Below are 110,550 nucleotides of genomic sequence, written 5' to 3'. Positions count from 1 at the left end.
ATAGAAAATCATAAACCTAATAATCAAATAATTAATTTTAAATCCTTATACAAGAAATCTCAACAATCCTCCACGCATAAATATCATTTATATCCAACTTGTTTAGAAACTATTAAAACACTCAACTGGAAATTGATTTGGTGAGAATGTCGGCAAATTAATTCTTAAATTTAAATTTAATCATAAAAAACTCCATATTTTTCTTTATCCAACTCCTACTTAACAAAAAGCCTATTTACTTTTATATGCTCATACCTCTTAATTTAGCTTATGCACTTGATAGAGTAATAATACCTTGTTCCTTTTTTCTTCTCCATATAACAAGATTACCACCTATAAAGATAAAGTAACTAGAAGTAGATCGCTTATCATCTACCATTCTAGCCTAGTCAGCATCAATATATGCATCTATATTTTGACATTTGTATTTTTAATGAACAAAATTCTCTTCCGAGATGTAGCCTTCAAATATCTCAAAATATGTATAATTACATTCATATATTTTTCTTCCGAATTATGCATAAACTGATTAATAATACTCAATGCATAAGCCAAATCTGATCTCGTGTGTGCTAAGTACACCAATCTCCCTACAAGTCTTTGATATCTTCCTTTATTAGTTAGTATCTGATTAGACTCAACATATAATTTTAAACTTTCTTCTACTAGTGTATCAACTAGTTGATATGCTAACATACTAGTCTCTTGTAGAAGATCCAAGGTGTATATTTTTTTACATAAAAAGATTTCTTTATGAGATGGAGATACTTCAATTTCAAGAAAATACTTTAAAATACATAGGTTTTTCATTTCAAATTCTCTGGTCAAGTAATCTTACAAGGCCTTCATTTCCTCAGGATCATTTCTCATAACTACTATATCATCTTTATATACAATAAATATTGTAATCTTATCCTATTGTTTTTTAGGAACAAAGTATGACCTGAATTTCTTTATTGGTAGCCAAAGGTTGTCATAGATTTTATAAACCCCTCAAACTGTACTTGGAGATTATCTCAATCCATACAATGATTTTCTTTAATCTACACACTTTCTGATCTTGTATTTCATAAATCATACATCATGGTGGGAGATTCATGTGGATCTTTTTAGACAATTCACTATGTAAAAGGTCCTTATTCATATGAATTATTATAATGATCAATCTAAGTTCACAATTAAAGATAATAAGACTTAAAGTATGTTGATTTTGGTTATAGGTACAAATATCTTTCTGTAATTGATCGCATGGATTTAAAGACAACCTTTCACCACCAGTCTTTACTTTAAAGTGTTCAATTGTGCCATTAGCCTTGTACTTTACCATGTAATCCATTGACATCCAATTGGTTCTTTCCCGGCGGAGAAACAAGGTCCTATATTCTATTTATTTTTTTGCAAGGATTTCATCTTTTCATTTATAGTTGCTTTTTGTCTTGGGTCAGCTAAGGGTTCTTCCACACTATTAAAAATATATATATATAATAGATAATTGATTTATTAATGACAAATTTGATCCTAACAAATTATGGGTATACACGTAATGCCTCGGTATATTTAACTTTACTAGAAAGTTTGGATTCATATGTGGGTTTAGAAATACCTCTGGTATAATAATATGATAATTTTCTGACTGACTCACATATTAAGTCAATAACACCCTCAATAATGGATTGATCTAGTAAATTAGTTACGAGGAACTCTAACTCGAATGGAGCATTTGTTAGAGTGACAACTTCAGTTTCTAAGTGTTCATCATCACTTTGGTCCAAGATTATACCACTTAAATCCACTTCACTTTCTCCTTGATTATTCAATCTAACTAATGAATTGCCACTCTTAAGATCCAATTTTTTGCCTAGAAAATCAAAATATAAAGCATGAATTTTCTCCTTAAAGTTTAGGACCAAAGAAAAAATACCCAAGAAAAACATTTATTGAGTCCAAGGATGATAACATCAACATCTTTTTTTTTTTTTTATGATGGATATACCCAAGAAAAACTTATCGCAATGCTTGAGGAATCAACTTCTTACTCTAGTATTTATGGAGGTGTATAAATATGACACAATTAACAATTTGAAGTGCTAAATATAGGATTGTTAGGGCATAAACTGCGTCAATGAGAGTCTAAACTAGTGTTAAAAAGTCAATAAACTAGAGGGAACCTGATTGATTAAACATGATACAAAGGCAATTGCTTCTCTCTAATAAGATAATTTCACATGAGCTATTAATGAAACATGAAAAACATCTAACAAGTGTTGATTTTTATGTTTAACAACCCTATTTGTTGAAATGTATTGGAATAAGTAGTTTGATAAATAGTTTTATGTGCTTCCAAATACTTTTAAAGTTCATAACTATGATATTTTTCTTTATTATCACTATGAAGAACCTAGGCACTTGCTACTGAGACTTAACCATTTTATAAAACTTTTAAAATAGAAATTTCACTACACCTTTAGATTTCATCAAGCCCACCAAGTCATTCTAGTACAAATATCAATAAAGATAACAAACCAACATGAACCAGCCAAAGTAGTGACTTTGGATGAAACCTAGATAGCAAAATGTATAATAAAAAATGGATGTGAGATTTTAGTTAATGTTATTGGAAATGAAGCACAATGACTTTTTTCTAGTCCATAAACATCACATCGAAAACTAGAAACATTGACTCTTTTTTTTAAAATAAAAAATCCTAAATATTGTTTTTTAGATAACCAAAGGAAATATGCCCCAAACAATAATGTCATAACCAGATTTCAACCTTCTTCTTATTCCCCTCAGAAAAATCTTTTATTAATGATTGATGTAACCTATCAAAACTTTTTAACACTAAGTCTAAGTAATATAACTTCCCTCGTTTAATATCATAACCAATCATCTGTCTGGCTTGAATGTCCTTAAACACACAATATTTAAGTTAAAAAAATTATTGCACAAGATAAAACTAATGTTATTTGGAAAATTAAGTTATAATCCAATTATAGAACAAGTAGAGCTACATATAAATTCAAAGTATTAGTAAGAGTAAAAAAAACCTTTCCCAATGGTTTCGAAACAAGTGTAAAAATATTTAAAACCTTACCACATTATCTACAACTATTACCAATAGTGGGGATTTTTCAACATCATCATATTTTAAATTGGTTTGAATAATTATTGTAGTGGAAGCCTTCTTGAAATTTTCTTTTATGAATCACGAGTATGGTCCCACTATTTTGGATATTCCATAAGATCATAGCACTAACTCTTAGTATGACTTATCTGATTTTATTTGTATGTAGATTTGTCGACACCATTATTATTCTTCGATTAGTCAGGCCTAGTGTGATTTATAATTGTTGTAGTAGTCATATATGTTTTAAGTAATCAATTAGCTACCTCTTTCCTCTTATTTTAACTCTTGAATTATGTTAATTATTGGTAATAATAACCTTTTGTTCTATAGTAAAACACAAAGAATTTATCAGCTATAAATGATAAAATAAGATGCTCGTCAATCACAATCATAATATCATGACAAATGTCAGTTAAATCCTTTTCCACTTCTTCCTATACTCTTTGATCCTGTTCAATTTTCTCATTCTCTTTCTACATTTTCTTCCACTCAATTAATGACAAGACTCTCCATGATTTTCTCATATCACCAATTACATTCTTGTAACCCATAAAAATTAAGTTTCTCTCTTCCACTGTTAATTCAATATCAAGCTTTGTCACTTTTTTCATTGCATCCACCATTTCATTCTAGCGTCTAGCTTGCTCAATGAGACTAGTAACATAGATGAAGTTCTTATAATCTTTTGATGAATCCTTGTTTATTATCTCTTTATCTCTCTCTCTCTCTAATCCAAGATACCTAAATCAATCATAAAATAACATAAATAATTTTTCCCTTCTTATGTAAATCACAAAATCAAGGTTATTGTTTATTGACAAAAACACCAATTAGGTTGCTCCAAATCTGGTCTCCATTGATCATATTATATAACCTTATGTTGTGAATGTTCCAACAAAATTTAAGCTCAATCAAATCACACACAATCTTAATCAAAGTGTTTGATAAAACTGGATGGATATTCTAAATCACCATTTTGAGAAGTTGTGAATTTTTCAAATCTCTCTAATTTTTAGAAAATCATTCACAAACACAATATATTCTTATTAATATATCAAAGAAAAAATGATTCTACATGTTAGTTTTTTTTCCTAGAGGACTAAAAGACTTAAAAAAGGGAAAAAAACAGATAATAATAAGGAAAAAAATAAAGGTTCAAGGATTTTATAAATCTAGTTATGAATCTATATTTTCAATAAAAAAATATTCTTTTTTATTTTCTTGTTGAGATAATAGGAAGTGTATAATACACACACACACACACACACACACACACACACACACAATACTAAATAAGATAAGTTAGGAAATAATTATGTAGGAAATCTAAAACCTAATAATTAGGAAATTAACTCTAAATCCCCATACAAAAAATGAAAATATCTCAACATTTTATCTCCTTTATTTATACAAGTGGATAATGTTGTAATACCATAAACATATTTAATACAATTAAATAAAACACAAGCATAAATAGTTTACTGGATAACGCTTTTTGTAAAGCATATTTGAATCTCAATAATATTAGTTTATTTGATTACTATGTAACAAAAAATGACTACCCATTGTATAACTCAAGGCTCAACAAACCTTTTCAATATAATAAAAAAAACATATAATTAATGTTAATGCAATTTCTCTTTCCTTATTATTATCTTCTTTTTTTTGCAAATAATTACAGAATTACAATAGTCAATATGTCGTTAGGTATGGACAAAAATGCATGGTTAATGGGTTGATTTTTTATAGGCCTCTTAAGAAAGTTGACTGGCCTCCTCCATAATCGGTTGTTGAGCTTGGAGGTCGAGCCATTGAATATGACTATTAAATTTGGACTTCTCGAATACTTGTACAACAAGTCCTTTAATAGGATCAAAAGACCTGTTAATACTTAAGTTAGTATCAATAAAGGTGGAGGGAAATCTTTATGGTGTTATGAAGTGTATGAAAGAGATATTCTAAAATTCTTCATCTCCCCAACCTTGTGAGTTTTTGGTTTTGTATATATGTGTTATCGCAGGGATTTATTTTTATATACTTTTTATTTTGTTAGTTATAATTACTCTTTAATGTGATTGTTCATGAAAGGGGATCAAAAACCTTTAATGCCTCCCTCTATTTTCCTGGAAGGGGAAATGCCACATGTCATCCATGCACTAGAAAGGGTTTTTATTTTAACATAAATCATCAAGGGTCTGGGAATATAAATCTTGAGCCTATAATGTGACTACCGATCCTAAAATATGACTTCTAAGCCTAAGTAGGCAAACATATATGCTAGGAGCTATCATATTGTTGCATGTGTTTTTACTTCAAGAATGAGCCTGGTTATGCTTTCTTAGATGGCGCATAGGCTTGCTTTTTTTATTCACCTCCCAAAACTTGTTTTTCAGGGCCTATTGATCAAATTTAGTAAATATGCAAATCTTGCACATTTCAAGGCCTTTAAGGCACAACCCTTTCACTTTCCTTATATCTAAAGCCTTCATGAGTGGAGCAATAGGAAGGTTTGATTAATAAATATTTATTGGTTCCTAATATTCATGTTTTATCTTGTTTGATAGGTAATGATGATCCAAGGTGTGTGATTTTAGGGGTAAATAGCATGAAGCTTTGGGAGATAAGTCATTATAATACATTTAAGAATTTCAAACTTATCCACGATGTTTCACCATGTGTCTTTTTGATAATTTTGAAAAAAAAAGGTGTTACAATTTATTTAATAAGGTATGTGTCTTTATATAATACCTTTAAGTGTTGTCCCTTATTACTTTGCTTGTTTAGCCATCTTTCTTTCCATTTCCAAGGATTTATTATCATAATAAAGGGTATAGGCCATTCATTTTGTTGGTTCTGAGTAGGTTAGTTTCATTTATTTTACCTAGTTTCATTTATTTTACCTCTTTATCATAATATTTGATTGAGTCATCATAAATGTAGAAGTCCTGTTTGGGCTTCACCATGACAAACTAGGGGAAAACTCGAGGATCTATACCCTATTTTATGTTACCATAGCTGAGTTGGCTAAGATATCATGTAAGATCAAGAATGAGTATGTAGCCTAGATCTAAAAGAGTATTACAAGGATAAGAAAATAAACTAAGAGTGCCAACTGTAGGGGATATAAGATAACAATCCCCATATATATGTTAAAATTTAGGTATCAGTTCGCTCTCTTAGGTTTTGTTAAGATGTTTTTTTATATATAATTTATGCATGAGTTAGTTACACCTAAATAAGTAGATCGTCCTGGTGGCTTTCAAAAGTTAATAAGACAGTTGAGGGAGGTACTTTTTTAAGTGTCTTTTAATATTGTTAGTCTATATCAGAATGTGTTGATAGAGGCCATGAGTTGGCATAGTTTTATATTTTCTCCTATAGTCCTAAAAGCCTTCTATATGGAATTGTTTTAAAGGAAAACTAACCATGTAAAAGGCTAGAAGGGAGAAGTGGTGTGTTGTAAAGTATACAAAAATAGTTATTATAGAGAGGCCATCTAGGATATGAGGGCGTTCCTCGTCTTAGAAGACACCTTAGGGGAAATGTAACCAAATGCCAAGCTTAGCAATACTAAGACAACTTTATGTGAGTAATTGGCCCAAAACATAATCAAGTGCATTATCAACTTTCTAGCCTAGGTATTTTTATTAGAGAGATGCAAATAAGGTATATATGAATGTATACAATTGTGTAAAGAATCACATGCATTATCTCCCATATATCATTTATTATATGCATATAAATTAGACTCTATCATGCATATTAGGGAGCCAACATCAAATGAGAGGTGGCTCAAAAGATTCATCTTTTGATTTTTTTTTAGTCTACTAAAAAGTCCAATATAGAACCAGTAAGCTGATAGGCTGGAGAAACCTTAGAGATAATTGCAGTTCTTTTAAACTAAGAGTGATCATTGAGGATGTTATAAAAGGAACCTTTTAAAAAATAGATTTATCCCGAGCTCTCTCCTAAGCAACTTCCCAAAATAGGTGTTTTTTTGGTTTTGGAGAAGGAATTCTGACTAGACCCTAATGAGGGTGAATAATGATCTTATACCCATGGCACTACCAAACTCTACAACCTTGCTTCAATTATCAAGCTATTTATTTTACCCTCTCATTTGTTTACCAAGAAGGAAGCGTCTACACCTCTTATAACTTTGTCATGAGAACCTTAAGTGGGCATGTGATTTTTTCCAACCTTTGATGGAGCGAGGAAAAGGTTCACGCCCTAACAACATTGTTTAGCCTTGAAGCATCTCTATAGGGAAAACATGTTGCTCACACTACCAATGCTTTGGAAATGGTGACTCAATTTCTTTAGGACTTGGAGTGTTGGAGGAGATAATGACCTTTTTAATTAGTTAAGAATGTTGGTCTAGGCATTGATTTAGGTAATTACTTATTTATTTGTATATATCTTGTTATTCTATCTCTTTTTATTAAGTTTTCTTTTACAAGCTCTTTAACTATAATCATTCACTGCCAGTTGCTAGAAGCTAAATGTGTCAAGGCCATCTAAGATGATGAAATTGAAAAAAAATCCTTCAAACAATTTATAACCTAAAAGAAGCCTAACATTTATAGGAGGTTTGACTTTGAAGTGCCATAGAGTTTGATAAGAAAGCTTAGTAAGAGAAGGAGACGTTAACTTAACAATTAAAAAGATTTCAAAGAATCTAAAAAAGGTTTACAAGAAGGTTTTCCTCTATTGATGAAGAGTGGGAAGGTTAGAGCTGGAGCCGGGGAAGTCTATGAGCGAGGTTAGTTGGGCTCAGGAGAAGCTGGATGAGGCACATACTAATCTTTTTAGAAGAAAATAGCTTAAATTTTCTCTTAAAGATTTTTTAGCTACCTATATTGGGACAAAAGCCTTATTGATAATTCTATAGGATAAAATGTTCGACCTAATAAGGGATCTATTTCTTCAATAGGTCATAGAGTATTAGTATAGACTTCTTCTATATCTTTAATCTTGTTAGCCTTTTTAACTTTGTCAATCTCTTTTCTCTGGTAACAGAGCTAGCTTTTCAAAGTAAACACTTGCCTACAAAACTTGAGGATGACGAAAGAACTGTGTAGATTATTCACCTAGAAGGGCTCTTAGATGGTGAGGCCTTTTTGACATGTCTAAAAGAGTCTGTATCAACTGTAGATAATGTGATTAGTGTAGATGTGGTGACATACCTCAAAATCTTAGGCCCTTAGAAAGGAGATGATGGTGACAGAGGCTCTAGCTAGGTTAATCATGAAGCTGAAACTATATCTATTGATGTTGAAATGGAAAAAGATTAGAGGTGGTTGGTGAGTCCTTTATTTTAGATCCCCTCTTTTAAGTGAAGAAATTTGAATTTTTTTTTAAATAATTCTTATTTAGTCCTAGTCTTATAAGGTGTTTAAATCATTTACTAAATGTTGCTTGGGTAAGGATGTCAATTGGGTAGAATCTTGAGCTTTTTTATACTAAGGATTTTTCCAACCATTTAAAAGGACTTATTGAGTTAATCATGTAGATTAGTCCTTACAAGAGTTATAAGGTTTTCTATAGAGTGTAATTCCTTAAATAACGTCATGACTATGAATCCTAAGAGTCCTGGTATAGATTCTTGTGATTCTTATATTATCACTATATGCTTAGCCCATACAAGGGTTAGTAAGTTTTGTCAAGTAAACTTTATCCTTTAGGATGAGGATGTGATGTAAGTAGTAAGCTAGGAGGTGTTTCCAATATAGGAGAAGGCTAATCTGATTAGAACAAATGTTATGGGTATTTAGGTTATGTGTACCTATAGGATGACCTCTAAAGATTGGGCTTTACTCCTAGTATGGATTATCCCTTGAGAGATTCTTGTTAGGAGTTGTAATCAAGGAATAATACTAGAGGATAAGTGTAAAAATAAGTAATATGGCCTCTGTATGCATTGAAAAAATACATTCTAGGAAAAAAAGTATTGGATGTTGTTAGAGATGAGTAGAACAGAGACCTGAAGAAGGATCCCTAATTCTTTTTGGAAAAAATGGTTACGGAGACTTGGAGAAAGATACTAGATCCTTTTAGAGAAAGATGGTCCGAGAGACCTAGAGAAAGATCTTTGATCCTTTTAAAGATATATAATCATAAAGACTTGGAGAGTGATCCCTAATCTTTTGTTTTTACCTTGGGATTGAGTTTGGTCACGCTTCTCAGATGGAACATGAGTTAGCCTCTCTTGTTCAGACTTTCAAAACTTTACTTGAGTTTGTTGACCAAACTTAATAAATATATGAATCTCACATGTTCCAAAACTTGTAAGGCTAAAGCCCTTTAATGGTCCCTAGCTAAAGATGGCAATTACATTAGTTCACAAAATCTTCAAGTCAATTGAGATAAATATATCCATTAGCCAAATATATAGACAAGTTTATTATTGTTAAATTTTATGTGTACTTATAAAATTAAATGAAGGGCAACAATTTACAGATGCTAATTAATGCAACTAACATTTTTTTTCATAATCCTACTAGGATTTCTTGATTTAACTTCTCACCAAGTCAATCAAAAAAATCATTGCTAACTCATTTTAAATCCACACTCTATCTGTTCAAATTCTCATTCAAAGATGTTCATCATTTTATAGTTTTTTGTTGTTTATGATGAGATTGTTTTATTTGTACAAGAAAGTTTTGAATGCTTGCTAACCATTAAATCCAAAACCATATTTAATGTAACAATTGTTCTTTTACATTTATAAAATTGCATTAATGTATTTCATCATATTTTGAACAAGTAAAATTGTAATAACTCTTAGAAGTAACATAAAACATAAATAATTCATTTAATAGTAGAAAACATGCATATATATATAGAAACCCTCTTCATAATTCTTACAAACAAATTGGTCATAGTCACCAAATAAAAAATATTATCACTGTTTAAGTCCAATATAATAATAGAGGAGTAGTGAGAGTATTTTCTAATTGGTGTCTAAAACCAAAATGGAGAACCAATCACATACTAATCACGTATACATAAAATCATCCAAGAAAGTATGTAAGCAAGTGAAAATGAATTTGGTATTCTTCTTTTATCATCCTTTCAAGTGACATGTTGGCTAGCTCATAGTTGTAGGTGGTGCTGTGAAATTATTATAATTCTACTGATGTTATTATAACTATGTATAAAATCCAAAGATGGAGAGTGGATAGAAAAGATGACCTTTTACTTCGGGTGTGTTTGAGATTGTGGTAGCGTTGACGGTTCAAAGTGTTTTTCACTTAGAAATGCATCAAAATAAAGTTTTTTTATTTTTTAAAAAATTATTTTTGACATCAGCACATCAAAATGATCCGAAAACATAAAAAATTTATTTTAAAAAAAATTTCAAATTTTGAAGGAACGTGGTTTGCACCGCGTTCCCAAACACTCCCTTCATCATCATCATCATCATCATTATCCACTTGCATAAGCCACTTTTATTTCCAACAAATATTTGTGCCATCTCCAACAACCTGCATTTCCACATGTCTTCTTAAGTCTTAATATGTTGTTTATATGAACTTGATTGAAAGGATTTTCATTTTTGTAATGCATTTTACCATCCAATTCATTTGACTTTTATCATATAGGTTTATTACCTGGTTTGAAGTGACTAAGGTAGGTTGTTTCCTGAAAAATATAAAAAGAAAAAAGGATACCTAAAATGATTACCCTGCAAGATAAGAAAAAAAAACCTAAAAATGAAGTTTAGTCACCATTTGTGGGTTTCGTACACCAAAAGTATTAGACTAGATTTGTGAGTAAGTTTAGTTTATTATAACAAGAGGATTCTAAACAAATTATATGTTCAAGAAAAGTTTAGAGTTCATATATTTTGAAACTATAAGCATGTAATTCTATATGTCATGCCAAATTTGCAAACAATTTTAAACATATTAAGCACGTAACATGCATATTATGCATATATTCAATATATCACAAGAGACTAAAATACAATCTTAATATGTGTACTAATGTATTAAATTAGACAAAATGAAAAAGGGTTACTTATTTATTGAAGCACTCTAAAATTGATAAAACATTGTTATTGTCAAGAATGAATCATTGGTACAAAAGATGTTTATAATAAGTCTCTCAAGATTTCAACAACACCACCTTGTATATATGCACTTCTAAACAAGATCTATGAACCAAATATAATGCACCTCAAGTATCTCTCAACAAGACCAAACCTAAACTCTAGATTAGGAGGAGAAATAAAACTCACAACTAAGGAGAAAAGATTAAAAACTAAGGAGAAAAGATTAAAAAACTAAAGAGAGGAAGAATGTATAAAATTTAGAAAAACAATTTAGAAAACCCTTCTCACAACTTCTTTTTTATAGTGAATTTTGGAACAAAAAATGATATGAATTAATTCTGATTAGTACAAAATTAAATTCCCTCTATAATCAACTTTGATTTCCCGTCATAAACTAGAATTAAACCTAATAATTTTGTTTTTAAAAAACTGCAAAAACTGTCTAGGTTATGAATAATCAATTATAGAAAAAAAAACTAAATAAGTTGATTAAACTTAATCTATGAGTTGGAGAAAATAATCCTTCATGAACTAGAACCAAGCTCAAAATTAAATTGGTAAAAAAAAAAAACTTTTATAACCTAAAAAATTATTTTACGGTAAACCTAAACTTAAGCCTAGGCCCAAGCTCGGCCCAAAGCCCAAGCACTAGCCAGGCTGGGTTAGGCCATGCACATGTGTGTTTGTGAGTTTAAGCCCAAAGCTTACACTGTTGAGGTCATCTCTCATCTAAAATATCGGGTGCCCTATCATAACCCAATTTTGACCCTTATTTCTAAAATATTCTTTTAAAATCCAAAAAAGGCAAAACAAAATGAATAAATATGTTTTTAGCCATTTGTGTGCCCATTTTCTAATTTTTTACAATTTTTCTCTCTTGTTGATGTCTTTTAAAAAAATAAAATCGAAAACACAAAAAAGTAGAAAATAAAAAATTAAATTAAAGAAAGAAGATTGATGGTTGAAAATCAAAACTAGAAAAAAAGAGATTGAAGTGAAATTTGGTTACTTTTGACTTATCTATTCTAAATGATTAGTGTTTCATCTTCTGTCAAGTTGATTTATTTGTGTTAAATAATGTGTTGTTTTGGTTTATTTATGGCGAATTATTGGTGCAATGTTATCAATCTTAAAAGTGGATGTTTTGATTTTTATATGTGAAAGTTTTGATTTTTATGCAATGATGTTTTTATGTGCAGTATGGTTGATTTTTTGTTCAAAATTTTAAAATTAATGAAATCTTCTATTTTAAGGATTAACATCAAAATGTCTCATTCAGAAACTTAAATCGGTGAAATCTTGTATTTTAAGGATTAATTTCAAATACTTTTTTGTTCAAAATCCTAAATCAATAAAATCTTTTATTTTAGAAATTAACATCAATTTTTTTTGTTAAAAGGTCTAAATCAATGAAATCTACTATTTTTATGTATTAACATCAAATCTATCAACAATTTCCCTATTTTTAGGGATCGATATCCTTTTTTAAATGAAAAAAAATAATTTCAAAAAATCATTCAGACAATTTATAGAATATAATTTAGGTGAAAACATATAGCAAATGTAACTTTTCTTTGAAAGGATGAGGAAGAGTGACATCAATCTTTCCTTAAGCATAACAAATCCCTTACCTAAATCTTAATCTTTGAAACTATTGCTTGTTTTAGGATTTCTAGTTTTTTTTAATTATTAGGTGACGACTTCTTTTCTCCTAATATTCTCCTTTTATTTCAAAGACTTTTGTATTTGTATGGTGTGACATGCCCCTAAATAAACCACTAGGAAAGCTTGTTTCTTTCCTATGAGGGATAGGATTATTTTTTTTAGGGTTATGGGTTTCTCCAAAATATGTCAACCAAAATTATTTAAGATCAATTTCATTTTCATCTACAATTTATTTAAATCATGTTAGTATTTTATGTTAAAGAGCTAACATTGGAGATTAAATTCCAACAAGGTTTTAACCTCAAAAGTGAATGGTCTTCACTTTTAATTGGCCCCAACTGTGCATATTAACCGTGTTTTAAACAATGTTCCACTAATCCCCCAAATGAACAAAAAAAAATTGATCAGTTTAAAAATGACTCAAAGATTCATAAAGAGATACTAGTTTAATGAATCGCTATATATATGAAACTTTTGGCTTTGAACTTTTCTTGGTGAAATACTATTGAATTTACTTGGCTAAATAGTAAAATTAATATCTTGAACTATTTAGTCTTTTGTACATACCAAGAAAATAGTATTCATATGATTATGTATCTAAAGATTTCCTTTGGTTCTCATTGTTGTGTTCATTAGTTCCTGAACAACTCTTGAATTCATGAGTGCTTTAAAGAATTTAGCCTATATCAAAATTATCAAAGAAAAAGTCATATTTTTCACTCATATAGATGATCTTTCATTAAGAGAATTCTTATATACTTAACTTGGTATATCAATATATGAAAATCATTAAAAGCACAACTCATCTTTTATAATGCTGCAACGAGCACTTATTTCATCATAGAAATAAATAAGAAATTATAATTTTCGAGTGCTACTGAGAATGTTATATGGCTTAGTTTTCCATTTAAACCTAGATCTTGGGATCTCAAATCACTAGGTATGGTTATCATCATTGCATCTTTTCATTTTAAAAGGCTTTAATCCTATTCTCCTCGATGATCTATACACAAGCTCTCTTAATAAACCTTTGGTTAGCAAACCTATAATATTTTCCTTAAAAATTTACATAGCTAATAGAAAATAATTTTATTTGAGAGTAAGTATTTAATGGTGTTATATCTATGATATATATGTCTAGACTTATCATTATATATACTACTTTGTGCCCTTTTAATTATAGATCAACTAGCACAATGGATATAAATTGTTGGCATTAGTTTTGGCAAACAAGGAATATCCTTTAAGAAATTCCAAAGTCATTCGACTTCCTCTCTAGCTTTATTAAGAGCAATAAACTATAACTCCATCATGGATCTTACAATACATGTTTTTTTAGAGGATTTTCATAATACAGTTGCTCTACCGAGTATAAAGACATATCCACTAGTGTATTTTGAATCCTTAGTGTTGGATATCCAATTGGCTTCATTGCACCTTTCTAGTGTCATCGAGTAACTAGTATAGTGTAGCTCATAATCAAGGTGCATGTGAAATATTTGAATACCCTTTTTATTGCTTTCCAATAATTCATGACATACATCAGACTCTTAATTATTAGAGAATATTCCAATTGATTTATTTACTTATCTTTATTTTTAGATAGATGAACACCTATATCAATTGTCACCTTTATAAAATTTATTGAGAATCTTCTCAACATAATAAGATTGGGACATTACCAATCTATTAGATGTTTGAGTAATTTTTATTCCTAGTATGACACCTGCAACACCTAAGTATTTCATGTAAAATTTATTAGTGAATATCTTCTTGGTAAACTTGATCATGTAATCATTAATGCTAGTCTATATAGAGACATACAATGACATAAACTTTACATGTGTTTTTCATATAAACACATTGATCTTGAATGTCGATTTTTTTTTGCCATTGTTTAGGTGATTGTTTCAAACCATATAATGATTTAACAAAATTAAATACTTTCTTTTCTTGTTCATTAACAATAAACCCTTCGAGTTATTCCATATAAACCTCTTCATCAAGGTCATCATTTAAGAAAGCTATTTTTACATGTATTTTATGTATTTCAAGTTTGTTGATAGCTACGATGGTTATTAACATTTGTATGAAAGTTATTCTTAACACAGGTGAATATGAATTAAAATAGTTCACACCTTCTTATTATTTGAATCCTTTAACAAGGATTGCTTTGTATTTGTCAATAGTTCCATCAGCTTTTATCTTTCTTTTGAAGATTCACTTATATTTTAATGGTTTACTTCTAGGTTAAAGATCCACTAGTTTATATGTATGATTTTTCATAATAAATCAAATTTTATTATTGATTGTCTCATTCTAATAGGAAGCTTCATGATAGGATATTTCATAGGATTATATTCGAGTTTCATTTTCTAACATGTTAGAAAAGGTGGACTAAATATTTTGATTTATTTGCCTTTTTACTCCTTCTAGGCTTAATTTTATCTTTTGACAGATGATAATCACTTAAGTTGATCTGAATCGTTATTTTAAGTGAATAGTTTTCTTGTGTTTCTTTAAATAAAAACACATCTTTAAAAATATAGTATTTCTTGATTCTATTATAGTATTAGAAGGAATACCTCCAGTACTTGACTTGTGTATAATAAATAAATATGCAGTGCTATTGTAAGTATATTTGATAAATACATAATTCATAATTTTAGATCTTATCTTGACCTTTTTAGGATTACGTACTACCATCTTTGCAAGACACCTCCACACTTTGAGGTATTTATAGAAAGATTTTCTACCTTTTCACAATTCATATGGTGTCTTTTCTACCTTCTTATGGGGTACTTTGTTAAATATATAATTGGCTATTAAAATTGTCTTCCCCCACAAGTTAGGAGGTTCACTCAAACTTATCAACATAACATTTATCAATTCTTTTAATGCTTGATTCTTGTGTTCCACAATGTCATTTGTTGAGGTGAATTAGAAATGATAGTTCGGTGGATAATACCATTTTGAGAACAAAATTCACCAAATGATGCTTTATAATCTTCACATCTATCACTTCTTATTACCTATATTTTCATTTCAAGTTGACTTTTGACTTTATTCTTGTAATGTTTAAATATTATACAATCATCTATAAAAAGAAATATTTTTTTTCTCACCTCTAAATTGCACAATCTTTAAATCCCATATATTCAAATGAATTAAACCTAGAAGTTCACTACTTCTTTCAATTATATTTTTAAAAAACAAATATTTTGTGAATTTTGATTCTACATAAACCTCATACTTATGATTTTTTCTCAAAATTCATACTTAGTAATAAATTAAAAAATCTTAACCTTTGTATATAATTATAATTCACATGACCTAATTTGTCATACTACATGTTACAAGACTCAAACATATAAGAAGAATAGACATTGTTATACTCATTCCTCTCATTCATGGTTATAATGGTCATAATATTCATTTTGAAGAGACCATCATTAAAATACCCTTCTTCAATAAACATTCCATTTCTAGAAAGTATAAATTTATCACTCTCAAAGGTTAATTTAAAATCATTTTTGTTAAATAATGAATCAGACATTAAGTTTATCCTAATGTCAGTAATATGTAGCACATTGTTAAGGTCAAAAGTTTTTTGAAAGTCATCTTCAATATGACTTTTCTAACACCTAGTATTTTGGAGGCTAATGAATTCTTTATGTACAAGTGTTCACCATCTACTTCTTTATAAATGGAGAACATCCTCTTCTCAATGCATGCATATTTTGTTACATCAGGGTCAACTATCACCACTCGAGATTTTTTATTGGGTTAACTTCAGAAATAACAACAGACATGTTCATTTTCAAAACAATATCAGTAAGGTAATCAACCTTGGTGATATTGTCTTTAGCAGTCATTCCCTCTCTTGGGTTATTTTATTGAGCTATGTTTTTGCAACCTTTAGCTAGGTGTCCTGTCTTGTTATAGATAAAACATTTTCCATTAAACCTTTTAGCAATACTTTTCCCCTTCCTGGCAAGCTTTGACTTTTGGTTTTTATTATGAAACTTCATCACTTGTTTCATAAAGTTTTTTTGGGGGGTTATACCAAAAGTGTTAGCTCTTCTTTTGAAAAACTTATTATCCTTTTATACCTTTAGCCTCAAGATGAGATCTTTAACTCTCATTCTGTTGCTCTTATGTTTAAGATAGTTTTTTAATTCTTTCCAAGATGGTGGTAATTTTTCAATAATTACAACCACTTGGAATAATTCACTTAAAACCATACCTTTAGCTTAAAAACCATGCAAGATGCTTTCAAACTCTTAAACTTAACTCATATTGAGTCAACCATCTTGAAATTTAAAAAAATTTCAATTTTTATATATTGATGTCTTTAGCCATAAATGTTTTGTCCAAAGCTTTTCAAAATGGCTTTCACTCTTGATTGATTCAAGATATAGTTCTTGTACATGAAATCACTATGACTTTGTGCATCCAAAACTACCACAATAATAAAATCATTTTCATTATCTTATAGTTTTTATGTTTTTCTTGACAAAAACTTATCAAAGTTCAAGGTGGTTGTAGAGAACAATATTTTATTTTGCTAACTCTTAAAGTTCAATCCATTTAATTTTTCAGGTTTCTCATCATTCAACACAAAAGGTAATGGTAGTAGTTACTAAAGCAATATTAGTTAGGATAACCAATTCTCGAGTTGATGTCATGATTAAATTTTATAAAACAATAGTTATACAAATAAAATTGGTTTTTCCAACAAGTATAAAAATATATAAAACAAAATCAAATTTTTAACAAATCAAAGTTTGATAAAGTTTTTTAACAATTATAAAAAAAAACTTAGAAAAACAAATATTCCCAACTAAGCAAGATTATTTTAAAATATTATTCAATTAACATTCATCGTACCATTTTAATCTTTTTTTAAAAAAAATAGCATACCAATATAAATTTGTATAAACAAATTAAACAATTAACATGTTATACAAGATTGCAAAATTACATGTATAAGCTAAATAAATAACTAGTAAAAAATATATGGAAGACATAAACAAGTTTTTATTGTTTAGTTCATGAGGACATATTATATACATCAATCTAAAAGCATGAAAATAAATAACTAGATAAATTTGAAATTGTAACTTAGAGATTTTAATATCCTATTTAATTATTAATCTAGTTATAACAAGGAATTATAAATTAAAAAAAGTCTAATTAATGTTAAAGTCTTAAGATTATACTCTAAAGGTGATAAATTATATTTGTGAGAAAGTTTAATTTATCATGAGCATTATATACAAATTAGATGTTTAAGAAAAGTCTAGTGTTCATACATTTTAAAACTATAAGCATGTAATTATCTATGTCATGGCAAATTCACAAACAATTTTAAACATATAAAATACACAAGAGATTGAAATACAGTCCTGGTATTAGATTAAACAAAATAAAAAAGGGTTACTTACTTGTTGAAGCACATTAAATTAACCACACTTTGTTGTTATCAAGGATGGGTTTATTGTCCTTAAAACTTTATTGTTTCTCACTTGGTGCAAAGGATATTTGCAATAAACCTCCCAAAATTCCAACACCACCATTTTATTTAGATACATTTCTAAACAAGGTCTATGATAAAAAGATAATGTAACTCGAGTATCTTTAAATAAAACTGAACTTAAGCTTTAGATTGGGAGGGAAATCAAAGCTCAAAACTGAAGACAAAAGACTAAAAGACTGAGATGATAAAGAGTGTATAAATTTTTTTTAAAAAAAGCAAAAAACTCTTCCCATAGCATCCTTTGTATAGTTAATTTCAAACCAAAACAGATAAATAATAATTCTGATTAATACTAAAATGAACTCCCTTCACAATCAACTTTGATTATTCGTCATAAAATCATAATCAAACCTGATAGTTTTGGTTTTAAAGAGCTACAGAAACTATCTAAAAATTGTCCAGGTTATAAAGAGTCAATTGGGGGGGAAACTAGAAAAATGGTTAGACTTAATCCATGGTCTAGAGAAAATAATCCTCTATAAACCAGACCTAAGCCTAAAATAATTAAGTTGACAAAAAAAAATCTTTTATAGCCCAAAACATTATTTTATAGTAAACTCAAACTCAAGCCCAAGCTCAGCCCGAAAACTCGAGCCAAACTAGGTCGTCCATGCCCAAAACAGTTAAGCTTGCGAAAAAAAAATTATAGCGCAAAAACTCATTTTACATCAAACCTAGGCTCAAGCCCGACTGGGCTATACGCATATGGGTTTAAGCCTAAAACCCACTTTGTTTTGGTCATCTCTCATCTAAAAACTTAGGTGTTTTTTAGCCCAATTTAACTTTTCACACTCCTACTAACTAGGAAAGCTTGTTTCTTTTCTATGTGGGATAAAAAAATTAGAGAGTTTTGGGTTTCTTCAAAACATGTCAACTAAGAATTATTTTAGATCAATTTCTTATTCATCCATAATTTTTTTAAATTATGTTAATGTTTCATGTTAAATAATTCATGTTGGAGAATAATTCCAATAAGATTTTAACGCCAAAAATGAGTGGTCTTTATTTTTTACCTCAATATGCTTTTTAACCATGCTTGAAATAATTTTCCAAGTTTTACCTAATTTCAATACATATTACTGTGTGTTTGGTATTATGGTGCAAGGTGTTTTAAAAAGAGTTTTTTAATTAAAAATACATCAAAATAATATTTTTTTTCAGTTTTGTTTTTTACATAAGCTCATCAGAACCATCCAAAAATATCAATATGATGTTTTTTAAAAAATAATTTAATGTTTTTTCAAGCGAAAAGCAAGTTGAAAAACACTTTGAAAAGTAGTGCGTAATGCAAAAATAAACACTCTTGTATGGCACAACAGGACTTGTGTGAACTAAATTGGAGAAAGTGTTTAAAAGCTCTATATATAAGCCATAGATTGTCCTACAAGACAACAAGAACATGTCTTTCCCCTTATGTTGAGACCTGTGTGAGCCTTAAATTATTCAAGGTTCAAAAATAATTAAAAGTTGGTCCCCTTCATCCCTTCCTACCTCTTATAAATATATGATAGGTGCAGAGCACAAGAAATAATCACCTAATTAACTTGTCTTGATATCGGGATGGTATGACTATCAAAAGGTAACATATCACTCACACAAATGAATGATTTCGCTTGCCACTCTAAGGTACAAAACTGAAGAAATACAAAAACGAACAACTCACCACTTAAGATACAGATGAAATTACCATTTTAGAGATAGATAGTTAAGGGAAGTACACTACTCACAAAGAAGATACAGAACTTGATAGATTGCCAAAAAGGCTAAGTCAAGGACTTTCAATTCAAGTTTTGCTAAAAGATCTCAGTACATGGTCTAGAGAAACACCAAAATAATTCAACATTATATACTTGGAACAACCCTCCAAGTCTAGAGAAACACTAAAATGATATAATTAATACCTAAATAAATGACTTTGATAGAAAACTAAATAAATAATAATTATCACACATTCTTTACCCAATAGAAACACAAACAAACACTTAGAAAGCTTAAAAATTAAAACAGACATAACTTCTTATAGTAAACTTCAATGTATGCATGGTTAGACAATTTGGAAAGATCACATTCTATACTTGAAAACCATATAGGATAAGATTATTTTCTCATGCAATGAAAATATGAGAATTTAGGCTAAAAGTTGGCCCATAGGTTGATAGTGAACATCATCAAGGACTTCAATGACTTGCATTGCCAGCCCAAACTCAAATAACCCAATATCAATAGGGTCATTAGAAGACACTCATCTGTTATTTTCCCCTGGTGGAAAAGGACTTGTTCTCGAGTCATATGTACTATCATTACTAAAGTAAGGAGCTATGTTAGCCACATTAAAAGTGTTTGAAATGTCTAGATGTGCAAGTAGCTCAATCTTATAGGCATTTTCACCGATCTGCTTCAAAACCTTCACTTACCGAGATGCACCCAAACCAAATCACCCTATTTGAACTTTATATACTTATAATGCTTATTAGCTTGAGTTTGATACTTTTGATTTTTCCTTTCAATCTTGTCACAAACTTGTTCATGCAACTTTTTAAGCTGTTTGGCCTTTTCTTCAGCATCACCATTGAAATATTGACTTATTGAAAGAGGAATTAAGTCCAACAAACTCAATGGATTCTGACCATACACAACTTGAAAAGGATTACAACTGGTACTTTGGCTAGTAGAATGGTTGTAAGTGAATTCAACTTATGGCAATACAAGATCTCAATCTCGAATATTATTCTTCACCAAACTTCTTAAAAGACTTTCTAAACTCTAATTAATGACTTTAGTTTGCCCATCATTCATGGATGACAAGTAGTGTTGAATTGAAGATGAGTACCAATTTTCCTCTAAAATGTAAGCCAAAAATGACTAATGAACTTAGAATCTTGATATGAAGTTATTATTTCTAGAAAGCCATAAAGTCTAATAATCTCCTTGAAGTATAAATCAACAATATTAGTAGCATCAAGTGTTTTTCTATATGGAACAAAATGTGTCACTTTAGAAAAACAATCAACCACCACCATAATTGAATATTTATTCCTTAAACCTCGAGGCAAGTCTAACACAAAATCCATACTAACATCATCCTAAAGAGCTTTAGCTACCAGAAGTAGAGTGTATAAACCCAAATTCTGGCTATGTGATTTAGGAATATGGCATGTCCTACAATGTTGTATGAACCTTGTAATATCTCTTTTCATCTTTGGCCAGAAGAAATTATCCTAGATAACATGTGTTTTGTCTCTCACAAAGTGTCTACCAAGTCCACCGTTGTTAGCTTCAAAGATATTGGCTTTCCTCAAAGAACCTTAAGGAATACACAAACAAATTCTTTTGAAAATAAAACCCTCTAGCACAATAAAAGTCTTGGAAACACCATTTTCGCATCCAACCTATATCTTACTGAAGTCATCATCATGCTTGTAAAGATCTTTTAACACTTTAAAACCTATCACTTCCACTTGCATATTAGTCAATAATAAATGTCTTCGACTTGAAACATCAACAACAGCATTATGAACTCTAGATTTGTGTCCCATAGAAAAACTAATAGTTTATTAAAATTCAACCCAAGAAGCGTGTCTTCGACTAAGTTTCTGTTGGCTATTAGAAAAATTCAAAGCCTTGTAATTAGAAAATAGCATAAATGGTTTTGGACACAAATATTGACACCAATGGTCCAAAGCGAAGATAATGGCATAAAACTCCTTCTCATAAACTGAATATTTTCTTTGCAAATCACTAACCTTCTCATATAGAAAGAAATAGTTTTCTCTTAGGCTAAGAATAACACCAATGCCAACTTTATATATGTTGCATTCAACTTAAAAAAAAAAACTCTTTGGAAATCAGGTAGTTAAATAATCAACCCAATGATCACCTTTTGCTTCATAACTTCAAAACTCTTTTATGCCTTGTCAGTCCACTTGAAACTACCTCCTTTCAAGCATTTAGTGATTGGAGCAATTATAATGCTGAAATGTTTTATGAAACGCCAATAACAATATGCTAGACCATGAAAACTTTGAATATCATAAAGAGTTTGAGGATGTGGTCAACTAATAATTGCTTTAATCTTTCTAGGATCCATCTTTACTCCTTTGTTGGAAACAACAAAACCCAAGAAAACAAGATTGATAGAGAAGAATTCACACTTCTTCAAATTAGCATAAAACTTCTAACTACTTAAAGTCTGAAATACTTCATACAAGTGACTAAGATGCTCCTATTTATCCTTGTTGTATACAATAATATCATCAAAGTAAATAATAACAAATTTGTCAATAAAAGGTTTAAACACATCATTCATTTGTATGAAAGTACTAGACGCATTAAAAAGGCCAAATGGCATAACCATTTATTATAAAAGGACATCCTATGTTTTAAAGGCTATTTTCCATTCATCACCAACTCTTATTCGAATATAATGGAAGTCGCTTCTAAGATCAATCTTTGAAAAGGTGGTAACACCATGAAATTGATATAACAAGTCACTTACTCGAGGAATAGAAAATTGATAGCCAATAGTGATTTTGTTCATTGCCCGACTATTAATGCGTATTCTCTATGAACCATCCTTTTTTGGAACAAGAAGAGAAGACACAACATACGGACTCATACTTTCCCTTACTAAGCCCTTTGAAATCATCCCATCAACTTACCTTTGTAACTCCTCATGTTCGATAGGACTCATTTGATAGGCTATCTTATTAGGAAGCATAACACCCTGAATGAGATGAATGTAATGTTGAATATCCCCCATCGAAAGAAGTCTATATGGTATATCTTTAGGAATCACATCAGAAAAGGCATCAAGAAAAGATTGTACTTCAAGAGGCAAGTCATTTATTTTATTTCAACATTTTCCTATATATAAAAAAACAAGAGCATAAGCCAAATCCACATCATCAACAAGTTATTCTATTTCAGAACATACAACCAAAAGATTTTCTGCTCCTTTAAAAGGTTTGGAAATAAGTTCAGGTTTTGAAGGACCTAAAATAATATTTACACTATCTTTTACAAAAGAATAAGTATTCTTAAAGTCATCATGCTAAACTTTCCTATCATATTGTCGTGGAAGATCAAGCAATAAATGACATGCATCCATAGGAATTACATCACACCATACCTAATCAGAATACTTTTTCATAATGAAAATTAAAATAAGACTTTTATTTGTCACCTTATATTCATGCTTCTTTTCCGGCCACCTCAATTTGTAGGGTTGAAGGTGTGCTTCCATCTCGAGTTATAATTTATTTACCATATTAGTAGATATAATATTAGTATAAGCATCACTATCAATGGTCACATCATAAACTTTCTCATTTGTACTACAACAGGTGTAAAAAATGATGCAATAAACCCATCTTTACTCTCGCCATGAATAACACTTAAACTTCATTGAAAAATTAGTAATTCACCTTGATCAACATAAGCCACTTCATCTTATTGATCTGATTCATTCGGCAAGTCATTTTTGCTAATTATCTTATCCTTTATAATAACAACAATTTTATGGTTTGGACAATTAAAAGCAATATGTTCATGCCCTTGATACTTAAAACAGTTCTATAAATTAGAATTTGAGAAACTAGCTACTTTAGGACCAGCCCCAACACTTCCCTTTTTAGAAGCCTTAAAAATGGAAGACTTTGTTGATGTAGTATTCTTAAAGAATGAAGCGCTCCCTTTATTAGAATAACTCTCCCTAGATGCTTATTTCCAACTAGTCTTTCTAACCTTTTTCTACTACTTTTCCATATTCAAAAAAAGTTTTCTCGCATCATTGAATGTCTAATAAGGTTGTAACTTAACCACTTTAGAAATTTCCTCTTTTAACCCAACCCAAGTATTAGGTTATTGTTTGTTTTTTAGGCTAATCAATATCACACTTTAGCATGAGCAATTCAGATTTCATCGTATACTCTTCTATGGTCAGTCTAGATTGCCTCAGATTATAAAACTTCAAAAAATTCTCTTGCCGATAATGGTCAAACAAGAACCTCCTCTCAAGCTTCATTTTCATCTTCTCTCAGAACTTGATCTTGCTTTTACCCCCCACAAGCCTTTGTTTCTTAAGATTCTCCCACTATAAAGAAGTATATTTTCTAAGTTTAAAAGCCATTAACTTAACTTTTCTATCATCAGGATACTCTTTGAAATAAATAAAAAATCCTCTTAACAATTTGGAGCCAATCAATGAAATTTAGGAATATTAACTCTTATATTAGAATCTTGTTGAGGTCTTTTATTCCTTCTTATATGATGATGAGAAGAAGAACTATCACTAACATCATATGATATGGTCTATGATGGAAAGGATTAACATCCTTATTATTATTAGAAGAACCAATTTCAATGTTATTCTAATCATCAGCATCGCCTCGATTCTCATATCATTCAAGATGCTCTTGGAGTTGCTGAATTTGCCTTCTTATTTTATCCATTTCAAGAGTACAGTTGCCCCTCTTAAATTCTTGCACACGACATCCACGAACAGCCATGGTTGTAAACCAAAAGCTCTGATACCAACTTGGTACTAGAATGGTATGAATATTAAAAAGTAACAGGTCACTCACATAAATGAATGATTTTGCTCACCACTCAAATGTACAAAACCGAAGAGATATAGAAATAAACAACTCACCACTCTAATTAGGTACTGTTTGGTATTGTGGTTGGAACTGTGATTTGTTCTAACCACAATTTACAGCCGTTTGGTAAACATTTTGAACACAGATTTTAGAGATGGGTCACACTAAAAATTGAGTTTGTACCGCCGGTTTTGGTGAAGCAAAAAATTGTTGATTTTCACTTTTTTGCCCGCCTGTTGCCAAGAGAAAGAAAAAACTCAAGGGCCCACCTAATTTGTTGTTTGCTTCCTTCCTTCTGCTCAAGTAGGAATTTTTAATATTTCTTTGGCAATCATCATCATCTGAGACTGGGAGGGTGTTCTTCCATCCTTCAAATCAGATTTTAAGCTAGCTTTTGAGACATCTAATTGAGGTGAATCCTCCATCCGAGTTCATAATTTGCAGAAGTGAATATTCACTCCGCACAGTGTTCACTTCAAGAAGTGAACACTGCCAAGTGGATTAATTCACTTGACACTGTTCACGTGAACAGTGCCAAGTGAATTAATTCACGGGTCACTATTCACGTGAATAGTGACTCCACTGTTCATTGAACCACGTCCGATCTGGAAAAAAAATTCAATTTTTTTTAATTGTGTTTTACTCAAAAACTAGTATTGAATATTATTCAATAACACTACATAAATTGGAAGGAGATCACATAATGACGTAGCATGTTTAACCAAACACATTAAACTACTTTTTATTCAACCTCAATTTCAACCACAGTTTTAACCAAACATTTATAAATACCAAACCAACCTCAACCAAAAGTACTTTTTATAAAATAATTTTTTTCAAATCACAACCATAAAAGCTACCACAATACCAAACACAAAGATACAGATGAAATCACTAATTTAGAGATACAAAGTTAAGGGAAGTACACCACTCACAAAGGAGATACAAGACTTGATAGGTTGCCAAAAAGGCCAAGTCAAAGACTTTAAATTCAAGTTTTACCTAAAAATCTCAACATATGGTCTTATTCAACATTATATACTTGGAACAACCCTCCAAGTCTAGAGAAACACCAAAATGACATAATTGATACCCAAATAAATGACATTGATAGAAAAAGACAAACAATAATTATCACATGTTTTTTACTCATTAAAAACACAAACAAACACTTAGAAAGCTTAAAAATTAAAACAAACATAACTTCTTGTAGAAAACTCTAATGCATGTATGGTTAGATAATCTGGAAAAATCACATTCTAAACTTGAAAACAACACAAGATAAGAGTATTTTATGAAGCAATGAAGAGATAAAAATTCAGGCTCAAAGTTGGCCTATGAAATAACTGATAGTAAACACCATCAAAAAACTTTACTGATTTACAGTCAATCTAAACTCAAATAACCCATCGAGGCCATTAGAGGACGCTCTTGTATCATGCCTGACTATGAAGAAGCTTAACATGTACAGGCAAAACAAAAAAGACCCAGATGGCCAGATTCAGAGAAGATCAATTCCAAGATACCATAAAATTAAATTCTCTTGGTTTTGTTGTTTGTCCTACATGCACTACTACTGTATGTTGTTTCCACAAATGGAGGTGAATGGCCTAGCATTATTGAAGTTAGAACATGGTTTTATCGAGAAGTATAACAGGAAGAAGATGAGCCAATGTCACATCCCAGTTCCACATAGTGATCAAACAAAGTAGGTGATTAGATGTCACATTTTTGTCATTGCCATCTTTTGAAATGAAACCAGTCATTCAGGGCAGGAAAAGAATAAGAACGTTTCAACTTTTTTAGCTGCTGATCAGGATCGTAGTTTGAGGTCACCTGCTTTGACAAATCCAAAGATAATTGATTATATCACATCGATATGGCATTCAACATTATCTTTAATTTTGGTTCATTGGGTGAAAAAAAAATTGCAGTACAAATCCGCTACTCACCCTTGACTGCTTGGTCATGAAGATTTAAACTATACGTCATAGACCAGAAGCCGGATTAAAAGAAAGTGTCAAAACTCAAAACAGCCACAACCTTCAATCACATTTCATACAGAAACAAATAGTAATGGCATGATATAGGGGTCAGTCAACATTACCACAACCGCCTGTACCATCACATCCTCACTTGCACAGATGCTGAATGAGAACTCGAGGGGAGAACAGTACGAAAAGAACTGCAAAGACATGCCTTTTGATTGAGGTAGATAGACAGGCAACGAAGGCAAGAAAATAATCATCCAGTTTTCAAATGCAACCTTATCATGGCTAATCAAATTGTTCTACAAGTATTTAACAAATTTCGTATGTGGTCTGGGTTGAGGCTTTGCAGAATCGAGCTGCTATCAAATCCATTTCTCCGGGGAAATGCTATTTGATGAAGGTAAGAAAGAGGGCATGATCAATTCCATTTCCTCGCTGAAAGGTCTCACCACACATTGACTGATAGTGTTATAACTTACTCGTTGCAACATCAAAATAAGATAGCTATCCATTCAGATGAAGGAAGGGGATGGCATGTAGCTCTGATGGCCACTGTAGTACCGAGTCATTTTACTCCCACAGTAGACATGTCCTCGTGAGCTATTGTTAAGAACTCTCATGCTTTTCCTCATCTCGAGGCATGTCCCAATGGCTATCATTGAGATTCTCATCCTTTCCCTCATACTGAGGCACCATTGCCTCGTTCTGCTTAGGCTTTGATACAAGAATCTCTTCACCAACAAGGGAAAGCATATTTGAACCATCTGTCATACTAGTATGTGTCTGTGACTCGTCATTTGGCTCTCCTGCTGTGCTATCTTGATTGTTCCTGGGCTTCAATTCAACATTCTCTTCGTCAACAAGGGAAACCATATTTAAACCATCTGTCATACCAGTATGTTTACGGGACTCTTTATTTGCCTCTACTGCTGTGGTATTTTGGTCATAGTTCACAGTTTTGACATCACCATGAACTTGCGTCTGAGAACTAGTCAAAGGAAGAGATGGATTAGCAACACCCAGCCCTTTAGAAAGACAAACATACTTGAAGACAAGTTGTTTGTAATTATTTAGTAGGTCTTCTACATCATTGATTGTTAGATCACCAACACTGGCAAACAAGTACGGGTATTCTCTAAGGACCTGACTTGTCAGATCCTCCTTCAAAAGCAAAGTTGCTCCTTTATTCTCTATATCTGAGAGTGATGAAATCTTTTCCATTGGCGACTCATCTTTGGCATATTGCAGATCCTTACTCATAGATGTCACTTCAGAAGATCTGGATCCAATTGACAAGTCCCTTTCCTTCTTAGAGCTCAAAGCTCGATGTTTGGATTCCATAAGTTCTGCTCTGGAATTGTTTCCTGCATTTTGATCACTTTGAGTAGACAGACCATTCAAATCAGTTGAAAGGCCAGTAAGGTCTCGAGCAAGTTCCATGTTTTTTTCAAATTCAGATTCCTCCATTGAAAGTGATTTTGCATCAATGTTTGAGATGAAAGACTCTGCAGAGAGAATGTTCGTAAGAAAATAGGCTGCTTCTCCAACTAGTCGAGATTGACACCTGTACCGTTGAATATACAACAAATTCGAGTGCAGTTGTGGGGGATTTGCCTGCATAATTTTGGTGAAGCAGATTGATCTGAGTTAGTAGAGAATAAAATGAAATGTTGATTAAATTTTTTAATTGAGCAAACCAAAGACGAGACTATAAGGATTAAAAGCCTTTTGGGTTGCTTGAGAATAGTATTGAATTTCATCCATTAATGTTTTCAGGCATGGTTCTAATGCAAAAATCCAGGCTTTCAAGAGTCAAAAGGACAATATCTGCATAATGAGAATTCACTTTAACAGAATTAATCTGATAATCTATAATTCTTTAGTTTGATTTTTATAAGAGAGTTCTAGAAAAAAAAGATTGCAACAAATTAGGGCAGTAAAGATCAAAATGTTATGAGGCAGATTAAATGATCAACAGAAGAGGAACTACATCAACTTGTGTCCACACAATTAATCTATTGATGTGCATATGAAATTTTATTAATTACACAAATGAACTCTTCACAAGCATGTGAAGTTTTGATTTGCATTCAAATTTGAATCAAATGTTTAAGAAACTTGGAGGGTCGAAACCCAGAGATCATAAGCATTTTGAATCAGAACTTGCCATGAAAACCTCAAATCTAGTCCAGTAAATTCCTCTAGAAATGCTAATTAAAACACAGCAATCAACTTTACCCAATGATGATAATGATTGAGTGAACAGTTAATTCAGAACAAATTATTTCCTTTGGTATGGAAGCAAAATTCAGAACAATTTCAAATTTAATGCCAAGTAAATCTAATTATTACAATTGTTTATCTCACCTTTATAGTAACATAAATCAAAACAGGAAGAAATTCGTCAGCTCCAGGAGGATTCTCATTTGAAGCCATTGAGGCATTGAACAGTAAATTATTTATGACTTTGCAACAATTGAGGATACACACAAGCTTGTCTCTTGGTGCTCTGTATAAGTTGACCTTCTGCAGCTCTTTTTGGGCAAGCTGCCAACATAAACATAAAGAAATGAATAAGGCAAAGCTGAAGATAATTGAGATACGATCCAGGAATATAGTTGGTTACCCCCCCCCCCCCCACAGTAATAAGTTCACTTAGCCAAAAGATAATGATTTGGTTGCCACAACTCATAGCTATGCATAAAAGAGATTTAAAAGGTGCATATTACATAAGTGTAAAAAACAGTTGTATACAATATTATCTAATAAACATTAACCAGTCAACTTTGTTATTCTGATTATTCAATTAGTCTGACAGCAAGCAAACACAGATTGATAAAATTCTTTGATTTGACAAAAAATAAATGGAAAACAAGGTGGTGTGAACATCATATTAATAAGATGGATTATAGAAAAAAAAAGATGAATCCCAAAATTGAAACAGCAGATGATTGATAAAAGTCATGGCCAGTTGTTAACAGTTGTTTTTCATTAATATGAACAGTTTCAGATGCCCTGTTCACCTTGTAAATTGATATATTTGTTAACTGGCCACCCTGTACACCTTCTAAATTGATATATTTGTTAACAACTGGCCACCCTGTACACCTTGTAAATTGATATATTTGTGAGAGTATTTCATGCTAATCAAATGCACTGCTTTTACCTTAGAGAAAATGATTTAGTTATTTGAGATAAATAATTGACTACTACTGTTAAGGACAATATATGGATCATGCCTTCTTGGCAAGCAAACACAACAAAAATATTTGGAGTTACTTTCAGATCACAAGGTATAACAAGATTGGATCCATCTACAGACTGTTCTTCAACCTGTATATGATTGAATTTGACACTCAAGCGTTTACAAGGGCAATGCAGTACATTGGTAATCCTAGCAATGAGGAAAGAAAAAAGAAGTCACCTCCATTTTGCACAATTCTGTATATTGAAAAAGACATGTCTTCCATAGTTATATTAATGTCAAAAAAAAAGAGTGGGCAGGGCAGGCTTAACAGCAATGCATCATCCATGCAATGTTTTCAACAGAAAAAGTTGCTAACAAGAGGAATTCTGCCTCTTATATAAAGCATAAATTAATGCCACTGGTTTAAGCTGCTGCTTTTGTGTTTCGAATTTGTGGCTGCTTGGAACACATCCATTGTTTCAAACACAGATTTACAAAATGCACTCTGTGCAAAGGGAAAATAGTATCCATGCCACGAAAAGAAAATCGATGGTTATGGAAAACCATCAACTCACCAGCCATGATGTTTCATTTTGAAAGGCAGGCTTAATATCTAAATTTTCTGGTCGAATGAACTGTTGAATCAAGGATATCTTCTCAGAAAGTTGCTTATCAACTTCCACGTCATCTGGAACTGAAGCAAACACACGGGAAGATAACTTTGTCATAACATACTTCTCAAGTCCCTGTATATTAGAGAAAGCCCAGAAGTAAGAAATGAACATCAATAAGAATTGCCATTCATTAAGCAAGAAGTAATTAGTGTTGTGGCCTCTGATAAGAAATTTTCCCCTTCTTTTCTTTTTTGGAGGGGGGCTGAACAGGACGTTAGTCTGTTCAAAAAGATCTGGCTAACTTATAAGGAAACATTAATATATCACATTTTTCATATCATAATGGAATGTCATCAAGGTAAAAGTCAATCAACTCACTTCGCCAGCACTCTCGAGCTCCTCCTCAGAGCAACCAGCCCAAAGCGGATGAGCCTTGAAAGCCGTTTCCATGTTGGCAAGGAACTCCTGCACGAGAGCACTGTCCCTTTCCGGATCAGGAGCATGGTTTGAAAAGGAGACGATAAAGCTGCCATACAGAAGTACCATCGCACAGTCAAACCTTATATTTTAGAACTTAAACAAATTCATGCAAGCCATTTAGCATTAATACTAATACTTTGGAAGGTAGGCGGGTAGGAAACACAGGAAAACTGCCTTCTCAACTCAATTCCAACAGCTAAGTATCTTCCTGCATCGTTGCATTCCTAAAAATAGATGGATCCCAGCAAACGTATATAGCCACAATGTAGCATTTCGACATGACAAACGGAATTGAGCACCAAAAGAAAACCCACCATTCAAAACTATTATTACCCACCAAAAAACAATTTTCTTTTCCTCCTCGTGGGAATTGCTTTCTATTCTTATTAAGAAAGAACCCAGTCGTTTCTAGGGGTCTAAACTATCGTTTCTACAATGATGTTAAATACCATCTAGTATCTAGAAAAATAGCATTTTTTTTTTAACTCCAAAAATTAAGCTTATTATAGTAATTGCATTTCATGTCTCACAGAAAGAAGAACATCGACAAATAATCTGAATTAAGATATTATGTATAAACAAACAAACAAACAAAATAAAATAAAAAAGACTCGAATACAATCATAAATACTCTATTTATAGATTCTGTGTGTGCTCTGAGCGATTAGAGAGAGAAAGACCTTTTAATGGATTTGACAAAATCGGCGGCGGATGGATGGCGCATCCGTTCTAGGAAGTCGTGCAATCCCAGCGATATGTCCGAGTTTTCCATTTCTCTTCAAATTTCTGTTTCTATTGTCTACCTTCTTATATTATTACAGCTGATTTTCTTCAATTCTATGAAGAGACTTCAATTCGCATTTGAGGAGGAAGATCAGGAAAAAGTCCTCTGTGTTTGTTTGCGAGTGAGGGAGAGAGTTGGGTTAATTGAGTTCACTTCTGGTTGAGAGAGGGTAGCTTATTAACACAGTTCGAAAAACATACGAGCCATCTCCGTGCTGTGATGCGGGCCGAATAAAAAATTAAATTCTAAAAAATAAAAACAAAGGGAAGACAATGCAGACATTAAGAGCATGTGAATTAAGCTAAAAGGGAAACATTGTTTCCCAATATTCATTAGTGTTGTGAATTATAATTTGTTATTTTTTTTATTTTAGTTTTTTTTTTGTTATTAATTTTATTTTTTTTATTTTATGTGAATGAAGATTTAAAGTTGATAATTTATTTTAATTTTGTTTGCAAGTTTGATATATTAATCTGGATTACTCAATTCATGAGTTTAGTTTAATAGCTTTACCCATCAAACCTAATATGTTTTATTTTAGTTTTTGCTCCTTTAATTTTTCTAATTGTTTTTTTATTTCAATCTTCTTCAATATTGGATTATTTGAAAAATGAAATTTATGGTTTATTTTTTTTTACTTTTTATAAAGTTATCACAATCTCAAATAAATATTTTTTTTAGGGTTGGTGCTCGACTTTAAAAGCATCTAATGTTATTATAAAATTAAATGAAAATAATTTACAAAAACAATAAAGTTATTAATCTAATTAAAGTTCATGACCCAGGTCGTAAGGTGAACAAGATCAATCCAATCTAGCATCGTCTCAATATATAAAAAAAAAATTATCATCTTAAAGTTTTTTTAAAAGCTACGTCATATGTTTACCAAACATCCAAGTTATTTTCAAACTTATTAAATCACATAATTCACTTTAGATCAGTTCTTAGACGATTTAATTTAAAACTCTAGGTTAAGTATAAAGCCGAGTTAACAAATTTCAAAATAAAACAGCTAAGTTGGATTTAACACACCCACACAAACAAAACACCAACGTTACAAAACAAGGCAGTGATTTCATAGCAACCATTCAAAAACCATATCCGCGTTGATAGAAGAACTGTACAAAGTTCTTAAAAGGAAACCTCCTCAACATAAACCATATCCGCGTTGGTAGAAGAAACACCTGAAAAGCCAACACATAGAATTAAGCATCTAATACAAATTGGAATGGAGATGAAAGATAGGCACGAAGGGGAACAATTAGAAGAAAGTCTCAACTCTATCGATGCACATTCAAGATGTAACAACTATAAATCATCTTCAAATGATTACATGTTTGGAATGTTAATGCAACGAAGTAGTTTATGCTTCATGAAATTAACTAAAAATCAAAAAAAAATATGTGGTTAGTTTGTTGGAATGTTTGTTTTTGCATTTTAAAAGTGTTTTTAAAAAAAATTGAATTTTTTAAAAAAAAAAATTAATGTGTTTTTAGTGTTTTCAGATCATTTTGATGTGTTGATGTTAAAAATAATTTTTAAAAAAATATGTTATTTTGATATATTTTTAAGTAAAAAATACTTTAAAAAATAATCACTACTGATAAATTTCCTCTAATATCATTTAAAATAGCTTTAGTTTCCATCATCACAAATACTCAATTATGGCAATTCATTTCAAAATTCAATGCAAAATCTAATTAATCTAATTTCAACATGATTGATGTTATTTACATACTCAATTGTATGAAAGCATTCATAATTGTGTTAATTCATAGCTAATTTATCACAATTCAAACAAATTCTTGACTAAGGCAATTAATCTTAAAATTCAATGTAAACTCTAATTAATTTAATTTCTGTGTAATTGATGTTATTTACATCATCAACTACATGCAATCATATCTAACTACATCAATTGCTTCGCATATGCTAGTTCTTCATTCTCTTCTTGGTTAGCAAAGTTGATCTTAGGATCTTTATAACAAATAAGCATCTCTTCCTCAATTGATGTTATTTTGTCTTTCAAAATTCAATTCTTTTTAAATTAAATTTTGTTTTTTTATATATGTTTTTTATTCTATTAGATTATCCTGTTCGCATGATACTATTCATGAGTTTTGACAACCTCACTTGGTTATGCTGGTGCTTTGTTTTTTTTTAAAAAAATTTCATTGATTTTTTTCTCGATTTCATCATTCTACAGTTTGATTCCTGGTGTTTGATGATTATTTTTTTTTTAGTTCTCTTTTTATTATGTGGACTTGTTGATTTTTTTCGTTCTTTAAAATACAATGATAGCGCTTTAGCATCGTTTTTTTACGTTGCAAAGAAATTGATCCAGCTCACAACGAAGTATGGGTCATCAATCTAGTAAAAGCTAAAACAAAAGGGTGGAAACATTGTAAATTGTAAGTGAATACATTATTCACTAGAACAATATTTTTATGGTTTTGCTTTTCCCATCAAAAAACTTAAAACTAGTTATTAGAAGCACTGAGGTCTCATCACAATACCCATTAATCATTACCAAAATGACCGGAGATAAATAAAAAAAAATATTCATTTTAAAACCACAATGAAATAACCAAAATGCACTTTAAAGTAAAAAATTTAAAACTGGTGTCAAGGAGCTTTTGTATTTTCAGAATGGTTTTTTCAATATTATCAAGTTAGTTGGGAGGAAATTTGATATTTGAATAAATATAAAAATTAATAAAAAAAATAAAAAAAACATAGTAAAATGACCAAATGCCCTTCAAAGCAAAAGATTTAAAAGTGGTCAAGAGGCTTTTTTTGCATTTTCATTATGAGTTTTTCATTATTATCAGATCAGCTAAAGAGAAATTTAGTATCTGAATAAACATAAAACAAAAAATAAAAATAAAAAGTGGCATGTGCCATTGTGTGGGAGGCGTCTCTGTATCGTTGGAAGCATTCATGTGTCCTCTTTCTTATAGGGCAACACATGTGGTTAGTGGTGATACGATTTATTATTGGTGACATTTTTTTTTCCCTTCTCTCTCACTCCTCCACGTGAAATTTGTGTTTACCATGCAAGATTTTAGAGTCATCCTTTGATTTATGAGTATTGCCACTTAAGTCCTTATTCTTGTGATTTTTAATTTTTTTTGTCCTTTTGTGAAATTTTAATTTGTTTTTAATTTCATTATTCAATCTCAATTTGGGATATGTTATTTTTTTTAATTTGATTTTCATTGTTTTGATTTTTTTTTCCTTTTGTTGAAATGGGTTTTCTTTTCAATTTAATCTTTCAATAAAAATTCTGCTTTTTTTTTATTTCATTTTTTATCGTTTTTTTTATTGATTTAAATTTTTTTTAATTCTTTTATTAAATTAATTTTTATTTTTAATTTCACTCTTGAATAAAAAATAAAATTTATTTTGCATTTCGATTTTGATCCTCATTCTTTTAATTGTTATTTTTTATTTTGAATGATTTTACATAATCGAAATTTTTTTTAATTTCATCATTTAACATTTGATTGATTGGGAATTGAGTTTCATGGTTTTTCCAGATAGGGTGTTTCCGATTTAATGATCCAGGTCACGGGTTTAAAAAGTTAAAGCAGGTTGACATTGTTTTTTTTTTTACTTATTTTATTTTATACTTTCATCATTTGACATTGATTTAAAAAAATAAAAAATAAAATTGGCTTTGTTATTTTTTTTGTTTCTATTGAGTTATCTCGATCTCATGATCTGGGTCACGGATTTGACAGAATAACCCTGGTTTGCTCGACCTTGATTACCAAGGTTATAAGTTTGTTATGCTAACTTAAGTTGATTCGGATCAATTTTTTTAAGTTTTTTTTATCCAATTTTATCTCTCTCTATTTAATGAGCTAAAAATTAAGTTATATTGTTTATTATCTTTTGAAAAAAAAAATCTCAGATTATCATGATTATTTTTTTAATTTGATTTATTTATTATGTAAATTGTTTTTTTGAATTTCGTGTTTGTGGCTCCAAACATCATTTTTACAAAAGAAAAAGAATTTACCACGTGACCTATCATGGGTCCACACCTGTCAAAAACTGAAATCGGGAAATGCTGGCTTACTAATTTGATATTAATGTTTAACATGAAGTCCAAACTGCGTTAATTTTGCTAGTAATGCAACCAGACCACAAAATGGGAACAACCTCCCCCTCCCCCTCCCCTCCCCTCCCCTGCTCGAAATTCATAATGCATATAAATGGCTTTGCCATAAAGTTCAATGTCGAGCTCTGAATTTGCCAAAATCTGGAAATATAAAGCCATCATAACCGGAGACTAGAAATCGATCATTAAAATTGAATGTTGAAATTTCCATTGAAGACAATAAGAATCTGCGTTATCATTCATAAGCAGTGCCATCTTTTCCCCATTTTTCCAACTAAACAAAGGTGTTGCCAGTCCAATGAAGCTAATGCTGCTCAAGAAAACTCGTGCTGGAATGCAACACCGACTCGCCAGCTTGTGTGTGTATCTATCTATCTCATAATTGCATTCAACTATCTGTTCTCCTTTTTGCCTCCAACGAAGTGATTCTACTCCTTAGTCCTATCTGAAAGTATAATGTTGGGGTGTACATACATTGTATCCTGCCAAAACTACGAAAAAAGCTAGAAGATCTGCACAACACAATCTTCCAAAACCCATTTCCATGCAATTAAGTAACAGTTTTGATTGAAAGGTTCTACAGAAATATCCACTCCAAAGGTCTTGCTCCAGCACTCTTCAAATGGGCATCATTCAGAAGTTGAAGAAGGTATATGTTCAGAATTTGGTGAACTGTACAGTATCTATGGGGACTGCCTTCCACATCTCAACTCTGCATCCCGCCTTCTCAGTAACCACAATTGAATAACTCCATAATCTTTGATTGCCAACAAATACAATTCAACCTAATTTTAAAAGAGATCACTCCATACAGATTCATCTCCTTCACCACATTTTTCATGAACAAATTTGATCTTCTCCACGGATTTGCAGATTCCACTGCAGCTCCAGTCAAAAGATGCAATGCACACGTTGCCAGCCAGTGCCTTCCACTCGCAGTCTGAAGTGGCAGAGTTAAAACACAAGTAACAAGTTTGAAATGGAGAAGAAGGGTAGAACCATATAAATGCCTAGTTGTTCCAGACATGCCATTTGCGAGATTAAATTAAAACCAATATTCAAGCTCGTAACAATCTTAAGCATGAAACATAATTCATTCTTCTTTTTACTTATTAAATCCCTGCCAGTGATGCAATTTAGAGCAATATATGCTGTTCATACTGATATTTTGAGAGCAATACCTGGTGGTGTCCCACAGCACATGTTGCGGTCATCAATGAGCTCAACCTCAAGACCAATAAACCATGCACCAAGAGACACGTCTTCATTAGCATACTTATGCAATATGGGCCTGCAGTAACAATCAGCATCACAACATAAACTGTCTTGAAAAACACCAAAAAAAAAAACTGAAATTAATTTTAAAAAAAAATAGCAAAAATAGAGCTCCACAATCCATATGTGGCATCCCAGCAGGTGAATCAGCCAACCAAATTCCTAATTGAAAATTCCTAGCCTCACTGGTTAATGGAGATATAAGTGGCCAGTTCTTTTGAGATAGCATATATCTGCCCAGTTGCGTGTCGGAAGTAGTTGTTCCCCTCGACTCCAAATTTCCAATACTCTGGTTCATGATACTTGGCATTCCTAACGAATAGAAAGGAAATTCAAGATATATGTAACACTAATAACACCAATTTGTAGAGACAAAAAGATAATGAAAATCAATATTCTCATCAGTATAGAGAGGGCCTAAAAGAATTACCTTTGGGAAAGAACAGGTCCAGATTTCATACATCCAATGTACACCCTGGGCTTTGATCGATGGCGAGCAAGTGTGGAAGCTAGCATACCTACAGAAGAAAGAAGTGTGTGTGATCATCTCAGGTAGTGGGGAATATTTTATAGAATCTATGTTTACAAGGATGCTAAGAGCCAGTGCGTACCCAGATTAACATGAACATCATCATCCACCTTGACATAAAACTCTGCATCCCACTTTGCAACTGCTGTGGAAAAGAAATTTTTTGTTTTTGCAGACAATTCATGGTATCCTTCAACATGCTCCTATAAAATTTAAAATAATGAGAACCAATTCCTGACATGGTATATTGTATCTTTCAAGATACAGAAAAAAGCATCATCGTTTTCTTACCAGCCTAAGGAAATCCTTATGCTGAGCATCTTCTGAATCAATGGCTCTGTCTAAAATGCTGTTGGATGTTGCACTGAAACAAATACATGCAGATGTCATCAAGGTCAATTCCAATTCAATACAATAGAGAAATTTGTGCAGATATATATAGTAAGATACAACCTCATGTCCAGTCAACTTATGATGTTTATATTAGTCAGAGCATTCTAATGCAGCAATTTCAGGATCAACGACTTGCAATTGCAAGTTAAATTGCTGGATACTGCCATTCAACACACTACAGAAAACCACACAGACAGGAAAAGAGAGGAATAAGGAGGAAGAGGGGAAGGTGGCAAAGGGAAATCCCTACTTCCCTCATCCTCGGAGTCTAACCTTTAGCTAAAACCAAGCTCTCTAACATTGACCATCCATCTGTTCCAGAAGAAGGATTATATCTGAGGGATTATGTGTTGGTAAATAACTAACATTGCACAAAGATGTAACTCTTCAAAAATACCACCTGACAGCATAAATATAAGAACAACCATTGCAGAGAGTGGTTAATTACTGGCATGGGCAACACAAAGCCTTGATGTAAGAGAAATTATGCAATTAAAACAGTCAGGGCTCATGGTCGCTCTGTATTTAATTGCATGTATCCCTCCTTTTCCACATGAAATGGTCATGGATGAGAATGATGATAGAGTATCATCATTAAGTCTAGCTACAGCAAATAACCACCCCACATGCAACATGAAGATTCAGCAAAAATGTGTTCATACATTAGAAATTGCCTCTTGGAATAGAGGCTGATGCACTCATGAACTATGTTAAATGAAGGCAGTAGTTTCACATGCTTAACAAGATCAAGTCTTCTAAACTACAGCCAATAAAATTCTCTCCTACAGATGGTGGCAAAGGAACATACAGAAACTTCTCAGACTTGCACAATAAATGATTAAAGGGGGCAAAAGACTATAAAACTAATTCACCTTTGGCCAATCATGAACCGGACAATAATACCCTTATCACGCTCCAGTTGCATAAGCTTCTTCCCTAATCAAACAACAAAACAATTTGCAAAATTACTAAAACCATCTAGCTAAAACACGCAGTTTTTCATAAACAAACAAGAAATGCACCGAAGACAGTTAAAACCTTGAGGCATCCAAGTCTCTCTAATTGAATCACGTCTCTTTCTACTACTAAAAGCAGTATTGATCCCAATAACCATGAAAACTTTCTGCTTTGCCGATCCGTCGCGAGACAAGGTTGACACAGCAGCAGAGCTATCCAGGCTCATCTCTTGAGAACTCCTAGATGCTGCTAATTGCATTTGAAGCATCGCAACTGACTTATCTAATGATCTGGAAGGCATCCAATAATTCCACAAAAGTGAAACCGATGTTAACAAAGATGAAAAAGTCAAAATAAAAAAGGCTAACTTAAGGTCAGTGAAAGAAACACTAACTGAATTGCTTCATGAGTTTTCAACACTTCGTCCATTGCATCGTTATTATGCGAAAGATTCTTTAAAAAGAAAAAGAAAAAGAAAGCGATGACTTTAGAACCAAAAAGAAAAGAAAAGGTCAATCAAAAAGGTGGGCAAACTAATTTTGATGAATTGTGATAGAAAAGATATAAATAATAATAATAATCAATTAATTAAAAACCTTGTTAGTTGTGGAATCGTCATTGATGACTTGCAATACTTGTTCATGTCGACGCTGGGATAGGAGCTGCTGACCGTTGGGTTCAGCTGAGGAATCCCATAATCTGCACACACACACAAACCCGATTCGAATGAACAGATTTGACGTCAAGTAAAAACTATATAAGAAAAAAGATAAAAGAAGAAATGAAGAGGGAGGGTGTACCTGTTAGAGAAGAGAGTTCCAATAGCGAAGCAAAATACACAGAGAAACAGAATCCATTTTACAGATGCTTTGGTAGTGACTCGGCCCTTCATTGTTGTTGTGAGAGAACTAAATAATTCACCATAACAGAAATTAAATTTCTAATGCCACCCTTCTTTTTGTCTTTCTATTATGTTCTTAGCAGACTGGAAGAAAAAAAAAACAAGACAGAGAATTTTTTTATTTTTCTTTTACTTTTATTACATGTTTGATGAAATTACGCCCTTTGACCGTCAAACGTTAGGCATAGATGTGCCACTTTTTGTCGTGTTGGTCAGAGGATGGATCTCTCTCACGTCGACGACGCCTCTTCCTCTCCCAGTCAATCACGCCACGACTCATGATGGTTTTGTCATGGGTTACAAATATAAACGGGTTGGCCCGATCTTAAACAGTCTGATTTCTACGGTGAAGATCTTCCCGTCTTTCTTTCCTACTCTAGTAAATGTTAGAAATATTGCATTTATTTTACCTTAATTAAAGGCTTTTAATTTATTTTGAGGCGTAAATGTTTGAAAAATAGACGTAGGTAGTTCAACTTTAAAAATAACATAAATTATATAATTTAGATTTTTTAAAATTTATAAAAAAAATTAATATAAAAATTTATTTTTATTATTTTTTCAGCCTTTAGTTTCTGTTTTTAATATATATATATAGATTAAGTATAAATTTAAAAGAAAAATATTATTTAACTCATTTGAGTTCATGATCCGGATCACAAAACAAGTTAAGTTACAACACATTGACTATTTTTTTAAATAATTTTTAAATTTATATTTTAATTAATATCACTCATAAGTGGATTTTTTTTATTTACTTATTTAACTTTTTTTTATAGAGATTTTTTAAAAAAATTATTTTGTGTGTGTTTAATTTTTTGAGCGATTTTTCATATTAGTGTAATATGAAAAATAATGTTTGAAAGAGATTATTGTAATTATTTGTATATTTGATATAAAAAAACATATTTGAATGATGTATTTTAAAAATTAAAAATTATTTATTCATGATAGGAAAAAAGACAAATATTTCCTCGTTTATCTTTTGCTTTTCAAAGAAATATTATCTTTCTATTTCAATACTTAATTAGTATTAATGATTTTTTGATGATTTATATTTTATTAAGCATAAGCAATATTCTTATGTTTTTCAACTTAAAAAGCTACAATATAATAAAATATATCCGTAATATGAACACTGAAATCCTGTACATGACATAACACTGATTACAAAGCTAGTTTGCAGCTAAAATCTTATCCTATCCACGAGAAATTCATATATTTTATTTCTTCACAAATACCAAAAACATAGGTATTTTTAATGTAAACGTGTCGTAGTTCATTAGGTAGTTTAATTTATTTTAAACCATGTTTAATGTAAAGCTGCCATAAATGATTGTTGATTTTGAGGGAAATAATTATTAATCTACGACCTCGTGTTTGCTGGCGTGTTAAGGGTTTGTTTGGCAGTGTGGTTGCGGTTGTTTTTTAAATAGCTTTTCGTGCCAAAATGCATGTCAATGATATTTTTTTATTTTTTAAAAATTATTTTTGACATCAGCACATCAAAATAATTTGAAAACACTAAAAACATATTAATTTGAAGTTAATAAAAAAATAAAAAAATTTTAAATTTTATTAAAAATGTTTTTGAAACGCAGAAATAAACATGCCCTAAATTAAGGTAGAAAACTTAGTCAACGTTTTTTTTAATCTCTTGTTGAAAAGGCCCAAGGCCTGATGACTATAAAGGAAGCCCACGAAGCCCAGTTACAACTGAAATTTGAAACTTATCGAAAGCTTAAACAAACAATTAAACCCTAAGCTAGCCAAACCCGGGCATTCATTAAAAGAGGTGGAAGGCAAATCATAGGCAGAAAATTCAAGTCCTTTGTTCAGTGGTTGGATTTGTTCGCCGTCCGATGAGCAATATGACAGCAACGAGCAACCTCAATCAGCATCCACACTGTTGATCCGAGATTTGTCCTCACCGTGAATGCCTTGAAAAATGGGATGGGAATCCCCTAATCCTATGTTGATGTAGACACAATTTTTAGTAATTGAAAATTAAGCATGTGTATAAATATTTAGTTTTATTAAAATATATGATCGGGTATAATTTTTATAAATATTTAGACATGTAATGTGGAACGAGACTTGATAATTTGACGCTCTAAAAAATACCTTTAATATTGAATAAATCTTCCAGGGTTTCTAAGCTTGATTCAACAAAAAATTGTTTTTTATAAATTTCAAGCTAAAATAAATAAGATTTGAGAGCTTTTAAAAAAGCTTGTCTTGAAAAAAAAATTGTATCTCAGAAAATTCTCTTCTTTTTCTTTGTCTAAGGTGGGGTTCTCTATTTATAAAGATTTCTAGATACTCTCATATCATTTTCTAATGTCACGTGATATTATTTTATTGATTGATTTTTATTTATAAAGTCTTGTATTTATTACAAGATATCTTAAATATCTCTTCTCATGTATTAACCTTTCAATGGCCAAGAAATACACAAAAGGCCTATTTCTTTTCCAAGTCATTTATTTCAATTTTATTTTATCATTTTATGTAAAAATAAAATAAAAATAACACATGGAGAATTTTGATTGGTAGAAATTTTTTATTTCTACATATGCCCTCTTGAAACAAGTTTACTTAGACTTTAAAATAAGTGGACATGTCTCGAAAAAAATATTTTTAGGAGGGTTCTATTCTTTGAATATATTTTTCAACTAAAATCTGATTTGATCATATTAAATTCTTACAACGAATTAACATAAATGTTTTTATTGTGAAAAATAAAATATAATTGTCAAAATTAGAAATTTAGATACCAATTCTCACTGAAATTTTATCAAATCAAATGATAAAATTAAAGTTGAATGCCTAATTCGAAGCAACAATATATTTTAGGGACCAAATAAAATTTACCCTCAGTATCCAACAATTTTGACCGTCCTGTAGACTTCTTTCTTCCATTAAAAATAATTATTGTGGGATCTTATTTTAAATGTGTCATCATCTTGAATTCCATGGCCTATTCCTTTCATGATATTTTGATTTGCGGTTGATAAGTTATGGCCCTTCAAAGATTTCATGTAGGGTGCTGTTTGGCCCTTTGAATTTTTTTTTTTTTTTGCTAAAATTAAGTGCGATTTATATTTTTTGGATCGTTTTGATGTGCTGATGTTAAAAATAATTTTTAAAAAATAAAAAAATATTATTGATATGTATTTCAGCACGAAAAACTATTTGAAAAGCAATAGCTCTCAAATTACTATTTGAAATGCTGTCAATTTGCTTTGCAAAAGTTCACACGTCCTAGTCTTTGCTTAACGGCCTTGAACGTGGCAATAAACAGCATAGGCGAGGATAACTTTTTTTTTTTTTTTCTTTACCAACTTGGTCTCCTGACTTTAGCTTCAATTGCGAGTCTTTAAAGATAGGAGATTTATAACTTGGGATAAAATATTAAATTATAAAATTAAATTTAAATATATTGTTTGAAATATAAGAAATCTTAACTATTTTACTCTTAATTCGAAACCATGAATAAAGAAAATCAATTCTAAGAACTTGGAGGTCTCCCCTCTTGATTGTTTTTATTGATTTTTTATGAATTAAATTTTATTTGGAATTCAATTCAATACCTAAAAAGTTCCAAGTACGTGAATTTATTTAACCATGTGAATTGAATTTAATTCCAATAATTCCAAACAACTTGTTAGGAGATTTTGTATTTAGGAGATTTTATACAAGTAAACTGTCTCTCTTTAGGGGTATTTAAGAGTGTAGTAGTGGTTGCTTTTTTAAAGTATTTTTCACTTAAATGTACATCAAAATAATTTTATTATTATTTTTTTAAAAAAAAATTACACTAGCACATTAAAACAACTAGAAAATATTAAAAAATAATTTTTATGAACAGTGAAGCTCCATGATCTTTTCCTTAAGTGTTTTAGTTTTACTAGGTTATTTCACATGTTATATTACAGGTCGGGTCAAAGATATTTTTAAACACAAATAAAAATATCAAAAAATAAAAAAACTCAAACAAAAAATAAATTCAACTATTCAGCTAAACACACCTTTTATATAATTATTTAACATTTGATTGATAGCTTGAGACAAAATATATTAAAATAAAGAAAACAAAGAGATATATCTTCTTATGTATAAAACAATATTTTATATTCACATCTTTGTTTTTAATTTTTATTTTATATATATATATAATGTTTTTGTTGTAAAACACTTGAACAGGGACAAACTCAACAGTATATGTGCAGTCTCACCACTCCCTCGTGGTTGATTCGCGTGCTGTCAATATTTATTTTCGTGATAATCATTATCATCACTGCCAATACAACAATGTCAATGTACGAGATTTGTCTTCATTTAAAGAGCTGCGCTGCGAGTAACTGTACTGGAAAACTGTCGTCTTAAGGTCTCACTTGAGTACCTGCTGTGCTGCTCATGCTTTTGCTGTCACAAATTCGAATCTTGGTCTTTATTTCGCTCCATTTATATACTCTGACAAAGTTTCCTTATTTCTCATTAATTTAACATCAACTTATTTACCCTCGATTTAAATCCTCTCTTTACAGGACCACTTGTTAAAATAAACATATATATATATATATATATAGAAAAATTAGATAATCTCACTTAAATTACTATATAAATCTAAAAAGCTAAAATGACATCACCGTACATACATGTCCAATTATACAAACTATTTTTTAGAAAAATTAGATAATCTCACTTAAATTACTATATAAATCTAAAAAGCTAAAATGACATCACCGTACATACATGTCCAATTATACAAACTATTTTTTCTAGATGGCTGCTAGATAATTGTCTGCACTATGCTTTGTTTTGGATCTGGTTAAATTTTTTCTGGAAATAAAAAAATATTCAGGTATTATTAATATGTTTTTTAGTAAAGAAAAATTAAAACTATACATGAATTAATTTGATATGACCTAATTAACTTGACAGGTCCAAAAACAACTCGGATGATCGAAAAATATATAGTTTAACTAAGAAAAAATCAAGATGACTTTTTTTTTTTAAGTATTGAAACAAACAGCAACATATTAGATCGACTTGGATCAACCTGTCAAATCTGTTACCCAGGTCATGAGACATTGATAACCCTATAGAAAGCAAATTAAATTTTTTTTAATTAAATTCAATTTTCAATCAACTTAATGTTGAAGAATGAAACTGAAAACTAAATTCAACTAAAAAAATGAGCTGAATCGACTCAGGTTAACCTTTCAAACCTGGGTCGTGAAACCAAGATAACCCTATAAATAGCCCATCGAGATAAATTATGAAGCTCAATTCACAATTAACCTAATGTTGAAAGATGAATTTAATTTAAAAAAAAATGACACAAAAAATCACCCAAGTCAACAAAACAAACTCGTGGCCTGAGTCATTAGACTAGGAAAGCCTCATAGAATGCACACTGAAAAAATTATAAAGTTTAATTCTCAATCAACTCAATATTGAAAAGAAAATCAATTAAAAAAAACTCATGTCAATCAGCTTAACCTGCGACCCGGGTTATAAGATTGTAATAACCTTATAAAAATTAAATAAAAAATAAATTATGAAGCTCAATTCTCAATCAATCCAATGTTAAAGGATTAAAATGAAAATAAAATCAAATAAAAAAAGAACAAAAATAATAATTCGGGTTAACCTGTCAAATCTGAGTAAAAAGACTGAGATAACTCCATATAACTACATTAAAAAAATATAACCCGGGTTATTTTTTCTTGTATGTGATAAAATATTTGAAATGATGATTACAAACTCGACCAATGTATCCAAATAAATTAATTAACTACCATAAACGTTAACAATGAAAAAACAGTTGGTGTGACTTGTTCAACCAAGTAAGGAAACAACAAACTAACTGTCTAACTCAAATGATGATCTGGTTGAAAAAGAAAAACGCATATGTCATTCTAGTCTTGTTTAACTCTAGCTTAAATGTGAAAAACAAAGAATTGCCAAGTGATTAAACTGGAAAAAAAAAAAACCTAGGTAGTGAAATGAAAAAACAAAGATAAATTGTATCTACCTGGGTTAACACGTGAAATTTACAAATTGGGTAATGGACACGAGTTATAATGAGTTAACCTGTCTAGATAATTTATCTTTCTTTTTTCTTCTCTCATTCTTTTCCCAATATGACTTTTATTAAGTTTTAATTGACCACAAATCAGATTACATCTAGAAGCAAATAAAAGAGTATGAAAGAATTTGAGTTAAAACTTTAAAAATATGTCGTATTATATTGATCCTAGTAAGCTTTAATCAACAAACAAAATCTAGAACTTAGGTCAAAATATAATCCCAATCATGCATATTTTTTTAAGCTAAGCAATAAAAAATGATGCAATTGTTTTATTTTTATTTTTTTTAAGGTAAATAAAAAAACAATCAATGATAAAAAAAGCTAAATTACATTTCTTTTAATTCACAGGAAAAATGCATTAAAAAAACCCTACATGTTATGTCACGACTCGTCGAATCAGTGATTTGCACTAAGGGTTTAACATGGTCTAATATGGTCTAACAATTTCTTTTGATAAATTTATGTTGCACCTAAATAAAGACTAAAAAAATTGTAAAAAAAAAAAAACCATCAAAGCCCAAGTGTGTGGGCTTAACGACCCAACGCGTTTGGGTTTATGAAAAAAAGAGCCCATGCACTTGGGCCTGGTGACCCAAGCCAGGTGCATCTGACCATATATATATTTTTTAAATTTTCTAGATATTACGAGCCAATATCTAGAAACCAACTTATCGACCTAAAAAACTCTAAAAATAGCCTTAAAACATGAAATCAAACTGAGTTAGATTTTTCTTCCTCAACTTTAATCTACTTTTTAGGTAATATCAAGGTTTGAAGCAACCAACATTCAACTTTTTTAATTAAATGAAACTCTTGGACACCAACATCAACAAATTTGGTGGTCAAAATATGCGAAAACAATGTCTCTCTCTCTCTCTCTATATATATATATATATATATATATATATATATGCTGAAATTCAATGAAAATTTTTCTCCTTAAAAAAGCCAGGAACTTAAAAACAATAGAATTGAAGTTGTGTATTAAAATTGAATTTAGAAAAACATAAGGGATCGAGAAGGTCTAATTTTATAAATTAGGGGATTAAAGTTTATTTTTTACGCTGACTTTAAACACACCACTCATTTCTGACACATTTTCCAAGTTGGTCCCTTGTCTTTCAATTTTGTTGTTATTCAATACAATTGCTGCGATTGAGTGTTAATTTTGCAACTAAAAGACACGATCGAAAAAAATTTAAAGGATTAAAATGAAAAAAATTAAAATAATACTGTTTTAGTGTATAATGCTTTTTGAGTGCTTGAACAATATTTGACACTGTTAAAAACACCTTTCATTTTAGTATATTTAGTTATAATAATAACTACCAGCATCCTTTTAACATATATTTTAATATTGTAAATTGGATATTTCACGCATCAACAATTAATTATTTTAAAATAATTGTTTTTCAGTAAATGGAAAAGAAAGAAAGAAAGAAAGGAGACAGAGTGTGTGTAAAGCACGGGGGTTTTAATAGCGTGGTGAAGTAAAATAGTTGCAAATCCTGAAGTTAGTTAGAAAGAATGTCGTGGCCAAAACCGTAAAACACAGTGTGTAACCAATTAAAAAAGAAAACGGTCCTCGACTTCTCTAACATCTTTTTCCCCGTACTCAACCTCGAGACGGCACTCTCTCCCCAACAGCACTGCAACACTCTCCCTCTCTGTAGAGTCTGGACAGGCGCACACGCAGAGCTCATATGTTAATAAACCGTTTCCATTTCACTCTTTGTCACTCTCTCTCTCTCGGTTTCGAAACCCAAACGAACTAACAAATGCCGCAACTGACGGAGCTCAGCCGTGTGGACCCGCGGATCTGGCGAGCCTGTGCTGGATCCTCCGTTCAAATCCCCACCATTAATTCTAGGGTTTACTACTTCCCTCAGGGGCATCTCGAACAATCCTCATCGTCTACGGCACCTCATCCCCCATTTCTCTCCAATCTCGCTCTCTCTAAACCCTTAATTTCTTGCCAAATCTCCGCCGTTGATTTCCTCGCCGATCCGGTAACCGATGAGGTCTTCATTAGACTTCTCCTTCTCCCTCTCAATAATCACTCCTGTAACCTCCCTCTCTCCTTTCTAGAACCTTCTAGAAGTGAGGGTGGAGGTGTTAATGACGTCGATGACGATGAGAATAAGATTTTGGCCTTCGCTAAGATTCTAACGCCGTCAGATGCGAATAACGGTGGTGGTTTCTCCGTCCCGAGGTTCTGTGCCGACTCGATTTTCCCTCCGTTAAACTACCAGGCGGAGCCTCCGGTTCAGACTCTAACGGTCACCGATATTCACGGAATTAGTTGGGATTTCAGACACATTTATCGAGGGACGCCACGCAGGCACTTGCTAACTACTGGATGGAGTAAGTTTGTGAACAATAAGAAGTTGATTGCGGGTGACTCGGTGGTTTTTATGAGGAATTTGAAGGGAGAGATGTTTATTGGAGTGAGGAGGGCAGTTAGGCTTAATAACAGTGCCAGGTGGAGGGAGCAGATTGCTGGTGGCGGTGGAGAGGGCAAAGTGAAGGTAGAGGAGGGATTTTCGATGAGTGGGAGAGGGAGGTTGTCCCAGGAGGCTGTGGCGGAGGCTGTGGAGATGGCGGCTAAAGGTTTGCCGTTTGACGTTGTGTATTACCCGAGGGCAGGTTGGTACTCAGATTTTGTGGTGAGGGCTGAAGCGGTGGAGGCTGCCCTTGGTGTGTTTTGGACTGCTGGGATGAGAGTGAAGATGGCCATGGAGACTGAGGATTCTTCTAGAATGACTTGGTTTCAGGGGACTGTTTCGGGTACTGGCTTACCAGACTCTGGTGCATGGCGTGGCTCTCCTTGGCGCATGCTTCAGGCATGTATTTTATAATGTATCTGTTGATTTATCATTTTTGTTTGGTTTATAGTGTGATTGGTTAATTGTTTTTATACCGTTTATGGTCATGGAAAATAAATGATTTGGGAGGATAACGGGATCATTTGCTTTTGAGATAGGTAGCAGAAATTCATCCATTCTAAATGATTTTATATCTTTTTTAATAGTTCAAATGGCTTGCATATGCACTAAACATTACCTGCTAATTTTGACTTTGAACAGAAAAATGCTTTGGGATAATCTCCCCTGTTGCGATTTTTTGCTAATGATATCTGGAGTGTATATTAATCATTAAGAATCAATGAAAACGATGCCAGAGAAAATGAAGAACAGTTGGTGCTAATGGAGCTATGTATTTTATAAATTGGATATCTGATTCTGGGTGATGCTTGAAATAGTGGTATTCTTTTCACAGTTTCCCCGTTTTTTTAATTTTATTTGTGTGCTGTTTCCTGTGGCTCTGGTGCTTTGGGTATTGAGTTTTCAGGGCAGTGTAGTGCAGCTAAGCTACTGTGTCGTACCTTTTTTGTCTTTGTTCTTCATTCTACCCCAGGCTACGTTGTTTATCTGCAAGCTATATGTTATGAAACGTGATTGAGGTTTTCTTCAATTCCTTGTGGAGGAGTACCACTTAAAGTTTTAAGAACTTGGTTTTCATTGAAATTAGAATATCGCTATGGAATTTGTTAAGGACTTCTGATTTGTTCCATGAGCCATTTGCCCTTTCATAGGGGCCATTTTATTTGCCCAATGTCAAGAAAGCTAGGTCAGGCAGATGTTATAATAGTTTGGGGTTCAATTAAGAATATTGTTAGAACTAGATTCAATTGCACATGCAAATTGGATATCAGCGTATGCTGTTTTAACTCTCTTACATCTTTTTCATGCTGTTCCTCTTTCTGATTTTATTTATGTCTAGGTTTTCACAATGTCTGCAGTTTGATTGTGAAGGTTAAGTAATTTTAACCAGGTCTTTCAATCTTCTTAGTTCTCAAGTGTCTAAAAGTTTTAGGTCAAGTAATGAGCTTCACAAGTGACTATCTGTTAATGATTCAGTTATATAGTTGCTGATATATAAGCTTTAACATTCAGAAATTTCTTCATTATAACAGAGTGAAAACTTTTGATCTTTTTACCATGTTTTCTGCCTTTTCAACTTGTTTTTTCTCTGTTGCACAGATTACGTGGGATGAGCCTGAAGTTTTGCAGAATGCAAAGAGAGTGAGCCCTTGGCAAGTTGAATTTGTTGCAACCACTCCACAGCTTCAAGCTGCATTCCCCCCAATGAAGAAATTGAGATATCCAAATGATTCTAGGTTCCTGACAGATGGAGAACTTTTTTTCCCCATGTCAGATCTAACTAATTCAACTATGGGGCACACAAATGCTTCAATGTTGAATTATAGTACTTTTCCTGCTGGCATGCAGGGAGCCAGGCAAGATCCTTTTTCCACATTCGGTTTATCCAACTTTATAAGTGAAAATGCTCCTCAGGTGTTCAGTGACAGGGCCTTTGGAAACAACTTGGTCCCTAAGATGAAAAGAATGCCCAGTGAGATGAACATTGGCAGTTTGCAGTCTGAGAACTTATCACCTGAGAGCCAGAGTAGTGCATATTCTTTTGGCATAGGTTTTGTTGGAAACAGGGGCTTCAACCCCAAGAAAGTTGGAATTAACTCTATTCAGTTATTTGGTAAGATCATTCACATGGACCAGCCTGTTGAAAATGGTTTTGATGATGTTGGCTTCATGGATGACAGCAGTAAATGTTGCAATGAAACTGAAGGCGTTGATGCACTGGAACTTTCACTGACTTCCTCCTACACAGAACTACTTAACAGGATTGATGCCCAATGCCAAAGAGCTTCACCTGTTGAGGCATGTCCTACTTGAACAAGTAGTTCTGTAGCGCATGCATATAAGTAGCTGTGCAGGTATGTTTTTTGTGATTGGACCCCACAAACTCTATTATCTTAAACTTGCCTGAAATGTTACTTCTTTAAATTTGATTGTGCATCTTAGTTAGTTGTTTACAAATACTTAATTAATGATCAAGTTCCTATAATATGGTTACTGCCATGCAATTTCAACTAATTGAGCCTTATCTCAAATGTTCTTCATTTAGCTTTAATGTCATTACATTGTTGTCATGTCTCTTTTCATGTATCATGCTTCCCTAGGAATTTGTTTAAATGTATCATGCACATGTTAATCTTGCACTAGATTTAGAGAGTGTGGTTCCAGTGTGAGCAATTCCTCTGACACTTCTCCTTACATTTGTTCAGAATCTACGTTGATTTATAGATATCTTTAGATCTTTGCATTCTTTAACTTATTCCTAAGCAAACCTGTTTGTTGTTGAAATAAACTGCAGGTTTCTTTTTTCATTAGAAGGTAAATATGGTGTCCATTGAGGAGTAAGTGGTCCTGTTCTAATATACTAGTGACAATCAAATTAGTTGAAATAAACAGCTCTTTGGCTTTCAGAAGCATAACATGGTACACTATACACTACTTTTTTTCTTGGGTCTTGATTTTCAAAGATATCTACAGCCAGTCAAATGCCTCTGAAGAACTAATTCTTTGTCTAATATAGTTTGTGCTGAAATAAATAGTGAAAACCATTTATTTGTTTTGAAGCAGAACAAAGTTCCAAAGGATTTCTATGAATTGCTGTGTAGTAAAAGCATCATGCTATATGGTTACTGGTCAATACTAGAAGAATCTGTTCAAATTCAAAAGTTCGGTGATGTACATTCCGAAGGATTTCTTCCAATCTCCTGATTTTATCATGTAATTGGGAATCAGATAATACAATTCCTGTTTAATATATAACAAGTTTTGCAAGTATTTTACTATTAAGAAGCAACTATAACTACATGATACAGCTTTCTTGCGAATGACCCACAAATGCCAAAAATCTCTTTTGATCCTGATATGCCAAAGACAGTTTTTATTTTACTGTCGGGTAATGGTTCCATTGATGGCAAATGAAAGGAAAAGACTATAAAAACTATTTTCAATCACTTTTGGCATTTGGTTGTCACGGAAAAGGGTGAGTGCATGAACAGACTTGTCATGTATTAAATCCAAAAGGACAAGAATATCCACTCTCTTCTCCTTTCATGAGCGCCACATTTATAGCTAGACTTGCCTTGTTTATTGAGAAATGATGAATTAAAATGCTTTATTATGACTCGTAGTGCTGGATTTGCTGTTCTTGATTAGCGTGGAGAGAAAGAACTGGAGCCGAAAAACAAATAGGCCTTTGTGCAGTTTCAGTGCGAAATTTTTTTATTTTATTTATCAAGAAGCCATTTCTGACACATACTCTGTTGGATCATCATGTTTGCAGGTTCTATCTGCATGCAGGGAGCTGACTTCTGAATAGACCCCTGCAGTAGTAACTGGTCTCTGTTGGTTTAGTGTATGCTAGTTTGTTCTAGTTAGTGATGTTGAGAACTAAAGAAAATTGACTTGGCATATGTTTAAAATTTAGTGTTGGATATTCTTGTGGCATTTCTTTGACCTGGAAATTGAATAGCGGTCCCCTCATTTGACCTCAAAATAAGATATTCTTATTTTGCTGGTCATGGAGAATGATTGCTTCATCAGGAGGATACGTACATGAATATTACAGTTGTGTGCAATTACCGTTTGGTAGATACCCGCTGAGTTGAGTGGGCGTGGATAATTTTTATAATCTTTTTTTTATTTAATTATATAATTATAAAAATACAAATTTGTAAAAAAGACAATAAATAAAATTTTAAAATAAAAAATTATTATTATTTTTTTTATCAAAATCGTCTTCTCTAGTTCATGATTATTTATTTTTGTTTTGACAAAAAAAAAGTTTTTTTTTATTAGCAGCACGGTTTATTAAATAAAAAAACAACAATAATTATGAAAGAATATTTGAAAAAACTATAACAATTTGAATTAAAAAAAGAGAATATGTAGATTTTTGATGAAAAATCTAGTTTTTTTATTCGTGAACTTTTTTTTTATTTTAAAGAAAAACATGCATTTTTGTTGAGAAGTATTGTCTTTTTAAGTAAAAAAATCAGGATATTCTGTATGCAATTGAAAGGAAAAAAAAAAAGAATAATTAATCTGTAAAACTTTTATAATAAAATTGAAATTTTGTTTCTTTTGAATATTGTGATTACATTTAAAATCTTTTTTGCAAAACTATTAAAACATTCATTTGTTTTTACCAAACATATAAGGATAGTTTTTAGGTATTTTATAATAATTCTTGTTTTTTAGTGTGTTCGTAGTTGATTTTTAAAATGTTTTTTTTCAGAAATATATTAAAATAATATATTTTTTTAAAATTTGTTTTTAATATTAACATATCAAAACAGTGAAAATATAAAAAATTAATTTAAAACAAAATAATTTTAAATTTTAACCAATTTTTTATTTGAACCGCACTCCAAACAAAAGCTTAATAGTGCTGGATAATTACTCAGCATAGCATACAGTTATGTGTAAAAGATATGATTAACTTCAATTACAAAAAAAATTCCCTCCTTTTAAAACAAAGTTTCATTCACAATTTTTTTTAACGATCATTGGGGATATATTAATTTAAATCAGCCAAGTAGATAAAATCATATTATAACAATATTTATATAATTTAATTTTAAACTTACACTAGATAGAGAGTTAAGTCGGGTCGAGAGGTTCTTTTTTTAAATTAATTTCATTATCTTTTCTTGATTTTGTATTTAGATTTAATTTTTTATTACTTGGCTGGGATACTCATGGATTGATCAAGTCGATTACATTACATTAAAATAACTATCACATGATTTAATTTTAAATTTAGATTAGACTAGAAGTTGAGTAAGATGATTATTTTTTTCATTAATTTTTTTTTTAATTTGCCGAGTTGCATTTGAATCGTTCAAGTTAACTATTTAATTTAAAGCCCATTTTACAAGGTTTAAAAATAAACTAAGCAAATATTTGAATAAAAAAGCTTAACAACAATTAAGCAACTAATTCAAATCACTACAAGATTTCACAGTTTTACCGACGGAACAATTCCGTCGGTGTGTGATTAGAAGTTCGTCGGTGATTTTTTTACCGACGTCATCACCGACGGAATAAGTTCGTCGGCTTTACCTTCGTCGGTGATTCCCCATTCCGTCGGTATATCAGTCGGAAAAACAAAAAAATCATTTACCGACGGTTTTATAGACGGAACGTGCGCGCCAAAAAAAAGATTCCCGCTTGAAATATACCGACGGATTTTCATTCCGTCGGTGAAGTTGAAATTACCGACGGAACATATCCGTCGTTACATCGGTCGGTGAATGTATGAAATACCGACGGAATATCTCCGTCTGTAAATTCGTCGGTACTGGTGGAAGCTACTGTTAAATGGCGACGGATTAATTCCGTCGGTAAGTCTGTCGGTGAAAGTTTAAAATACCGACCAAATTCATCCGTCGGTAAAATCTTTGGTAATAGTTTTTTTCTTAATTTGTTTTTAAAAAATTATTTAGGATATATAATATAAAACTATATAAATTAATTGTTATACAAACCAATTATGCAAATAAAATTTTTATTAAACATAAAAAAAAACAAAATTAAATAATATTAATTACAAACTGAATATGTTTCAAGAAAAATAATAAATGAAGTTTTAAAGGTAAATAATGTTGATTACAAATTAATATAAAGATGATGGAGCTTGAGGAGGAGGAGGAGATCCTGGCGGAGGCTGGTGGTTATACGGCCAAAAAGGATTAGGCGCACATGTTCCGCTATTTGACAATTTCATAATCATTTCGTAAAGCTGGTCATAAGCCGCTTTTTGCTGTTCCTGAGCCGCTTCATACTCCGCTTTTTGTTGTGCTTGAGACGCTTTGAATTGCTCAGACTCCGCTCTTTGTTCCGCTCTTTGTTGTGCATGAGACGCTTTGAGTTGTGCGTACTCCGCTTGTAGGTTATCGTATTTCTCGGTGAGTTGCTGCAAAGCCACGAACTCCTTAGATTGGGAGCTCGATATTGATTGGGAGCTCCCAACGGTTGAAAAACTACGGGTCGACCGCAAGTTGTCGGCCGTAGTGTTGGAGAGCCCGTAAACCCGATTTTTATCGGGTCCACCTGATGAGCCAACCTCCATCTACAAATTCGGATCGAATTCCGGATGGGTCAAAGTATCGTCCCCGTATCTCTCCCTCAACCGATTATTATAGGTCTCCTGAAAATAAAATAAAAAAGTAATCATCATATTCAATACAATAAACATAATAACTTACAAAATAAAATGGTTGAACAAACATACCACGAAATACTGAGCACGGTTATCAACGAACTGTTGCGCCCCCTTCTGGCGGTCTTGACTCCGCACGTGCGTCTCCACAAACAGCTCCATCGGGCTCGGCTCACGTCCAAGAGACGCAGCCTATAATGAAAAAAGATATATTAACAACAACTGAATTTAACGATATATTTCATTTAAATTAATCTTACCATCCGTTTCGCATGTGCAGCAAACGGAACGGAGCCGCCAGTGTGAGTTGTCACCCCACCATGAATTGGCCGATTCCGGTTGCCAACACCGGACTGTGAGCGTCGTGTGAACCGCTCAGACGTCACGTGCTCAAGATAGTGCGGCCATATATCTTCCGGGATGTATATCGGTTTGAAATCCCTCCAAACCGCAACATCGTTCCAGCCTTGGAAACCCCTATCCCTCGCGGTTTTTTTTTTGCCTTTTTCTGTGCTTCATACCAAAAATCACGCAACCTGCTTCATGCAACCAAAAATTACATTTCGAAACATAAATTTTTGTCTAAAAAAAATCCTGTATTGTTTTCGATCTTACCTAGTTGCCGCGTGATTTTCCCACACCCTCCTCACAACAGCGTTATGCTCAATGTCCCAGCAGAATTTGTGCTTTGTATAAATAAACAAGTTTAAATAAAAATAATAATTTATTTACAATTATATTAATAAGCTGAAAATTATAAATTAATACCAACCTCAAACCTGTTAAACCATGCATTGATTTGAGGCATCCATTCAGGATGCTTGGATATCTGACTCCATTGAAACAATGGAATCTCCATCGACGATTTAAACGCCGATGATATTACTCGGGCGGCTTCAATGTTTGTGAACCTGAAAATAAATGAAATAAATTCAATAGTGATTACTTGATAAATTATGTTGTAATTTTTTTTTTAAAAAAACTAAAACCTTAACAAACTTACATTGAAAGGTCGTCCTTCCACTGTGCCTCGTACTTGCGGGTAAATTGATTCCGCTGCGAAGGCACGCCGCCTCTGCGCTGTGAAGTACCGCTGGAAGAGGCAGCATCGGTTGACGGCGTAGGTGGTGTAGGTGCCTCTTCTTGAGAGGCACCTAAGGAAATATCATCCTCGCTGCTAGACGAACTAGCTGCGACCGCACCTGAGCGACCAGCTCTGGTTTTCGTTCTACGCATCTACACAATTTGATACAAATAATTATATAATTAAATTCAAATGTAAAAAAAAAATTCGACAGCACCTCCCCTATACCGGATACTACCCAAATCCACAAACCTGCACATATTAACAATAGCCACAACCAATTTACCCAATCTATACTAATTATTCCAGCATATTCAATTACTAATCCTAAGGTAAATTCAACATTAAGAATTACTATTCAAGTAATTATTCAATAATTATGCCAATACAACAAAACAATAATAAAAAAAAAACTCTAGAATAACAATCAAAATAAATGGAAAAAATTAAACACAAAGCATGCAATAATAGAGTAAAACTAATAATTATTCCAACATATTCAATTACTAATTCTACGGTAAATTCAACATTAACAATTACAATTCAAGTAATTATTCAATAATTATGCCAATACAACAAAACAATAAATTAAAAAAAAAAACTCTAGAATAACAATCAAAATAAATGGAACAAATTAAACACAAATCATGCAATAATAAAGTAAAATTAATAATTATTCCAACATATTCAATTACTAATTCTATGGTAAATTCAACATTAACAATAAAAATTCAACAAATTAACTAATAATAATTATGCCAATACAACAATAAAAAATATTCAATAAATTCAAAAAAAAAAAACTATATACTTTAGCAATGAATTATGCAAAAAAAACTATAGACTTTATCTACATTATAAAAAATACACCAAAACAAAAAAAATAACCAAAAAAATAGCAAAAAAAAAACTATTAAAGTAAAATGAAATAGAGAAAACACTAGCCTTTTAAACTGATGAAGATGATGAAGAAAACTTGCTAGAGATTGGAGGTGAAAGCTTTGAAGAATGGAGAGGAAAAAAATCAAAAGCTTAAGGTGAGAAACGAAGGAGAAGAAAAAATGAACTGAACGGGCGGTCACTTAACTTGTATGGCAGTTTTACCGACGGCTTCACCGACGGATATAAAATTAATTATTATTTTAATTTATTCCGTCGGTGATGTGTTAAAACTCCGTCGGTAAATTTTGAATTTCGCACCAAAATTTTTAATGACCCTCCATATTTTTCGTGGTCCGTCGGCAATATTACGCGGTCAGAGGCGCATTTAATGCGCAACCCTTTGAAATTCGCGCGGTCCGTCGGTAATGTTGTCGGTGAAATTGAACCGCCGACAACTTACCGACGTATTTAAATTCGTCGGTGTGGCCGTCGGTGATTGGGTGGCATTTCAAGTAATTATTTTCGAACTCTCTGTGAAATGCCGACGGAATAATTCCGTCGGTGATAGGGTGGCATTTCAAGTAATTATTTTCGAACTCTCTGTGAAATGCCGATGGACTTAAGGCCGTCGGTGTGGCTGTCGGTGATAGGGTGGCATTTCAAGTAATTATTTTCGAACTCTCTGTGAAATGCCGACGGACTTAAGGCCGTCGGTGATCGGGTGGCATTTCAAGTAATTATTTCATGTCACAAAATATATCATCCATCATAATTGTGGCATTTCAACTAATTATTTCAAGTAATAAATATTTTGTGTTTCAAAATATATATATCATTCATAATCTAAATTACATGAAAAAAGGGTTTTACATAGGGCTTCATTTTGGTAGTTAGTCAGAATTTTCTTCTTCTTCGTCATCAATTGAATTGTCATCACCTTCATCGCAATCTTCAATATGAATATCATCTTCTTCATCGATATTTTACTGTGGTTCGTGCCCATTCAATAATCTTGTCATACCCGGCCTCACTCAACCCGTGATCTGACTTGATGGTGAACACCTGTGCTACGGCCGATAATTTACTGTGGTTCGTGCAGCCATCCCATAATGGTTCGTCAGAATCTTTCAACAAATCAAAAAACCTAGCTGCATCTACATTAGGTTCTTCTTCTACGATTGGACATTGACTGCCATTACCTTGATTCATTCTCATTGCATCCATAACTATATTTCTGTAAGGATTAGTGTTGTCATTTGCCGTTTCATGCACGTTGCTAGCACTACAAGTAGACCCAACCACCGTTTCTTCCATTCTCCTCTCACTCTCGCTAACAAATACTTCTCAATGTGCATACCAACACTGGTAATTCTCCATAAACCCTTTGTGTAGAAGATGCATCATTACAACATCTTGATGCAGATACTTTTTATTTTCACACTTCCTGCATGGACACCTAATACCGCCTCCAGTAAAATTTCTGGGAATAGATGTTACGAAATTAATAAAACCCTGAACCCCATTACAATAATCCATCCTCCGCAATCCTTGGGGTGAATCTCGATACATCCATGAACGATCATCCATGACTTATATCGAACCTCTATAAAATTATGATGACATCATGTATTAATTAACTAAGTTAGGTAAATAAACTTGTAAAAATATTACTTTAACTCGAGATTATATCCAACAAACCAATCACAACTTCTCATAAATATTAAATATTCATTATCATTTATCAACGTCCATACGAATTAAAATATATAAATTTACAGAAATTACCACTCCGCAATACCATTGATAAAACTTTAAACGAGCCCATTAAGCAAGCTATTAATTATTTCAAAATAGCACATGTAATTCGGTAATTCCATAAAGAAATAACAATTTACAAACAAATACAATCTTACAAAATCTAAAACAAACCATAACAGGTACAAAATTATACATTCATATACTACAAGTTTGTTTGAGAAATAACAATAAAACATGTACATCTACTAACAAAATACATATACTAAAAAAACAATAAAATTGACATTTAATTAAATGTTAAAATTTAAAAAGATATAATTACTTACAAAAATTGATAAAATCCGTCGGTAAATCAGAACACGCGCGGATGCTGTGACCACAAAACTTCAAGAAATATAACTTGTTGTGCTGATATGAAGAAGATTTTTTTTTTTTGGGGGGGGGGAAGGGGGGGCTGGTTGTTTGCAGATGGGGAGAGTTGGGATGAGGAAGAAGAAGGAGAAATGGAGGATGAGAGGGTCGGCAGAGCTGTCATATATTAACTTTTTCCGTCGGTTATTACGCCGGTGATTCTGACGGAAACATAGACATGTCACCGTACGGATCTGCCATTTCAAATCCCTCGGTGAGTCCGTCGGAAATGTAAACGGCGAACCGGTCACATCACTTTACGGGCACTGTACGGGCAGTCGTTTTTGAATCCGTCGGAAAAAAATAACCCGCCAAAACCTCCACGTCAGCGACCCGCCTTTTTTTAAATTCAGAAACGTTTCCGTCCGTAATTCAGTCGGTAAATACCGACGGAAAATTTTCGTCGGTATTTACCGACTGAATTACGGACGGAAAAGTTTTCGTCGGTTTTTATCGACTGAATTACGGACGGAAAGTGTCCGTCGGTAATTTCGACCTTAAAATACCGACAGAAAATATTCCGTCGGTAAATCCGTTGGTATTTAACGAATTTCTGGTAGTGAATTTAATATCAAATAATTTTTGGAATATTTTTTATTACATAAAAGATAATTTTTTCTTTCTATCCTGCAACTTAACACGTGCGTGCAATCTAGTTAGTATAACTTCAAAAAATAATTAGAGGTAAATCATGGGAAGTAACCTGGGAAGAATCAAGATTTCATGATTTTCTGATGTTGAACGAAAATATTGTTTAAAGAAATGAATTAAACTCTTCTTTCCAGAAAAATCTGAGAGAGAGAGAGTGATCCAGAGTGGATCAGAGGTTCAAGAAATCCACTGCCTCATATTCAAACAGAGAGCTATAACCTATAGATAAATCATCAATTTTCTATGGCTATTTCCCTCTCTAACCACACTCTCTTAGCTCCTCCTCGCCTCTCCGCTTCTTCTTTCTCTTCAAAACCCTCCAAAACCAAAACCTCATCATTACCCCTTCAACCTCTACTCCACAGACCCCTCCGTCTCTGCAAACCCATCAATGCCTCCCTTCTCCCCAATTCCTCTCCAATCCCAATTAACTGCAAGAACAGGCGTTCTTTGAAGGCTTTTCTTGCACCTCAAGACTCTGTTCCTACTCCTATATACCGTATGTTTTTCTCCTCATTTTCCACCCACTCTTATTAATGAAAGTAAACAACCAAGGTCATCAGTTTTGCTATTTTGTTTTGTTTTCTGTTGGAAAAAAGGGGAAGTTTCTTATCAAATCATTCTGTGATTTTATTTTCCCTTCCTTCTTATTTAGACAAATGAGAAGGAAGAAGGTCAGAAACGAGGACCCGGTCTGAAGAACCTTTTGAAGATTTACAGGCAGTCTATTTCTTGCGGAGATGAGAAGACCATGTTGGATATTGAGGCTAAGATAGGCATCATAGAAAAAGAGAATAACGAATCAGTCAAGAAAGTGTCACCTCCATCGGCTGAGATAACCTCTGGGAAGGAGAAATGTATCCGTTTGCAAGCAGATTTTGATAATGTTAGGAAAAGGACGGAGAAAGAGAAGCTTAACATCAGGAGTGATGCCCAGGGAGAAGTGATTGAGAGCCTGCTGCCCGTGGTGGACAGTTTTGAGAGAGCAAAGCAACAAGTACAGCCGGAAACAGATAAAGAAAAGAAGATTGATACAGGTTACCAGGGTAGATACAAACATTTTGCGGACATGATGAGGAGCTTGCAGGTGGCTGCTGTGCCAACGGTTGGAAAGCCTTTTGATCCTTCGGTAAGTGAAAATTCCTCGAGTTTACTTCATTTTGTACTTAGTGTTATGAACGATGCCTTTTCTTGTTTGTGCTGATGATTAACACTGGATATGAGATAGCGCGTAGGCTTGTATTTGATCTTGGTCTATGTATACTCTATTTTTATTGCCTCTACATATTGCAATGATTTCCAGAAATCGGTCAATGCATGAATAAGACAAACAACAAAACAAATAAATTCTGGACTGCAAGTGATATTTTTCCAAATTGAAAATAACTTGGAATTGGGGGAAGTTTGAGATTTTGATTAGCAGTTCAATTGCTAACCTCTGCTTCCTAGATTTACTTCCAGATTAGAAAGTCATCTTCATAGTGCTACCTATGATTTTTCAATTAACGGAATTCCATTTTTTTCCCCCTATGAGAGCCACTATATTATATATGGTTTTGTCAGAATCATGAGTAGAACGTATATCTTCTGGGAGGGAAGGGTGGAATAATGCTTGTAAACTTGAGTAATATGGGTCTCACAGCACTTGAACACATTCAACATTGGCTTCTGTTAATACTTGAGTTTGCCTCTATTTTCTTGTAGCTTCATGAGGCCATTGCACGTGAAGAGTCTCTAGAGTACAAAGAGGGAATTATAATTCAAGAATTCAGGCGTGTATTTCTCCTTGGAAATCGATTAATAAAACCAGCTACGGTTAAAGTTTCTTCTGGGCTCGGCAGTAAGAAAGCTTCAGTGGGTGCTGAGCAACCAGCCACGACTGCTGGAATGGACTAACGATAGTATTGCTGGGCAAGAAAGTTTTTAATATGAGGATTTTCTTCGACTTGCTATCATATGGTCATTGCTTATCTGCTCTGAAACTTTTGTCGCTGAAACAATTTATGATGTGCCGAGGGAGGAAAAAAAAAAAAAAAAAAAATCTTCCCTTGGTGTCCAGGCTCTAGAATGCAGTTTCTATCTACTCTGGAGACATTTGGTCTTAGGAAAGGGCAGCAAAGGTGGAGCAGAAAACGCAGCAAAAACATGCTTTGGCTATTCGCGTTTTTGTGCAGTTAGAGATTGTATCCAACATCAAACACAAGCACAACCTCTCCACCAAACATGGCTTGATACGTTTATGCACACATTATGTGTTAACCAATTGGTTCATCAGGTGGAAATGCAACTCTCATTTAATTTGTGTTTTGCGCCAACGTATTATACTAATCGCACTCTGCATTTCTTGGAAGATAATTCCATACCATCCTTTTACTTTCTCTCATTTCTAGTTTCAGGTTGCGGGAAGATGGGAAAACAGGCTCTTGGAGACCGCTAATTCCATGCTGCTTTGACGGGCAATATATAAATCAGAGTCCAATGCTAATTCCTTCAATCAAATGCAAGCATAATTTGATTCCTATTATTTGGGACTAATGTCAAGTGGGTTTTACCAAGTCTTTGATCCCTTGAATCATGAATAAATTAGAAGAAAATAGAACTTACCGTGACTTTTTGTCAAACATCGTACATCTATATCACGAAAAGATGGCACGATACCCGCTGAATCTACTCTTTCTGCACTCTGGAAGGGACAGCATTTCTTGTTTACTGAAAAGCTTTTCATGATAGCTCAAATTCGTTTGATGCAAAATACCAATCAACAATGATAATTGACGTGCGTGGAACGTTAACAACAATCATGCAACTTCAGATTGACACTGACTTCTCGAACAATTAACAACAATCATGAGACTACAGATTTTCTGAAACTTGATTTCTCTGTTGGGAACCGAGGATGGGCATAGTTTCTCATTCCTTTGCCATCCCTTTCTCCCCGTCTAGACAAGTGAAGTTCAATCTTCAGCTAATCCAGAGCTGTTTATCCTGCATTGCAACCAATCCTCCCATTAGATTTCATAATTTACTAAGGTAATGTTTGGAGTGCATTGGACTGAACAATTTATCCTATTGTCTGGTAGACATTGAACAAGATAGAACAACAAATTGTAATGACAATGACAGTAATACCTCTCTTGTCTAATGTTTTAAGTGAAGATTATAACACATATTTTAATCCAAAAAATTAATATATATTTTTTTTTAACTATCAAAGCATACATAAACATGCTGTTGTTTTCAACCAAAGATCCCACATTTCAGCATTTAATTTTTTTTAATAAGTAGCATGAAAGATAAACAAAAACACAAACATTCAACAATTTTCCTTTCTTTTCTTGCTGAACTTTCTCAGCAACCAAACAAGAAAATCAAACTTAAACCTTGGCTTCTACTATGATCCTAATAATTTGAAGAGCATCCTGCTGCCCACGAAGATGAGCACACAGCAACTGATGTTGAAGCCATTGATGATGTCTCAGAATTTGTCGTTCACGGTGATTTGACACCATTTCAGATTGATGATCATGAGGAGCATGAGTTTGCTGATGATTTTGATGTTTCAGAAGTAAGGAAAATGTTAATGGCAGTATAGTTGATTGTGGTGAAGTGGATGCTGATTTTGAGCACTTCCTGGATGGGAGGGAGCACCATTTGGAAGGTGACAGTGTCAACAGTTCCCCAATTGAAATAGAAGGACCCAACTATTCTCCAATACCTCATCAATATGTAAGGGATTCTAAGCATACTTTAACTAGTGAAAACAAGTGGTCCCAAGTTCATAAAGGCATGGAAGTTATTGTTGAAGTTGTCATTTCATAAATAACAACTCCTGTACAGAGAATTGGACAAGTTTATTCTATTCTTTTTAGTGGGACAAAAATTTCTCTCCTAGAACAACCTTAGACAAGACAAAAATTGATTTTTGTACTATCAAAGTGCACCAAACAACTTCACATAAAAATGATAGAAATTTTTGTCAAGGTAGTTTATTATTCTATCTTTTTTGGTGCGACAAAAATTTCTCTCCTAGAACAACCTTAGACAGAACAAAAATTGATTTTTGTACTATCAAAGTGCCAAACAACTTCACAAAAAAAGGATAGAAATTTTTGTCAAGGTAGTTTACTCACACGCGCATTGTGTGTGTGTGTGTGTGTGAGAGAGAGAGAGAGAGCTTTCTTGAGAAGAGAGTCTATTTAGTGTAGTGGAGGGAGTAAACTACCTTTTGGCAAGGGCATTATAGTCATTTCATAAATAAAAACTCTTGTACAGAGAATTAAACAAGCTTATTCTAATTCTTTTTAGTGGGACAAAAATTTCTCCCCCAGAACAACCTTGGATAGGACAAAAATTGATTTTTGTACTGTCAAAGTGCACCAAACAACTTCATAAAAAGTTATTGTTGAGGTTGTCAAGGAGAGATTGGGTACATGTGTTTTACAGTTTTTATTTTCTTGTTGCATTGATTTTCTCAGCAACCAAACACGAAAGCAAGAAAAAAAAAAACACGTGCATTGAATGTGTGTGTGCGTGAGAGAGAGAGAGAGAGAGCTTTCTTGAGAGGAGAGTCTATTTAGTGTAGCAGAGTTAGTAAACTACCTTTTGGCAAGGGCATTATAGCCATTTCATAAATAACAACTCTTGTATAGAGAATTGAACACGCTTATTCTATCCTTTTAGTGGGACAAAAATTTCTCCCCTAGAACAACCTTAGATAGGACAAAAATTTATTTTTGTACTATCAAAGTGCACCAAACAACTTCACAAAAAAAGGATGGAAATTTTTGTCAAGGTAGTTTACTCACACACGCATTGTGTGTGCGCGCGCGCGTGAGAGAGAGAGAGAGAGAGAGAGAGAGAGAGAGAGAGAGCTTTCTTGAGAAGAGAGTCTGTTTAGTGTAGTAGAGTGAGTAAACTACCTTTTGGCAAGGGCATAGCCATTTCATAAATAACAACTCTTGTACAGAGAATTGAACAAGCTTATTCTATCCTTTTAGTGGGACAAAAATTTCTCCCCTAGAACAACCTTAAACAGGACAAAAATTGATTTTTTTACTATCAAAGTGCACCAAACAACTTCACGAAAAAATTATCTTGTCCAGTTCATCTTTTTCTATCATACCAAACACTCCCTAACATACCTAACATATATTCATTGTTTCCATCGCTCAATAATACATTAGATTCTCAGAGCAAGTTAAATTATATCATTGTGTTTCCCCAATACAGTCCCCTTATATCCATATTGTTCAATGAACACTATTTAAATCCCGGCGCTCCATTCTTCCCCTTCTAGGACTCGAGCATCAAAGACTAAATGCCCTTGCTAACTCCTATGATAACCTCAAATGCAAGTACCCATAATGTCAGAAACAAACCAAAAGAGGTTATTCTTCTTTTCGACTTGGCAGAGAACCAAAAACGAAGAAAGGGCCAGTGACCATTCCAAGTCACTTGTTTACAGAACCTGAGATTAAGTTTGTGGAGTTTGTCCAGATGAATCCTCTGTTCTTCGATGAGCCATGGGCAAACTGAGAAACCTAGTCTCCCTTTTACCATTACTACCTTAACCTTTTCTTCTTGGAAATCCTGACCACAGCAACGAGCTCTCAAACAACTATTATAATTCATCACAATTGACAAAGACAATAGTTTCTCAAGAACAAACTAACAAAACAGTATACTGTATCTAAATAGAGATTGATCCACTCATACGGCATTCTATGTGAGGTTTGACTATCCATCTTACATTTCCTTCACAGATTATCTACCCCATACTAGGTCAACATTAGCCATGAAAGAAGCAATATAAACCCATCCAAAAAATATAGAAGGTTAAAGACCGCATCCATGGCAGTAAAATCAATCAGCACAATGATCTAGAGCCTCCATCCATGGCAAAGATATCTCATGCTTTGCTTCGTGACCAGGTGTCAATAAAACAAATAAAAAACTCCTTGTGGGCTTCCTCAGCTGTAGTAGTATTCAAGATCAACATAACAACTGGAAACCCCATACCAGTAGTTTTAGGATAAAAACTAGCACAGCTAAGATTCCAGGCTATTGAGGCATCATCATAAAATTACTTGATTGAATTCTAGCTTAAAAGCGTACTTTGTGAATCCTATATATATATAAAAAAAACAGAAACCATATAATTGACTATCTACATAAATCAAAGAATAGAACTTTCAAATTCTGACTCCAACCTAAACTCTTAATTTAATAATATAAAACAATGAACAAAAAAAGAAAAGAGTAAACATAAAAAATTACCCAGCAGGAGTGGAATTTCGGGCATCAATGGTATTATAAATTCTTGATATTCGACGGGTCAGTGGCTTAGGCTTGGTGAGTTTTTTACGCAGGCCAAAAATCTCTTGAACCAAAGGCACATGTACCAGCACTAGCTTCCATGCTAAAAACCACCCTGATCATCAAATTTCCACCAGTCAAATCCTCAAATTACAGTCACCCACGAAACAACAAAGGAACAAAATACATACCAATAGAGATAAACGAAGTCACAAACAAGATTGCGAGAGCAGGACGTAAAATTAACAAGCCCAAATAATCCCAAAGAGAAGGAGAAGGAGAAGACGGGGAGAAGGAGGAGACCTCCATTCCATCGACACAAGCAAGCAACCACTTTAGACAGCTAAGTGTTTGATGGATTGACATGTAAGCAAAATTAATGGGATCCGGCCCATAGGGATACTGGACATTTGGGCCCAAACCATAATCGCTCTCTACGTCAAGGTCGGTCAGAGTTTATTGAAAAATAAAATATAAAAAAGACGCGCAGGTGTAACTGTCACTGAACCTGACCAAAATTTAGTCCGCGTGAGCTTAACACTTCTCTCTCTCACGGTCTCACGTATAAGGAAGCTTGACTCTACCGGCTATTCCGGTCAATTCACAAACGTTCCCCTTTTCGGTCCAGGTTCATTTCCCCTTTACCATTTAACTACCCTAAAAAACAATTCTCGCTCACAATTTCTTTCCGAATTAGGGTTTGTTTCTGATTTTGATGGAAGCCTCTGTTAACACAAGAACACCAGCAAGAGTTCGTTACTTTCACTGTAATTGCATCAGACGTTGTTGTTGTTGTCGCTGTTTCTGTTGTTTCTACTCCTCCCCTTGAAAAAAAAATAGAACCAGAAAGCCCTAAAAAAAGCCTCCATTTTTGTTTGTTATTTTGTGATGGATTTAACACAAGCAGCACAATCAGGTCTCTCACTTGGATTTCACTCAAGTCCAATTCCACTACAATTACTCGATCAAAAACAAGAAACCCGCATCGATAACGAAGAGAATCAAACCGAAGATGAGCAATTTAGCATTTTGGGTCACCAAATGTGTATAAAGAGACCGAGAGATAACAGTTCTCAATCATCAGCGTCATCGTCGACGACAAATTCTTCCAAACGGGTTGCCATGGACCCTGGTTTGGAGTCTCGTCGGGCCATGGTTCGGGCATGGGGAAACCACCCGCTTCCAATCGCAGATCCTGAGATTCATGAGATTATGGAGAAGGAGAAGCAAAGGCAGTTTAAAGGTATTGAATTGATTGCGTCTGAGAATTTTGTTTGCCGTGCTGTTATGGAAGCTCTTGGTAGTCATTTAACTAATAAATATTCTGAGGGATTGCCTGGTTCCAGATATTATACGGGAAATCAAAATATTGATCAAATTGAATTGATTTGTTGGAGTCGCGCCTTGGCAGCTTTTGGACTTGATTCTGATAAATGGGGTGTTAATGTGCAGCCATATTCCTGTACTTCAGCGAATTTTGCTGTTTACACAGGGCTTTTGTTGCCTGGGGATAGGATCATGGGGTTAGATTCTCCTTCTGGAGGACATTTGAGTCATGGGTATTATACACCGGGAGGGAAAAGGGTCTCGGCTTCTTCGATTTTTTTTGAGAGTCTGCCTTATAAAGTGAACCCGCAAACTGGGTATATTGATTATGATAAGATGGAGGAGAAGGCTATGGATTTTAGACCTAAGATACTGATCTGTGGTGGGAGTTCCTATCCGAGGGAGTGGGATTATGCGAGGTTTAGACAAGTTGCTGATAGGATTGGTGCTGTTTTGATGTGTGATATGGCTCACATTAGCGGGCTTGTGGCAGCTAAGGTTTGGAATTTTGATTTTTCGTAACTTGTTTATTTACCATTTTTATTTCGAATCTATGGATATTGTTTTTGAATTTGGAGTTAGGGTACAATGTTACCACCTAAAGGCAGAAGTGCTTGATTGATCAGCTTGTGCTTTTAGTATCATGAATTGCTTCTTGTTTAACAACTTCTAAATTGTTTTGCGTGCATGATATTGAGATGCATTTAGAAATATATGCTGTGATATAACACATGACATATCATTAACACATAGATACACGCCTCTCTCTTTATGTGGCCATTGTGTGGTAGAGCATATTTCAAATAATCTCTCTACATTGCTGGTTTGTGCTATTGAGAAGGAAATGTGACTGTTTTCTAACATCTTGCAAGAAGGTAATTGTAGGGAAAAGATGTGCATCTCCTTCTGTTCTGATTTTTTTGTGAAAGCTTAAAATTGCAACATGCAGAATCCTTTTCGGATCGATCATTTTTTTTTTATGAAATGGAATTTTATAGCTTAGAATTGCCTGGTTTCTTATCTTCACCACTTGCCTACTGCTGTAAATACCTAAACTAAACATTAACACGTTTATTAGAATATAGAAGATCTAATGTGCATTAGGATTTAGATTTTAATATGGATTTATTTGCTGAAAGCATACTTTAGAAGAACCACTCCTATTGAGTCCATATTTGTATTTAGAAGAACAAGTTTGTAGAACAGCAATTACACATTGATCTATAATTATCACAATATATATATTTTTTTCCTTACTGTTGTTTTATCTGTCTTTCACAGGGATGTGTTAGTCCATTTGAATATTGTGATATTGTTACCTCTACAACTCACAAAAGCCTTCGAGGTCCTAGAGGGGGGATTATTTTTTATAGGAAAGGCCCAAAATTGAGGAAGCAGGGCATGCTTAGTCATGGTGATGGTAGCAGCCATTATGATTTTGAAGAAAAGATAAATTTTGCAGTCCATCCATCATTACAAGGGGGTCCTCACAATAATCACATCGCTGCTCTTGCCATAGCCTTAAAACAAGTGGCTACACCAGAGTACAAAGCATATATGCAACAGGTGAGGAAAAATGCTCAGGCATTAGCGTCTGCTTTGTTGAGAAGAAAATGCAGATTGGTGACTGGCGGTACTGATAACCATTTGGTGCTGTGGGATCTAACAACTTGGGGCTTAGCAGGTAATATATATTTCTATCCTTGCACAATCTTCACATTAGTAGCTAGCTCAAGATTTAGTGTTTGCTTACGCATTGAATTATTACCAACTCTGCCCCTGCTTTAGCTGTTATGCAATTCAATCACTATGTTTTTCATTTTACTTTACTAAGTTTTAATGTCAATGGATTCTGTTTGGTGGGTATAAAGTATCATTTTTTACTTAGTTAAAATCATTTATTATGAAAATGAATAAAAATATACTCCCGTAACCACATTCCCCACCCTCTCCTTGAGGCAGGGATCACAGTCGAGTTCTAAGGGATCACAGTCGAGTTCTAAGGTAGGTCTTTTGCAGAAAACGTTGGGAAAGGTACCCAATCCCAATTCCACTCCTAAAAGGCAATCTATTCTTGTATACTGTTATTTCAGGAACACAACAGAACGACATTACTCATTTTTTAAAATGAATAAACTTAATCACTTAGACTAAGCTGGCAGTTAAACAAATAATTGTTATGCATCTTAGGGGCTACAAGTTTTCCAAATTTCCCACTTATCTGAAACTCTTTGTAGCCTCTTTTATTTGATTGTGAGAATGAACAAACAAAATTCATAATTTGCCAACCTCTTTGTAGCCTGTTTTGTTTGATTGTGAGAATAATCAAACAGAAGTCATAATTCGCCCAGTTACACCAGAAAAATAAAGTAATTTCAATGGAAATTTACACTTTTATGAAGCTTAAGGTTGTTCATCTCACTATATTGTCTTTTGTACTTGTAATTTTTTCATTGATCAGCAATTTGTGTTAAGGGTGCATAGACTGCCATTACTTCCTAGGTGTTGTAACATTAAGTATTGGCTATCACCATACAATCAGCTCTAAATGGAACAAAATTTAACATACCTTTGTGCTACACAATTCACCTTTGAAACTGGATGTTCAAAATTTACTTGATCCCTCCTTTCGTCTGCACATTTTCTTGCCTTGTCCCCAACAGCAATAAGTTCTTGTTTCCACTTGTCCAGTCCATATTTGTTTGATGCACTGTTTCATAACGCTAAAACCTATTTTATGAGCATAGAGTGTGTAAAACAAAGAAGCACTAACCTCACGATGAGATTGCATACCATGCACGCTTTTGTTGGTAGGCTGACATCATCTCATTCTATTGATATTCAAAATTGAAATGGTGTATGCTTGTATTTCTTAGGGTTATGTAGCATTGGAGTTCTAGATAGGATGAATTCTCTTAGCACATTGACTACTTTGAGTTTCAGTTTGATTCTCATGTGCAATTCTGCTTACTGCCTTGTCTTGTTAAAAAGATTCTTGTAGTCATTATCTAGAAAAATCACTACCTCTAGTATATGCAGGCTTCTGAGTTTGTCTTTGAGCAGATATATCTGTGCGGAAGAGTGATGTATTATTTAAGTGGAAAAGATATGAATTGCCAATGTTGGAAACGTTACTCACCTATACTTGTGTCACTGTTTAGATCATAAAATTGGGAAAGGAACACTTGAAATGGACAATACTCTCCTGTAGAATCTTATTGCTGCAACTACTTTCTGGAATATCCCCCTTCACTCTCCCTTCTAACTTTTTTTTATATCAAAGGGGGCTAATGTAGGCATTAGGATTAAGCCTGTTTTCTTATTAAATTACCATTTACCTTTCCAAGATAGCCTGATTCTTCTTGGGACCCATAGTTCCAGTTGGGACCCAGTGGATGATGGCAGAGCTCAAGTGCATGTATCATTTACCTCTCCAGAGAAAGAAATCATTGGAGGGAAAAACTCCTGGTCATGGGCCTTCCAAAAAACTGCTCTAAACAGTTATATTCTCCCCTAATACTGCTCAAAGTAGCAGTCCTATTTGATTCCTGATTCCACTTTCTTTTTCTTTTTAAGTTCTTGTAGGGACATCATTTAATACTTGGCTTTATTGTGGTACAATCTTCGTGTAGAAATGGTAGCTTTTATAGTAACAAGGCTACAGTAGATGGAGACATGGGTGGGGTGCTCATTCCAATTAAATAGCTTCAACTGTTTATGTAAATGTACATCCTATTTATCTCTGTGTACGTAACTTTTCTTCCTGGTTGTATATGCTTTATTTTTCTTCTACTGCACATGAGCAAGTGGGTGTTTATGCATGCTGTTGACTGTATTTTATAAAATTATCCATTCATGTGTGTGTGTATGTTTCTTTTGTTATCCTACTGACCACATTCTATCTTCCAGGCAAGTGTTATGAGAAGGTGTGTGAAATGTGCCAAATCACTCTAAATAAAAGTGCCATATTTGGTGACAATGGTGCTATCTGTCCTGGAGGAGTGAGAATCGGTAAGTTGTAATCTTGCCAAGCCAGTAATTTATCAGTTTTCAATTAATTTGAAGACTTGTAGGGTTGTCAAGTTTAAAATTTCCAATCAAATTTCCTTAGTATTCTAGATATACTTTTAAAGGCAGCACAAGGTTTTTTTGCAGCAGAAAGTAGATGATATTGTTAGCTTAGAGTGACCTCACAATGGATCTTGTTTATTCCTAATCCCTTCAATTTCCTTGATTTCAAATTTTTCATTGTGTTGAATTCCTGCATCTAAATGTTAAGTTACTAACATGGTAATTTAAGGGCATTATGCTTTCTTCAATTTCTAAGTTTTTCATAATTTTAACCTCTTTCAGGTACTCCTGCTATGACATCAAGAGGTTGCTTAGAGGCTGATTTCGAGAAAATTGCTGACTTTCTTCTTAAGGCCTCTCATATAACGACTGTTGTGCAGAGGGAACATGGAAAAAAGGATTTTCTCAAAGGTCTTCATAACAATAAAGAAATTGTTGAGCTTCGAAACCGGGTTGAGATATTTGCTTCTCAGTTTGCCATGCCAGGATTTGACGTTTGAAATATGTAATAGAGGCTACTTGCATGCATAGCTATAGATCTTTTTTCCTTGCCTTTTTCGACTTATTGCCACTTCCGCATGGTAACCCGTCATCCCCCCCCCAATATAGCTGTTACTTTTCATTCGTCTTGTGTAAATTACAGATATAGTGAATCTCTAGAGTGTTGCCACACTATCCCAACCTTGTTTATTCCTCTGATTGTGTAAAGGTTTTGTTACGAGCCAATTAAAATTTGTCAAGGGTCAGATAAGTTTCTTTATGTTTGATTGTTCAGAATCACGTAGCATTATCTTACTTATGATTTAAACAGGATGGATGCCTGCTGTTTCAAATGAATCCAACGTGCAAAACGTGGAAATGGGGTCTGGTTTTGGGTGAATGACTCTGCCTTTCTCCTTTAATGAACCCTAATGCAGATTTAAATGGTGATATGCTGCTCTGCTGGAAGCCTTGTCTATGTTTGGTTGCCTGCGTTTCTTTCTCTGCCTGTTCAACTGTTTTTTTTTTGGTTTTAATCCTGTGTGAATTCTTCTGCTAGTCATAACTTTGGTTTTCTTCTGTTATGGGGATCTTATTTTTAACTCACCGTTCACGAGAGGCAAGGTGGGGGACAACTGTGAGCTTCCATTTTTCTTTTAGCAGTGCTTGCTCTGTTAGTAAATTTTGTTAGAAGGATGGGGTGGAAGGAAGGACATACATAATTGGTTGTGATAATTAAAGGCCTGGTATCGTGGCTTAAAGGGCAATGATAATTCTCAGTATGCTGCCTCCTGCCCACAGCTTCGTTGGAACACAACTTTGCAGCCCAAAAACTGCCTGCTTCTGGTGCAGCTAGCTTTATTTATTCATTTAGCTAGATTTTGTCGTCATGTTTTCCCCCCTTCTCCATTATTTTATACTTAAGTTCACTCAGCCTTCTCATATGGAACCCCTGAGGGGAGGCAAGGCATGAATTTCCGGCAAGGGACAAAAAGCATGAGATACGGTTAAGAACTTGAAAGTGACCCCCCCCTCCATATCTTCTTGTGTATTTTATATAATTCCCTAGACCCCAGAAAAGGGCAGATAAATTGGCAACAGAGCGTAAAGAGAGAGAGAGAGAGAGAGAGAGATCAAACGACATGTCAGGTAGAAAGAGTGTTGGCTAAGAAGCTTTCATCATCAAACCCCATTTCTTTCAAAGTGAGCCCGAATCAGACAAAAGCCTTCCCTCTTCCTACCCCCAAGAGCAGAGTGGGAAGGAGGGCTGCCTTTGAAATTAAAGCGAGACCCAGGAATCCCCTGTTAAGCCCTAAGCCTCCCTCCTTTTTCTTTCTGTTTTTTTTCACCGCTAGAATGATTAGTCATTTACTATAACAACTAGATAGCGCTTGTATGACCACGCAACTGGAACAAGAGGGAAAACCACTTGGAGACTTTTCTTGCACAAAATAAAATAATGCTAACGAGGATTTTTTTTTTTTTTAATCTCTCTCTCTCTCTCCCCTGTGAGAAAAATACAAGAAGAAGCAGGGATGGATGTGAAAAAGCGTAACAACTTAGTCCCTGCATGTTAACTATCCCTGAACTCCTCTGCCAAATCTTTTTCATGGATTCCCACTTTTATGCTATCTTTTCCTTTAACCAAAACCTACAGAATTATCATTGCAACCGTAATAAAACAAGAAATCCACATTGATGGATGGAAGAAGGAGGAGGAGAGGAAAATGGAAAATTAAAAAAGAGAAAGGAGGGAAGGGTTAAGGGTACAACAACCCCAACAACTGCTTCGTCTACCTTGTATTTTTTTATTTTTTTTTATTTTTTCAATCATTCTATTTCTCTCTCTTTCTCTTGAGCCTTGACTCCTTTTCCCCTTCTCTCTTCCTACCTGTGACTGCAAAAGTCCAAAAGCTTCTTCCTTCCTTCAACGATCTCATCAAAGAAATCATCAAGTTGCCCAACAATATTTTCAGCTCCAGATCTCAACACCCCAAAACATCCTCTTAAGTTGTCCACTCTTTCTCTTATCCCCACCTCTGTTTCCCACTCTACAGCTCCCCCTTGTCCACACTTTCTCTCAAGCTCCCCTCTCAGCTCCTCCATGGCCATCTTTGATCTCCTGAACTCATAGAGCAGAATCCCTGGCCTCCCATTTATCTGGTTTATCTCTGCCGCTACTCTCTGCTGCAATCTCCCTGTTGAGATCAAGAAAGCTGATCCGAAAAACAAGCACCCTTCATACCCTCCTCGCAGAAAACTTGATTCTGGCCAACAATACACTAGTCCATAGAGCAGGATCATCAGTAGCAAAGAGCTTACGTTTCTCATTGCATACAAAACCCCACGAAAACCGTTGAATCCGTTGAGTTTGGATTCAATAGAAATCTTCTCATCAAACCTCAAAGACAGTGGTTGGATTCTTGTTTCCATTAAAGCTCTATTCTCTTCTTCTAATCCCACTGCTTCTCTTCTACACCCGGAGATTGCCCTTGTAACCTGTTACAAGAATTCAATTTTTATTTTTATAAAGAACCATACTTTTGATTCTGAGTTACATATATTTATAGAAATGAATCAAGAAATGAGACAAAGTTATGGTATTTTTTTCTTTTTTAACCTGGCGAGATAGCTGGGGGCTAAGATGGCGATGGTTTTCAAGAGAAGAAGTGATATTGAATCCAGCAGAGTAGTAATTCTCGATCCCAGATAAGCCTGATTTAAGGACATGGCATGCCTCCCATAGCTTAGAACTCTCGTCCATGTATTCATCAAGCCACTTATCCCCAACAGGCAAATGGAGTTTTTGGACAAGCAAGGTCAGCTGAGAGTGAAAAGATCTTAATAAAGAGAGAACCCTTTGAAGGAATTGAATCGACATGAAGTTGTTAGAGAGATAGACACGTTCAAGATCATCGATCCCTCTGGTTAGAAAGGAGTAGAAACCATTGAGAGAATTCGCAGAGGAAGGATCCATTGTAGTAATTTAAGAGGAGAAACTAACTAATCAGGAGAGGACCACCGATCACTCACTCGCTATAGCACAACTCTCTCTATAAGGCTAAAAAAGAACAGTGATGGGATGGTTACATAAGAGTAGTTGAAGAAGGAGGAGGAGGAGGAGGAGGGTGTGTGTTTGTGAGAGGAGAGAAAAGGTTATAGAGATGAGGGGGTATTTAAGTTGAGAGAAGTGAAGGGAAGCATAAGAGAGAAAGAATGGAAGGGATGGAATATATTAGAAGCTCAGGTTTCCAAGGATGAAAAGGATTGTTGGGAGCAATGATGGGTGTTTCCTATAGAGGGGAAAGGATGATTGGTAATATGCCATTTTCATTGTTTAATGGGCAGAAAGGAAGAGAAAGGAGGAAAAAGACTTGAAGGATTTGCAAAAAAATAAAGAAGAAGAAGCAGAGGAATTTTTACCATATTTGAAAAGCTTAGAAAAAAGCCTATAAGACATGATTTCTTTCATAAGCTCCCTTCCAATTTCTTCCTTTTGTGTTATGTCCTGCCCTCCTCCTCCCTCCTATTAAATATTATACTTGTGTGTGTGTGTGTGTGTGTGTGTGTGTGAGAGAGAGGGGGGGGGGGGGGGGGGGGGTGGGGGCGGGCAAGCTGTGATGCTTATTTTATATATATCTATACATAGTTGGCAATGTTGCATGATGATAGAGTGAGGCTTTTTTATTGGGTTGTAGAAAGTTTGACTGGGTTGTTGACCGAGATTCTGCTTCCGCAGCTCGTAATTCCTTCCTTCGATCCATCCATTTTACACACGAGAGGGTCTCTGCTTTTGGTTCGAGTGCCTCTTCTTCCTCGAGCAACTGACTCAGCCCCTCTATTCTATTGAGATTTGTGGGTTTGATTCGTCCTAGATTTATTTTCTTTCTTGAAAAGGAGGGAATGGAATGATGAGGTTCTTTGTATGTGTGTTCCGTAACCTTCTACTATGCAAAAAAAACCAGTCTTTTTAGGCCTCCTCTGATCTTATTTTATCTCTCTTTTTTCCCTTATCGGGACAAATAGGAGGTTGATTCTTCCTTTTTTATTTATTTTTAATTGTAGGTGTTTGAGTTAACTTACGCGCACCTTAAATAATCTTTTAAGATCATGAAGTTAATAACTATGTAAGTCTCTAATCACCTTGAAGTTTGTATCATTAAAACTGATAATTTTTGAAAAACAAATCTAGAATATGATGAATTACAACACACCCTTCAGTTAATCTTCTTATTACATCAAGAAGTCAATCCAGGCCATTCGTTTGGTAGAGCTTCACGACCCCATCAAACGGCGGATCTTGAAAAGGGGATTTTGTGACATTTTTTTTCTCCTGATTCTTTCATTATGCTATGTATGATCTTCGGCTCCCAAGTTTTTTCCCACTTGGCTAAATGGGTTTCTCATGATTAGTTGATCAACGGCTACAGAATGTTTAAAGGTGGGGGGGTATTTCCTCCTTTATTCCCTCATCGTATATTGCCTCATTTCATCTCAATCCTTTCTCTTAAATAAATAAATAAATAAATCCCTTTTTTTCCTTTTTGTAGCCAGCGGACGGGGGACCATGAAATCTTATTTATATCGAGTTATGTTTCATTTCAAGAAATTTGCTTGGGAGGGTGCTCGTGGGTTTTCGGAGAAAGGGAAGATCTTAAGAGGATGTTGGTCTTTAGAGATTTCATTGGAATGTGAGGAGGAACTAATGTCTAGGGACCATTATTTATGGTGTCATTGATTCGGGCGCCCATTCTCTTCCACCATAACCATCCACCATGCATTACCATTAACACTAGTTAACATTATTATTATTATTATACTATATTCTAAAAAGAAAATCTGTTTTCATGTAGATATAATATAATTGTAAATTTTGCTATTTTTTTTTATTATTGTTGTGGTACTGTGGAGATGGAAAATTTTTAATTTTCAGGATTTTTTTATGAAAAAAAAGTTTTTCATATTTTTTTTTCTATTTATACTTGCTTTTTTATTTATTTATTACCATTTTTTTTAGTTTTTCCTTTTTTCTTTACACTCTTTTTGGAAAAAAATATTTTATTTTTATTTATTATCATTTGAATATTTATCACTCTACACTTGGCTTATTTATATCGTTTTTTTTACTTATCTTTACTCTTTTGTAATTTTTTTTCTTTACTTTTTTTTGGAGAAATTATTATACAAAGACTAAGGAAATAATGTTTCATAATAGCAATTGCAACATTGTTTCATTATTCTATTACGTTAAAAATTAGCTTGAGATCTTACATGTTTTCATTAACGCATTTGATCTTTACCATATTTTATTATATGTAAGTATTGATTTTTTGATTAATGGTTATGTATTTTATTCGATGTCAAAAAATACTTTAATAACACTAGCACATTAATTATTTTGTGTTAGAAAAAAATTTACTCGACTTGCAGCGAGATGAGTTGAATATATAAGTTAACATTTTGTTTTTTGCATTTATTGACACATATGGTTCTCGAAGTATTTTATTAAATGCATGCATATGATTTTTTATTTATAATTATAATTTTTTAAAAAAAAAAAACACATTTGAAAAGCTTGTATATTTATTTGTTTTTTGCCAAAAAAACATTATCCAACCTGCGGTGAAGCGCAGGTCAAATAACTAGTACATATACTAAAACAAAATGGTGTTTTCATGTAGAAATGACATAATTGTAAATTTTCCTCTTTTTTTTTCCTGTAATGATGGAAAAATTGTAATTTTCAGTTTTTTTTAGAAAACAAAATTTTCTTATGTTTTTTTTTCTCTTTATACTTGATATTTTTATCATTTTACACTTGGCCTATTTATCACTATATTTTTTTTCTTATCTTTATTTTTTTTGTAATATTTTTTTTAGATTTTTCTTTTTTTCTTTACAGTTTTTTTTGGAAAAAATATTATTTTTTATTTCTTACACTTTGAATATTTATCACTCTACACTTCATCTATTTATACCGTCATTTTTTTTCCTTATCTTTATTCTTTTATAATTTTTTTCTTTACACTTTTTTTTTGAAAAATTACTATACAAAAACTAAGGAAACGGTGTTTCAATGTAGCAATTGTAACATTGTTTTATTCTTCTACCACGTTAAAAATTAGCTTAAGATCTTATATGTTTTTATTAACGCATATAATTTTTATTGTATTCTCTTATATGTTAGTATCAACTTTTTAATTTACGGTTATATTTTTTACTCTATGTTAAAAAATACGTTAATAACACCTACACATTAATTTTTTTTTTTTGCATTAGAAAGAAAAAGATAAGTTTTTTTAAACAAAAAAATAAAAAGAAAGGAAAATTTTAGCTAAAAAAAGATCAAATATTTACATGTATATTTTTCTTTTACTTTTTACAATGAAAATAACTTTTGTCTTTAGTCTTTGATTAGTATATATTAACAACTTTTTCTATAATTTTTTAGTTTATATGTTTTTAATTAATGTTATAAAACACAAACATCATCTTTTTAATTTTTAATTAAAATTCTTTATAATACTAAAAATAATATCCACAATGCATGGATTTTACATTGCAAATCAACTTGAAATTCTATACTTTTCCTCACGAATTAATAAACGAATAATTGTGGGAGTATTTTTGTGTGGTTCTCTTGTCCAAAAAAGGCTCCTTCAATTCATCTGCCTTGAGTTGAGTTGGTCCAGGCTTGTTCTTGGATAAGGAGCCAACGTCAACTTTTGTTGTTGATGGTGTGTTAATTTCTACTCAACTCTAACTCAATTCTCTATTTCAAAGAGAACATATTATTTTATTTTTGATCAAATAATTGAGTTCGAATCCGGCGACGTTTCTTTAATAAAATGGTCGTTTTTTGGGACAATAAATAAATAAATCATGCCTTCATCGTGAACAAGCCTCTATCACGAATTCACAGTGTCTATTAGTGATTCTACATCAAAGCTAAATCTGACAAGATGCAAATATTCAGCTAAATACGTGCTCCAGGAAAACAAAATAAAGAAAATATTTATACAATTAAGCTAATATATATATATATATATATATATATATATATATATATATAATGTCAATTATTAATTTAGATGGAAAAAAATCAAGAAGATAATAGATTAAAAACTCAATTATTCTATAATGATAAAATTAACTACGATATAGATAGAGATTATAAACTCATCCTGGTATACAAGAACCAGGTTATTCCCTTTAAAAATATTCCTTATTAATGGATGGTTCTTGAGATGGGTTGCAAATTTTAATCAAGATAAAAAAAAAAAAAAACCCTTGGAAATTAACTCTCCAAAAACATTTTTAGTATTTATTAGGGTCAAGGCAAGCCCCTTAATTTCCAGCAAAACAATTCAAGATCTCAATCTTGTTTCCCTTAGTAGGGGAGAGAAGAGAATCATTTCATCTGCCTTCCATCCAGAATAAATAAAACTCTTCCAGGCTTACGAAGCTCCACACTCCTTGAGACATCTTTATTCCATCAGCACTGCTGAAACAGGAAAGATAAATGTGCAAAGATGATTCGATCAACTTACAGCAAGTGACATTGGGTGGCTGTAGCCTGTAGTTTTAGGATCCGGTGGGTGGGTTGCTGAGAAGTACTAGCCGGCAGGTTATCGACGTACGGACAGCGAATTAAGCAGTGTGAAAAATCCACCCTCAACTAAACCAGAAGCAAAAAGGCGATGATGCCTTTCTTCCTTTCCTTTCCCATGCATGTTTTAGGAGTAATACTGTATGGAGATCTGATCATGTAAATAGATTTTACATCATGCATGGGAACATGAACGTGAGCTTAGCCTGAATTACTGCACCGGTAATTATTTTAATTTAAATCCCACCCTAATATATTTACGGGGTCCTAGATTTGGCTGGCTGGCTGGCTGGCATGTAGGAGAATGTTTCATTTTCTTCTTAATGATCCTATAAGGATACAACTGGATGGTCCATAGCAGCTCTAACATTTGAAAACGATGCAAAGGAATAATTGTTCATACAGAATTTCCAAGGGAAAAGAATATTTCTCAGGAAGAAAATGTACTAACAATGGGGGCGGGGGGGAAGGGCCACAGCCAATCAAGCGATCGAGCAAGTCAGGGCTTGATATGCCCAGTCTTGGCAAGTTGGGTGCCGTATTAATTTCCAAATTAAATTGGGGGTTGCCAGGGGACCACTGATGCTTCTTTTCATCCTCCAATTTTTTTTTTTTTTTTTTATATAATAAAGGGATTTCTGAAAAGCCTCCTTTGTTTCAAGCCCAAGTGATTTGCAAACATTTCTGCTAATATTAATGATGGGGACACCAACTCTGGTATTGGTTTGATGGTATGGAATGAAGTGAATGTGACTTCAATCCAATTTGGTGTAGGTTGGAGTTGGAATTGAATTATTTTTAAGCCCTCTGTTGTATCTAATCTACAGGATCATGAAGCAATAGCCGAAGTCGACAGGTTCCCTTTTCTTCTTTCTTGTACATGTTTCATTTTTTGTTTTGATTAAAAAAAAAAAAAAATTGAACCAGCTAGCAAATTCTTTTTCTATTGAAGAATCCCACTCCAGATTTTTTATTTATATTAACACAGTAAAAAAAATATTGACAAAATACCATAGTTTATAACTACTTAGAAAAATAATAAATCTCATCCGCTACTTGCAAGTTGCATGTTACATCTGGCTAGAGCAGTTTTTTCAAGTCTCTCAACTCCTTGCCACAAAAAGACCAACTCAATAATAATCACAATTTATAAAAACAATTTATAACTCATCTCCCCAACACAATTAAAAAATCATCACATTCATCAAAATTAACAATTCATAATTAAATACAAGGAAAATTCACATAACATCTCATTAAATCTAAAATAAATTAATAATTCTTAAAACATTAAGTATATACATTTAAAAATCATTTCAGTTCGTGGAAGAGTTTGTACCATCCTAACTCGTTCAACTTGAGGACGGTCCTGTAGTATCCATATAGGGGTCAACATGAAAATTGCCCAACTTGTAGACGAGCCTAGATCGCTTATGGACGAACCTGCCTTCCTAACTAATGATAAGCGATCTTATCTTTCGCTAAGGCCACTTCAAGATGCTTAGCCTCCTCAATCTCCCGAAGTCCACCACAACACAAATTGAGCATATTGTTGGTCAGGGCACATCCTATCTCATTGACACCTTCATGGATAACGACCTCTTGCATACAATATATATATTGCATTCTAATCAATTTTGTCTTGGATATTAGGGCTTGTAATAAATCGAATTTCATGGACGCCTAAAGAACCATCTCATATAGGTATCTAGATCAATTGTTAGATGCCACTCCATAAATATTTGATCTCTCTTGGCATCCTAAAGATCTAGGTAAGCTATATGATACCCTCAAACAAATACCATCTACATGCTGATTTTTGAATGCATACTAATTACACATAAATTCTAGTTGAACCCTGACCTTTGTACCACATTGAATTCTTGATATGTCATCGCTTAACTGCAGTAATACACCTAGGCTTTTCCCTGAATTTTTTCTTACATCCAATTCATCACCTGAGAAGCCTAAATGCCTATGACTTAAAGCATAGTCATTGTTTGCGTGTTGAGCGTACCCACTCCCATACTTAAATTAAAAAGTAGAAGGTGCCATGAATTGGTTTAATGGGTCAACTAATTCAACATCCCCATCTTCCGTAACTCTACCAATATGACAATTATCTTTATCGTCACTTGGTTTGGATTCTCCATAATAATATGGAGCATATATCATACCCAACCGAGCTTTCATATCTATAATTTCTTATGTCGACATTTAGTTCCTTGTATTACCACCTAAACCGTATAGACTAACTACTTGTGATGCCTTTGTGGTCATTTGAATGTTACTTGACACTCAAGTGAAGTCCATATTAGAGGAGTTTCATAGCCTAGATTTATTATTCAAGTAAAGCTCTAAAATATTTATCCTATTGATATTGGTAAACCCAAACATTGAATTCACATTTCTATCACTACAAATGGGTACACTAATATAACGAGTTGGATAAACCCCAATTTGCATCATCATCTAAGTAATTTCAACTTTAATCTTAAATATATTCTAGCCAAGTCGATCACATAACATTCGAGATAGCTCGATAAGAGACAGATCTTATGTAATAGTTAAGAACCCATTACTTTCTCCATTGTAAGTGATACCATTGTTGGTATTGACAACGAAACCACTATAGAAGCATTTTATTCTAAAACTATGAGATATTTTGACAAACAAAATTACAAAATCCAAGCTTAATTTATAAATATTGTGTGGTTAATCAAGGTACATAATTTATCAACAAAACCCAACGATAACATAATCAGTGAAAACCCAATTTCATTAATCTTCACCATAAATAACAAAATTATCAACCTAATTAATGTATTTCATAACTAATTAACATATTTTATACCTAATTCATTAAAATTCCTGATTTAATCTTAGAAACCCTAACCCTAACATTACCCTAACATCCCTGATTTAATTTTACACATCCTATATATATATATATATATATATATATATATATATATATATATATATATATATGTATGTATATACCTATATATATGTATGTATGTATGTATGTATATATATGTATGTATGTATGTATGTATATATATGTATGTATTTATTGTACTCACATTGGAATTAAATCTTAAAATACATCTATAACATGAGGATAATTAGATTTAAATATATCACATTTCTAATGAGATCTCATATAAAATATAAGTGTCATAGTAAATGAACTTTATTTTTACCATCCAAATCAATTCATAAGAGACAACGACATATTAATCTAATAATTAATAAGATATTCATATTTAATTACATACTGGGTTATATTTAGCTTCCAAATACTTGTATTTTCTTGAGAATTATCCATTAATTGTGCTCTGTGCACTCCTTGTTTTACTTCTTATAATTCATTTAAAATAATTTTGAACTAATATAGTTTTGTCAATAATAATTAACATATAAATACTAGCTAGCTAGGATGACTTGTTCAATGATAAAGAGAAAACATAATGATATCATAAAATAATTTTCTCTCTTTTCTCAAACTTCGCGAGGACACCAAAACAGTTTTCACTAAAAACTAAAAAAAAATAAAAAAATAGAAGTCCTAAGAGAAGGCATGATGAACAAGAGAAAAGAAGGGAAAAAAGAGATTTGTTATTATAATTATTCCTGCATCCACCTCACCTATTTCTGCAATTTCTTGGGAATAAAATAAAATAAAAAGGGAACGTTGTCAATGCTTCATTCTTGAATTTATATAGCCACAAAATCGCAATGATTACTGGAAATTAGCTTCTGCTTGTAATAATGATGAAGGAGGAGGAAAAATCACATTAATTTATATAAATAATAAATGAATTGTTGGTTAATGATACTCGAGGACTTTATGCAGACAATAATTGAATACTTGAACAAACAACATCGAATATTCTCACCTCACACTCATGTCGATCTCCTCTTCAAAGGAAAACAAGAGGGAAGGAGAGGCGTTCTACTCTTTCTAGTCCAGCATCCAATACATTGCTGGCTCCCAAAGGATTTTGCATGCTAGATTCTACAATTAAAGATTGAAATGGTAAAATGAAGGTGCTCCAAATTATCATAAACAATAGCAATTAAATCACTGTTCTGCTTATGAAAGGAGAAAGGGTGAAGTAAGAGCTAGGGTAAAAAGCGTTGCCTACACATTCTAGCTAGCTAGGACATATGGCAAGCAAGAAACTACACTACTGGATAGTTCCTAAGTAGGGTTCTCTCTATTCTTCTGGCCACGTATCGACATTCTTTAGCATGGATCTTGTCTTGTCTTATTTTTATTTAATTGAACAACAAATTAACCTGAGAAACTCGGGAGAACAATCAAAAGAAAAAAAAATATTTTGTAGCCAATGGTGTAGTTAAGTGTGAATTATATATCATCCACATCTTGCAAGTTTTATTCGTACCTTGATTCTCTATTCCGGTTATGATTATTATAAATTGTTATAATAATTGTTTTTCAAAGTATTTTTTATTTAAAAATATATCAAAATAAATTTTTAAAAAATTAAAAAATATTTTTCGACCGCTAAAACAAACACACGCTGTGTGTATCCTGCCATAGTGTTTCTTTTCTTTTTTATTTTTTTTTAAAATAAAATTCATGATTTAATGTTGATGCCTCCATCATGCAAAAGTAGGGATGAGTCTCTGGTGGTATCATATTTCTTTAAAACTTTAAGAAAAATGGCTTGAAATAATTGACTTTGTTAAAAATGATTGATGATAGGCAAGGTTTATTTGTGGTGGATGGAATCTTTCAAACCCTTATTTATTTATTTATTTTTCTTTTAAGCAAGTGAATCTGTCTTGAAAACGATTTATTAGTTAGTGATCTACGCCGACCGGTGCTAAATACAATGTAGCAAAATACTAGGCTACATTATCTACTTAATCATTTGAGCACAAAATCTCCCGTAATCCATGGCTGAGATGGCTTGGATTGAGACTATCCTCGATTATATAATGTTTACGTGTGGACAGCTTTTTTCTCATAAGAAGACGATGGGCCACGAACACATTATATATTTTGACATGACTGAAGGAAGAGCTTGGTTTCGATGGGTTTCAAGACGTGCCAGGATGGGTCAGGAGGAATATATATATTTGCTTTTGTTCTCTGTGTAATCCATCACTAGTACTGTTGCTGTTCTGCGCATCAAAATAGATTAACCTTTGTGTCGCAAATACTCAGTGGCTACTCGAGAATTATTGATTTGGCTGTGGCTGTGGCTGTGGCTGTGGCTGTGGCTTTCGAGTGTTTGATAATATTTTAAAATTAATATTATAGTTATTCTCAGAAGTTACAATTTGTATCTTTTTAAAAGCTAAAAGCTACAACTTTCTCGAGCATACTCTAAACATACACTTACAAAAACCGATCTTGCCATAGTGCGAATCCATCAATTCCATTCATAGCTTGATGTAATAATATCCACGGAGTCTTTGATCATTTCGCCACCCACTTGTGTCCTTTGTGCATTTTTATGTATATGTGCATGACTACATGTATGTATGTATGTACGCACGAGAGTCATCAAGGGTGGTGGGGGCTTTTACACTCGCCCCTACGAGGAAGATAAGAAAATGGAGAGAGGGTCAACTAACAAGCTCATCTTTCTTTCTTTCTTTTTTTAATGAGGAAACAGATAGGAGGAGACTTGAAATGATGATACATGGAGAGAGGACCCCATGATCATATTCAAGTCCAAACCTGATTCCTTGGGTTCCAATAGCCCATTACCCTTCTTTGACTATCAATGGTTTTTATTTAGTTAAACTAGGCAAAACCCACTTCAGGATTCCTTCCCACTACAGGTGCCTTTCCTCCCCTCCAAAAGGGGAGCCTTGTGCCATTATAAATCTACAAGCTAGCTAGCTAGCAAAACTAAGGCATTTATAGGAGTGTAAGAAGCGTACTAGCAAGCTGTAGGCTTTATGGATGGGTATCTAATGAAAGCCATAGGGGCAGGGGGGTGCTTCACTTTTTCATGATTATGATTTTGATCTAGAATTGCATGCCAATATGGTTAAGGCTTTGCCTCATCATATGCTAATGGGAACACGCCACATGTTGTCAAATCAGTGGTTGCAACCCCATGGTGCATAGCGATCGTGGAGAGATGCTATTACAACATAATTTCTGACAGGTGACATGTTTGTCGATCCTGACCAGGAGTGACTCAACCTCCTCCTTTGTCTTGTGTCAATCTATTTGCATGTAAGAAAAGAGAGAGGGAGAGAGTCAGAGAGGGACTGGGAGACCTTGGACATGGAAATGAATAAGAACTGGCCTGCATGTGTGTCTTAGGTTTTGACACATAGCTGCATATTTAAATGGTCCGAGACCCATCGTAAGGCTTTGCAAATCATCATGTAATGTTTACTTCATCATCATGCATGCGTTACCAGCTTAATCAAGAAGCACCTAGTTTCTTTTTTCTTTTTTTAATTTGGTCCCTGGCATCTTTTTCAGGCTTTGGTGTACTATCCCTAGCTCACTCAGAAATAAACAAATAAAAAGTCACTCAAAAATCTCCTTTGAACCTGGTTGGCTTTCCAGCTGTTCTAATTAAGGGGGAAGGAGAAGCCAGTGTGGTTTAGTGCAAAGCTGCCAAGGAAAGTATAGCTCATGATTAAGAGTTTGTGGGCTATTTATTGATTTTAGTTGAACAAGCTGCTCTGGTCCATGATTTATGGTTTTCCAGCTTGAAGGTAATGGTGGTCCAAATAAGACTTGAATTCTAAGCCGGAAAATTGATTCGAAAGTGGGGCTTTCATTTGATTGAGAAAATTATTAAATAAAAGTTTTGCTTTTTTTATTGGCTGTGGGAATAGGGTTGGCGATGGGGTTCCAAACTCAGTTAGAGCCTGGATTGAAAAAAGGCTATAAACCCAATCAATATTTTGTGTAGGCTAAGAGGTCCCCATTATTATCCTTTATCATAAGTTTTAAAAGTGGGGATTGAGTACTGAAATCCTACATTTAAAGCATTTGCGGCTGGTTGGTCCTGTTACGAGGGCCACTGTAGGCCACTTTCCCCCCCTTGAACTGAGTAGACTACAGCCCCATAAAACCATGTCTGCTGTCCAGGAAATGGAAGATGTTAAAATGGTAAAAACAAGACAAAAATGTTCGGATTGGGCTGGAAGAGCCTTGCCTTGCTTGCCCCAGTTCTCATACATTAACAAGTAAAAATGGGGAAAAGAATACAATGAATATACACGCGCGGTGGAGCCACTCATCCATACATCTTGATCCAAGGCACCGGATCTATCTTAGAAGTTGCTGGGTGATTAGCAGCCTCCGAGAGTGTTGTGCTCTTTGAACCCACAAGCGCCTATGTCCATGGGCGCTTGTCATTACCTTAATTTCCTATTTCAAGTCTTGAGTAACATTTTGACTCAATCCAACTTCCAGATTTATTAATTGCTCTCCGCTTAGATGCTACATCAGATTCTCTCATCAGAGATTTATATATATGACAGATACAAATCCCTACATTTTGCAGTTATTACTACTTCGCAATGTTGGTTTCTTGGAGCTTGACCTTGTAACATTTTACTCATTCCAGATCCTCACTCAATGTAGTCATGAAAGCCATTCCAATTCATATACAACGATTTCAATACAGTTGTCGTCATACATGTTTTGGTGGATTAGTGAAGCAACGGAAAGCGTCGAGTTTCATAAAAAAGACAGTATATATGGATGACCAAGATTTGCATATATTTCTCATGCCAGTCAATATTCTCAAAGATATTGCTGTTTCGATCTGCCTGAGTGACACAACCTTTTCCTACAATTAGAAATATATTCTGAGGAACACATGCAATGCTACAAACAGATAAAACTGGGGGGCTGCCAAAGGTATACTCAAGTTCAAGTGTACACGGTTTTCTCAAATCATTACAAAGTCAGCCGAAGATATGAATGTATCACGAGCATATTAGAATGCATAAATCCTGCGTCCCTTTCTTGGGAAATATTTTTGATAAAGGGGAACCCCTGAAGTTGCCATTTACCTCTCAGATCAAACTCAACTCTTTGTCTCTTCCCGTGTTCTGCAATTAGCATTAGCAATAAGGGATTGGAAAGCATGGGGGTCTTAAAACTACATTACAAATAAAGAAACTCAGTTAAATTGCGTGGAGGAAGAAGAAATGCAAAGAGTAAAGACTTTCTTGTTTTTAAGCTCTATTCTTATCGATGTCATTTTCTTCTTCTAACACAGAACGAGTGTATAGCTACAGTAAAGATAGTGTGGAAAAATTTTAACCACCAAGCATAGTAATATCACTACGCATGTAAATGTTGATAGAAACTGCTATTGATGACTTCAAAGAAAAAGAAGATAGTGATAAGTAATACCTCTTAGCTTAATGAATGATTAAAAAAAGAAAGATTGTTTAGTTCAGTTAATATGCTAATGTATGTGATGTGTTTTAGGGTTCTTTTGTTCTTGTCTCAATTAAAAGGATTTTAAAGTTCAAAGCTGAATATTATGGTAGTGTGACATTCTGATAATAGTTATTTTTTTAAAATATCTTTTATTTTTATAAATATATCAAAATAATATTTTTTTTTATTTTTAAAATTTTATTTTTGATATCAGTATATCAGTTCATATGCTAATATATGAGATCGTTTAGATCCAAAAACATAAAAAAATAATTTGAAGCAATTTTTTTTTTCCTTTCAAAAACATAGTTTAACCGCAAAACAAACACCACCTAAGTTTGTTGAGTACTAAGTTTGGTGTGAACAAAAATACTGTAGTTTTATATTTAAACCCTAAACTTAGATTCCGGGTTATCCTTACAATTCTAGACTTGTGATTCTAGAGTTATAAATATATCACTTTAATATAAGTTTAACACTTTGTTCTCGTTTTATATGCAGAAAAATAATTGTAAACTTTAAAAGAAATCAAATAACTTAATGTTTCGAATTAAAATATAATAATTCAAGATCAAAGAACTTATAATCATGGAGTAAAAATCCTTAACAAGAGAACATGGATCGATATGTGTTTATATTTTTCTTGGGTTTTTTTGGTAATGAAAACTACAAGCTTACTGGATTACAAGTCTACTAGTTATTGTCTATAAATTATCAACCTACAAGCTATTCGCCTACAAGTTACCAACCTATAAACTATTTTCCTACAAGTTATCAGCCTACAAGATTACAAGCTTATCGGTATATAGGTTTTCAAGATCCTATAAACTTGGTTAAATTGCAGAGAAATAATTATTGTTGTTGTTGTTGTTGCTGCTGCTGCATGTCTTCTTCTTTCTCAAACCTCGATTTATATAGAAAATATCATGAACATGAATAACTGCATGTTAACCACCCATATTATCCATTCCTTCGTTGTTTTAAGGTGCACGAATGAAACTACCCAATTCCATTATCTTATATGCTTAAAGTAATCAGTTACTTACCCAAGTCCAACCCACAATCAGGTCTCTGCCCTTCTTTTCCTCTAACCTAAACTCAACGAATTATTTGATTAATTTTAATGTGTAACAAGATGTGATGAATCTTATGCCAGTCTTTTCCTTTACTCTATCAGTCCCTTTGTTCTAGCAATGGACAACTGGATTGTAAAAAAACAAAACTCATTAATAAAAGAGTCCTCGACTTTACAGTCTCATCAGCAGAAGAGTTCTTATCAGCAGAACAATCCTTAACTTTAAGAATTCAAAACACCTTCAACAAACTCCACAATATACTCCATATCTTTAGGAAAATAGTTGACAATTTTTAAATCTTGAATTCACAAGATGTATAGGAAACTAAATAGGATACCGATTATAGTTTTCAGTTCTATTTAAAACTCTTGTATACACATAACTTATTAGAAGACATAAATCAAATATTCAAACTTCTCAGAAGCAAGTCTTACTTTTCTACATAGTATCAAAGTTTTTATGAAACCATCATCGTTTTTTTTTCTTTTGATCCTAAAAGGACTCATCATCCTTCTCTACTTTTAGTACTACTATTAACACTACCACTGCTCCAACACTCTCCAATCTTCTGCTGATTATCAATGTCAAACTTAATTTCTCTAACTATCTTATATGAAAAGCTCAAGCCCTACCCTACTACAGAGGTCAAGTCATTTTTTGCTACCTTGATGGTACTACCCCACCCCTATTATAAGAAATGGATCCCACTCATCCAACATAAATACTATCATTAAAGTTCTTAATTCTCAATATGATCAATGGCTTTGTCAGAATTCATTAGTTTTAAACACCATCAATTCTTCCCTCACTGAAGATGTCCTCACTCAATCCATGTCTTAGAAAACCTCTCGTGAGGTCTGACTTGCATTATAAAGAATTTTTCATCACTTTCCCAAGCTAAAGCAATTCAGATTCACACTTGTCACACCCGGACATCGCGACAACCGATTAAAATTTTTTTTCTATTGAAAAACAACAGATATCTGACATCTTGTTTTTTAGAGAAACGATCTCGTTTAAAGAGTCGCCACCTAGTATTATAGTCACTAGAAACCCTAACTGGTCAACATAGATTTTATGGTCCGGAACTGGTTACACGAAATGAAAGATGTTATCACCCTTTAAGTGTCCTACCTAAGGCAGACTACATTGTTGGTTTTGTCTAAAATTACCAAGAGTTTTGTCCTCTTTTTTTTTAGTTCTTCCTATCATGTTCTTGACTCTGGCGCCAGTAAACACTTCCTACGAATATTTCCAACTCTGGCGTTGGTAAATATTGTACAAAAAAAATACGATATTCCTGACTTTGGCGCCAATGAATAAGTTCGTGAAATTTTGAATTTTTAATGAAGAAACGATTTTTCTATGCTTTTTTCTTTTTGTTACCCTTTTTATTATTTACTCTTTTTAGACAAGAATAAAAAAAAAGCATTGCATAACATATTTGCATTTAATAGTAATGGTCTACAGATTGAGCATATAGTAGAAAAAACAAAATGCAAAAGAAAAAAAATAAAGCGCGAGGGGCCCATAAATAAATCCACGAAGATTCCCAAATATTTCAGGAATTTTCTTCTGATATCGAAAAGGGGTTTGTTCGACCAGATATCAAAATAGAAGGGGGATAAAATATATGGAAAGGCATAGGGGTGTGTTTTGCCAATGCCTTCTTCTAAAGACTAAAATGTGAAGAGAATGATGCCCCTCTGGACAATGCCTTCTTGTTTTTACTCTTCCTTTCATTTTTCTTCTATGTTCCCTCCTTTTCTTGTTTTGGTTTTTTTTTTAGTCTTCTCTCTCTCTCTCTCTCTCTCTCCTGTGTTGTTTCTCTATTTTTCTCCCTTTTTCCTTTTCTTTTCCCCCCTTTGTTTTCTCCTGCTTCTTCCTCCCGTCTCTGTTCTTTTTCTTTCCTTTTCTCACCCCGCGATGACTGCTTAGTTAGCTTTTTATAGGGGCTTGTGTGGTAGTCTTTTAGCACACCTCTTTCTTTCTGGGAGGAGGATAAATCTCGCTAGGTGTTAGTATCCTACTAGGTCTCGGATTCTAGGAGTCCTGCCACTACAGGGCTATTGGTGGTGGCTTTCTTCATGCCTCCAATGGAGTCTCGTGGGGGATGACCTGGGAAAACGGTGATGGAAGTCATGGGGATTGCCATATCATAATGATAGACGATCCATTAATGCTTACATGTCTATTTAGGTGACAATTTGATTTAATAGAGCTACAAGCAACAATAGACTATTACTTATAGTAATATAGAAGTAGAATACAAGGCTTTTGCAATTGTTGTTGTAGAAATTTAGTGGGTCATGCTAAATGACCTTCACATTCCGATTGCTCAATCTCCCACTCTGGTGTGACAATATATGAGCAACTTATTTGTCAAATATTTCATTGTTTGATGCTCGAACAAAACACATTGAAATAGACTTTTACTCTGTTTATGATCAAGTTATACAAGATCAACTTCTTGCTTAATTTGTCTCTACCAAGGACTAGTATGCAGATGCACTCACAAAGTCATTGTCTTCTATTCAATCTAACTTTCTGCCTGACAATCTCAAGATTCTTTCCTTACCCTTTTAATTGAAGGGGTGTGTATAAGAACAAAACTCATCAACATAAGAGTCCTTAGCTTTATAGTCTTATCAATAAAAAATTCCTTATTAGTAGAACAATCCTCAACTTTAGAAATTCAAAACATCTTCAACAGACTCCATAACAGACTTAACATCTTTAGAAAAATAATTGATAATTTTTAAATCTTGAATTCACAAGTTATACAGGCAACTAAATAGGATACTAGTTAGAGTTTATACATACAACTTATCAGAAGACATAAATCAAATATTCAGACTTCTTGGAAACAAGTCTTGCTTTTCTACACGGATATAGTTAGAGAATAAAGTAAGGAGGGCAACCCTATTTTTGGCATGCTTTGGAGCTTGGGGCAGTACGAGATCCTCAATTATAGAAGAGAGACGAGGTGTTGAAGCCTCTCATAGTTCAAAGATTTTAGATTAGGATACCAAGAGTGATAAGAGTAAGGAGCAGTAATATCTTCTCAAGGAAGGATTTCATATCCTTGTACTTACTGAAACTAAAATAAAAGACAAATATGAGTGTTTGCGGATCCCAATTTATAGTACAATGAGTTTGTTGTAATTTTTTATATGAAGAGACTATAATTTGAAGGGTAACCCTCTTTTAGAAATGAATCTATTCCTGAACAATTAATTAGTTGCAAAATTTTAAAAGAGTGCATGCATTCCAAAAATGACTTCAAATTTAAGCAATGCCACAAACAAAGCAGTGCCAAATTTTAAGAAGGTGATCCTCCTTTAGGCAATGACACTAAACCAGAGCACTCTGAGATTTAAAAAACTAAGAGATGATAAACTAGCACAATTTATCTCAAGTGCAAGAAGAGATTCGAGATTTGGACCTTCACTAATTCAATAACTTTGTTGGAATAAAGATAGGCATGGTAGAAGATAAAAAACAATAATACAAAGTAAAAAACTTAAGAACAACAAGAAGATTATGAGGAAGGTATACTTTTATTAGTGTTTCTCTCTAAACTCTCTTAGTTATTCTCTCTCTTTTGTACTGCTTAATAATGCTGAATTACAAGCATTTTATAGGTATAAAGTCCTAGGCAATCAAGGAATTAAACTAATACAAGGAAATCCTAATCTAACAAGAAAAACATTCTACCACCTCATCCAGTCAACCAATTCTCAACTGGTCAACCGCTTCAACTTACTCTACCAAGTCACTTTGTCTCAACTGGTTGACCGGTTCCTAACCGGTCGACCAAGTCAATCGGTTCCTAACCGGTCGACCAAGTCAATCGGTTCCTATCCGGTCGACCAAGTCAACTAATTTCTAGAAATTAGTTTACTTTCAACATCTCTTCTTAAACTTGATTTTTGCATAACTCCCAAGATATCTCTCATCTTGATAAAAACATCATATTTGAGTGGTTTGTGAAGATATTCATGACTTGGTCTTGTGTTTTCATATATTTGACTTTAGCTTCCTTGTTTGCAATGCAATCTCGTAGGTAATGAAATCTTGTGTCAATATGCTTACTTCTATCATGTTATACTGGATTCTTTGATAATGTAATGGTTGAAGAGTTGTCCACATAAATTTCACTAGGCTTCTCTTGTGGCATTCACAATTTCTTCAATAAAAATCTTTAGCTATATGAAATGACAAACACATGATATAATAGCTATATATTTAGTTTCACATGTTGATAAAGTGGCTACGAATTGCTTTTTTGAACTCCATGTGAATGTTATGTCTTCCATGTAGAAAAAAAAATTAGTAGTGCTCTTTCTATCATCCATATCTCCAGCCCAATCTTATCACTATAACCCATGAGACCAAAACTATTAGAATATCCATAAAATAAGCCAAAATAAGCCAAAATCAACAGTACATTTGATATAGCAAAAAATTCGCCTTAAAATTTTGAAGTGTGTCATAATTGGTGTGTCTATAAACCTACTTACAAGTCCTACTCCAAAAAAAATATCTAGATGAGTGCATGTCAAATATCTCAAACTCCCAACTAAACTTTTGAGTGTTGTAAAGTTTATCTTCTCCTTTTCATCATTCTTTAACATCTTTACTCTACACTCAATTAAATTATTCATTTTTGCACATTCCTCCATCTTGAACTTCTTGAGAATCTCCTTTGCAAACTTCTCTTAGCTTATAAATATTTCATCCTTTCCTTATTTGATCTCAATCCCTAAGTAGTATGTTATAAGATCAATGTCTATCATCTCAAACTCCCTGATCATTGCTTACTTGAATTCTCCAAACATCTTTGGATTATTTCCTGTAAAAATCAAGTCATCTATATACAAGCATACAATAAGAGCATCATCATTTTCTTTATCTATGTATAGATAGCTTATTCATGGGGGCATTTTACAAATCCATTCTTTAAAAAGTAGCCATCAATGCGACTATACCAAGCCCTTGGGGTTTGCTTCAATCCATACAAGGCTTTGTTCAACTTTAATACCTTGTCTTCATGTCCCTTCATTTCATAACTCATAGGTTGCTCAATGCAGACCTTATTCTCAAGAAAACTTGATTTGACATCCATTTGATAGATTCTCCATCTATGTTGGGTAGTTGTGGCAGTGATTAATCGAATGGTCTCCAATCTAACAATTAGAGCAAACACTTCATCATAATTAATCTCATGCTTTTGACTATAACTTTTTATCACTAACCTTACTTTGTACCTCTCCACTTCTCATTTGACATTCTTCTTTATTTGCAAATCTACTTGACACCTATTGGCTTCTTTCCACTTGGTCTAAGAACCAATTTCCATATATCATTCTTTTTAATTGATGCAATCTTCTTATCCATAACAACTTTCCATTTTGCATCTTTTATTACTTCTTTAAACACTATAGGATCACATGTAGCAAGGTGACAATATAGTGTTACATCATCATCAATAAGAGTAGTTACATCATATAAGGCCTCAAGACTCCTCATCCTTTTTGGTGGACTTGATGGATTGCCACTACTTGAACTTTCACTAGAAGAAGAAAATAAAGGTGAAGATGACATCACTGGTGATTGTGGAGGTGTAACTTGTTCTTGATGATCTTCATATCTCTCCTGCCCTTCATCAAGAATTGGTAGAAAATCATATTTCTCACCATCATCTACCTTCCAATCTCATGCTCCTTCTTCATCAAACTTAACATCTCTACTAATCACCATTTTCCCTTTATTGGGGTTGTAGAGCTTATATCCTTTGGAATTTTGGCCATAACCCATAAAGATCATCCTTTTGCTCTTGTCATAAAGTTTGGTTCTTACTTGATCATCTACATACACATAACCAATGCTTTCAAAAACTTTCAAGTAAGTAGAACTTGGATTTCTTTCATTTTATGCCTTTTGTGAAGTTATGCCAATCAAACCTTTAGTAGGACACCTATTTGACAAATAAGTAGCACAATTTACAGCTTCGACCTAAAATTCTTTAGGCATCTTTTTGTTTTTGAGCATGCTTCTTGATATGTTGAGGATGCTTCTATTCTTTCTCTCCACCATGCTATTTTTTTGTGGGGATATAAACACCTATAGGAGTCTCTTTATACCATGATCTTTATAAAACTTATTAAAATCATTAGAACAAAATTCACCCTCTATCTATCCTAAGTGATTTTATAGAATAACCATTTTTTTTAACTAATACCTTAAAATTTTTAAAGCAACTAAACACATTAGACTTTTCTTTAAAGAAATATAATAGAGTTTGTCTACTATAATCATCAATAAAAAGTAAAAAATACAATTTTTTACCAAACAAACATGGTTTGATAGGACTACAAATATCTGCATGTATCTTTTACATATGTTGACTTACTCTAGATATAGACTCCTTTGGAAAGCTCTTGCGAAATTGGTTGCCCACTAAACATCCTTCACACAACTGATTTGGATGTATAATGGATAGTAGAATCTTCAACATCTTCTTTTATATCATCACTTTCAAGCTATCAAAGTTTACATGTCGAAGTCTCAAATGTCAAAGCTAAGTCTCATCTTTCACACATGTCTTTAAGCATTTAAGCACATTTGTCTATATATTTAACAAAAATATCATGTTCTTTGTCATGGTTACCTTTGCAATCATAGCTCCATAAGCATAAAGTAATGTTAAGGTACAATCTTTCATTTTAATTTCAAACCCTTCTCTAATAATTGCCTCGAACTCAGTATATTGCTTTTTACAATAGGGATATAATAGACATCACCAATAAATTGATGACTTCTGACACGACGAAAAGATTGATGTCTTCTCCCAAGTGCAGGAGTGTCGAAGTAATAAATAACCCGGCAAGACCGGGGTCGAACCACAGAGAGGTTAATTGTATAAATTATAAATAACAATGCAACAACAACAACAACAATAATAACAATAATAATAATAATAATAATAATAATAATAATAATAATACTCAGTACATGGCGTTGTTATACCTGAGAATGATCTAAAAGATCGGGTCACAGGTTTCCAGCCTATATACTGATTTTATGAAAAGATCAAAGAGATATATTATATAATATAAACAGATTTCTGATGCGAATGAACAAGGCAAGACCAACAATGTCAGGATCCTTGATCAAACACAGAGCATACGTAACGTACATAACATATAATAATAATAATAATAAAAAGAAGAAGAGGAAGAATTTAATGAGAACTTTGAGATGAAAGATTAATGTAAGGATTAAACAATGATAAAAACAAATGTCAAGGTTAGAGGATTCACTAATGGTATTTCAAATAAATATAATATAAACTCTTTTTATTACTCAACTAGAAACCACACACAAAGGAGGTTCTAATCGGATGATTTATCATTAATGGCTCATTATAAAGTATTAACATGATCATATTAATTATCTTGTCTAAGTAACACCATACTTATAAATATCATCAGGCATTCATGTTGCTAGCTTATGTTAACAACAAATCAAGTTCCTATCATAACAACGATGTCGGCCGAAAACTATGAAGGATCAAGCATTCGATGTACCAAGTGTTATACAACACAAATCTAGATTAACCATTTAACAAGCAAGGTATTAAGAATTAGTAAGATAAAAAGATAAGACATGCTAATAACAATTTATCTTGGATATAAACATTAAAGTCCATGTTGAGTTTATATTATACCTATTCTAACACCATTAGTAAAACCTTTTCACCTTGACATAATTAACTTAGCTAAACATAATGAAGAAGAAAAACATAAATAAACAAGATAAGAACATGATTATGATATAAGTTAACTAAGTATATGAAAGGAAATGAAAAAGCATAAACAAGAGATTAATATAACATGAAAGAAAACTTGAACATTACAAAGATATAAAGAGAGAAAACAAGAACGTGATTTTGATCTGAAAAATAATATGACTACATACATGGCAAATGCCTCCTTTTATAGGCTAAGATTCAGAACTATTGATTGGTAGGCTACCATTGATTTGGTGGCTGGTTTTTGACATTGTTGGCTGCTGGTTCTTGATATTGTTGGCAGATTTTTGATATTGTTGGCTGCTGGTTCTTGATATTGTTGGCTGATTTTTGATATTTTTGGCTGGCCAAAACGTCATTGCTAACATCATAATTTGAGCCCTTTGTTCCATGAAAGCTGTGGGCAATTGTCTCAGCTTTCCAGCAAAAAAAACCAGAGCTCATTTGGACTTCTAGAACTCAAGATATGAGCTGAAAACCGAACAGTGTTTGAGCTGCAGGACAGGTTCCGACTTCTCCGTTGTTGCTAAGATTTGAACTTGAAAATGGCAGAATTGAGTCTTGAACTCCGCATGAAAGTTTTAGGTCTATGTCTTACCTTTCCATCGATATAAAGTGGACCTAAATCCGAGTTCTACAACTCCAGTTATGATCAAATAACCGAATGGTGTTCCAGTTTGGAATTGAACCAGCATCTCTTCTCTTAGCCTAGTTCTCTTTTTGTCTCTTCACTTTCAATAGTTAATCACATCAATCAATCCTTTGAATTGTGAGATATACCTGCATTTAAAATAAGCATTGACCATAAATTAAAGATATATTATATTATCATACTTGTTATTATAAAACATGCTTTAGTTAGGGAATTTAACGATACTTTAGTGCAATACGATTATATAAAGCCTTAATGAGAATGCACTTTTAAGTACTAATCACACCCCCCAACCAGCTTATTACTAGTCCCTAGTAATCAAAGCGTTAAAATACAAAAACAATTTGCAAGTTCCACAAAGCAAGGTATTCATCATTTAACTTCCATTAATCTATCCAAATAAATAAACTCTCATTAAATTTATATATCTGCTTCATACTTCTTAAACAAGATATTAATAAACCTTCTTTTTGTGCTCAGTAAATCAAAACATAGCTATGGAGCTTTTCATGGAAGAAAACAAAATTTTTGTTCCAATGTTTAAGGTTAACTTCCTTGGGTTGGGATTATTATCTCTTTTTTTTTTTTTGAAAGCAAGAGTTTATAATACAATGTATCTTGAACCCATGTAACGAGCTTTTAGCTAATGACTCCCAGACCAGTTGGTCTTAGGGCATCAGGTGTTGAGACACCCCTACGAGCTTAGTAACTCGGGTTGCAGATACTGATACATAGATAGTGCAATGTTTGATTCCCTTAAGCTTTTCTCCTTAACCCATGTAACAAGCACTGGGCCAATAGCTCCCAAGTCAGTTGACTTTAGGGTACTAGGTGTTAAAACACCCCTTCGGGCTTAATTGCTTAAGTCAAGGAGGCTACGAAACCAAACTTATCTACTTTTTTATTTATTTATTTGTTTTTTATTTGTTTTTTGTTTTTTTTGTTTTTTGTTTTATATATACTGTCCCTTTCCCTTAGTTGTTACCATTAACAAAAGAACATAAATAATGTAATAATCCAATATGCAACCCACAATCATATGTTAAAGTGTGTGTGTGAAAATGAAGGTTTAAGAATACTTGTTAAATGAGTATATGAGCAGAATTAAGTGATAACAATGCGAGAGTTTGTAAATCTGAATATTTCAAGAAGTATTATAATAGACCTTATTAAGAATGTTTACTAAGATGCGTCTCAAGAGTCACTAAAGTTCATCCTTTACTCTGCCATCCTAGTAACAACAGGTTTGCAAATGGTTGTAATAATAGAAAACACAGTTAGTTAAATTTTTTTTTTGTAATATCAACTACTACCCTCTCCCCCCCAACCAAAACGAGACATTGTCCTCAATGTTTTAAGGTAGAAAGATAGAGTATAGAAGACATCACCTGAAACAGCGACTACTGACAAACCTGAAACACACTTAAACAAATATAAGAAACAACAAAACACAAATATTATACCATTAATAAAACCAAAAGACACAAGTTGTCACAGACTAAGGCTCAAATCCAATCTAAGCTTTTTACGGCGTTCCGTGATTGACCAATTAAGTCGACTCATAGAGGAATCAACTACAGGAATGAAAGATTGAAGTTCATCAATCAATTGTTCAGCAGTAGCAGCAGAGACGAGGATTTGTCGCGCTGAAAATGTTAGAAATTGTTGTTCCACAACATGATCAAGAAAAGACAGTAAAGTATTATAAAAACCATTAACATTTAGCAAACCTATAGGTTTATGGTGAATGTTCAGCTGAGCCCAAGATGAAATATGAAATATCTCTTCTAAAGTTCCCAAACCACCTGGTAAAGCAATAAAGGCGTCAGCATGGTTAAACATTACAGATAGTCGTTCAGACATTGTGGAGACCTGTAGTTCCTCTCCGACTGTTTTTCCAATGATGTCCCCTTCGGCTAAAGCTTTGGGGATGACCCCCAAAACTTGACTGCCTCCTAAAAATGCAGCTATTGAAACACTCCCCATTAACCCAAGGCTGCCTCCCCCATACACTAAATGAATCTTTCTCTCAGCTAGTACCCGACCAAGATGATTTGCTGATTCTAAAAACTCTTTTTCTTTCCCAGGATTGGATCCACAAAAAACACAAATATTTTTTATTTTAGGAACAGAGGAACTGGCCATTTCTACACACTTCTATAGCTATTAAATGAATGGGTAGAGTAGAAATGATGGGAAGGAAGAGAAGATTTTATAGATGAGAAATTGAAAATGCAATCATACCACCTATATGTAGGTTAGCTGGAGTCTCTCTCTCTCTCTCTTTGTTTTTTTTTTGTTTTTTTTTTTGAAAAAGCATGTGTATGTACAAGCAGCTGTGATTGTGGCTCACATCTTCCCTTGGTTTTACGTCCAAGAACGGCTTAAACGCCCTCTATGGGTCGGGGATAGGCTTCTCATCCAGTTTTCTTAAAAACTGACAAACAGGGTCTTTTTTAGTCAGATTCCCAAGACTAAGTCGATCATGTTCTTTATGAAAATGAGGCCATAAATCATGAATTGCACGATGCACATCTCCATTAGGATGCGTCTCAAGAGTTAATAGAAGATTATCTAAAGACTCCTTACTCAGGCCATCCTTAATGAATTGTATTTTATCTTCACGGTTTATAGATACCATTCCTAAAGAACGACATTTTGCATTACAAGTCCATTTGGCACATCGCTGACAGACTTTCAGTCGTTTTGCACGACTTTTACCTGTTCCAGGCATGTATGAAATAAAAGTATTGGAAGACTCACCTGACAATCGGACCTTTGCTTCAATCAGCCAGCGAATATCTTCAGGAATTCCATGGTTCATTAATAACCTCAATCTTTCACACCTAGCACGGTAAATTTTTGTAATCGCATTCTGAGGCAGGGCGGGAAAATACTTTTTCAATTTTTCAAAAGTGGTGTCCATTTTTCAAAAGAGAAGTGGAGGAGAGATGCAAAGAAAAGAGAAGGAATAAGAAATTGAACAAATATATACACAGATATCAGTTATCATGGGAAACTGAAAGAACCGACTTAAGAGTCACGGAGTACCGTTATCCGCCATTTGACCGGGGTTGGAGAAAGACTAGCAAAACAAGAGTCACATAAAAAAGAAACACAAAAACAATGTGAGAAAAACAATATAATCAACCTTTATATATAGGATCATTCAAACCAATGGATTCAATTTCACTAGGAAAATTATCAAAGTAAGCTTTCAAACGATGTCCATTTACCTTAAAAACGTTGCCATTCTTTGGATTCTCAATATCAAAGGCCCCATAAGGATACACATGTTTCACAATAAATGGACCACTCCATCTTGATCTTAGCTTGCCAGGAAATAAATGGAGTCGAGAATTATAAAGTAAAACTTTTTGACCAACATCAAATGTTTTTCTCAAGATTCTCTTATCATGAAACTCTTTGATTCTTGCTTTATGAATTTTTGAATTTTCATATGCATCATTTCTTATTTCCTCAAGCTCATTTATTTGCAACTTACGCAGATGGCTAGCATCATCCAGGTTTGAATTGAAAGCTTTAATAGCCCAATAAGCTTTGTGTTCAAGTTCCACAGGCAAATGACAAGGTTTTCCATAAACCAACCTATAAGGTGACATTCCTAATGATGTTTTAAAAGCAGTGCGATAAGCCCAAAGTGCATCATTAAGTCTTAAAGACCAGTCCTTCCGATTAGGGTTCACTGTTTTTTCCAAGATTTGTTTGATCTCCCTATTAGCAAGTTCTACTTGTCCATTTGTCTGAGGGTGATAAGAGGTGGCAACTTTGTGTGTGATTCCATATTTCTTCATTAAAAACTCAAATGGCTTGTTACAGAAATGTGTTCCACCATCACTTATCATGACCCGAGGGATTCCAAATCGACTCAAAATATTTTCTTTCAAAAACTTGATCACTGTTTTATGATCATTGTTACGACTTGGAATTGCCTCTATCCATTTTGAAACATAGTCTACTGCGACTAATATGTACATAAAACCAAATGATGGAAGAAATGGACCCATAAAATCTATACCCCAACAGTCAAAGATTTCAATGACAAGAATAGTATTTAAAGGCATCATGTGACGTCTTGAAATAGATCCTAGCTTTTGACAATTTTCACAAGTTTTGCAGAATGCATGCGTGTCTTTGAACATGGTGGGCCAATAAAATCCACATTGTAAGATTTTTGCAGTTGTCTTTCTTGATGAGAAATGACCCCCACATGCCTCAGAATGACAAAATTTAATGACACTACTTACCTCATTGTCGGGAATGCATCTTCGAAATATTTGATCAGGACAATATTTGAACAAGTAAGGGTCATCCCAATAAAAGTTCTTCACTTCGTTCAAGAACTTTCTTTTGTCTTGGGTACTCCAATGAGCTGGCAAATGTCCTGAAACAAGAAAATTAACTATATTAGCAAACCAAGGCATCATAGAGACAGAAAGTAAAGATTCATCAGGAAAGTAGTCATTGATTGGTGTGATGTCAGATCTCGAATTAGTTGTCAATCTTGACAAATGATCCGCAACAACATTTTCGGTGCCTTTCTTATCCTTGATTGTAATATCGAATTCTTGAAGTAACAAAATCCACCGCACCAATCTAGCCTTAGAATCCTTCTTAGAAAGAAGATATTTCAACGCTGCATGATCACTAAAAATAATAACAGGTGAGCCAACAAGATAAGATCTGAATTTTTCACATGCAAATACTACTGCAAGTAATTCCTTTTCAGTGGTAGTGTAATTCATTTGAGCACTATTTAAAGTTTTACTTGCATAGTAAATCACATAGGGTTTCTTATATTTTCTTTGTCCTAAAACAGCACCCACGGCATAATCACTAACATCACACATTATTTCAAAAGGTAATGACCAATCAGGAGGTTGAATGACAGGAGCAGAAGTAAGCAAGTTTTTAAGTTTAACAAAGGCTTCTTCACAATGTTCAGTCCATTCAAAAACATTATCCTTTGTTAGAAGGTTACACAATGGCTTAGATATTACACTAAAATCTTTGATGAACCTTCTATAAAAACCAGCATGTCCTAAGAATGATCTAACATTTTTAACAGATTTTGGTGTTGGCAAGTTAGCAATTAACTCGATTTTAGATTTGTCAACCTCAATTGCTATTGATGAAACAATGTGACCAAGTACAATGCCGTTTGTTACCATAAAATGACATTTTTCCCAATTTAGCACAAGATTCTTCTCTTCACACCTGTTCAAAACCTTTTCCAAGTTAGTTAAACAATCATCAAATGAATCACCAAAAACAGAAAAATCATCCATAAAAATCTCAAGAAAACGTTCAACCATATCACTGAATATGCTAAGCATGCATCTTTGAAACATGGCTGGTGCATTACATAATCCAAAAGGCATCCTTCGGTATGCAAATGTACCAAATGGACATGTGAAAGTAGTTTTCTCTTGATCTTCAAATGCAATTTCAATTTGGTTGTAACCCGAATAACCATCTAGAAAACAATAAAATTCATGACCTGCAACTCTTTCTAGAATTTGATCCATGAAAGGTAAAGGAAAATGATCTTTTCTAGTCATTGAATTAAGTTTCCTATAGTCAATGCACATGCGCCAACCAGTAATAGTCCTAGTTGGAATTAACTCATTCTTCTCATTTGTTATCACAGTAACTCCAGACTTTTTAGGTACAACTTGGGTAGGACTTACCCATTTGCTGTCAGAAATAGGATAAATGATTCCATTATCTAGAAGCTTAATGACTTCATTTCTCACTACTTCTTTCATATTAGGATTAAGCCTTCGTTGCATTTCTCTAGAGGGTTTAGCATTTTCCTCCAAATAAATCTTGTGTGTGCAAATCAAAGGACTAATTCCTTTTATGTCAGCTATGGTCCATCCTAATGCATTTTTGTGCATTTTCAGAGTTTGTAATAACTTACCTTCTTGATGAACATTAAGTTTGGAAGAAATTATTACCGGAAAAGTTTCATTTTCTCCCAAAAATGAGTATTTGAGATTAAATGGTAATGGCTTCAAATCGGGTTTTGGTGGTTGAACACTTGAAGGTATGGACTCAATTGATCGTGGTGGCAATTCCTCAATTTTTGGTCTCCAACTATTTGCTTTTGATTCTTCCTGAAAATAAACCATTTGCAAATCATCAGATTCATTAAACTCAGTTTCACTGGAAGTATTTTCAAATTGATCACAAATTAATTTTTCAATAAAATCTACTTCCTGTAAATCATTATCATCTCCAGGTTGCTTGCAAATGTTAAAAACATTCATCTCCAATGTCATGTTTCCAAAATATAACTTCATCACTCCATTCTTACAATTAATCAATGCATTAGAAGTTGCAAGAAATGGAGGTCCTAAAATAACAGGAATTGAATTGCATGCTTCAACAGGTTGTGTATCCAAGACAATAAAATCCACAGGAAAGATGAATTTATCAACTTGTACTAACACATCTTCAACTATTCCTCTAGGCACTTTTACAGATCTATCAGCAAGTAAAAGAGTTACAGAAGTAGGTTTTAACTCACCTAGATTGAGACTTTGAAAAACCGAATATGGAAGTAAATTCACACTAGCTCCAAGATCAAGTAAAGCTCTATCAATTTTATGTTCTCCAATAAAGCAAGAAATTGTAGGACAACCAGGGTCTTTATATTTCAAAGCATTATCATTCTGAAGAATGGCACTTACTTGTTCGGCTAAAAAGGCTTTCTTTTTCACATTCAGTTTTCTCTTCACAGTGCACAAATCTTTCAAAAATTTAGCATAAGACGGTACCTGTTTAATAGCATCTAACAAAGGTATATTGATCCTTACCTGTTTGAAAGTTTCAAAGATTTCAGAATTGTGATTGACTTTCCTTTGTTTGGTCATGGCATGAGGAAATGGAAGTGCTGGTGGGGAATCAGTCTTCTCATTGCAGTGTTCAGGTTCAACCCTTTCCTTACCCTCAGAGACTAACTCATCTTCTTTCTCACAAGGTTCAAGAACGGGTTTTTCAATAACCTTACCACTGCGGAGAGTTGTGACTGATTTGACTTGATCCATATGTTGGCTTCCGGAACCACTTGCACTTGAATTGTATTGCCCTTTGGGATTTTGCTGGGGTTGAGATGGAAACTTACCTTTCTCCTGAAAACTAAGAGCAGATGTGAACTTTGCAAGAGTATCTTTTAGATCTGCCATGGTTTGAGCATTTTGAGTGTTGATTGTCTCTTGCTTTTCAATGAATGCATTCAGTGTTTCCTCAAGATTTCTTCTAGGAGGGGGAATATAAGGAGGTGCATATCCATGAGAATTTTGAAAATTATGTTGTGCTTGAAATGGTGGCTGTGAAGTTTGTGCATTATTGTTACCACTCTTCCAACTGAAATTTGGGTGATTTCTCCAACCAGGGTTGTACGTTTGCGAGTATGGGTTATTACTTGGCCTTTGGAAACTATTTAAAGCATTGGCTTGTTCATGGAGACATTCCTTAAAAGAAGGCAAAGTTGGACAATCATTGGTTGAGTGTTCATTAGTTTCACAAATTTGACACACAATTTCTTGAACAGATTTTATTTGACCACTCTTTTTTAATTCTAGTGCCTCAACTTTTCTGGCTAAATATGCAAATTTGGCTTGGAGGTCATGATCTTCCCTAAGGTTGTACATGCCTCCATTAGATGTATGAGGTTGAGTTTTACCTGGTGCCTCACACGTACCTGTGGTGTCCCAATTTTGAGCATTTTCAGCTAGCAAGTCTAGGTACTCCATTGCTTGATCAGGGTCTTTATCTTCAAAAGTTTCATTGCACATCAATTCCACCATTTGCCTATCTTTAGGTGTTAAACCTTCATAAAATTGTGAGACCAATCTCCATGTTTCAAAACCATGATGAGGACAAGTATTAAGCAAGTCTTTATATCTATCCCAACACTTGTAAAATGTTTCTCCTGGTTTTTGAGTGAAAGTGGTGATTTGTCTTTTGAAAGAGTTTGTTCTGTGAGACGGAAAAAACTTCTTTAAAAATTGTTGTTGCATTTCATCCCAAGCACGAATGGATCCTGACCTAATATTTTGTAGCCATGTTTTAGCTTTATCTTTTAATGAAAAAAGAAAAAGCTTTAATCTGATGGTGTTCATGCTACAATTTAAGTCATTATAGGTGTTACAAACTTCTTCAAATTCTCTTAAATGCAAATATGGATTTTCTAATTCTAAGCCATGAAAAGTGGGTAAAAGTTGAATAATACCTGGCTTAAAATTAAAATGAGAAGCATCAGGAGGAAAAACAATACATGATGGTGCACTTGTTCTTGTTGGATTCATGTGATCTCTAAGTGTTCTCACATGATTATTCTCATTATTCTCATTATGAATTGACTGGTTATCTTCTTCGGCCATGTTTTCTAAAGAAAATGAGGATTTCCTAGAAAGTCTACCACTTAATGTACGTGTCCAAACTCTCATGCAAGTGCAAAAGAAAAGAAAAGAAAAGAAAAAGAAAAAGAAAAAGAAAAAGAACAAAATTAGAAAAATAAATAAAAGTAAAGACAAAAGAAAATAAAAGAAATATAAAATTGATACAATACTTACCTCCCCGGCAATGGCGCCAAAAACTTGACACGACCAAAAGATTGATGTCTTCTCCCAAGTGCAGGAGTGTCGAAGTAATAAATAACCCGGCAAGATCGGGGTCGAACCACAGAGAGGTTAATTGTATAAATTATAAATAACAATGCAACAACAACAACAACAACAACAACAACAACAATAATAGTAATAATAATAATAATAATACTCAGTACATGGCGTTGTTATAGCTGAGAATGATCTAAAAGATCGGGTCACAGGTTTCCAGCCTATATACTGATTTTATGAAAAGATCAAAGAGATATATTATATAATATAAACAGATTTCTGATGCGAATGAACAAGGCAAGACCAACAATGTCAGGATCCTTGATCAAACACAGAGCATACTTAACGTACATAACATATAACAATAATAATAATAATAATAATAATAATAATAATAATAATAATAATAATAGTAATAGTAATAATAGTAATAATATTAATAAAAAGAAGAAGAGGAAGAATTTAATGAGAACTTTGAGATGAAAGATTAATGTAAGGATTAAACAATGATAAAAACAAATGTCAAGGTTAGAGGATTCACTAATGGTATTTCAAATAAATATAATATAAACTCTTTTTATTACTCAACTAGAAACCACACACAAAGGAGGTTCTAATCGGATGATTTATCATTAATGGCTCATTATAAAGTATTAACATGATCATATTAATTATCTTGTCTAAGTAACACCATACTTATAAATATCATCAGGCATTGTTGCTAGCTTATGTTAACAACAAATCAAGTTCCTATCATAACAACGATGTCGGCCGAAAACTATGAAGGATCAAGCATTCGATGTACCAAGTGTTATACAACACAAATCTAGATTAACCATTTAACAAGCAAGGTATTAAGAATTAGTAAGATAAAAAGATAAGACATGCTAATAACAATTTATCTTGGATATAAACATTAAAGTCCATGTTGAGTTTATATTATACCTATTCTAACACCATTAGTAAAACCTTTTCACCTTGACATAATTAACTTAGCTAAACATAATGAAGAAGAAAAACATAAATAAACAAGATAAGAACATGATTATGATATAAGTTAACTAAGTATATGAAAGGAAATGAAAAAGCATAAACAAGAGATTAATATAACATGAAAGAAAACTTGAACATTACAAAGATATAAAGAGAGAAAACAAGAACGTGATTTTGATCTGAAAAATAATATGACTACATACATGGCAAATGCCTCCTTTTATAGGCTAAGATTCAGAACTATTGATTGGTAGGCTACCATTGATTTGGTGGCTGGTTTTTGACATTGTTGGCTGCTGGTTCTTGATATTGTTGGCAGATTTTTGATATTGTTGGCTGCTGGTTCTTGATATTGTTGGCTGATTTTTGATATTTTTGGCTGGCCAAAACGTCATTGCTAACATCAGAATTTGAGCCCTTTGTTCCATGAAAGCTGTGGGCAATTGTCTCAGCTTTCCAGCAAAAAAAACCAGAGCTCATTTGGACTTCTAGAACTCAAGATATGAGCTGAAAACCGAACAGTGTTTGAGCTGCAGGACAGGTTCCGACTTCTCCGTTGTTGCTAAGATTTGAACTTGAAAATGGAAGAATTGAGTCTTGAACTCCCATGAAAGTTTTAGGTCTATGTCTTACCTTTCCATCGATATAAAGTGGACCTAAATCCGAGTTCTACAACTCCAGTTATGATCAAATAACCGAATGGTGTTCCAGTTTGGAATTGAACCAGCATCTCTTCTCTTAGCCTAGTTCTCTTTTTGTCTCTTCACTTTCAATAGTTAATCACATCAATCAATCCTTTGAATTGTGAGATATACCTGCATTTAAAATAAGCATTGACCATAAATTAAAGATATATTATATTATCATACTTGTTATTATAAAACATGCTTTAGTTAGGGAATTTAACGATACTTTAGTGCAATACGATGATATAAAGCCTTAATAAGAATGCACTTTTAAGTACTAATCAACTTCTATTTTTTAATTGTATAAGAATCATACATTTTCCTTTGATGAAGACCTTTCAATAATCTGCAAATGTGACATTACCTTTAATTGATTCATCAAGCTGCATAAACTTGTCTTTATCTCCACATATGTGATTGTTGGCACCATTGTTTAAACACTACATGTTCTCTTTGGCTTGTATTCGTTCATCATAAACTAGTAATAGAATGACTTTTTTTTTTCTACAACAAGATTGGCATTCTCCTCAGCCTTTCTGGTTGAATTCTAACAATCCCTAGCATAATGACCTACCTTTTGACAATTATAGCATTTAACCTTTGTTTCGTTAAACCTGGATTTTGGATTGCCACTGTTAGTGTAATCGGTCGATCAATTTGCTTCATACGGGTTGACCTATTAAGGCTGCCACGACCTTTTCTTTCAAGTCTGCCTCTTCCTTCTCTTCCTTTGCTTTGTCCACGTCCTCTACTCCCTTGGAAATATCCAGAACCATCTTATTTTGAAAAAGGTGCTTGTGCACCTACATCTTCTTGAATTTCATTGACACTTTTCACACAAGCTTGTAATTTTTCCATAAGACCTTGTATTGAAAAAACTTTCATATTTTGCGAGTCCTCTATTGCGATCACCATATAATAGAACTTCTTTTGTAGCAAGTGTTGGATCTTCTCTATCACACGTGTCTCTTCTATCTTCTCCCTATATCTCTTCATTTGATTGTACATGGCTAATAATCTTGCAAAGTATTCTGAAATATTCTCTGATTCAAACATATGTAACTTTTCAAAGTCACCACATAACTTTTGTAGACGTACCTTTCTCACATCCTCAGCTCATTGGTTTAATTATTGCAAAACTTCCCATGTTTGTTTGGCGGTGATTATATTTTCTATTATTTTAAAAGTGACATCATCCAAACATTAGTGGATGATTGTGTGTTTGTTGATCCTTTCTTCATGCCTTTGCAACAACCTCCTTTAGGTTGAAGTCAAAGTTGCTTCTTTTATAGGCTTTTCAAAGTTTTTCTCAACCATTTTTCATACATCTTGGGAACCTAGCTAAGCTTTTACTCTAATACATCAAGTTTCATAGTTATCCTTTGTCAAACGAGGACATTGAAGTGGGAAGTTTGAATTGATCATGATAAACAATCAAACATAAGCTCTGATACCACTTGTTGGAATAAAAATATGTATGGTATAAGATCAAAAATAGTAATGTAAAGTAAAAAACTCAAGAACAAGAAAAAGATTGCAAGAAAGAAATACTTTTATTAAGTGTTTCTCTCTAAGTTCTCTTAGCTATTCTCTCTCTCTTTTGTATTACTTAATAATGCTAAATTACAAGCCTTTTATAGGCATAAAGTCTTAGACAATCAATGAATTAAACTAATACAAGAAAATCCTAATCTGAATAGGAAAAGCATTATGCATTCTTAACTAGTCGACTGATTTTCAACTGGTCGACCACTTCAACTTACTCCACCCAGTTGCTCTGTCTCAATCAGTTGACCACTTCCCAACTAGTCGATCGGGTCAACTAATTTCCAGAAATCAGTTTACTTTTAACAAGCTCTTTAGCTAGAAAATAATTGAGTGAATCGTAGTTTATGATTTTAATTTCTTCTAAACTAGTAAAAGGTACATTTATTAATTTGCTATATTCCATCTAATACCAAATGTATGGAGTGGAATCCATCAAATCTAACTTCTAAAGCATAGGTGGAGCCCTTGAAAGTGCAACCACAAACTGATGACATCCTTCTATCTCTAGAGTTGTTAACGAATGAAGTAGACCAGGCTGGACCTTTGATTAGATTGAAAGATTCTTTTAAGTGAAGCTCTTGGAGGACATGAAAAGCTCTGCCTTAAAAAGAAATCTATTATTGGAATTACAGAATTTTCTTAAACATCAACTCCCAATAACCTTCACCATGTCAAATGCTTCAATGATAAAAAGCTTTAAAGATGTGAACTACCCAAG

The 110,550-nt window shown here is 33.2% G+C and overlaps 7 protein-coding genes, 1 long non-coding RNA gene and 1 pseudogene across 20 annotated transcripts; 4 read left to right on the top strand and 5 right to left on the bottom strand.

Moving 5' to 3' along the window:
- Positions 1-27,005: 27,005 nt before the first annotated feature.
- LOC7469119 (vacuolar protein sorting-associated protein 9A) lies at positions 27,006-32,282 on the bottom strand. Its single transcript, XM_002306566.4, has 5 exons — positions 31,936-32,282; positions 31,154-31,301; positions 30,737-30,907; positions 29,342-29,521; positions 27,006-28,588 (listed from the first exon to the last, which is right to left on the bottom strand). Exons 1-5 carry the CDS (start codon positions 32,025-32,027, stop codon positions 27,581-27,583), a joined length of 1,599 nt encoding a protein of 532 aa, XP_002306602.2. The 5' UTR covers positions 32,028-32,282; the 3' UTR covers positions 27,006-27,580.
- Positions 32,283-36,350: 4,068 nt separating this feature from the next.
- LOC7460926 (beta-1,3-galactosyltransferase 7) lies at positions 36,351-40,457 on the bottom strand. Of its 4 annotated transcripts, XM_024600268.2 has the most exons (11): positions 40,120-40,451; positions 39,916-40,018; positions 39,714-39,772; positions 39,401-39,609; positions 39,235-39,298; positions 38,261-38,333; positions 38,052-38,172; positions 37,871-37,958; positions 37,627-37,752; positions 37,347-37,456; positions 36,351-37,105 (listed from the first exon to the last, which is right to left on the bottom strand). In XM_024600268.2, the coding sequence occupies exons 1-11, from the start codon at positions 40,209-40,211 to the stop codon at positions 36,957-36,959; spliced, it is 1,194 nt and encodes a 397-aa protein (XP_024456036.1). In that variant the 5' UTR covers positions 40,212-40,451; the 3' UTR covers positions 36,351-36,956. The 4 variants fall into 4 exon arrangements, with proteins under 4 accessions (XP_024456036.1, XP_024456039.1, XP_024456040.1 ...); XM_024600271.2 differs by lacking the exon at positions 37,627-37,752 and having other exon boundaries at positions 40,120-40,457; XM_024600272.2 differs by lacking the exon at positions 39,714-39,772 and having other exon boundaries at positions 40,120-40,453.
- A 7,417-nt stretch (positions 40,458-47,874) lies between these two features.
- On the top strand, positions 47,875-52,887 carry LOC7460924 (auxin response factor 17). Of its 7 annotated transcripts, none has more exons than XR_002981997.2 (4): positions 47,875-49,163; positions 50,364-51,118; positions 51,559-51,578; positions 52,540-52,887. XR_002981997.2 is itself a non-coding variant. In XM_024601976.2 (3 exons), the coding sequence occupies exons 1-2, from the start codon at positions 48,099-48,101 to the stop codon at positions 51,075-51,077; spliced, it is 1,779 nt and encodes a 592-aa protein (XP_024457744.1). In that variant the 5' UTR covers positions 47,875-48,098; the 3' UTR covers positions 51,078-51,118; positions 52,540-52,887. The 7 variants fall into 7 exon arrangements, 3 of the variants coding, with proteins under 3 accessions (XP_024457744.1, XP_002307409.2, XP_024457743.1); XR_002981998.2 differs by having other exon boundaries at positions 51,828-52,887; XR_002981999.2 differs by having other exon boundaries at positions 51,559-51,601.
- Positions 52,888-55,499: 2,612 nt separating this feature from the next.
- LOC127905387 (uncharacterized) lies at positions 55,500-56,793 on the bottom strand. The gene is made up of 3 exons (XR_008059350.1): positions 56,423-56,793; positions 56,035-56,330; positions 55,500-55,955 (listed from the first exon to the last, which is right to left on the bottom strand). It is a non-coding gene; the product is annotated as an uncharacterized LOC127905387 (long non-coding RNA).
- A 3,650-nt stretch (positions 56,794-60,443) lies between these two features.
- Positions 60,444-62,808, top strand: LOC7460922 (uncharacterized). 4 transcript variants are annotated; one of them, XR_002981949.2, is made up of 3 exons: positions 60,444-61,334; positions 61,910-62,480; positions 62,602-62,808. XR_002981949.2 is itself a non-coding variant. In XM_024601737.2 (3 exons), exons 2-3 carry the CDS (start codon positions 60,957-60,959, stop codon positions 62,099-62,101), a joined length of 570 nt encoding a protein of 189 aa, XP_024457505.1. In that variant the 5' UTR covers positions 60,444-60,704; positions 60,861-60,956; the 3' UTR covers positions 62,102-62,808. The 4 variants fall into 4 exon arrangements, 2 of the variants coding, with proteins under 2 accessions (XP_024457505.1, XP_052309327.1); XR_002981948.2 differs by having other exon boundaries at positions 62,596-62,808; XM_024601737.2 differs by having other exon boundaries at positions 60,444-60,704; positions 60,861-61,334; positions 61,910-62,808.
- Positions 62,809-62,903: 95 nt separating this feature from the next.
- On the bottom strand, positions 62,904-66,880 carry LOC7460921 (uncharacterized). Its single transcript, XM_002306564.4, has 3 exons — positions 66,712-66,880; positions 66,482-66,635; positions 62,904-63,190 (listed from the first exon to the last, which is right to left on the bottom strand). Exons 1-3 carry the CDS (start codon positions 66,827-66,829, stop codon positions 63,160-63,162), a joined length of 303 nt encoding a protein of 100 aa, XP_002306600.2. The 5' UTR covers positions 66,830-66,880; the 3' UTR covers positions 62,904-63,159.
- A 207-nt stretch (positions 66,881-67,087) lies between these two features.
- Positions 67,088-72,677, top strand: LOC7469117 (serine hydroxymethyltransferase 7). The gene is made up of 4 exons (XM_002307369.3): positions 67,088-68,344; positions 69,128-69,530; positions 71,756-71,857; positions 72,200-72,677. Exons 1-4 carry the CDS (start codon positions 67,409-67,411, stop codon positions 72,415-72,417), a joined length of 1,659 nt encoding a protein of 552 aa, XP_002307405.2. The 5' UTR covers positions 67,088-67,408; the 3' UTR covers positions 72,418-72,677.
- A 1,353-nt stretch (positions 72,678-74,030) lies between these two features.
- On the bottom strand, positions 74,031-75,934 carry LOC7460920 (uncharacterized). Its single transcript, XM_002306563.4, has 2 exons — positions 75,018-75,934; positions 74,031-74,896 (listed from the first exon to the last, which is right to left on the bottom strand). The coding sequence occupies exons 1-2, from the start codon at positions 75,372-75,374 to the stop codon at positions 74,285-74,287; spliced, it is 969 nt and encodes a 322-aa protein (XP_002306599.1). The 5' UTR covers positions 75,375-75,934; the 3' UTR covers positions 74,031-74,284.
- A 29,916-nt stretch (positions 75,935-105,850) lies between these two features.
- Positions 105,851-105,961, top strand: LOC112326020 (small nucleolar RNA R71; annotated as a pseudogene).
- The last annotated feature ends 4,589 nt before the right edge of the window (positions 105,962-110,550 follow it).

The sequence above is a fragment of the Populus trichocarpa genome, chromosome 5, assembly GCF_000002775.5.
Source record: "Populus trichocarpa isolate Nisqually-1 chromosome 5, P.trichocarpa_v4.1, whole genome shotgun sequence".
Lineage (NCBI taxonomy): Eukaryota > Viridiplantae > Streptophyta > Magnoliopsida > Malpighiales > Salicaceae > Populus > Populus trichocarpa.
Note: the sequence above shows the minus strand (reverse complement) of the source record. Positions and strands in the feature narration are given on the sequence as shown.

Coding starts and splice junctions, on each gene's coding strand:
- LOC7460922 (XM_024601737.2), top strand. CDS start 60,957: ATGTTGGATATTGAGGCTAAGATAGGCATCATAGAAAAAGAGAATAAC. Junction 61,335..61,909: donor GAAAGCCTTTTGATCCTTCG/GTAAGTGAAAAT, acceptor ATTTTCTTGTAG/CTTCATGAGGCCATTGCACG.
- LOC7460926 (XM_024600268.2), bottom strand. CDS start 40,211: ATGAAGGGCCGAGTCACTACCAAAGCATCTGTAAAATGGATTCTGTTT. Junction 37,753..37,870: donor GGACCTGTTCTTTCCCAAAG/GTAATTCTTTTA, acceptor TCTATTCGTTAG/GAATGCCAAGTATCATGAAC. Junction 37,457..37,626: donor ACTTATATCTCCATTAACCA/GTGAGGCTAGGA, acceptor TTGTTACTGCAG/GCCCATATTGCATAAGTATG.
- LOC7460921 (XM_002306564.4), bottom strand. CDS start 66,829: ATGGAGGTCTCCTCCTTCTCCCCGTCTTCTCCTTCTCCTTCTCTTTGG. Junction 66,636..66,711: donor GACTTCGTTTATCTCTATTG/GTATGTATTTTG, acceptor TTTGATGATCAG/GGTGGTTTTTAGCATGGAAG. Junction 63,191..66,481: donor CGAAATTCCACTCCTGCTGG/GTAATTTTTTAT, acceptor GTTGCAATGCAG/GATAAACAGCTCTGGATTAG.
- LOC7460920 (XM_002306563.4), bottom strand. CDS start 75,374: ATGGATCCTTCCTCTGCGAATTCTCTCAATGGTTTCTACTCCTTTCTA. Junction 74,897..75,017: donor GCCCCCAGCTATCTCGCCAG/GTTAAAAAAGAA, acceptor TTCTTGTAACAG/GTTACAAGGGCAATCTCCGG.
- LOC7469117 (XM_002307369.3), top strand. CDS start 67,409: ATGGATTTAACACAAGCAGCACAATCAGGTCTCTCACTTGGATTTCAC. Junction 68,345..69,127: donor GCGGGCTTGTGGCAGCTAAG/GTTTGGAATTTT, acceptor TGTCTTTCACAG/GGATGTGTTAGTCCATTTGA. Junction 69,531..71,755: donor AACAACTTGGGGCTTAGCAG/GTAATATATATT, acceptor TCTATCTTCCAG/GCAAGTGTTATGAGAAGGTG.
- LOC7460924 (XM_024601976.2), top strand. CDS start 48,099: ATGCCGCAACTGACGGAGCTCAGCCGTGTGGACCCGCGGATCTGGCGA. Junction 49,164..50,363: donor CTCCTTGGCGCATGCTTCAG/GCATGTATTTTA, acceptor TCTGTTGCACAG/ATTACGTGGGATGAGCCTGA.
- LOC7469119 (XM_002306566.4), bottom strand. CDS start 32,027: ATGGAAAACTCGGACATATCGCTGGGATTGCACGACTTCCTAGAACGG. Junction 30,908..31,153: donor AGCTCGAGAGTGCTGGCGAA/GTGAGTTGATTG, acceptor TCTAATATACAG/GGACTTGAGAAGTATGTTAT. Junction 29,522..30,736: donor AAAATGAAACATCATGGCTG/GTGAGTTGATGG, acceptor TTATGTTGGCAG/CTTGCCCAAAAAGAGCTGCA.